General features: G+C 49.2%; 1 protein-coding gene across 1 annotated transcript; it reads right to left on the reverse strand.

Annotated features, from left to right (window-relative positions):
* Window positions 1-1504: 1504 nt before the first annotated feature.
* LOC140424968 (protein lifeguard 1-like) lies at window positions 1505-83799 on the reverse strand. The gene is made up of 10 exons (XM_072508702.1): window positions 83652-83799; window positions 83126-83486; window positions 67371-67449; window positions 13748-13801; window positions 13576-13666; window positions 11783-11820; window positions 11580-11667; window positions 11404-11493; window positions 9027-9074; window positions 1505-2083 (listed from the first exon to the last, which is right to left on the reverse strand). Exons 2-10 carry the CDS (start codon window positions 83460-83462, stop codon window positions 1934-1936), a joined length of 975 nt encoding a protein of 324 aa, XP_072364803.1. The 5' UTR covers window positions 83463-83486; window positions 83652-83799; the 3' UTR covers window positions 1505-1933.
* Between the last annotated feature and the right edge of the window lie 28629 nt (window positions 83800-112428).

Genomic DNA, 112428 nt, shown 5'->3' on the forward strand with positions numbered 1-112428 from the left:
CTCCTCAGAGGAAGCAAAGAAATGGAGGCAATCTTTGGACAAGATGCTTGCTCATAAATATGGTTTGGCTGCCTTTCGGGCATTCCTCCTCTCGGAGTACAGCGAGGAGAACATCGAATTTTGGTTGGCCTGTGAAGACTTCAAGAAAACTAAATGGTAGGATTCCCCAAAGTCCTGCGCTTTGTTGATGGAATTTGGAATCTGTATTTTCTTTATTACCATTGATGCTGTGGGTGCCTTGAAAAACCCCAAATACTGTATTTAATGCTTGAAGTGGTACCATATGAACCAAAGCATTTCAAAATGATCAACAGCCTAATAAACTTACCAAGGTGTCACCAAAGATATCTGCTGGTCCCAGCACAACCATCTGGCACCAATTGAAGAACAGGGTCCATATATGTGATGCTAAGGGCCGGAAACCAATCTACATCTGGGGTCACCTCCAATTGTGACAATAAGGTAACCAGCTCCATCAGCTTTTCTGCCTCTTTCCATCACAGTGCTCTCAGGAAGACAACATGAATGATAAACACAATCACCCTCCTTGGCACCAACTCTTTCAACACTAATTCAATTTCACAAGCGGTTTCACACTTGCATCACTCTATTATCTGGCCACAGGCTGTGGCGCCTGTCTGCACAATTATTGTGTCGGTCACAGTTTTGCTTCAACCTGAAATCACCAGTAACATTTGCAGCAAAGCAAGCGTGGTTTTTATCCCTTTTGCAACCATTTGCCACAAATCTTTGAAGTTACCAATCTGGGCTGCCCATATATTAAAGCATTAACACCTTTGGCAAACTTCTAATTCCAGATAGATGAACCTGAAACACCTTTATGAAAATTAGGCCAAGGTCAGACCTCATCGAGTCTGGTGCTTGGTAATCTTTATAGGTCACTGTTCACTCTTTTACATCTAGAGCCATTACCATGCATGCTCAGGTTAATTTAAAGCTTGTTTATTTCAACATTGCATGTTAAGATCAACAGCACCACCTGCTGGGCCAGTTTGTTATTTTAATTTCCATTGTCAGTTATCCCTATGGCCACTCTCAATGAGTTTCCAATTACTGTGGACTCATGCGTACTTCATATGAACTTAGTGGTAACTGCCCAAAACTGTTTCACATAAGATTCTGTCAGCAAACAGTTATTGTAGATAGTTGCCCCGTTACTGCAGCTGCATGTAGTTCCATGTCTCGGAGTTGAACAGTCAGTTTTCTGAACTCAGCCTGACCTTTTTAGTCAAAGTTATCACATCACAATTCACCTGCTATCGAAGTTTCTGCTAACTGGTTATCTGCACATAGGAAAGCAAGATAAAATTAACATGGATATTTTTTATCACGATTGAAAGTAGCTACGGTCAAGGATTGATCTTGTGATGTGGAGGGAAAATCATCACCTAATACATTACAGATTGTCTATTTGGAAAATACTTCCAGGCTTAGACATTTGAACTGAAGTAGATTTCTGATGCACAATTCAGAATTTAAGCCATTATAGTCAGATATTTTTTAATTTTCAAACATACTATTGTACAGGAATTACTATCCGTGACACAATTAGTTGCTGACATGCTAGAATAGACACTAACATTGTTAAGACAAAGGAAGCGTGGATAAACTGAGGCTTGGGTTTCTGCTTTTTATATTCATTTTACATTTTTATCTTATTCAGGGAATTTGAATAATGGTTTTACATTTCCATAGGTTCATTTATGTTCTGTAATGTAGCATTTAAAACTGTTGCCCATGACAACTGGTACAGTAAGAACAAATTCACATTTGTTTTCCAAGTTTAAATACTTGTTGTTCTTTTTCCTCATCATTTAATTTACCAGGTATTTGCTTTCTGAAAAAAAGGACTCCCATAAAAAGTACATTTGCAGAATTTACTGTTGATAGGTGCGGAACACCTTCTGTTTTCTTAACGACTCAGGCCGATAATTTGGAGTATGAAGAGGAAGAGATTCATGATGTCCAGGTAGAGATTCAGTGCTGCAAATATATACTCCTCGGGGCTCAGACTGTATCTGTGCTTTCCTCCCAGCATTAATTGAGTGTCAATCACCAGGTACTAAAAAGGAAATGCAAAAAAATATATTTATATTTGTAATTTAAAACATGTTAACTTGATGGGTTAAAAGAGTTCCGTCAATCACCCATGGAGTTAATGCGGGGGAACAATGGAATCGCCCTGTGGAATTTTAGCCCCCATGTGTCTTTTTCAAACAATGTAAAATTTATGCTGCAACTTCTCAATTACTTTTGCAGTGCTGTGACTAAAATGGTGGCTATTCCACACAAGTATTATCCTATTGACAGCAGTGGAGGTGAATGGTCAGTTGTCCCTTCCTTAATTATTTTAATGGAAGGAGGAAGAATTCTCTGCAGTTCTTCAAATAGTATCATGGGATCTTTAACATCCACTTGATGAAGCAAACAAAACAATGTCATGAATACAATGAGGGAAATTGGTGCCAATCTTTCCTGGAACTTGATGTTTGAATACCTCCAATCAGGTTTCCATCCTGACCATTGTAATGAAACAATTCTTATCAAACTTGCAAACAAACTCTTGTTAAACTGTGGCAAAGATAAACCATCCTTCTCGGCCTTTGTGCCTTTGACACAGTTGATCACACCATCCTCCTGCAAAGCCAGCCCACCGTTGTTCAGCTGGGTTAGACTGCATGTGTCTTGTTCCATATTTATCTAACTAATGATAATGAGAGAATTCTCCAATGGCTTAATTTCCTGCTCTGGCAATATTACTTCTGGTGTTCCCCAAGCCCTTGGCCCTTCTCCCATTTCCCATCTACATGCTGCCCATAATGATACAATCAGAAATCTGTTTCCACATGTATGTTGATGACATTCAGCTGTACCTCACCACCACCTCTCTCAATCCTCAGTCTACTTGTCCAACATCCAGTACTGGATGAACAGAAATTTCCCCCAATTATATTGGGAAGGCTAAAGCCTTTGCCATTGCCTTCAGTCCTTGACAGAAACTCTACTCTCTAGCCACTGCATCCATTCCTCTCCCTAGCAACCCTCTTCACTAGTATCTGACTGAGGCTGAACCAGGCAGCTTGCAACTTTGATGCCATATTTGAACCCGAGTGAGCTTGCAGCCACTAAAGTTAAAGTACCCAATTCGTTTTTTCCAATTAAGGGGCAATTTAGTGTGGCCAATTCACCTACCCTGCACATCTTCTTGGGTTGTGAGGATGAGGACCCACGCAGACACGGGGAGAATGTGCAAACTCCACACAGACAGTGACCCGGGGCCGGGATTGAACCCGGGTCCTTCGCACTGTGAGGCAGCAGTGCTAACTGCAACCACTACTAAGACTAAAAGCAAATTACTGCAGATGCTGGAATTTAAAACAAAAACAGAAAATGCTGGGCAATCTCAGCAGGTCTGACATCATTTGTGGAGAGAGAATGGAGCTAACGTTTTGAGTCTGGATGACTTCGTCAAAGCTAAAGGGAACTGGAAATAGGATGAGATTTATACTGTTGGCGTGGGGGGCGAGCGTGGTGCATTAGGGCTGGATAGAGGCCTGCGATAGGAGGAGATCAACAAAGATGCCGTGAGCAAAAAGATAAAGGGAATGTAAATGGCAGTGAAAATGAGAAAGAAGGGTGCTGATAGTGGCATATTAAGAGATCAGAATGTGCTCATGGCAGAATAGTGGTAAGCAGTGTGTCAAAGGACAACCTGGAACAGGGAACAGATGGCCCTAGTGGGTTGGGGAGGGGAGACAATGGTGAGGGAAAAGGGATTGATGGAAGAAATGAAAATAGATTGATAGAACTAAAAATGGGGTGAAGGTGGAGGAGAGAGTTCACAGTCTGAAATTGTTGAACTCAATGTTAAGTCAGGAAGGCTGTAACGTGCCTAATCGGAAGATGAGATGCTGTTCCTCCAGTTTGGGCTGGGCTTCACTGGAACATTTCAGCAGGCCAAGGACAGACATGTGGACATGAGGACAGGACAGTGAGTTGAAATGGCAAGCAACAGGGAGGTCTGGGCCCTGCTTGCAGATGGACCAAAGGTGTTCTGCAAAGCAGTCACCCAGTCTGCATTTAGTCTCTTTTCATTGGGTGGCACGGTGGCACAGTGGTTAGCACTGTTGCCTCACAGCACCACAGTCCCAGGTTCAATTCTGGCCTCAGGCGACTGTCTGTGTGGAGTTTGCACTTTCTCCCAGTATCTGCGTGAGCTCCGATTTCCTCCCACAGTCCAAAGCTGTGCAGGTTAGGTGAATTGATCACGCTAACTTCCCCTTAGTGTCCAAAAAGGTTAAGTCGGGTTACTGGGTTACAGGGATAGAGTGGAAGCCTGGGCTTAAGTAGGGTGCTCTTTCCAAGGGCCGGTGCAAACTCGATGGGCCGAAGGCAGGAGGGAGGGGTTCAGATTTTGGGGATATTGGAACCGGTTCTGGGGGCAGTGGGACCATTACAAATCAGATGGTCTACACCTGGGCAGGACTGGAACCAATGACATAGGGGGTGCTTTTGCTAACACTGTTGGGGAGGTTTTAAACTAATGTGGCAGGGGGATGGGAACCAGATTAGGAAGCTAGAGGTCAGTAAAGAGGCAGCAACTAAAGTCAGTAAGGTACTAGATAATAAACTCAATGTGACTAAGGGGAAGAGTAGATAGGGAAGAAATTATAAACGCAAAGGGACAGGTGGTCTGAGGTGCATTTGTTTCAATGCGAGAAGTGTAGCAGGTAAGGCAGATGAACATAGGACTTGGATTAGTACCTGGGAATATGATGTTATTGGTATTACTGAGACTTGGTTGAGGGAAGGGCAAGACTGGCAACTAAATATCCCAGGGTATAGATGCTTCAGGAGGGATAGAGAGGGAGGTAAAAGGGGTGGAGGAGTTGCATTACTGGTCAGGGATGATATCACAGCTGTGATGAAGGAGGGCACGATGGAGGATTTGAGCACTGAGGCAATATGGGTAGAGCTAAGAAATAGGAAGGGTGCACTAACATTGTTGGGACTTTACTACAGGCCTCCCAAAAGCGAGCGTGAAGTAGAGGTACAAATATGTAGACAGATTATAGAAAAATGTAGGAGCAAATAGGGTGGTTGTGATGGGAGATTTTAACTTCCCCAACATTGAATGGGACTTATGTAGTGTTGGAGGCGTAGATGGAGCAGAATTTCTAAGGAGCATCCAGGAGAGTTTTTTAGAGCAGTATGTAAATAGTCCAACTTGGGAAGGGCCCAGACTGGACCTGGTATTGGGGAATGATCCCAGCCAGGTGGTTGAAGTTTCAGTCGGTGATTACTTTGGGAATAGCGATCACAATTCCGTAAGTTTTAGAATACTCATGGACAAAGACGAGAGTGGTCCTAAAGAAAGAGTGCTAAATTGGGGAAAGGCCAAGTATAACAAAATTCGGCAGGAGCTAGGGAATGTGGATTGGGAGCAGCTGTTTAAGGATAAATCCACATTTGAAATGTGGGAGTCCTTTAAGGAAAAGTTGATTAGAGTGCAGGATAGACATGTCCCTGTGAAAATGAGGGATAGAAATGGCAAGATTAGGGAACCATGGATGACGGGTGGAATTGTGAGACTAGCTAAGATGAAAAGGAAGCATCCATAAGATCTAGGCGACTTAAAACTGATGAAGCTTTGGAGGAATATCGGGAAAGTACGACAAATTTCAAACGCGCAATAAAGAGGGCTAAAAGGGGTCATGAAATATCTTTGGCTAACAGGGTTAAGGAAATTCCCAAAGCCTTTTATTCGTATAGAAGGAGCAAGAGGATAACTAGAGAAAGGATTGGCCCACTCAAAGACAAATGAGGGAATTTATGCGTGGAGTCAGAGGAAATGGGTGAGATTCTTAATGAGTACGTTGCATCGGTATTCAACAAGGAGAGGGACATGACGGATGTTGAGGCTAGGGATGGATGTTTAAATACTCTAGGTCAAGTCGGCATAAGGAGGGGGGAGGTTTTGGGTATTCTAAAAGGCATTAAGGTGGACAAGTCCCCAGGTCCGGATGGGATCTATCCCAGGTTACTGAGGGAAGCGAGGGACAAAATAGCTGGGGCCTTAACAGATATCTTTGCAGCATCCTTGAGCACGGGTGAGGTCCTGGAGGACTGGAGAATTGTGAATGTTGTCTCTTTGTTCAAGAAGGGTAGCAGGGATAATCCAGGGAATTATAGACCTGTGAGCTTGACGTAGTGGTAGGCAAACTGTTGGAGAAGATACTGAGGGATAGGATCTATTCACATTTGGAAGAAAATAGACTTATCAGCATGGTTTTGTGCCGGGAAGGTCATGTCTTACAAACCTAATAGAATTCTTTGAGGAAGTGACAAAGTTAATTGATGAGGGAAGGGCTGTAGATGTCATATACATGGACTTCAGTAAGGCATTTGATAAAGTTTTCCATGGCAGGTTGATGGAAAAAGTGAAGTCGTATGGGGTTCAGGTTGTACTAGCTAGATGGATAAAGAACTGGCCGGGCAACAGGAGACAGAGAGTAGTGGTGGAAGGGAGTGTCTCAAAATGGAGAAAGGTGACTAGTGGTGTTCCCCAGGGATCCGTGCTCGGACTACTGTTGTTTGTGATACACATAAATGATCTAGACGAAGGTATAGGTGGTCTGATTAGCAGGTTTGCAGATGATACTAAGATTGGTGGAGTTGCAGATAGCGAGGAGGACTGTCAGAGAATACAGCAAAATATAGATAGATTGGAGAGTTGGACATAGAAATGGCAGATGGAGTTCAATCCAGGCAAATGCGAGGTGATGCATTTTGGAAGATCTAATTCAAGAGCGGACTATACGGTCAATGGAAGAGTCCTGGGGAAAATTGATGTACAGAGAGATCTGGGAGTTCAGGTCCATTGTACCCTGAAGGTGGCAACGCAGGTCGATAGAGTGGTCAAGAAGGCATACAGCATGCTTGCCTTCATCGGACGGGGTATTGAGTACAAGAGTCGGCAGGTCATGTTACAATTGTATAGGACTTTGGTTAGGCAACATTTGGACTACTGCGCGCAGTTATGGTTGCCACATTACCAGAAGGATATGGATGCTTTAGAGAGGGTGCAGAGGAGGTTCACCAGGATGTTGCCTGGTATGGAGGGTGCTAGCTATGAAGAAAGGTTGAGTAGATTAGGATTGTTTTCGTTGGAAAGATGGAGGTTGAGGGGGGACCTGATTGAGGTCTACAAAATTATGAGAGATATGGACAGGGTGGATAGTGGGGGTGTCAATTACAAGGGGTCACGATTTCAAGGTGAGAGGGGGAAAGTTTAAGGGAGATATGCGTGGAAAGTTTTTTACGCAGAGGGTGGTGGGTGCCTGGAACGCTTTGCCAGTGGAGGTGGTAGAGGCGGGAACGATAGCATCATTTAAGATGCATCTAGACAGATATATGAACGGGCGGGGAACAGAGGGAAGTACATCCTTGGAAAATAGAAGACAGATTTAGATAAATGATCTGGATTGGCGCAGGCTGGGAGGGCCGAAGAGCCTGTTCCTGTGCTGTAATTTTCTTTGTTCTTTGTTCTGCACTGTAAATTCTATGAATGTAGTGTAGACCCCACTGGGAGCAGAAAATGTAATAGACCAGATTGAAGGGGGTGCACGTGCACTGCTTCACCATAAAAGAGTGTTTAGGGCCCAAGATGGTGAGCAGGAAGGAGGTAGAGGGGCAGGTGTTGCACCTTCTGCGATTGCATGGGAAAGTGCATGAGGTTTTGGGGTGATGAAGGAGTGGACCAGGGTGGACTAAGACTGCCTATTTCCACCTTCTTCACACCTGCCTCAGTTCATTTGTTGCTGAAACCCTCCTGCATGTCTTCTTCCCTCTAGACTTGACAAGTCCAATGCATTCCCATTCCTGGCTGCTCTCCCAAATTCTACTCTCTCTAAACTAGAGGTCATCCAAAACTCTGCTGCCCATGCCTTTATTCGCGCCAAGTTCTGGTTCCTTATTCTCACTGATCTAAATTGATTCCCTGTTAAGCAAATCTTCAATTCTAAAATTCTCATTAATGCTTTCAGTGGTCTTTTTACCCATCCCCCCCAACTCTAATCTCCTCCAAGCCCACAACATTCCCAGGTATTGTGCTCTTATTCTGTTTTCTTGGGCATTCCCAATTTAATTCATCCACCATGCATTCAGCCCTAGTCTAGGCCCTAGGCTTTGGAATTCTTCCTCTATCTCACTTTCCTCCTTTTAAGATACAACCTTTATGACCAATCATTGTTATTTGCCCTAAAGTCGGTGTGTGGTTTGGTGTCATATTTTGTTTTGTAATGCCCCTGTGCGTGGGGACGTTTTATTGTGCTAAAAATACTATTTAAATTCAAGTCATTTAAACGCAAGAAGTTAAATCCATTTGACAGGAGAGTAGCACGGAAGGAAATTCAATCGGGGCCATGTGGAATAGATATAAGGGCATACTGCTGAACATATAAACTAATCACAATCCAAGGACTAAGCGTTGGTTTACTAAACATAATCCTAAATGGTTTAGTTGGACAATACTTGAAGAAATCAGTAAGATAAAGAAATTCTCATGAACCCTGTCGGGAGAAAGCGACGGAAACTACAGAAGTTGTGGAAAATGTGGAAAAGGCAACCAGAGGATGGGACTGAGAAACAAGCATAGTTAAGAAGGCAAATGTAGCAGTGAGTAGAACGTCCAGGCAACAATTTATCAGGAGTATAATAGAAATATTTCACCCCATGTCACAAGAAAGAAGCCATATTTATCACACCCAATTATGAGGAAAACCTACATCAAGTATGCATGACCTGAAAAGACAAGGAGCAAAATTCTCCATCCCGCCCCGCCACGTTTCTGCCTCGACCGGCCGGCGGGAGTCTCCGTAACACCGGCCGGTCAATGGGGTTTCGCATTGTGGGGCAGCCCCACGCCGTCGGGAAACCCCTGGGCGCCGGCAAAACGGAGACTCCCGCCGGCGGAGAATGACGCCCCTGATGTCAAAAATACTTACAATGGAGAAGATCAACGTTCCCAAGGAGGCATAAACAATATGGAGCCACTGTAGGTAAAAAGTAAAACAATTTAAATTCAAATTGATGGACATTGTCTGAATATAATGATTCATTGCTCACTATGGCGGGATTCTCCCAACGGGAGTCTAAGTGCTGACGCCGGAGTAAAAACCGGAGTGTTTTACTCCGGCGTCGGCACCTGTTCCTAGACTCCTATTCTCCCCCCTCCGTGGGGTTAGCAGGGACGTCGCGTGATTTATGGGGGTGGGGCCTCGGTGCGGCGTCAGAGACGCGGCGCCTTGGTTCCCGCGCATGCTCAGTTGGGCCGGCGCCAACTAGCGCATGCGCAGTGGCTGTCCTCCCCCAGGCCGCCCCGCACAAACATGGCGGATGGATCCAGGCTCGCCGGTGGAAGAAAGGAGGCCCGCCGACAGAGAGGCCGGCCCGCCGATCGGTTGGTCTCGATCGCGTACCAGGCCACTCTGGAGACCCCCCCCCCCCCCCGGGAACGGAGCCCTCCCCCCTCCCACAGGCGCCCCCCCCCCCCCCCCCCAAGCCTTCGTGACAAGTACCCGCCAGCAGTGACCAGGTGTGGACGGCGCCAGTGGGACTAGGCTGTTTACGTGCGGCACTGGTTTGGGGGGGGGGGGGGGGGAAAGAGAATCGCTTGCAGGGGTCGGGCCGGCGTGGCGCAATTAGTGCGGCGCCCCAGCAATTCTCCCGCCCGGCGGGGTGGGGGGAGAATACCGCCCAGCGTTTTGATCAGTATACTCCACAAATCTAATAATGGGATTGGTGAGAGCGGTTTAATGAATAACTTTTTACTATTAAGTGTGGAACCTTGTTCGCTGGTGTGTATAATGTTGCAGGGTTCAATGGAAATTTATGATGGGTAAAAGAAATGTGGGGACCCATTGACATCTGTGCTCAACTTCCTAATGTGTGCTCCTGGTAACAAAATGTTTGCGGTTGGGCAGCAAATTGGTAAATATTCCTAATTATTCACATTTAACAATTTTAAACCTTTGTGTTCTAGTTTTATACTTAATGTCTTGATCAAAATTTCAGTGTAGATCTACATTATGATTTCTCAATAGCTTAAAGGCTAAACTTTAGCAGTTTCAAATTCCTAGGGGTGCACATCTCCAAAAATCTGTCCTGGTCCACCCACGTCAACGCTACCACCAAGAAAACACAACAGCGCCTATACTTCCTCAGGAAACTAAGGAAATTCGGCATGTCCACATTGACTCTTACCAACTTTTACAGATGCACCATAGAAAGCATCCTATCGGGCCGCATCACAGCCTGGTATGGCAACTGCTCGGCCCAGGACCGCAAGAAACTTCAGAGAGTCGTGAACACCGCCCAGTCCATCACACAAACCTGCCTCCCATCTATTCACTCCATCTACACCTCCCGCTGTCTGGGGAAAGCGGGCAGCATAATCAAAGATCCCTCCCACCCGGCTTACTCACTCTTCCAACTTCTTCCATCGGGCAGGAGATACAGAAGTCTGAGAACACGCACAAACAGACTCAAAAACAGCTTCTTCCCCACTGTCACCAGACTCCTAAATGACTCTCTTATGGACTGACCTGATTAACACTACACCCCTGTATGCTTCATCCGATGCCGGTGCTTATGTAGTTACATTGTTTACCTTGTGTTGCCCTATTATGTATTTTATTTTCTTCTATTTTCTTCCCATGTACTTAATGATCTGTTGAACTGCTCACAGAAAAATACTTTTCACTGTACCTCGGCACACGTGATAATGAACAAATCCATCCATCCATCCAAGAAGCAATTCTCAAATCCTTAAACATACAAATGTATTGCGAGGGATTCCCTAGGGAGTTCTGCTCTCGGGCTGCCATTTTGAGGTCCAAACGCTAGGTCCCCTGCAAAGCAATTCAGCATCTCCCCCTGAAATGCGATTCAACCCCCCCCCCCCACATTATGGGGGTGACCTGCCCCCCCACCTCCCCCCCCCCCCCTCCCTCCCCAACTGCAGTCCTCAGCAGATCAGTAAGTAATGATCCCTTTGCAAGAAATTATCAAGGACACAATTTTGAACTTTCCAAATTAAAAAAAAAATAAAAATTTAGAGTGCCCAATTATTTTTTTCCCAATTATGGGGCAATTTAGTTTGGCCAATCCACCTAACCAGCACATCTTTGGGTTGTGGGGGTGAAACCCACGCAGGCACAGGGAGAATGTGCAAACTCCACATAGACAGTGACCCAGAGCTGGGAATCGAACCCTTGTCCTCAGTGCCGTAGTCCCAGTGCTAACCACTGGGCCACATGCCGCCCCTGAACTTTCTAAAATTAAACTTCGCAATGTAATCACAAGATTTTTAAAAGGACTTACAAATGATCGTATTATGGCACACAGAATTCCAAATGCCATTAAAACCAGTAGTGCCACAAATAAAATTCCACTTCCCATGGTGAAGTCCCACTGAAAACAAAAGGTTTGAACTATTCAGATTTCAGCAATGAGCAAACTGGTGTCAGAAGAAGTTGATGCAGTATTGTAAACAGTACCTTGGTTTGCAGGGAAAACAATGTTAGTCCAACTGACACAAATATAGTAGCACCAACAGCCCACATCACTGCATCAGCACCATAAACACTAAGGAGCATCAATGACAAAAAAAGTTATAATTTAAATGATTTAAGTTAAAAAGGCATCCATGTGTTTGTTTAATATTGTGTATTGATGTAATTCAAGCAAAATAAAGACTTACGCTGAAACAGCTCCCAACAGCAAACCTTCTACAATAGTCTGCAAGTGAAAGGAATATAATACAATGATCTCATTTACTGAAGGATTTGGATTAAATGAATGTTGTTTATGTCTCCCGAGGGACAAAGTGCCCAGAAATATAACAATAATAATAATAATCTTTATTAGTGTTACAAGTAGGCTTACTGTCAAAAGCCCCTAGTCGCCACACTCTGGCGTCTGTTCGGGTGCAATGAAGGAGAATTCAGAATGTCAAATACACCTAACAGCACGTCTTTCGGGACTAACAGGGGGTAAGCGGCATCCCTCCCGACAGGGAATCAGGTATTGGGTTCAACTCATAATCGGTGCAACCAACTCGTGCTGTCAAGCGGCAGAAGAGGTACGACACGCGACAGAAAAGGTACGACACGCGACAGAAAGTGACGCAGCCGGTAATCGAACCTGGGACACTGGCACCGTGAAGCAACAGTGCTAACCACTGTGCTACCGTGCCACCATTGAATTGGCCAACTTAATGCCAACTATGCCAAACGATTGGCAGTTCTGTAACATAGACCACAACTTCGAGGAACTAGATGAAACCAGCAGATGGCTGGATTTGAATGGCTACAAGAAAGCTCTTAAATGAAGGTATGAAAATTAGACAAAATGGAAGGTGGGAATTAAAGCATCTAAACTATGGAACATCAGTAGATTTGTACCTTTTGTAATTAATTTTGCTCAATTGTGCAGCTACTATCAACCCAGGTTGCAAATTATTTTTTGTCTGCTGTCTCTCAGGAAGTTTTTTAAATAGGACAAGACTGCATGACAGTGATATACTCAATCTTGACCCACCCACAGAGCCACTTGCCAACTGTCAGACATGGACTGAACAGACGACAGGTAGCTACAACTTAAACACCTTTAAAAAAATTATTTCAAGAGATGTGGGCAAATTATTTCACGAGGTGTGGGCATCACTGGCTACGTCAGCATTTATTGCTCATCACTAATTGCCCTCAATAATGTTGCCTCTTTTGTACATTCTCCCCGTGGTTGCATGGGTCTCACCCCCACAACCCAAAGATGTGCAGGGTAGGTGGATTGGCCACGCTAAGTTGCCCCTTAATTGGAAAAATGAATTGGGTATTCTAAATTTATTTAAAAATAGCTGCCTCTTGAACTGCTGCAGTCCATGCGGTGTAGGTACATCCACCGAGCTGTTAGGGACGGAGTTTTGACCCAGTGACAGTGAAGGAATGGCGATATATTTCCAAGTCACAATGGTGTGTGGCTTGGAGGGGAACCTGCAGGTGATGGTGTTCCCATGTATCTGTTGCCCTAGTCCTTTGGAAGGTGATACATTTGGAAGGTGCTGTCGAAGGAGCCTTGCTGAATTGCTGCAGTATATCTTGTATATGGTACACACTGCTGCCACTGTACATAAAATGGTGAAGTGAGTGAATGTTTATGTGGTGGATGGGTTGCCAGTCAAGTGGGCTGCTTCATGTTGGATGTTGAGCTTCTTGTATTGTTGGAGAAGCACTCATTCAGGCAAGTGGAGAGTATTCCATCACGCTCTTTCTAGAGCCTTGTAGTTGGTGGACAGGCTTTGGGGGTCAGGACGTGAGTTACACTCTGCAGAATTTGCATGCTGACCTGTTCTTGTAGCCACAGTATTTATATGGTGGGTCCAGTTTCGTTTCTGGTCTTTGGTAATCCCACATGGTTAGGAAGATGCTTTGGACTAAGGTTATATCAATTAAATACAATACTAAAAACTAATATTAATTTTGTGCAATAACTTACAAATAAGAAAAGAAGCATGAAGTTCCATGGAGTTTTACGTCGAAAACCATCACAGCAAGACAGGATAATGATTAAAACAAAGAGGGCTGGACTGCAACGGAGAGAGAGGCACTTTAGAGATATTAAAAATAAGCAGCAATGTAACTGACAGAACTTGTTCAAAGGTACTTACAACAAAGCGTATGTAAACCAGTAAGTTTTTCTTGCCCATACATTCAAGGTTTTCCTAGTGAATCAAACAAGGCGACATTTAGTAAATAGATTTTTATCCCACAAAATGTATACGGCAAATATAATTACTCGTTAGAAATATTTAATGTAGTAGCAGCAGCATGTCTCAACACAAAACCAAAAATGGGATAGCATGTACTGGAAATACTTGTGGAGTGGTGCAGCTGGATAGGGGGCCAGCAATAGATGGAGATAGACAAAGATGACAAGGACAAAGATAAAAGGAATGTAAATGGGAGTGATTAAGGCTAAAAAGGGGGCTGATAGTGGCACATAAAGAGATTAAAATGTGTGAATGGCAGAACAAAGGTGATGATGCGACTATCAATTCACACAAAACAAGGAGTAGAAGTAAACTGTGGCTTTAATCGACTAGAACAGTGCCTGCCTGCGACTGCTCTGCTACTGGGAGCCGCCTACAGGGCTACTGCTCTTTATACCTCTCCTCAAGGGGAGGAGCCAGGGGCGGAGCCCACAAAGGCACCATCATGATACATCACAGGTAATATCTTACAATGGTCCATATGTGGAGCCCTCATGGGCAACAGCGTGATACAGTTACATACATGGTGAATGGTTAATGCAATACATTCACCACATTCACCCCCTGTTAAAAAATGATGTCCGGCGGGGGTGAAGGGTTCACAAGTTCAGCCTGTCCGGTGCCCGGATCGTGCGCTGTGATCGCCGTAGCTCTGGTATCGCAGCTGGCCCAGGTGTCAAACTCATCCATGCGGGCATGAGTAATTACGTTGCCGGTACAGATGTGGACTCTGGGAGCGGGTCTTCTGGAGCTTCGTTCCTATGGGTCGGTGAAGAGGGAATGGATGGGAGGGGGTGCGGGTGCCATGTAGGGGTGGTCGGCGTAGGTTGGGTGGGGTAAGTTGGGGTGACGGTGGTAGTGGAGCCTGCGGGCGCTAGGTCCCGGAGGGAAACTGTATCCTGTCGGCCGTCGGGGTGTTCTATGTATGCGTACTGAGGGTTGGTGTGTAGGAGCTGGACCCTCTTAACCAGGGGGTCGGACTTATGAGTCCTGATGTGTTTGCGGAGTAGGACGGGCCCCGGTGTCTTCAGCCAGGACGGAAGCGAGGCCCCGGAGGTGGATCTCCTGGGGAAAACAAACAGGCGGTCATGAGGGGTCTCGTTTGTGGCCGTGCAAAGGAGGGACCTAATGGAGTGGAGCTCGTTGGGAAGGATCTCCTGCCAGTGGGAAACTGGGAGATTCCTAGACCATAGGACCAGGAGGATGGTCTTCAAGACCGTCGCATTCTGCCTCTCCACCTGTCCGTTTCTCCGGGGGTTATAACTGGTAGTCCTGCTCGAGGCGGTGCCCTTACTGAGCAGGTACTGACGCAGTTCGTCGCTCATGATCGACAAGTCCCGGTCACTGTGAACATACGTGGGGAAACCAAACAGGGTGAAGACACTATGTAGGGCTTTAATGACGGTGGCGGCGGTCATGTCAGGGCAGGGGATTGCAAAGGGGAAGCGGAAGAATTCTTCAATGACGTTGAGGAAATACGTGTTGCGGTTGGTGAATGGGAGGGGAGGGGCCCTTTGAAATCGATACTGAGGCACCTAAAGGGCCGGGGTGCCTTTACCAGGTGGGCCTTATCCAGACGATAGAAGTGCGGCTTGCACTCCGCGCAGATCAGGCAGTTCCTGGTCATGGCTCTGACCTCCTCAGTGGAGTAGGGCAGGTTGTGAGCCTTGATGTAATGGTTCTCCATCAAGAATCACTACATCAAGGTGACCCCCTGGGTGGCAGAGGTCAGCATGGATAGCCCGGAGTTGGTCCTCTTGCATGTTGGCGCATGTGCCGCGGGACAGGGCATCGAGGGGCTCGTTGAGCTTCCCAGGACGATATACTATATCGTAATTATAGGTGGAAAGTTCGATCCTCCACCTCAAGATCTTATCGTTCTTGATTTTGCCCCACTGTGTATTATCGAACATGAAGGCTACCGATCGTTGGTCGGTGACGAGGGTAAACCTCCTACAAGCGAGGTAGTGCCTCCAGTGCCGCACGGCTTCCACGATGGCTTGGGCTGCTTTTTCGAACGAGGATGTCGAATTTCAGAGGCGGTGAGGGTGCGTGAACAAAATGCTACTGGCCTGCCTGCCTGATTGGGGGTAGCGGCGAGGGAGACGTCTGACGAGTCACTCTCCACCTGGAAGGGGACTGACTCGTCCACCGCGTGCATCGTGGCTTTGGCAATATCTGCCTTGATGCAGCTGAAGGCCTAGTGGGCCTCAGTTGCCAGTGGGAAGATGGTGGCCTTGATTAGTGGGCGGGCTTTGTCCGCATAGTTGGGGACCCACTGGGCTTAATAGGAAAAGAACCCGAGGCACCTTTTCAGGGCCTTGGGGCAGTGGGGAAGGGTGAGTTGCAGGAGGGGGCGTATACGGTCAGGGTCGAGTCCTAGAACCCCGTTTTCCACGAAGTAGCCGAGGAGGGCAAGCCTGGTTGTGCTGAAAACGCATTTCTCCTTGTTGTAAGTGAGGTTAAGGGTTTGGGAGGTCTGGGGAAATCTCTGGAGGTTGGCATCATGGTCCTGCTGGTCATGGCTGCAGATGGTGACGTTGTCCAAGTACGGAAACGTGGCCCGTAGCTCGTACTGGTCCACCATTTGGTCCATGGTTCTTTGAAAGACCGAGACCCCGTTTCTGATGCCGAAGGGGACCCGGAGGAAGTGGAAGAGGCGGCCATCTGCCTCAAAGGCCGTGTAGTGGCGGTCCCCCGGGCGGATTGGGAGCTGGTGGTACACAGACTTCAGATCCACTCTGGAGAACACCCAGTAGTGCGTGATCTGGTTAACCATGTCGGCGATCCGGGGAAGGGGGTTCGCATCTAGGTACGTGTACCGGTTTATGGTTTGGCTGTAATCTACAACCATCCGGTTCTTTTTCCCGGTCCTGATGACCACCACCTGAGCTCTCCAGGGGCTATTGCTGCCCTCAAAGATCTCCTCCGCAAGAGTGGTTGGACCTCGGACCTGATAAAAGTCCTGTCCTGAATGCTATACCGCCTGCTTCTGATGGCGACTGCCTTACAGTCGGCGGTGAGGTTTTCGAAGAGCAGGGGAGGGTTGACTTTTAGTGACGCAAGGCTACATATGGTGAGTGGGGGTAGGGGCCCGCCGAATTTCAGGGTCAGGCTCTTGAGGTTACACTGGAAATCCAGTCCCAACAGGAGAGAAGCGCAGAGGTCAGGGAGTACATATAGCTTAAAATCGGCATACTCGGCACCCTGTATTGCTAGGGTTGCGGTAGTGCACCCCCGGATCTGCACTGAGTGCGACCCAGAAGCGAGGGAGATGGTTTGGTGTGCCGGAAAGATTGGGAGCGAGCAGCGTCTTACCCTGTCTGGGTGAATAAAGCTCTCCTTGCTCCCGGAGTCGAACAGGCAAGGTGTTGCGTGTCCATTTACCCGGACGGTCATCATGGAGCTCCAGAGGTGTTTGGGTCGAGACTGGTCCAGGGTGGCCACGCTGAGTTGCGGGTAGCCGGTGTGGTCGGAGGTGCTGGGGTGTTCCCAAGATGGCTGCCCCCGTCGGTCGCACGTGTCGGGCAGCGTTGCAGATGGCAGCCAAGATGGCGGCCCCCATCGGTCGCATGTGTCAGGCGGTGAGGAAGATGGCGTCCAAGATGGCGGCCCCCACGAGTCGCACGTGGCGGGCCATGTGGGCGAGGATGGCGGCCCCCATGAGTCGCACACGGGCAGCGCTGCCTGGGGTGCTGATGCTGGCCGCAGATATAGCAGGGTAGCCCCCCCCCATGCCCCCTGCCCCCCCCGCGCGCGCCCCCCCCCGCCATGCCCCGCCTCCCCCCCGCGAGCTGCGCCCCCCCCCCTCCGTGGCCCGCCTCCCCCCCGCGAGTCGCGCCCCCCCCCCGTGTATTGGCCTGGTCGTAGCAACTTCGCGCAAGGATTTTGAGGTCGCGTAGGTAATCCTCCAGCGATTCCACGGGGCGTTGGCGGTGCGTAGTGAGGAGATGAGGCGTGTACACCTAGTTTACTGGCCTTTCATACAGGCGCTTCAACATCGCGAGCGCGTCTGCGTAGGTGGAAGCTTCCTCGAGTTGAACAGAGATTCGATGGCTCACCCGGGCGTGGAGGAGGCTCAGCTTCTGATCGTCGGAGACGGAGGGCGAGGACGGCCTCGAAACAGCGGAGCCAGTGCGAAAAAAATCCCTTCCGCCTCCGCGGCTTGTGGGTCGAGTTCCAGTCGGTCAGGTTTGAGGGTCGACTCCATTGCAGTGTTGTAGTCGATTAAATTGATGCGACCATCAATTCACAGGAAACAAGGAGTAGACGTAAACTGTGGCTTAAATCGACTAGAACAGTGCCTGCCTGCGACTGCTCTGCTACTGGGAGCTACCTACAGGGCTACTGCTCTTTATACCTCCCCTCAAGGGGAGGAGCCGGGGCTGAGCCTACAAAGGCACCAACATGATACATCACAGGTAATACCTTACAATGGTCCATAGGTGGAGCCCTCATGGGCAACAGCGTGATACAGTTATATACGTGGTGAATGGTTAATGCAATACATTCACCACAGGTGAGCAGTATGTCAAAGGCCAACTAGGAACAGTTGGCCCAAGTGGAGTGCCGCCTTAAACCTTATACACACATGACTGTTGCAAAATTCGGCTCCACATTTGCTGATGACATGATCGTTGTGGGTCGGATCTCAAATAATGATGAGTCAGAATACAGGAGGGCAATAGAGAACCTAGTGGCGTGGTGCAACGATAACAATCTTTGCCTCAGTTTCAGCAAAACTAAGGAGCTGGCCATCGACTTAGAAAGCGAAGTGTCGTACACCCCTCTGTCTGCATCAACGGGGCCGAGGTGGAGATGGTTGACAACTTCAAATTCCTAGATATACACATCACCAACAATCTGTCCTAGTCCACCCACGTCGATGCTACGACCAAGAAAACACAACAACACTTAAGAGACTTATTCAGGAAACTAAGAAAATTATAATAATAATAATATTTATTAGTGTCACAAGTAGGCTTACATTAACACTGCAATGATGTTACTGTAAAAATCCCCTCGTCGCCACATTCCAGCACCTGTTTGGGTACTCGGAGGGAGAATTCATAATGTCCAATTCACCCAACAAGCACATCTTTCGGGACTGGTGGGAGGAAACCGGGCACCCGGAGGAAACCCACGCAGACCCAGGGAGAACGCGCAGACTCCACACAGACAGTGACCCAAGCCGGGAATCGAATCGGAGACCCTGGTGCTGTGAAGCAACAGTCCTAACCACTGTGCTGCCGTGCCGCTCGGCAGGTCCACATTGACTCTTACCATTTTTTACCGATGCACTATTGAAAACATCCTATCTGGCTGTATCACAACATGATATGGCAACTGCTCAGCCCAAGACTAAGAAACTACAGAGAATTGCGAACACAGCCACGTGAACCCATCCATTGACTCTGTTTGTATCCCCTGCTGCCTTGGGAAAGCGAGCAGCATAACCAAAGACCCCTCCCATCAAGAGAATTCTGTCTTCCAACCTCTTCTATCAGGCATAAGATACAAATGTCTGAGAACACGCCCTAACAGATTCAAAAACTGCTTCTTCCCTGCTGCTACCAGAGTCCTGAATAAGCCTCTTATGAACTGAGCTGATCTCTCCATCTTCTCTACAGATTAGCACTACATTCCGTATGCTTCACTCAATGTCTATGTACTTACATAGTGTATTTATCGTATGTCCTTTGTTTTTTCATGTACGATACAATCTGACTGGACCGTACACAGAACAATACTTTTCACTGTATCTCAATCCTTCTCCTTGTTCTTCCTATCAAAATGAATCAGTTCACGCTTCTCCACATTCACTTTTATCTGCCACATGTCCACCCATTGCACCAGTCTCTTTATGTCTTCTTGAAGTCTCTTATTAGCCTCCTCACAGTTCACAATACTTCCACTGACCACTGTAAATTTTGAAATTGTGTTCTCACATTCTATAGAATCCCTACAGTGCAGAAGGGGGTCATTCGGCCCATCGAGACTGCACCAACCCTCTGAAAAAGCATTCTACCGAGGCTCACACCCCACCCTATCCCCCTAACTCCACTTAACCTAACCTCCACATTTAAAAAAAATATACTAAGAGGGAATTTTAGCCAATCCACCTAACCTGCATATATCTGGACTGTGGGCAGAAACCGGGGCACCCAAATTCATGCAGACACGGGAAAAACATGCACACTCCACACAGACAATCACCTAAGGCCAGAATTGAACCCGGATCCCTAGGTCATTGTTGCGTGAATATATTCACAAGTAGACCTTAATGTGAGCAAAAGAAACAATTTATTGTTGCAGAGCTCTGGGAGAAAGGTCCTAGACCCCTCAGACTTGCCAGCATACTTTCTTGCTGAGCTGTGGCTTAAACTGGTTAGTACCTTTCAAAAGCAGAATTAGTTTGCATTCTCATTTACATACAACCAATCAATTCTCTTAGTATTGCAGTTCATTCCATATATAGTTATCAATTCTTTACACAGTATGTTACATTCATCCAATCAATATGTTGCAAGCGTGATTACATAAGGTCATGAGTTGCCAGTCCTGGATTTAAACCCGGGACCTCTCGCAGTTGTTTTGACAGCTTAGAATAACAACTCCTGCAGTCCGTGGAGCACTGGTCATCACTGGTCAATTGTCTTTGGAGGATACATCTGTTAGTCACTCCTAGTCCAAAGTTCATTGTCTCAGCAGAAAATAAGCAGGCATTAATTCATATCCCAGCATGTTACCAAAGCAGAAAGTTTACACCAACAGTCATTGATAAAGATCAGGAAAAACAGTGGTCGTGGTAACAACCCCTGGGGAACGCCTCAGTAAACCTTCGTGCAGACTGAGAAGCAACCATTCACCTCTACAGAACTAAACATTGCCTCATATTAAGCACAATATAAATTGAAGGCACATCAGTACCGTAGATTTGAAGATTATAGATTATTTTCTTTTAATAAATTTACCAAATTATTATTTTTCCAATTAAGGGGCAATTTAGCGGCTTCCGGGTGCGGCGATGACCAGCTAAGTCGCACGTTTCGGCAGCTCCCGGTGGAACGGACTTTTGGGCTCTTGATAGGAGCCCCAACGGCAATTTTAACGGCTAAAAACACCGTGCGGTAAACCAGAAGGGAATTCCCCCTGGACACGGATGGAAAAAGGAGAGGAAAGTGGCCGGATTGCAGCGGATCCTTTGGAACAGCGGCAAGGAAGGCAAGCACAAACCAAGATGGCGTCGGAAGGTGGCAGTTTCACATGGGGCCCTGAACAACAAGAGTTCTTGAAATGCTGCGTGGAAGAGATAAAAAAGGAAATGAAGAAAGAGCTGTTGGCCCCGATACTACAGGCGATCGAAGGGCTAAAGGAGGAACAAAAGACCCAGGAGCGGGAGCTTCGGGTCGTGAAGGCGAAGGCAGCCGAGAATGAGGACGATATACAGGGCCTGGTGGTGAAGACGGAGATACAGGAGGCACGTCAGAAACGATGTGTGGAAAGGTTGGAGGCACTGGAAAACAACGCAAGGAGGAACAACCTGAGGATTCTTGGTCTTCCTGAAGGTGTGGAGGGTGCGGACGTCCGGGCATATGTGAGCACGATGCTGCACTCGTTAATGGGAGCGGAGGCCCCGGCGGGTCCGTTGGAGGTGGAGGGAGCATACCGAGTTATGGCACGAGGACCGAGAGCAGGAGAAACTCCCAGAGCCATAGTGGTGAGATTCCTCCGTTTTAAGGATAGAGAAATGGTCCTCAGATGGGCGAAGAAAACTCGGAGTAGTAAATGGGAGAACGCGGTGATCCGCGTTTATCAAGACTGGAGTGCGGAGGTGGCGAGAAGGAGGGCGAGCTTTAATCGGGCCAAGGCGGTGCTTCACAAAAAGAAGATAAAATTCGGAATGCTGCAACCGGCAAGACTGTGGGTCACATATCGAGGGAGGCACCACTACTTTGAGACGGCGGATGAAGCGTGGACTTTTATTGTGGAAGAAAAACTGGAATGAGTGGGTTATTAAAAAGAACGTTTGGACAAAGTGGTGGGGCGAATGTGGGGGGCGAAGAGGGGTTTTATGTTCTAATCCTGCGGTGTGGTAACTTTTCTCTCTCCCACAGGTGGTGATGGGGGGAGGTGGGGAGGGAGAGGAGATGGGGCGTTGGCCATGGGGGGCGGGGCCAAGGGAGAAGCGCGGGCTTGGCTCCCGCGCTATGATAATTATGGCGGGAATAGAGAAGCAGGAAGGAGGGGGCGTCGCACGGTGCGAGCCGTGGTCACGGGGGGAAGCCGAGGTCAGCCAGAGCTTGCTGACTTCTGGGAGCAACATGGGGGGAGTAATTACGCTAGCGGGGGGTCTAGCGGGGGGGGTGGGAGGGGGGAATTACTGGGTTGCTGCTGCTGGGGAAAGGGGGGAGCGGGTACGGGAGAGGATGGGCGGGGGGGCACCGCCTGGGGGAGATACAGCTGCGTGGGAACTGGGTGAGAAGCTGGAAAAAGATGATGGCTAATCGACAAGGGGGGGGGGTGGGAAGCCCCCCAACTCGGCTGATCACGTGGAACGTGAGAGGGCTGAACGGGCCGATAAAGAGGGCACGGGTACTCGCACACCTTAAGAAACTTAAAGCAGATGTGGTTATGTTACAGGAAACGCACCTGAAACTGATAGACCAGGTTAGGCTGCGCAAAGGATGGGTGGGGCAGGTGTTCCATTCGGGGCTAGATGCGAAAAACAGGGGGGTGGCTATATTAGTGGGGAAGCGGGTAATGTTCGAGGCAATGACTATAGTGGCGGATAACGGGGGCAGATACGTGATGGTGAGTGGCAAACTACAGGGAGAGACGGTGGTTTTGGTAAACGTGTATGCCCCGAACTGGGATGATGCCAATTTTATGAGGCGGATGCTAGGACGCATTCCGGACCTAGAGATGGGAAAGCTGATAATGGGGGGAGACTTTAACACGGTGTTGGAACCAGGGCTGGATAGGTCGAAGTCCAGGACTGGAAGGAGGCCGGCAGCAGCCAAGGTGCTTAAAGATTTTATGGAGCAGATGGGAGGTGTAGACCCGTGGAGATTTAGTAGACCTAGGAGTAAGGAGTTCTCGTTTTTCTCCTATGTCCATAAAGTCTACTCGCGCATAGACTTTTTTGTGCTGGGTAGGGCATTGATCCCGAAGGTGAGGGGAACGGAGTATACGGCTATAGCCATTTCGGATCACGCCCCACACTGGGTGGACTTGGAGATAGGGGAGGAAACAGGAGGGCGCCCACCCTGGAGAATGGACATGGGACTAATGGCGGATGAGGGGGTGTGTCTAAGGGTGAGGGGGTGTATTGAAAAGTACTTGGAACTCAATGACAATGGGGAGGTCCAGGTGGGAGTGGTCTGGGAGGCGTTGAAGGCGGTGGTTAGGGGGGAGCTGATATCAATAAGGGCACATAAAGGGAAGCAGGAGAGTAAGGAACGGGAGCGGTTGCTGCAAGAACTTTTGAGGGTGGAGAGACAATATGCGGAAGCACCGGAGGAGGGATTGTACAGGGAAAGGCAAAGGCTGCATGTGGAATTTGACTTGCTGACAACAGGCACTGCAGAGGCACAATGGAGGAAGGCACAGGGTGTACAGTATGAATATGGGGAGAAGGCAAGCAGGTTGCTGGCACACCAATTGAGGAAAAGGGGAGCAGCGAGGGAAATAGGGGGAGTGAGGGACGAGGAAGGAGAGATGGAGCGGGGAGCGGAGAGAGTGAATGAAGTGTTCAAGACATTTTATAAAAAATTATATGAAGCTCAGCCCCCGGATGGGAGGGAGAGAATGATGGACTTTTTGGATCGGCTGGAAATTCCCAAGGTGAAAGAGCAGGAAAGGGTGGGACTGGGAGCACAGATCGAGGTAGAAGAAGTGGTGAAAGGAATTAGGAGCATGCAGACGGGAAAGGCCCCGGGACCGGATGGATTCCCAGTCGAATTCTATAGAAAATATTTGGACTTGCTCGCCCCGGTACTGACGAGGACCTTTAATGAGGCAAAGGAAAGGGGACAACTGCCCCCGACTATGTCTGAAGCAACAATATTGCTTCTCTTAAAGAAGGAAAAGGACCCGCTACAATGCGGGTCCTACAGACCAATTTCCCTCCTAAATGTAGATGCCAAGGTCCTGGCCAAGGTAATGGCAATGAGAATAGAGGAATGTGTCCCGGGGGTGGTCCACGAGGACCAAACTGGGTTTGTGAAGGGGAGACAGCTGAACACGAATATACGGAGGTTGTTAGGGGTAATGATGATGGCCCCACCAGAGGGAGAAACAGAGATAGTAGTGGCAATGGATGCCGAGAAAGCATTTGATAGAGTGGAATGGGATTATTTGTGGGAGGTGTTGAGGAGATTTGGTTTTGGAGAGGGGTATGTTAGATGGGTGCAGCTATTGTATAGGGCCCCAGTGGCGAGCGTGGTCACGAATGGACGGGGATCGGCATATTTTCGGCTCCATAGAGGGACAAGGCAGGGATGCCCTCTGTCCCCATTATTGTTTGCACTGGCGATTGAGCCCCTGGCGATAGCGTTGAGGGGTTCCAAGAAGTGGAGGGGAGTACTTAGGGGAGGAGAAGAACACCGGGTATCTTTGTATGCGGACGATTTGCTACTATATGTGGCGGATCCGGCGGAGGGGATGCCAGAAATAATGCGGATACTTGGGGTGTTTGGGGATTTTTCAGGGTATAAATTGAACATGGGGAAGAGTGAGTTGTTTGTGGTGCATCCAGGGGAGCAGAGTAGAGAAATAGAGGACCTACCGTTGAGGAAGGTAACAAGAGACTTTCGTTACCTGGGGATCCAGATAGCTAAGAATTGGGGCACATTGCACAGGTTAAATTTAACGCGGTTAGTGGAACAGATGGAGGAAGATTTCAAGAGATGGGATATGGTAGCCCTGTCAATGGCAGGGAGGGTGCAGGCGGTTAAGATGGTGGTCCTCCCGAGATTCCTCTTTGTGTTTCAGTGCCTCCCGGTGGTGATCACGAAGGCTTTTTTTAAAAGGATTGAAAAGAGCATCATGGGTTTTGTCTGGGCCGGGAAGACTCCGAGAGTGAGGAAGGGATTCTTACAGCGTAGCAGGGATAGGGGGGGGCTGGCACTACCGAGCCTAAGTGAGTATTATTGGGCCGCTAATATTTCAATGGTGAGTAAGTGGATGGGAGAGGAGGAGGGAGCGGCGTGGAAGAGATTAGAGAGGGCGTCCTGTAGGGGGACTAGCCTACAGGCTATGGTGACAGCCCCATTGCCATTCTCACCGAGGAACTACACCACAAGCCCGGTGGTGGTAGCTACACTGAAGATTTGGGGACAGTGGAGACGGCATAGGGGAAAGACTGGAGCCTTGGGGGGGTCCCCGATAAGAAACAACCATAGGTTTGCCCCGGGGGGAATGGATGGGGGATATGGAATGTGGCAAAGAGCAGGAATAACGCAACTGAAAGATCTATTTGTGGATGGGAAGTTCGCGAGTCTGGGAGCGCTGACCGAGAAATATGGGTTGCCCCAAGGGAATGCATTCAGGTATATGCAACTGAGGGCTTTTGCGAGGCAACAGGTGAGGGAATTTCCGCAGCTCCCGACACAAGAGGTGCAGGACAGAGTGATCTCAAAGACATGGGTGGGGGATGGTAAGGTGTCAGATATATATAGGGAAATGAGGGACGAAGGGGAGACTATGGTAGATGAACTAAAAGGGAAATGGGAAGAAGAGCTGGGGGAGGAGATCGAGGCGGGGCTGTGGGCAGATGCCCTAAGCAGGGTAAACTCGTCGTCCTCGTGTGCCAGGCTAAGCCTGATTCAGTTTAAGGTATTACACAGGGCGCATATGACTGGAGCACGGCTCAGTAAATTTTTGGGGGTGGAGGATAGGTGTGCGAGGTGCTCGAGAAGCCCAGCGAATCATACCCATATGTTTTGGTCATGCCCGGCACTACAGGGGTTTTGGATGGGGTGACAAAGGTGCTTTCAAAAGTAGTGGGGGTCCGGGTCGAACCAAGCTGGGGGTTGGCTATATTTGGGGTTGCACAAGAGCCGGGAGTGCAGGAGGCGAGAGAGGCCGATGTTTTGGCCTTTGCGTCCCTAGTAGCCCAGCGCAGGATATTGTTAATGTGGAAAGAAGCCAAACCCCCGGGGGTGGAGACCTGGATAAATGACATGGCGGGGTTTATAAAGCCAGAGCAGATTAAGTTCGTTCTAAGGGGGTCGGCTCAAGGGTTCACCAGGCGGTGGCAACCGTTCGTCGAATACCTCGCAGAAAGATAGATGGAATGGAAAAAAAAAAGGCAGCAGCAGCAGCCCAGGATTTGGGGGGGGGGGGTGTAACTTGTGACAAGGCAGTTGCCAATTAGGGCCAGTTTTCATTTTTTGTTATTTAATATTTATTCATTTTTTGTTTATATAAAATAGGTCATTGTTACTTGTGCTGTTATAATATTGTGTAAAGGATGCACAATGTACTGTGTTGGTTGACCAAAAATTTTCAATAAAATATTTATTAAAAAAAAAAAGGGGCAATTTAGCGTGGCCAATCAACCTACCCTGCACATCTTTGGGGGTGAAACCCACACAGAATGGGGGGAATGTGCAAACTCCACACGGACAGTGACCCAGGGCCGGGATTCGAACCCGGGTCCTCAGCGCCGCAGTCCCAGTGCTATCCACTATACCACATGCCACCCTCTGAAGATTAGATTATAATGTGGGATGTTTACACCCATAACTGAAATCGTAGTGATCTGTACATCTATACATACATCTGCACATACACCAGGGACTGCAGACAGATGTAACAGCCACAGCATCATTAGAGGGCATCAGAGACGGGTATAAAGAGTCCAGCCCAAGGTAGGATCCGCCTCTTTCAGAAGCACAGGAGCAGCAGTAGCAGACAGACAGCTCAGCATAGGCAGCTTACCTTAGCTTCACTGGTCATACCTCTTGACTGTATTACATCTAATTAAGCTTTAGAAACAGAACAAACCTACTGAATAAAGTGTTTGTGTTAACTGGAAGTCTACAATTTTTATTCAGACTTAGAGAATAATATATGATACCAGGAGTGATTTCAGAAAGCTAGCTGGACATCAGCAAGAGAAGAAAAACTTAAACCGGATATTCGACTGTGGAAGACTTCGCAGCAAATGGATCTTCGACGACTAACTGATTTGATGGAACTTGTTGGAACTCCATGGCAGCTGGAAACAACCAGTAATTTAAGTTAGAACTGGAAAATGTTTGAACAGATGTTCCAAATATTTATCACAGCTAATGATTTAAGCCATGCCTCTGATGCAACAAAAATAGCCCTACTACTCTCGACAGGAGGGCATGGAGCGAGAGAAATTTATAATTGCTTTAATTACTTAGAAGATGAAGACAAATCCAAAGTAGAAATCATACTCAAAAGATTTGCTAAATGCTGAGTCAGGCTGGTGAGATGCTGGAAAGATTTAACTCTTGCCAGAGAAAAAGGAGGGCCCATCTCTGATTTTATTACAAATCTCAATACCACAAGGCTGTGATTATGCTGATTTCAGAGACACTGTGATAATGCATCAATTAATTTCTGGACTCTCTGATAAAAATTTGAGGGAAGAACTATTACAAAATAAGCATCTAACTTGAGAAATTGCTGTACAAAAATGCCTTGTTTATGAACAAAAAACAAAATCAATACTATCAGTCTTTACAAACACAAAATCTGTGTCTAGAAATGAATATCGGAAAAAACAGCTCCAAAACTTACCACGAGGCAGAGACAGGATTGAAGGAAGTTCTGAGCGGCAGCCATCTTGAGGAAGGAGCCGGCACATGCTTAGTTGTGCCAAGAGCTCACAGTAAAGGAACCTCGAATTGCACATGCGCAATCGAGTCCGACGCATGATGTCACTAGTGTCATGACGTCAGGTGACCAGGACCACGCCCACTTAAAAGGGAAATGCACGAAAATGAACAAAAATAAATTTAAAGCTGCAACACCCAATTTTCTTGCCTCAAAAGACAGAACAATGCCCGAACTTACACCAGCAGTTAAAAATAACTTTCACAATACCCTGGAACAAGCAGTTAGCACCGCCCTAGAAGATGATATGGTCCTTGTAGACTACGACTCAGACGAAGATTTCATCTTGGGAGATGGCTACCCCAGTACCAACTCCGAACCGCAACTAGAGGTGTTGAACCGTGAAGACCCCGACGATGAGTTCTTCAGCCCAGCATATGACATCCCAACACATGAGTGCAGGATTCAGCTGCGGCCTGATGCCAATAAACAGAGAGTGGTCCACGCACCACAAAGGGTCCCAGCCTCCGCACAAGATGATTTGTTCATTGAACATGGAAGAGAACGATCACAACTCTGAAACAAAAAGCGATGATTTGTCTATCGAACAATACACACAATACGACTCAGACATGGCTGAGTTATTCGGAGATCCTGATCACAGCATCAGCAACACGGTTGAACAGTTCAATACGACTCTTCTCATGGTAGATGAATCCAGTGCCATGGCAGATCATCGATACATGGGATGACAGCAATACCCAAGATGAAGACGACGCCACAGAGAGCACAGAACGACCCAGTTGAGAGAGCACTGATCGACTCTACAGCGAGAACACTGCACAAATCCACAAAGAGCAATGACAGACTTCACAGAGAGAGTGATGACAAACTCCACAGAGAGCACAATGAAGGGCTCCACAGAGAGAGCGACACAAGCCTCTACAAAGAGAGCGACTCAAGCCTCCACAAAGAGAGTGACGCAAGCCTCCACAGACAGCTCGGTGACAGACTCAAAAATGGAAGCAAGCAAACACTCCATAGCGAACGCCATGCATGTACAAGACCAAGATAATCTATCAAGCTTATTTGAGCCACCAGAAGAAGACACTGAATGTCTACCCACTGTATGTGAGACAAGTGACGAAGAAATCACAATTCCCATACAGAATGTGCAGGATCATAGCGAGACTGACGTATCTCAGCTCGTCTGCACTGAAGCACTCAACAATCAGAGGGTGGCCACCCATGGGTCCAGAGAGACCACGTCAATAGAAATCTTGACGATTTTGTCTCCAGAAAAGGAGCACCACAACCCACCGCAAAATGAAATCATGAAGATTTTGACTCCAGAAAAGGAGCACAAAGAGATCACAGATGATTCAAATGAGCCTGAAATGACTCCAAAAGAGGAGCACCCAGAAATCAATGATGATTCAAGTGAACCAGAAATGACTCTAGAAGAGGAGTACCAAGTAAGCAAAGAAGAGGACTCAAACCCACCACAAATGACTGATGTCACCAACATCAATGCAACATCAGATCATTCTCACCATTCTCAAGAAGATACGCTCAATGTAGCAGAGACAACAAAGGACACAGGCACCAATAACTGTGACAATGACTCAAATCATCCACATGGCACACTCAGTGAGCGCAACAAGAACAACAGAAACCACACGAAGCACATCAGAAACAAGAACAACAACAGCAACGACAAAAGCAACAAGAAGAATCCCAGAAACAACAAGCACGACAAGAAAAAGAGCAAGAATGAAAGCGAAAACAACAAAAACAGAATCAACAAGTGTGACAAAAAGAACAAGAACGACAACGAAAACAACCAAGACAGAAACGACAGAAACAACAATGAAACAATGACCTGTACAACACGGTACAACTCTGCACGTGAAGGACAATGCCACAGCACACTGCAAAACAATGACAAGACTGCAAACATGCCATGGCATGATAAAGAATCTCACAAATTCACATCTGCTCCAGAACAAACAAGCAAAACAGCTTTCACGAACGATGACATACAGAATCAATACCACAAACAAGAAAAAGTCGAGGTCAGACAACAGTGCGACACAGAATCGCTACCCGCAATCAAATGGAACAGGGGAAAAGGTGTCCACATCATTAAACGGCTCATCAGCAAAGCAGCCGAGTCACGTTCCGACATCAACCTAGCTTTGTTATCGTACCAAGCAACCCCATTGAGCTCAGGACTGTCGCCAGCGCAAATGCTCTTCGGCAGAGACATTCGGACAACCCTACCGGCAAAGCAATTCCGAGACCCCGGCAACGCACCGGTTCTTGATGACATGCAGGCACTATGCTCCAAACAAAAACTATACTACAATCAACATGCGATCCCACTCAAGCCACTTTTTTCTGTATTACTTTTACCATTTTCACAGTGTGTAGATTTGCATATTCTCACCACTTGTTATGTACAGTTTTCTTGAGGCCAGTCTAGAAAACATGTCCAATAAAGGGGGGGGGGGGGGGGGGGGGGAGGTAGTGATCTGTACATACATCTGCACATACATCAGGGACTGCAGACAGATGTAACAGCCACAGCATCACTAGAGAGCATCAGAGACGGGTATAAAGGGTCCGGCCCAAGGTAGGATCTGCCTCTTTCAGAAGCACAGGGCTAGTGAGCAGCAGCAGACAGAGACAGCGCAGCATAGGCAGCTTACCTTAGCTTCACTGGTCATACCTCTTGACTGTATTACATCTAATTAAGCTCTGGAATCAGAACAAACCTACTGAATTCTGGGCGCGATTCTCTGCTCCCGCGCCGTTTCAGAGAATCGCCTGGGTCGCCAAATTTTCCCGCGACGCCGGTCCGACGCCCTCCCGCGATTCACGGAAGCGGCCAGATCGGCGCAATCGCGTTTTGCGCAGCGCGGTCCAGTGAATCGCTTGAGACAGCCAAAATGGCGATTCACTGGTACCCCCGCGATTCTCAGTGCCAGATGGGCCAAGGGGCCTGCCCAAAACGGCGGGTTCCCCCCGGCACCGTCCACACCTGGTCGCTGCCGGCGGGAACAGCACGGGAACGCTGGGCGGGGGAGATCTTGCGCCCGGGGTGGGGGGGGGGGAGATCCTGCACCGGGGGAGCCTCAAATGGGGTCTGACCCGCGATCGGTGCCCACCGATCGTCGGGCCGGCCTCTCTGAAGGAGGACTGCCTTTCTTCCGCAGCCCCGCAAGATCCGTCGGACATCTTCTTGCGGGGCGGACTCTAGGAGGACGGCAACCACGCATGCGTGGGTTGGCGCCGGCCAACCCACGCATGCGCGGGTGATGCCAGTTGTGTGGCGCTGGCCGCGTAATGTATGCGGCGCCAAGGCCTGGCGCGCGTAAATGACGCGGTGCCGCTCCTAGCCCATTTTCGGGCCCTGAATCGGTCGGGATAGGGGCCGTTTCGCGCTGTCATGAACCTCGACGGCGTTCACGACGGCACGAACACTCTGTCTCCATTTCAGAGAATCGCGCCCAAAGTGTTTGTGTTAACTGGAAGTCTCCAATCTTTATTCAGACTTAGAGAATAATATAGAAACCACAAGGAGTAATATAATAAACAGGAGGTAAGTTAGTTTAAGGATAATGAGAAAATGGCTGAAAGAAACTAACTAATGCTACTAGACACCAAAGAATGTGCCCTTGTAAATTACATATTAAAAAGATTTGGTTCCTTCCTAGCTTCCTGCTGGAAGCAAGCCAGGGAGTCAAAGAAAGGTGAGGCGAGATAACCATAGGTTACATGCCAGATGAATGGGAATATCCAGATATAATATAATAGGTCCACGGAGGCAGAAGTCCCGTCACCAGAACTCCTTTTATTTACAAACCCAACAGCTGAATAACCATAACCATTCTGTCTGTTGCGGTGGAGTGCAGAGGATTTCCTGTTATATACACAGAAAGGGGTTCCCGGATTGGGCCACTAATCAGGGAACTCTTATTCTAATTGACCAATCTCAAACACCTGGCCTAAGTCATTACACCCCCCCCCCAAAGTCTGAGGAGCCCCTGGTCCTCGTGACCAATGTAGGCAATGTGTGACTGTAGGGAGTTTCCAGCTGAATCCAGTCAGAGTGAGGACAGAGTGACTGCTGGGTAAGTAGTAAAGATTTAAATTGTTTGCGCAGGCCCATAACAGCTGATTGCTGTTTTTGTGTGGGGCACAGTGGTTGCTGGTTAAGTGTTTTATTTTCACCTGTATTTAAGTTGGGCAGTTTCTAAACCCTAGATACTACACTTGTAGTGTCCCCCACCCTTTCACCTCCTTTAACCCAAGGGGTAGAGTGAATAACAGGTAAGCTATTTATTTTTCTTTTTTTTTTTAAATCTAGAGGGAATGGCAGGGAAGGCAGTGCAATGTTCCTCCTGCAGAATGTTTGAGGTGAGGGACGCCGTCAATGACCTTGCTGATTTCATCTGTGGGAAGTGCACCCATCTCCAGCTCCTCAGAAACCGCGTTAGGGAACTGGAGTTGGATGAACTTCGGATCATTCGGGAGGCAGAGGTGGTCATAGATAGAAGCTTCAGGGATGTAGTTACTCCGAAGAATAAAGATAGATGGGTGACGGTGAGAGGGGCTGGGAGGAAGCAGTCAGTACAGGGATCCCCTGTGGTTGTTCCCCTTAGTAACAAGTATACCGCTTTGGACACTGTTGGGGGGGGGGGATGACTTACCAGGGGTAAGCCATGGGGTACAGGTTTCTGGCACAGAGTCTGACCCTGTTGCTCAGAAGGGAAGGGGGGAGAGGAGTAGAGCATTAGTCATTGGAGGCTCCATAGTTAGAGGGATTCATAGGAGATTCTGTGGGAACGAGAGAGACTCGCGGTTGGTGTGTTGCCTCCCAGGTGCCAGGGTCCGTGATGTCTTGGATCGTGTTTTCGGGATCCTTAAGGGGGAGGGGGAGCAGCCCCACATAGGTACCAACAACATAGGTCTAGGAAAAGGGATAGGGTGTAAGGCAGGAATTCAGGGAGCAAGGTTGGAAACTTAGATCTCGGACAAACAAGAGAGTTATTATCTCTGGGTTGTTACCCGTGCCACGTGCTACCGAGACGAGGAATAGGGAGAGAGAGGAGTTGAACACGTGGCTACAGGGATGGTGCAGGAGGGAGGGTTTCAGATTTCTGGATAATTGGGGCTCATTCTGGGGTCGGTGGGACCTCTACAAATGGAGTGGTCTACACCTGGACCAGAGGGATACCAATATCCTGGGGGGGAAATTTGCAAATGCTCTTCGGGAGGGTTTAAACTAGTTCAGCAGGGGATTGGGATCCTGAATTGTAGCTCCAGTATACAGGAGGTTGAGAGTAGTGAGGTCATGAGTAAGGTTTCCAAGTTGCAGGAGTGTACCTGCAGGCAGGAAGGTAGTTTAAAGTGTGTCTTCTTCAATGCCAGGAGCATCTGGAATAAGGTGGGTGAACTTGCGGCATGAGTTGGTACCTGGGACTTCGATGTTGTGGCCATTTCAAAGATTGGAGATAGATGGGTAACTGTAAGAAGGACTGGGAAGAAGCAGTCAGTGCAGGGATCCCCTACGGTCGTTCCCCTGAGAAACCAGTATACTGCTTTGGATACTTGTGGGGGGGGGGGGGGGGACTTACCAGGGGTAAGCCATGGGGTACGGGCCTCTGGCACGGAGTCTGTCCCTGTTGCTCAGAAGGGAAGGGGGGGGGGAAAGAGGAGCAGAGCATTAGTAATTGGGGACTCGATAGTCAGGGGCACAGATAGGAGATTTTGTGGGAGCGTGAGAGACTCACGTTTGGTATGTTGCCTCCCAGGTGCAAGGGTACGTGATGTCTCGGATCGTGTTTTCCGGGTCCTTAAGGGTGAGGGGGAGCAGCCCCAAGTCGTGGTCCACATTGGCACTAACGACATAGGTAGGAAAGGGGACAAGGATGTCAGGCAGGCTTTCAGGGAGCTAGGATGGAAGCTCAGAACTAGAACAAACAGAGTTGTTATCTCTGGGTTGTTGCCCATGCCACGTGATAGTGAGATGAGGAATAGGGAGAGAGCAATTAAACACGTGGCTACAGGGATGGTGCAGGCGGGAGGGATTCAGACTTTAACTTTCCAAATATTGACTGGAAAAGATATAGTTCGAGTACATTAGATGGGTCGTTTTTTGTACAGTGTGTGCAGGAGGGTTTCCTGACACAATATGTTGACAGGCCAACAAGAGGCGAGGCCACGTTGGATTTGGTTTTGGGTAATGAACCAGGCCAGGTGTTGGATTTGGAGGTAGGAGAGCACTTTGGGGACAGTGACCACAATTCGGTGACGTTTACGTTAGTGATGGAAAGGGATAAGTATACACCGCAGGGCAAGAGTTATAGCTGGGGGAAGGGCAATTATGATGCCATTAGACGTGACTTGGGGGGGATAAGGTGGAGAAGTAGGCTGCAGGTGTTGGGCACACTGGATAAGTGGAGCTTGTTCAAGGATCAGCTACTGCGTGTTCTTGATAAGTACGTACCGGTCAGGCAGGGAGGAAGGCGTAGAGCGAGGGAACCGTGGTTACCAAAGAAGTGGAATCTCTTGTTACGAGGAAGAAGGAGGCCTATGTGAAGATGAGGTGTGAAGTTTCAGTTGGGGCGATGGATAGTTATAAGGTAGCGAGGAAGGATCTAAAGAGAGAGCTAAGATGAGCAAGGAGGGGACATGAGAAGTATTTGGCAGGTAGGATCAAGGAAAACCCAAAAGCTTTCTATAGGTATGTCAGGAATAAGCGAATGACTGGGTAAGAGTAGGACCAGTCAAGGACAGGGATGGGAAGTTGTGTGTGGAGTCTGAAGAGATGGGCGAGATACTAAATGAATATTTTTCGTCAGTATTCACTCAGGAAAAAGATAATGTTGTGGAGGAGAATGCTGAGACCCAGGCTATTAGAATAGATGGCATTGATGTACGTAGGGAAGAGGTGTTGGCAATTCTGGACAGGTTGAAAATAGATAAGTCCCCGGGGCCTGATGGGATTTATCCTAGAATTCTCTGGGAGGCCAGGGAAGAGATTGCTGGACCTTTGGCTTTGATTTTTGTCATCATTGGCTACAGGAATAGTGCCAGAGGACTGGAGGACAGCAAATGTGGTCCCTTTGTTCAAAAAGGGGAGCAGAGACGACCCCGGCAACTATAGACCGGTGAGCCTCACGTCTGTAGTGGGTAAAGTCTTGGAGGGGATTATAAGAGACAAGATTTATAATCATCTAGATAAGAATAATATGATCAGGGATAGTCAGCTTGGCTTTGTAAAGGGTAGGTCATGCCTCACAAACCTTATCGAGTTCTTTGAGAAGGTGACTGAACAGGTAGACGAGGGTAGAGCAGTTGATGTGGTGTATATGGATTTCAGTAAAGCGTTTGATAAGGTTCCCACCGTAGGCTATTGCAGAAAATACGGAGACTGGGGATTGAGGGTGATTTAGAGATGTGGATCAGAAATTGGCTAGCTGAAAGAAGACAGAGGGTGGTGGTTGATGGGAAATGTTCAGAATGGAGTTCAGTTACAAGTGGCGTACCACAAGGATCTGTTCTGGGGCCGTTGCTGTTTGTCATTTTTATCAATGACCTAGAGGAAGGCGCAGAAGGGTGGGTGAGTAAATTTGCAGACGACACTAAAGTCGGTGGCGTTGTCGACAGTGTGGAGGGATGTAGCAGGTTACAGAGGGACATAGATAAGCTGCAGAGCTGGGCTGAGAGGTGGCAAATGGAGTTTAATGTAGAGAAGTGTGAGGTGATTCACTTTGGAAGGAATAACAGGAATGCGGAATATTTGGCTAATGGTAAAGTTCTTGGAAGTGTGGATGAGCAGAGGGATCTAGGTGTCCATGTACATAGATCCCTGAATGTTGCCACCCAGGGTTGTGAAGAAGGCCTATGGAGTGTTGGCCTTTATTGGTAGAGGGATTGAGTTCTGGAGTCAGGAGGTCATGTTGCAGCTGTACAAAACTCTGGTACGGCCACATTTGGAGTATTGCGTACAGTTCTGGTCACCGCATTATAGGAAGGACGTGGAGGCTTTGGAGCGGGTGCAGAGGAGATTTACCAGGCTGTTGCCTGGTATGAAGGGAAAATCTTATGAGGAAAGGCTGATGGACTTGAGGTTGTTTTCGTTGGAGAGAAGAAGGTTAGGAGGAGACTTAATAGAGGCATACAAAATGATCAGGGGGTTAGATAGGGTGGACAGTGAGAGCCTTCTCCCGCGATGGAAATGGCTGGCACGAGGGGACATAGCTTTAAACTGAGGGGTAATAGATATAGGACAGAGGTCAGAGGTAGGTTCTTTGCGCAAAGAGTGGTGAGGCCGTGGAATGCCCTACCTGCAACAGTAGTGAACTCGCCAACATTGAGGGCATTTAAAGGTTTATTGGATAAGCATATGGATGATAATGGCATAGTGTAGGTTAGATGGCTTTTGTTTCGGTGCAACATCGTGGGCCGAAGGGCCTGTACTGCGCTGTATCGTTCTATGTTCTATGTGGAGTATTGCATGCAATTCTGGTCGCCGCATTATAGGAAGGATGTGGAAGCATTGGAAAGGGTGCAGAGGAGATTTACCAGAATGTTGCCTGGTATGGGAGGGAAGATCTTATGAGGGAAGGCTGAGGGTCTGGAGGCTGTTTTCGTTAGAGAGAAGTAGGTTAAGAGGTGACTTAATTGAGGCATACAAGATGATCAGAGGATTGGATAGGGTGGACAGAGAGAGCCTTTTTCCTCGGATGGTGATATCTAGCACGAGGGGACATAGTTTTAAATTGAGGGGAGATAGATATAAGACAGATGTAGGTTCTTTACTCAGCGTAGTAAGGGCGTGGAATGCCCTGCCTGCAACAGTAGTGGACTCGCCAACACGAAGGGCATTCAAATGGTCATTGGATAGACATATGGATGATAAGGGAATAGTGTAGATGGGCTTTAGAGTGGTTTCACAGGTCGGCGCAACATCGAGGGCCGAAGGGCTTGTACTGCGCTGTAATGTTTTATGTTCTATAATGGGTCTCCTGCTTCGTTTTTGCGCCAGATCCAGCTCCTCCACTCCACTCCACTCCACTCCTCCACTCCACTTCGGCACCTGAGAGGCGGTTCGCCCCTTTCCTCCAGCGGCAGGGGTACAGCTGCAGCATCATCCACGGTGTCCATATCAGTCTGATGTCCTCACCAGTGGTGGTGGGGGCAGAGGTGTACAATGGCTAGGCGCCCGTCTTTTCCAATATGAGCGCCTGAGGGGCGGTTTGCTTCTTTCCTTCAGCGGCAGGGGTACAGCTGCAGCATCATCCTCAGTGTCCATATCAAAGTCTGATGTTCTCACCAGTGGTGTCAGAGGGGCGTAAATAGTTTTCCACGGTCCTTGGTCGGACTCAGCTCCAGAGGAGGAAACGAATCGGAGGCCCGCACCTGGTCAGGTGTTTCTTTATTACATGTTTTCCGACACGTATCTCATACGACACAGGTCCTGTCCTGGCCTGGACTGTTCCTGCTACCCATGTGGGGCCATTTACATAATTTCTGACCCGTACATTTTCGCCCGTGTTGAACTGCCTTTCTCGGCGAGTGTTGTCGTGGCCCCTGCATTGGGCCTCTTGGTGTTGCTCTATTCTGCCACCTAAATTCGGGAATAGTAGACTCAGCTGCGTTCGGAGTTGTCTGCCCATGAGTAGCTCCGCCGGTGCTATTCCCGTTGTGGCGTGTGGGGTTGTTCTGTAGTCAAATAACCAGCGCGACAGTTTGGTGTCTAATGATGCTGCTGACGGTTTCTTCAACCCGACTTTTAAGGTCTGCACGGCTCTCTCCGCCAAACCATTCGATGCCGGGTGGTATGGTGCCGTCCTTATGTGCCGAATGCCATTCGACTTCATACATTTTGTGAAGTCCTGGCTGGTGAAAACCGATCCATTATCCAAAACTAACACCTCCGGGATACCATGAGTTGTGAACGAGGTGCGGAATTTTTCAATGGTAGTTGTTGAATTTGCAGAGTTCATTTTGTAGACGTCCAGCCATTTAGAATGGGCGTCTACTATTATAAAAAACACTGAACCCATAAATGGGCCTGCAAAAATCGACATGAAGTTGTGACAATGGTCTACTGGCCATTCCCATGGGTGCAGCGAGGCTGCCGAAGGCACCTTCTGCCCTTGTTGGCATTCTTCGCACCGACCTACCCATGCCGCTATGTCTGTGACCAGGCCCGGCTACCGGACGTAGCTTCTGGCCAGCATCTTCATTTTTGAGACTCCAGGGTGCCCATGATGTAGTTCAGCCTGTATGGCTCGACGACTTTGACTTGGGACTATTACTCGAGCTCAGCATAGCAGGATCCCGTCTTCCACGGTGATCCGCTCTCTTCTGCTCCAGTAAGGGTGGAATTCAGCCTGGACCGGTCTTTCCATCTCCCCAGTTAGCACCATGGGTTTTATCTTTGATAAAACAGGGTCCCTTTGGGTCCATAAAAGAATGTTTTGTAACTGACTCCCCAATGTCTCGGAATGCTGAGTAAAACCGGCACCTTTGCAGGATCAGAGGTGGTTTAGGGTCATAGTACTCTTTTACTAAGTCCGTCAATTCCTGGAAAGTTTTCTTGTCCGGTGCCTCCGGAAAAGTGAGATGCGCATAATGGCAAAGGCTGCTGGCCCAGACGCAGTCAGCAGAATGACCAGTTTCTTTTCATCCGGAATTATATCATTTGCTCTAAAGAAGTATTTCATCCGCTCTACATATTGGGCCCAGTCTTCCACTACAGGGTCAAAAGAGTCCGACTTTCCGAATAAAGGCATTTGGCCTGTCAGTGGCTTACTCTCAATATGCGGCAGCTGCTGACGAGCAGGTTTCTTCGGGTTGTTCCGTTTACCTCGTCGCCACTGTAATAAGTCCACAGAGGCAGAAATCCTGTCATCAGAATTCCTTTTATTTACAAACCCAGCAGCTGACCAACCATGACCATTCAGCTTGCTGTCTACACTAGGAGTGCAGAGGATCTGACACCCTGTTATATACACAGAAAGGGGTTCTCTGATTGGGCCACTAATCAGGGAACTCATATTCTAATTGGCCAATCTCAAACACCTGGCCGAAGTCATTACACCAGATAAAGGGGATGCAGCTTGAACTTTAGACATTAAGACCTCAGTATTTTCTTGTTGATGGTCAATGTTGTCCTTGTTTCCCTTAGGATTCATATCTGGAAGCCGGTCTGAATGATAGGCATGACTCCCTGTTGTGCAGCCCAAAAGTATGTAAGTACTTGCTGCTGACTAGAGATTGGGGTGTGGGTGAGATGGGTACAGAGAAGCTCGCAGTGTCAAGGAGACGATTGAGGACAGAGATGGTGATCATGGTGCTAGTGCTTGTAATGGAGGTTCCACTCAGGGAGAGAAGCAGCTTAGCATTGTGGAAAATATCCCTTCTCTTCCTGGCCCACAGGTAGCATTGGGAAGGCACTTACCTGTTCCAAACAGATGTCTTCAGCTCCCAGGAAACCTGACTGGTCAGGATTGAATTTAAAATGGTGGGAGGGGGCTGGATCACATACAACCAGTTCCTCCCCTTGTCCTCTAAACCAAATTGTATCCCCATGCTGCCACTGTTACAATCAAATGTGGGCAGGTTTTAGATCATTGCTGTTCTTCACAGTTTGCGTTATCAATTTGGACTCTGGAATCAAAAATACAATATCTAAATTTGGGAATGACGCCGACTTGGGGATGAATAGCCAATACTGAGGATGACTGCAACAATTTACAGGAGGACATTAATAAATTTGCAGAATGGATAACTATTAGGTTAATGATGTTCAATACTGATAGATGTGAGGTGATATATTTTGGTAGGAAGAATAGGGAGGTTGCTTATTACTTGGAAAGTGCAAGTCCAATTGGAGTAGAGGAACAAAGGGATCTTGGAGTACAAATACATCAATCACTTAAAGCTGCATTATAGGTTAGCAAAGCCATTAAAAACAAACCAGCCACTTGGCTTTATCTCTAGGGGGATAACATTGAAAAATAAGGAAGTTATGCTAAACTTGCGTTGAACCTTGGTTAGACCACCCTAAGAGTATTGTGTGCAGTTCTCATCATCATATTATAAGAAAGATATAGAGGCACTGGAGAGGGTGAAGAGAAGATGTGCATACAACCAATGGCAGTGTGGGGCGACAGCTTGGTTTGGGAGCTAGAAGAGCTGTAATCTATCTAGATTAGCTCCACCCCACCTAGACCCATTTGTTTTCACCCCATTTCAACTGTCTCTTACCATTTCTTTCTTTCTTGTCTTTCTTAATATATATTTAACCCCCCCCCCCCACACACACACACACACACAATCTTATCCACCTTTCCTCACCCCTTCTCCCCTTTGCTTCCCCTTCCCCCCACCTCACATCTCCACCTGTCACAGTTCACCCTCTGATGTTGGTTTCTCTGCTGTTTGGCCTCTCACACCTTTTGTTCTCTCTGGGGACTCCCATTAGCACTCTTTCCCCCTGGTTTCTGTGGCTATTAACACCCTGTTTCCCTGGGTTTCTGTGGCTGTGACTCATCTTTCATTCTCACTCCACAGTATAAATATTCCCCACATTCTCTGTCTGTTAGCTTTGACAAAGAGTCATCGGACTCGAAACGTTCGCTCTTTTCTCTCCCTACTGATGCTGCCAGACCTGCTGAGATTTTCTAGCATTTTCTCTTTGGTTTCAGATTCCAGCATCCGCAGTAATTTGCTTTTATATATTATGTAATCTATCCCCCTCTCAGAAGGTGCATTGCTCATTTAAATATTTTAATGAAGCTACATCTCTCAGTATGTCTGGGTGTGCATATCAGGAAAGCATTGACAGCCAGGTCTCTTTTTTTCTTGTAAAAGAAGCTTAAGGGTTGACATATTGGAGATCTTCAAAATGCTGCCAGGTTTTGATAGAGTTGAAATGGAAAGAATGTTTCCTTTTGTAAGGAAGGCCTCCGGGGCTAAATCGCTGGCTTTGAAAGCAGACCAAGGCAGGCCAGCAGCACGGTTCAATTCCCGTAACAGCCTCCCCGAACAGGTGCCGGAATGTGGCGACTAGGGGCTTTTCACAGTAACTTCATTTGAAGCCTACTTGTGACAATAAGCGATTTTCATTTCATTTAATCATTTTTCACTAGAGGCCACCAGTATAAGATAACCACCAAGAATCCAGGAGAAACTTCTTTACACAAAGTGTGGTAAGACTGTGAAACACGTTACCACAGAGAGTGGTTGAAGCAAACGATATAGATTCATTTAAGAGGAAACTAGATAAGCACATGAGGTAGAAGTGGATGTTTAGTTGGTAGACACGGATGGAAAGAGATAGGAAGAGACTTGAGTGGGGCATAAACTCTTGCATGAAGTGATTGGGCCAAATGACCTATTTCTCTGATATATATCATACATAGAAACATACATAGAAAATAAAAGCAGGAGGAGGTCATTTGGCCTTTCGGGTCTGCTCTGCCATTCATTATGATTGTGACTGATGTGGGTCTTACAGACTGATTTCCTTGCTAAATGTAGATGCCAAGGTGCTGGCGAAGGTCTTAGCCACAAGGATTGAGGATTGTGTGCCGCAGATCATCCATGAAGACCAGACTGGGTTTGTGAAGGGGAGACAGTTGAACGCGAATGTTCGGAGGCTTTTGAACGTTATCATGATGCCGGCGAGGGAGGGGGAGGTGGAGATAGTGGTGGCGATGGACGCTGAGAAAGCCTTTGATAGGGTAGAGTGGGGGTACCTGTGGGAGGTTCTGAAGAGGTTCGGGTTTGGGGAGGGGTTTGTCAGGTGGGTTAGGCTGTTGTATGAGGTCCTGATGGCCAGTGTGGCCACAAACAGGAGGAGGTCCGAGTACTTTCGGTTGCACCGAGGGACGAGACAGGGGTGTCCCCTGTCCCCCCTGCTCTTCGCACTGGCGATTGAACCCCTGGCTATGGCACTGAGAGAGTCGAGGAACTGGAGGGGGTTGGTGCGGGGTGGGGAGGAGCATAGGGTGTCGCTTTATGCGGACGACCTGCTGCTGTATGTGGCGGACCCGGTGGGAGGAATGCCAGAGGTAATGAGGATCCTTGGGGAATTCGGGGACTTTTCGGGGTACAAGCTCAATATGGGGAAGAGCGAGCTGTTCGTAGTTCAGCTAGGGGACCAGGAGAGGGGGATTGGCGAGCTCCCACTAAAAAGGGCGGAGAGGAGCTTCAGATCTTTGGGGGTGCAGGTAGCCAGGAGCTGGGGGGCCCTGCATAGGCTTAACTTTAAAAGGCTGGTGGAGCAAATGGAGGAGTTCAAGAGGTGGGATGCGTTGCCGCTGTCCTTGGCGGGTAGGGTGCAGTCAATCAAAATGATGGTGCTCCCAAGGTTTTTGTTCCTGTTCCAGTGCCTCCCCGTGTTTATCCCGAAGGCTTTTTTCAGGCGGGTTAACAGGAGTATAACGGGGTTTGTGTGGGCGCGAGGGACTCCGAGGATGAGAAGGGTGTTCCTGGAGCAGAGTAGAGATAGGGGGGGGCTGGCGCTGCCCAACCTCTGTGGGTACTACTGGGCCGCCAATGCGACAATGGTGCGCAAGTGGGTGATGGAGGGGGAGGGGGCTGCATGGAAGAGGCTGGAGACGGCGTCCTGTGTGGGTACGAATCTGGGGGCGCTGGCAACGGCGCCGCTGCCGCTCCCTCCAAGGAGGTATACCACGAGCCCGGTGGTGGTGGCGGCCCTCAACATTTGGGGGCAGTGGAGGCGGCATAGGGGGGAAGTTGGGGCCACGCCGTGGACCCCATTACGGGGGAACCACCGGTTCGCCCCAGGAAGAACAGGTGGAGGGTTTTCGGGGTGGCACAGGGCATGGATACGAAAGTTGGGGGACCTGTTTGTGGACGGGAAGTTCGCGAGCTTGGGTGAGCTGGAGGAGAAGTACGGGCTTCCCCCAGGGAACACTTTCAGGTACTTACAGGTAAGGGCGTTTGCCAGACGGCAGGTGGTGGAATTCCCGCGGTTACTGCCACACACAGTACAGGACAGGGTGCTGTCGGGGGGGTGGGTGGGAGTGGGGAAGATCTCGGAAACTTACCAGGTGATGCAGGAGGAAGAGGAGGCCTCGGTGGTGGAGTTGAAAGGTAACTGGGAGGAGGAGTAGGGAGAGGAGATCGAAGAGGGGATGTGGGCAGATGCCCTAGGGAGGGTGAATTCTTCCTCTTCGTGTGCGAGACTCAGCCTCATACAGTTTAAGGTGCTGCACAGGGCACACATGACCGGGACAAGGATGAGCCGGTTCTTTGGGGGTGAGGACAGGTGTGTTAGGTGCTCAGGGAGCCCAGCAAACCACACCCATATGTTCTGGGCATGCCCAGCGCTGGAGGAATTTTGGAAGGGTGTAGCGAGGACGGTGTCGAGGGTGGTAGGATCCAGGGTCAGACCGGGCTGGGGGCTCGCAATATTTGAGGTGGCAGAGGAGCCGGGTGTGCAGGAGGTGAAAGAGGCCGGAATTCTGGCCTTTGCGTCCCTGGTAGCCGGGCGAAGGATTCTCCTTCAGTGGAAAGATGCGAGGCCCCCAAGCGTGGAATCCTGGATCAGCGATATGGCAGGGTTTATTAAATTGGAGAGAGTGAAATTCGCCTTGAGAGGGTCGGTACAAGGGTTCTTTAGGCGGTGGCAACCGTTCTTAGACTTTCTGGCAGAACGATAGACATTGGTCAATGGCAGCAGCAGCTCGGGGTGGTTACTTTATTTTTGTTTATATTATTTACACTGGAGGGTCTGAGGGGGTGTATACACCTGTTGTGTTAAGTCGGGGTGTTAATGTTAATTTATTATTTATGTACAGTGGGGAGGGGTTTGGCGGGTTGCTTTTTTAGATTGTGTTTTGTACTTAACCCTGTTGGGTGCTTTTTTCTTTCTCATTTTGTTATTGATATTTTATGAAAACCTTTAATAAAAATTATTTTTAAAAAAAATGATTGTGACTGATGTGGCAGCACGGTGATGCAGTGGTTAGCACTGCTGCCTCACGTTGCCAAGGACTGGGGTTTGATCCCGGCCCAGGTCACTGTCCGTGTGGAGTTTGCACATTCTCCCAGTGTCTGCGTGGGTCTCACCCCCACAACCCAAATATGTGCAGGGCAGGTGGATTGGCCATTCTAAATTGCCCCTTAATTTGAAAAGAAAATTGGGTGCTCTAAATTTAAACAAAAGAAAAAAAATGATCAAGGCTGATCAACAAATTCAATACCCTGATCCTGCCTTCCCCCATATCCCTTGATCCCTTTATGCTCAAGAGCTACGTCTAACTCCTTCTTGAAATCACACAACCTTTTGGCCTCAACTACTTTCTGTGGGAGTGAATTCCACAGATTCACCACTCTCTGGGTGAAGAAATGTCTCCTCATAGAACATAGAACAGTACAGGCCATTCGGCCCACGATGTTGTGTCGACCATTTATCTTAATCTAAGATCAACCTAACCTACACCCCTTCAATTTACTGCTGTCCATGTGCCTCTCCAAGAGTCGCTTAAATGTCCCTAATGACTCTGACTCCACCACCTCCGCTGGCAATGCATTCCACGCACCCACCATTCTCTGTGTAAAGAACCTACCTCTGACATCGCTCCTATACCTTCCTCCAATCACCTTAAAATTATGTCCCCTCGTGACAGCCATTTCCATTCTGGGGAAAAGTCTCTGGCTGTCCACTCTATCCATGCCTCTCATCACCTTGTACACCTCTATCAAGTCACCTCTCTTCCTTCTTTGCTCCAGTGAGAAAAGCCCTAGATCCCTCAACCTTTCTTCAGAAGACATGCCCTCCAGCATATCCAATGGATTTAGTTTGGCTTTGAGGATTTGAAAACTTTTACATTGCACCAACCCAAATCCATTTAATATTAATGTTAAAACTACTCTCTGAATGTCAACTACAAGCATTTAAGGGTCTATCCAATGAACAAACCTGATGCAAATTACTGTGAACACAGTGGGGTAGGTGGGTGTGTGTGTTTGATATATTGATAAAATAAGATAAAAAGCTATATCTTGTATCTGTAAATAAAATATTATGGTTGTAATGGGTCTAATTAATTGTTTTAATGACTACATTTCTATACACAGAGGATGATAGACATTTGGGACTGTCTTGAGGAAGCAGCAATTGAATGTTAGATCAATTATTAATTTTAAGTCAGAGATTGACGGAGCTTTGTTAACCAAAGGTATTACGGAACATGGGGCAAAAGTGAGTATGTTTTTTCCACCCCCAAGGTATAGGGAGGCCAATTGTGATATCTAAACTGCTGTCCCAACAAATCGTCAGAGTGAGAATCAAACATGGGAGCTACAGTCTGTATACAGTTCCAGACAGGAACTTTACCTCAAGTCTTTCGGGAAGCCATGGGAGAATTTTTACATCCTCTTTTTTTTTTTGACTCTCAGTCAATCATTGTGATTAAGAATATAAGAAATGCGAGACAAGAAAAGACCACGGTCCATCTAGTTCACCTTCTGCCCTCTTAGTGGCTGCAGCATAGGAGAAAAAGCATGCATTTATATAGCACCTTTCACAACCTTTGAATGTCCCAAAGTGATTTACAGCCAATGATGTGCTTTTGAAGTGCTAGACTATTATATTGTAGGAAACAGGGCCACTATTTACCCACAGTCAGCTTCCACAACCAGCAATGTGATAATCACCAGATTATCTGGTTCTGTGATGCTTGATTGCAGAATAAATAATAGTCAGGACACCAGAGGTAATCTCCTTGCTCCTCTTCAAAACAGTGCCATGCAACCTTTTGTGGTGTTGGGTGTTCTGACACACAGATGAGCCAACACGGTTGTATATGGTACAACGCTATTTTATTTAAACTTACTATGTACAGTTTTGTCTTGACACTCTGCACGTGGGGATTCCCTGTTTGTGATTTTGTAACAGCTCTTCTCCGTGTCTTTGTCCCCAGACCTACTGACCACCAGGTGTCGTGCTCGTGCTTTTTATGTGGTTGGTGTTCTTGTGTGTGATTGGTTGTGGTGTTGTGTGCTCTGATTTGCCTGTTGGTGTGTCCATCATGATGTGTGTGTTTGAATATCATGACACCTTTTACATCTACCTGAGGGGGGCTCTCTGTTTAATGTTTCATTTGAAAAACAAGAGATTCAATGCAAATGGATAACCGAATAATTATTACACACAGAGGAGCGAAGGCCTGCAGAAGATGTGATTGCAGTAGAATGAATAATGCATGGAGTAGAATGAATAATGCATGGCAGTTCCCCGAATATCAGGCCAGCGATATATGATTACTTTCCAGTGGCCACAAGCTGTCTGAACATTGGGAGGTGGAAGCCTGTCCAATTCAGGAAGACTTCAGGCTGATCTGCGGGCACCTTGATTGCAATTGTGGAAATCTAACCACTGCAACAAAGCCAACAGCCTTCTGTGCTGGATTAGATTCTGAAGAATTGGACCCCACGTGGGCTGATCTCAGCATTCCAACTAGGATCAAAAAGCCCTGGAATAGCCCTGCTCCTCTGGAATCAAAACCCGCAGGTGTCAGGAACTCTGGGCACAGTAAGCAGTCTTACAACACCAGGTTAAAGTCCAACAGGTTTGTTTCGATGTCATTAGCTTTTGGAGCGCTGCCCCTTCCTCAGGTGAATGAAGAGGTATGTTCCAGAAACACATATATAGACAAAGTCAAAGATGCCAGACAATGCTTGGAATACGAGCATTAGCAGGTGATTAAATCTTTACAGATCCAGAGATGGGGTAACCCCAGGTTAAAGAGGTGTGAATTGTGTCAAGCCAGGACAGTTGGTAGGATTTCGCAGGCCAGATGGTGGGGGATGAATGTAATGCGACATGAATCCCAGGTCCCGGTTGAGGCCGCACTCATGTGTGTGGAACTTGGCTATAAGTTTCTGCCCGGCGATTCTGCGTTGTCGCGCGTCCTGAAGGCCGCCTTGGAGAACGCTTACCCGGAGATCAGAGACTGAATGCCTTTGACTGCTGAAGTGTTCCCCGACTGGAAGGGAACATTCCTGCCTGGTGATTGTTGCGCGATGTCCGTTCATTCGTTGTCGCAGCGTCTGCATGGTCTCGCCAATGTACCACGCTTCGGGACATCCTTTCCTGCAGCGTATGAGGTAGACAACGTTGGCCGAGTCGCACGAGTATGTACCGTGTACCTGATGGGTGGTGTTTTCGCGTGTAATGGTGCACACATCGCTCCATTACCAACGGCAAGCGGCGATTCTCCCAGCGGCCAGCCGTGATTTGCGCCGTGCCGGTTTGGGGGTGGGTGGGAGAATCGCGTGCAGGCGTCGGGACGGCGTGGCGCCCGGGCGATTCTCCCACCCGGCGTGGGGGGGGGGGGGGGGGAGAATTCCGCCCCCTGTGCTTACATGACAAATCACAGCTCACTGATGAGCAAAGCCAATTTACAAGGCTGCTTTTATTTCCTTCCACTAATAAGCACTGTCCCTGGTGTCAGATTCCTGTGAGCCATGGAATCGGTGTAATCAGTGTCATTAAAGGGGAAGTGGACGGGCACCCTGCGAGGAAGTCATTTCTTTCAATACATTTCAACACTCATCATCTTTCAAAAGTATATCATTTTGCGATGTCCACTAGTCATATAAAGCTCTGTGCAAATCTTTTCTGTCTCTCTCTTTAAAGTTTTTATGAAGTTTGCTTGTTTTACTTCAGCTAATTAGTCAATTGTCACTGGTGGAAAGGGAAGTTTTACATGTACACTATGCTCGGACGTCCATAGAATCATAGAATTTACGGTGCAGAAGGAGGCCTTTCGGCCCATAGAGTCTGCGCCGGCTCTTGGAAAGAGCATCCTACCCAAGTCCACACATCCACCGTATCCCCATAACCCAGTAACCCCACCCAAAACTAAGGGCAATTTTGGACACTAAGGGCAATTTATCATGGCCAATCCACCTAACCTGCACATCTTTGGACTGTGGGAGCAAACCGCAGCACCTAGAGGATACTCACGCAGACACGGGGAGAACGTGCAGACTCCGCACAGACGGTGGCCCAAGCCGGGAATCGAACCTGAGACCCTGGAGCTGTGAAGCAATTGTGCTAACCACCATGCTACCGTGCTGTTCAGTGACGCACATGGTCATACATTTGGTGGCTCCCGCTGAAGGTGGTATTTTTTGGTCCTTTCCCCATCTGAAGGGTAAAGTTTTGGATGGAAAGAGGTGTAGGAGTGCCTGGAGAAGGTGTAACTCCTCTGGTGGATGGATCCACGAACCAGGAGTGGGTCGAGAATCATAGAATTTACAGTGCAGAAGGAGGCCATTCGGCCCATCAAGTCTGCATCGGCAGATTGAAAGAACATCCCATTTAAGCCCACACTTCCAACCAAACCCCATAACCCAGTAACCCCACCCAACCTTTTTGGACACTAGGGGCAATTTAGCATGGCCAATCCATCTTACCTGCACATCTTTGAACAGTGGGAGGAAACCGGAGCACTTGGAGGAAACCCACGCAGCCATAGAACATAACAGCGCAGTACAGGCCCTGCGGCCCGCGATGTTGCGCCGACCTGTGAAACCACTCTGAAGCCCATCTACACTATTCCCTTATTGTCCATATGTCTATCCAATGACCATTTGAATGTCCTTAGTGTTGGCGAGTCCACTACTGTTGCAGGCAGGGCATTCCACGCCCTTACTACTCTCTGAGTAAAGAACCTACCTCTGACATCTGTCTTCTATCTATCTCCCCTCAATTTAAAGGTATGTCCCCTCGTGCTAAACATCACCATCCGAGGAAAAAGGCTCTCACTGTCCACCCTATCCAATCCTCTGATCATCTTGTATGGAGGGAATGTGCAGACTCTGCACAGACAGTAACCCAAGCCAGGAATCGAACCTGGGACCCTGGAACTGTGAAATAACTGTGCTAACCACTGTGCTACAGTGCTGCCCTCTGTGCACGGTAGCACAGTGCCTGAGAAGAAAGGGGCTGTTGGAACAGGAGTGTATTCGTGGTGCGCCACAGGTAAAGATGGCAGAGGGCAAAGGGCCCGTTCTGCCCACCCAGTGGTCAACGGAGCAGTTGGTGAAATTTCTGAATGTTAAGTTCAGCCAACAGAGGAAGGAGGCCCTGGAGGATCTGGCCAAAGTGGTGGAGCCAATCCAAGCAGGTATCAAGAGACTGGAGCAGAGGCTGGACCGAGGGCCGGGCGATCCAGAAAGTGGAGGAGGCAGTGGAGGAGCATGAGGAGCAGCTGGTCTCATGGCTAAGGTTGGTGATGGTGCAGGAGACACAGAAGAGGCTTTGGGAGCAGGTGAAGGACCTGGACAACTGCTCCAAAAGGCAGAATTTGAGGATTGTGGGGAAGGTGCGGAGGCTGGCACATATGTGGCCAAAGTGTTGGAGCAGTTGATGGGGCCAAGGGGCCTTTACCGGCCCCTGGAGGTCGACCAAGCACACCTGGGAAGGGAACGAGCTGTGAGTGTATCAAGCCATGGGTGCAGAACTGGCAAAGAGGAGGCCGGGTTTAATCGGGTCAAGGCTGTCCTTTTCAAGAAGGGAGTGAAGTTTAGGGTGCTGCACCCGGCCTGCCTCTGGGTGACTTTTCCAAATATTATTTTGGTATGCCAGAGGAGGCGATGGAGTTTGAGGGACAATGGACTGGCAGGGGAAGGAGGACATTGAACTTTAGAAGAGTATGTGAGGAGGCCTTTGCTTTGTTTGTTCTCGGGAAAACATTTCCCCTTGAAATGTTCTTCTGGTTTTGACGGCGGGGTGTTTGTCCCTCTGTGTGGGGAATATCAAAGGTGAGTGCGCCTTTTCTGTTTTTTGGGGGAGTGTGGAGGGGGAAGGGCAATTGGGGAGGTAAGGGGTTCGGAGGCCCTGGTCGAAGGCCAACATGCTAGCTGGACTGGCTAGTTAATGGGAGTGCAGTGTCAGGAGGTAGGTGTAGGGGCGGGGGATGGGGTTGTTGTTTTGTTTGGGAGGGGGGAGTGGGAAAGGTTGCTGACAAGGGTGTGGTTGCTGTGGCACAGCTGGAAAGGGAATGATAACAGTGGACATCCGAGGGTGGGCCAGGAGGGTCACATGACACTGGTGGGGGCTGGCCCAAAAAGGGATATGGTTGATCGTCATAGGAGATGGCGGGGAGCCCCCCCCAACCAGGCTAGTCACGTGGAATGTGAGAGGGCAGAATGGGCCGGTCAAGCAGTCACATGTGTTTGCGTCCCTGAGTAGTCCGAAGGCAGACCTGCCCTTTTTGCAAAAGACGCAGTTAAAGATAGGGGTTCAGACAAGTTTGAGGAAAGGATGGGTGGAGCAGGAGTTACACTCGGGACTGGAGATGAAGTGGAGGGGAGTGGCGGTGCTGATGAATTGGCAGGTGGCGTTCGAGGTTGAGAGCATTGTGGCAGATGCGGAGGGGGGGAGGGGGGGGGGGAGGTTTGTGATGGTAAGTGGGAAGCTGGAGGGTTTGCCGGTGATCTTGGTAGTCATTTATACCCCAAATTGGGATGATGTAGATTTCATGAGGCGGGTGCTGGGAAATATTCCTGACCTGGATTAGCACCAGTTGATCATGAGGGGGGGTTTTAATATGGTAATTATAGAGCCAAGCTCGGACCAGTCGAACCCGAGGTCAGGGAGGGTGTCGATAGTGGCAGAGGAACTGAAGGGGTTTATGGAGGGGGGAGACATGGAGGTTTGTGAGGCCGAGGGTGAAGGAATTTTCATATTTCTCTCATATGCATCGGGTGTACACCCGGATTGACTTTTTTGTGGTGGACAGGGTGTTGTTGTCAGGGATGGTTGTCTTGGAGTATTCGATGATCTGGTCTCCGACCACGCGCTGCACTGGGTGGATTTGTGAGTGGACCAGAGTAGAGGGCCCAGGGCCCGCAGAGGAGGCTGGATGTGTGGTTGCTGGCCAACGAGGAGGTGTGCGAGCGGGTGAGGGCCACTGTCTGGGACCTCAATAACACGGGGGAGGTCATGGCCCCTTTGCTATGGGAGGGACTCAAGGTGGTGGTTCGTGGGAGTTTATTTAAATTCGGGCACATAGGGAGAAGGTGGAGTGGACGGAGATGGCCAGGCTGGTAGATGAGATCCTGAGGGTAGACAGGAGGTATTCGGAGGCTCTGGATTGTTGAAGGAGAGGCAGGGCTCCAGATGGAGTTCGGATTGGTGTCCACAGGGAAGGCAGTGGGGCAGTTACAGAGGGCCAGAGAGGCAGTATATGAGTATGGGGAGAAGGCGAGTAGGATGCTGTCCCACCAGTTGAGGAAGCAGGAGGCAGCGAGGGAAATTGGCAGAATAAAGGGCGAGACGAGAAGAGTGGCTTTGGACCCAGTGGGGGTGAATGGGGTGTTGGAGGCTTTCCACAGGAGATTATATGAGTCGGAGCGCCCAGTGGGGATCTCTTTGACATTGAAAAGGACAAGGAGCAGTGTGGATCGTACCCCTGAAATTGTTATTGAATGTAGACACCAAGTTGCTGCTGAAGGTGTCGGCTCCGCGAATTGAGGAATGCGTCCCGGAGGTGATAGCCGAAGACCAAATGGGTTTTGTGAAAGGTAGACAGTTGTCGGCAAATGTGAGGAGGCTGCTTAACATAATTATGATGCCTTCAGAGGGGTAGGAGGTGGAGGTGGCAGTGGCGATGGACGTGGAGAAAGTTTTCAACTGGGTAGAGTGGGAATATCTGTGGGAGGTGCTAGGACAGTTTGGGTTTGGCAGGGGTTTGTGGACTGGATCCGGTTGCTGTACAAGGCACCGGTCGCAAGTGTGCAGATGAACCAAGCGAGTTCAGGATATTTTGGGCTGCATCGCGGGATGAGGCAGGGTTGCCCGCTTTCCCCATTGCTTTTTGTCTTGGCTTTAGAACCATTGGCAATGGCGTTTAGAGCTTCAAGGGATTGGAAAGGGCTTGTGCGGGGGGGCTTCAAGCACAGGGTTTCCTGTACACAGACAACCTGTTGTTATATTTCAGACCCAGTGGGGGTGTTATGGGGACTTTGGAGGACAATGGCCGGTTCTCTGGGTACAAGTTGATAATCTTTATTGTCACAAGTAGGCTTACATTAACACTGCAATGAAGTTACTGTGAAAAGCCCCTGGTCACCATATTCCATCACCTGTTCAGGGCACACAGAGTGAGAATTCCGAATGTCCAAATTACCCAACAGCACGTCTTTCGGGACATGTGGGAGGAAACCGGAGCACCCAGAGGAAACCCACGCAGACACTGGGAGAACGTGCAGACTCCACACAGTCAGTGACCCAAGTTGGAAATCTAACCTGGGACCCTGGCATTGTGGAGTAACAATGCTAACCACTGTACTGTGAACATGGGAACAAGCGAGGTGTTCCCAATTGAGGCTAGAGGACAGGTTAGGGGAGTTGCTGTTCAAGATTGTGGGGGCGTATTTTAGATATCTGGGCATCGAGGTGGCGCAGAATTGAGTGCAGCTGCACAAGTTAAATTTGACTCCGTTGGTGGAGCTGATGAAGGGGGACTTCACGAGGTGGCATGTGCTGCCACTGCCGTTGGCGGGATGGGTGCAGGCAATTAAGATGATGGTGCTGCCAAGGTTCCTGTACGTATTTCAGAACCTCCCGATCTTTGTCCTGAAGTTGTTCTTTAAAAAGGTAAGGCATTGATCTCTGTTTGTATGGGTGGGAAGACCCTGCGGGTCAAAAGGGCCTTTTTGAAGCTGGGGCGAGGAAGTGGGCGGGGGGGGGGTCGTTAGGGGTTGGTGTTTCCAACTATAATGAACTGCTACTGGGTGGCGAACATCGCCATGGTTACGAAATGGATAGTGGGGGAGGGGTTGGCAATGGTGCAGATGGAGGCGGCTTTTTGTAAGGGCATTGTTAACAGCGCCTCTGCCATTCTCGCCGGCCAGTTAGTCATGAGGGTGTGGAGGCAGTGGAGGCAGCATTTGGGACTAGAGGGCGCCTATGGGGAGGGGGTGGGTGTTGAATGCGAGGTTTCGGGGGTGACGGCAGGCAGGGATCGAGTGATTTGGTGACCTGTTTGTAGGGGGCAGTATTGCAAAATTGGAGGACTGGAGGAAGAGTATGAGCTGCCCAGTGCGAATGGTTTTTGGTACCTGCAGGTTCGGGATTTTGTGAAGAGTGAGGTGCCATTTTTTCCCGGGTTGCCGCCCTTGGGGTTGCAGGAGAAGGTGCTATCGAAGGGAGAGATAGGGGAGGGGAAGATGTCTGAGGTCTACAAGGAGCTGATAGATTGGGAGGGGGCACGGTGGGGGTTATAAAGCGGAAGTGGGAGCAGGAGCTGAGAGGGGAGATGAAGGCTGAGTCGTGGGCGGAGGCCCTGTGGAGGGTGAATGCATCCTCATCGGGTGAAAGGCTAATCCAGTTTAATGTACTTCATAGGGCACATATGATGGTAGCGCGGATGAGTAGGTTTTTCGAGGGGGTAGAGGATAGGTGTGGGTGGTGCGCGGGGAGGCCTGCGAATCATGTCCACATGTTCTGGGCATGTCAGAAGCTAAAGGGGTTCTGGCAGGGATTTGCGGATGTAATGTCCGAGGTGTTGGGGATGAAGGTGGTCCCGAGGCCAGAGCTATCAATATTCAGGGTGTCAGAAGATCCGGGAGTCCAGGGGGGCGAGAGAAGCCAACATTTTGGCCTTTGCCTCCTTGATAGCCCGGAGATGCATCTTAATTGGATGGAGGGACTTAGGGCCACCGAAAGTGGGGTGTGTATGGGAGTGACCTGGCAGAATTCCTGAGGCTGGAGAAAGTCAAGTTCGTCCTGAGGGGGGTCAGTTGATGGGTTCACTCGGAGGTGGAAGCCGATCATGGACTTTTTAAACGAGGATCAGCAAAAGCGGGGGTGGGGTGGGGCAGGGAAGAGGGTTAAAATGGGGACGGCAGGGCAGGAGTGGGGAGCAGGGGTGTTAGTGGGTGTTGGTTATTTAGAATGTTGTATAATTTTGCTTCTGCTTCGGTTTGAATTTTATGAAAATGCCTGAATAAAATATATATTTTTTAAATGTAGACTATGCTCGTCAATATACCATTCACCTATCATGTTTGCAAAGTTTCCAGGTACCACAGAAATATTGTTTGCTGTGAAAAAAGTCACTTGAAATTTGGACAGGAATGATAATGAGGAGGCCATAAAATGTCAATAAAATGTGTGGTTTTCTATCTAGAAGCATAGGTTACAAAAGCAAGGGGGTAAAATGGAGGTCGTACAGGCCTTGGGCCACATGTGGAGTACTATGTACACTCCAAAAACCTTTTTAAAATAAATTTGGAGTACCCAATTTTTTTCAATAAGGGGCAATTTAGCGTGGCCAATCCACCTAGCCTGCACATCTTTGGGTTGTGGGGGCAAAACCCACGCAAACACGGGGAGAATGTACAAACTCCACAGAGTGACCCAGAGCCGGGATCGAACCTGGGACCTCGGCGCCGTAAGGAAACAGAGCTAACCCACTGCGCCACCGTGCTGCCCGACACTCCATAAACTTGAACTCATCTGGAACTTTGCTGCCAATTCCCTAACTCGCACCAACTCTGTTCTCCAATCACCTTGGCGCTCAGTGGACCACATTGGCTCTGGGTCAGACAACATCTCAAATTTTAATTTCCCATGTTTAAATCCATCCATGGTTTCATCCCACCTCATCCCTGTCACCTGCTGTAGTCCAACAGCCTGAAGAAAACTCTCCCTACCTCAACTTTTTAAAAATAAATTTAGAGTACCCAATTCATTTTTTCCAATTAAGGGAGAATTTAGCATGGCCAATCCACCTACCCTGCACATCTTTGGGTTGTGGAGGCGAAACCCACGCAAACACGGGGAGAATGTACAAACTCCACACAGCCAGTGACCCAGAGCCAGGATCGAACCTGGGACTTCGGTGCCGTGAGGCTGCAGTGCTAACCATTGCGCCACCATGCTGCCCTTTCCATACCTCAACTTTTGGCTTCTAGGCAGCATGGTAGCACAGTAGTTACCACTGTGGTTTCACAGAGCCAGGGTCCCAGGTCGATTTCAGGCTTGGGTCACTCTCTGTGCAGAGTCTGCATGTTCTCCCTGTGTCTGCGTGGGTTTCCTCCGGGTGCTCCGGTTTCCTCCCACAAAGTCCCGAAAGACGTACTGTTAGGTGAATTGGACATTGTGAATTCTCCCTCTGTGTACCTGAACAGGCGCCGGAATGTGGCGACTAGGGGCCTTTCACAGTAACTTCATTGCAATGTAAGCCTACTTGTGACAATAAAGATTATTATTATTACTAATGCATCACCAATTTTCTTTGACCCACCAATGACAATATTTTTATCTGTCCAGACACTTTACTCTGTAACACCCTTGCTAAAGTCCTCCACCTCCATACATCTTTATGTACATAAGTTCATAAGATATAGGAGCAGCAGGGCGGCACGATGGCGCAGTGGGTAGCACTGCTGTCTCACGTCACCGAGGTCCCAGGTTGGATCCCGGCTCTGGGTCACTGTCCGTGTGGAGTTTGCACATTCTCCCCGTATTTGCGTGGGTTTCGCCCCCACAGCCATAGATATGCAGGGTAGGTGGATTGGACACGCTAAATTGCCCCTTAAGTGGAAAAAATGAATTGGGTATTCGAAATTAAAAAAAAAAAAGATATAGGAGCAGAATTAGGCCACCATTCGATCATGGCTGATTTTTATCCTGGCCTGAACTCCACTGTCCTGCCCATTCTCCATAACCCTTCTACCCATTACCAATTAAAAATCTGTCTAACTCCTCCTTAAATTTACTCAATGTCCCAGTATCTTGGTGCTAGGGTCAAGAATTCTCGGAGCGGGTACAGGACATTCTGGAGGGGGAGGGTGAAGAGCCAGTGGTCATGGTACACACCGGTACAAACGACATAGGTAAAAAAAGGGATGAGGTCCTAAAAGCAGAATACAGGGAGCTAGGAAGGAGGTTAAGAAATTGGACCTCGAAGGTAGTGATCTCAGGATTACTACCGGTGTCACGTGCTAGTCAGAGTAGAAATGACAGGATATATAGGATGAATACGTGGCTGAACAGATGGTGTCAGGGGGAAGGTTTCAGATTCCTGGGGCATTGGGACCGTTTTGTGAGGGCCACGAAGAATCCAGCACGTGTTTTAAGGACACAAAGTAATAACATTTATTTACAATAACATAATATATATAAATATATATATATAACAGCAGCAGCAACTTCCCTTGCTGCACACTCCTTCCTGCTGGTTCCAAACTGGCCAGCTTTATTTATACACGGAGTCTGCTAATGGTTTCTCCGCCCCCCTCATTGGGGAAGCACATACTCCCACAGGATTGTGGGATTGTCATTAGTCCCCAGCCAATGGTAAGCAGGCAGGTTATAACATCCCTCCCCCCCAAAGTCCAAGGAATCCACCGAAGACCCTGGCGAAGGAGGGCGTCGGACTCGTTTTGCCGCAGGCCGGACACCATTTGCACGCGGCGCTGGATCAGGCAGCGGGTAACGAGAAGGAGGCCGGCGCTTCCGTGATGAACGGCGTAATGGCTGTACATCCACGGCCCGTGGGCCCGAGGATTCCCCCTCTGATGCATCCTGTGTCTCCATCTCGGAGTCAGAGTCTGCTGCCTCCGTCATGTCAGCGTCTCTATCTCCATTTGGTTCTGTAACGACTAGCGCAGGCTTTGAGTGAGGCACCAGAGGAAGATTGTGAGGACTACCTTCCATTGTCTCTGGTCTCTGTGGCTGTAGCAATGAGCTCCGGGGGCGGGGAATCTTTGGAAGGGATAGTCTTCTGGACCGAACGTGGTCTACATGTTTGCGCTGGAGACGACCCTGGGCTTGCACCTGGTAAGATATAGGGCCCGTTTGGTGAAAGATTATGCCAGGAACCCACTGGGCACCACCAGCAAAATTCAAATGAACACTGGGTCACCGGGCACAAACTGCCGAATCGGCCGATGCCGAGAAAAACCCTGTCTCTGCCGTTCTTGTGTGCGGTGTACTTTTGCGCCAATGTCTGGGAAAACCATATTAAGGCGGGTGCGAAGTCTCTGGCCCATTAGGAGTTCTGCGGGAGCTACCCCAGTCACCGCATGGGGGGTGGTCCTATACGAAAACAAAAAGCGAGCCAGTCTCGTGTCCATTGATCCGGAAGACTGAGTCTTTAGGCCTCGTTTGAATGTCTGCACTGCGCGCTCTGCCAACCCATTTGAAGCCGGGTGGTAAGGGGCAGTGCGGATATGGCTTATGCTGTTCATCTTCATGAACCTCGCAAACTCCTCACTCATGAATGGAGTACCGTTATTCGTGACCAGCACCTCGGGGAGGCCATGCGTACTAAACGATAAACGCATCTTTTCAATTGTTGCGCAGGACGTTGTCCCCTGCGTCTTATGCACCTCTAGCCATTTAGACTGGGCGTTGATTAATAGAAGGAACATGGATCCTTGAAAAGGGCCTGCGAAATCTGCATGCAAGCGCGCCCAAGGCCGCCCTGCCCATTCCCAGTGATGTAGGGGCGCGGCCGGCGGAAGCTTCTGATGCTCCTGGCAAATGGAGCAGTTTTGGGCCACCTTCTCAATGTCGGTGTCGAGGCCTGGCCACCAGACATAACTCCGGGCCAACATTTTCATTTTGGTCACACCTGGATGCCCATTGTGCAAGTCTGTTAGTATCAGCTCCTGTCCTTTTTCCGGGACAATCACACGCGTCCCCCACAAGAGGATGCCGTCTTCCATGCTGAATTCTGAAAGCTTGGAGGAAAATGCCCGCAACTCGCCTGGGAGCTGTCTATGCTGCCCACCATACAGGACTATGTGCCGAACATTTGACAGGACTGGCTCCATCTGGGTGCACTCACGGATCTGTGATGCCGTGACGGGCAAGGTGTCCATAAAATTTAGGGTTGCAACCACCTCACCGGTCGTGGGGGTCGACATGGGGCCGGACGATAAAGGCAATCGGCTCAGTGCATCGGCATTCGCTATCTGCGTTCCTGGTTTGTGCTCCAGAGAATACTCGTATGCAGCAAGCAACAAAGCCCAGCGCTGGATCCGTGTGGAAGTAATGGGCGGTATTGGCTTATCCTCTCTGAAAAGTCCCAGCAGAGGCTTATGATCAGTCATGATAGTGAAATGGCGGCCATACACGTACTGGTGGAAGCGTTTCACCGCAAAAACCACTGCCAGACCCTCCTTCTCGATCTGCGCGTACTTTTTCTCCGCTGCAGTCAATGTGCGGGAGGCGAAAGCTATCGGCCGCTCAGCCCCGTTCTCCATCTTGTGGGACAGGACAGCCCCAATACCATACGGGGATGCATCACATGTGACGAGCAAAGGCTTTCCAGGATCATAGTGGGTTAGTAACCCAGACGACGATAATTGTTGCTTTACCCGCCGGAAAGCGATTTCTTGCGGCTGACCCCAAACCCAGGTGTGATTTTTCTTTAGCAGAAGGTGCAACGGGGCCAGCATAGTTGCCAGATTGGGGAGGAACTTCCCGTAATAGTTTACGAGACCGAGAAAAGAACGAAGATGCGAAGTGTCAATTGGGGCGGGAGCCTGTTGAATCGCGCGCACCTTCTCTGCGACGGGGTGCAAACCTTCTCGGTCCACCTAATAACCTACTTCCTTTGCCTGAAATACGCACTTTGTGCGACGTAAACAGACTCCAGCCTCCGAAAAGTGTCTAAGGATAGCCTCCAGATTTTCCAAATGTTCCTGCTCCGACGTCCCTGTAATCAAAACATCATCTAAGTAGCCAGCGACACGTGGTAAATCTCTCAAAATGCCCACCATAACACATTGAAAAATAGTGCAGGCAGAGGATACTCCAAAGGGCAACCTTGAAATTCATAAAGGCCCCGGTGTGTATTAATCGTTACATATGGTCGGGAGGCAGGGTCCAGCTCCAACTGTAGGTAGGCATGACTCATATCTAATTTTGTGAACGAGAGTCCGCCTGCAAGCTTCGCATAGAGATCCTCTATGCGAGGCATTGGATATCGGTCGAGTCGGGAAGCCGTATTCACTGTAAGTTTATAGTCGCCACACAAGCGAACTGTGGCATCTGGCTTCATTACAGGTACAATTGGTGCTGCCCAGTTTGCGAAACGGATGGGCCTGATAATACCCAAACTCTCCAAACGAGTGAGCTCCCCTTCTATATCTCGAGCAAGGCGTAAGGCACCGGGCGCGCCCGGAAATAGCGCGGCGTGGCTCCTGGTTCGACTTGGATATGGGCTACAGCCCCTTTTATTTTCCCCAAACCGGGCTGGAATACATCTGGGTATCGTCCTAGCACCTCAGTCAACCCTCCAGAAACTGTTTGGAGGATGTGCTGCCATTGCAACCGCAAATGGCGCAACCAGTCCCGACCCAACAGGCTGGGCTCATGGCCACGCACCACGATAAGTGGGGAAACGCCCCTCCTGGCGTCCATAAACAACAGGGGTCATTGTAGTTCCTGCAATGTCTAGTGGTTCCCCCGTGTAGGTGGCCAACCTGGCCTGTGAGTCGGTTAATGTAAGGGTCTGTATACCCTGCTTGATACGGTAGAATGTCCTCTGGGCGATCACTGAGACCGCTGCGCCAGTGTCCAACTCCATCTCAAGCGGGTGACCATTGATCCGTACTGTCACCATAATGGGGGCCACCCGGGGAGCTGCCACACAATGCAGCTGCAGGCAGTCGTCCTCCATCTCCACGTCCTCAAGAGTAGTTGCCGCAGGTTCATCCACATGGAAGGTACGGCCCCTGGGCTGGTCTCAATTTCGGTCGGAACGACAGCGCCTCTGGCGCCCCCAGGACCGGCGTCCGCGACGGGGTCGGTGCCTACAAGTCTGACACGGACATGGCTCCTCATCCATTGGTTCTGGAGAAGGCTCCCTTCGGGGAGGAATGTCCGACAGCCACTGGCGTCGATCCGGATGTCGCCTCGCCCAAGGTACCGCAGGAGTGCGGGGGGATGTTTTTGGACGGAAGGGGTTGCGCCCCAAGGCATGCACCTCCATTCTCTGTAGCTCCTACACTCCTCGTTCTGCGCTCTCTCGGGACAATACTATTTGAATGGCCTGTTGAAAAGTCAATGTTGGCTCAGCTAACAACTTTCTCTGGGTGGCCGCATTGTTAATACCGCAAACCAAACGGTCGCGTAGCATTTCTGACAAGGTCTCACCATAGTCACAGTACTCCGCAATCCTGCGTAGCCTGGATAGAAAATCGGCAAGGGATTCTCCAGGGGTCCTCTCAGCGGTATTAAACCGGTAACGCTGGACTATCGTGGACGGGGTTGGGTTAAAATGTTGCCCCACTAAATTCACAAGTTCATCAAACGTTTTGGTGTCCGGCGCAGCTGGGTACGTAAGGCTCCTAATCACCCCAAACGTATGCGGGCCGCAGGCGGTGAGCAATATGACCACCTGGCGCTCGTTTTCGGTGATATTGTTTGCCCGGAAATAGTAACGCATCCGTTGTGCGTACTGGTTCCAGCTTTCCAGCGCAGCATCAAAGACATCCAAACGTCTGCACAGAGGCATGGTATAATAGAAAACAACTTCCAACCTGTATCCAACAAAAATCCAGGGAGGTGGCTTCAGCAGTGTAGACAGCTATTCACTTTAACCCTCATTGCCAGTTTTGTGAGGGCCACGAAGAATCCAGCACAAGTTTTAAGGATACAAGGTAATAACATTTATTTATAATAATATATATATATATATATATAGACGACAGCAGCAGCAGCAACCTCCCTTGCTGCACACTCCTTCCTTCTGGTTCCAAACTGGCCAGCTTTATTTATACATGGAGTTTACTAATGGTTTCTCCAGCCCCCCTCATTGGGGAAGCTCACACTCCCACAGGATTGTGGGATTGTCATTAGTCCCCAGCCAATGGTAAGCAGGCAGGTTATAACAGACCGGTTCTGGGGGAGGTGGGATCTATACAAACTGGATGGGTTACACCTGGGCAGGACTGGAACTGATGTCATAGGGGGGCTATTTGCTAGAGCGGTTGGGGAGGGTTTAAACTAATATGCCAGGGGGATGCAACCCTACGCAAGGAGTCAGAGAAAGAGGGCGCAAGGACAAAAACAAAAGGTAGAAAAGTGATAGGAGGAGAAACCGAAGGCAAAATTCAAACAGGGCAATAGAGAAAAATGTTGGGAGCAAGACAAACAAAGTGAAGAAGACAAACTTAAAGGCTCTGTACCTTAATGCATGGAGCATTTGCAATAAAGTGGATGAACTAATCGCGCAGATAGATATAAATGGGTACGATATAATTGGGATTACGGAGACATGGCTGCAGGGTGATCAGGGATGGGAACTGAATGTCCCAGGGTTTTCAGTATTTAGGAAGGACAGGCATAAAAGAAAAGATGGTGGCGTGGCACTGTTGGTTAAAGAGGAAATTAAGGGGCAGCACAGTGGCGCAGTGGGTTAACCCTGCTGCCTCACGGCGCTGAGGTCCCAGGTTCGATCCCGGCTCTGGGTCACTGTCCCTGTGGAGTTTGCACATTCTCCCCGTGTTTGCGTGGGTTTCACCCCCACAACACAAAGATGTGCAGGCTAGGTGGATTGGCCACGCTAAATTGCCCCTTAATTGGAAAAGATGAATTGGGTACTCTAAATTTATTTTTTAAAAAGAGGAAATTAACACAGTAGTGAGAAAGGATATTAGTTCTGACAATGTGGAACCTGTATGGGTAGAGTTGAGAAATACCAAGAGGCAAAAAACATTAGTGGGTGTCATATATAGACCCCCAAACTGCAGTGGTGAGGTTGGGAATGGCATTAAACATGAAATTAGAGATGCATGTAATAAAGGAATATCGGTGATCATGGATGATTTTAATCCTCACATAGATTGGGCAAATGAAATTAGCCACAATGCAATAGAGGAGGAATTCCTGGAGTGTTTTATTTTTTTTCATTTTAAAAATAAATTTAGAGTACCCAATTATTTTTTCCCCCAATTAAGGGGCAATTTAGCAGAGCCAATCCATCTAACTTGCACATCTTTGGGTTGTGGGGGTGAAACCCATGCAGACATGGGGAGAATGTGCAAACTCCACACGGACACTGACCCAGGGCCGGGATTCTAACCCAGGTCCTCAGCGCCGCAGTCCCAGTGCTAACCAGTGCGCCACATGCCACCCTTTGGGATGGTTCTTTTGACTAATATGTGGAGGAACCAACTAGAGAGCAGGCCATTTTGGACTGGGTACTGTGTAATGAGAAATGGAATCATTGCCAATCTGGCTGTACGAGAGCCCTTGGGGATGAGTGACCATAACATGGTAGAACTTTTTATCAAAATGGAGAATGAAGTAGTTGATTCGGAGACTATGGTGCTGAATCTTAATAAAGGGAACTATGAAGATATGAGGCGTGAGTTGGCATTGATAGATTGGGAGAGTTACTTAAAGGGATGACAGTGGATAGACAATGGCAAACATTCAAGGAACGCATGGGGCAACTACAGCAACTGTTCATTCCTGTCTGGCACAAAAGCAAAGGGAGTAAGAGGGCCAATCCATGGCTTATAAAGGAAATTAGAAATAGTATCTGATCTAAAGAAGAAGCATACAGATTGGCCAAGAAAAATAATAGGTCTGAGGATTGGGAGCAGTTTAGAATTCAGCAAAGAAGGACAGCACGGTAGCACAAGTGGATATCACTGTGGCTTCACAGCGCCAGGGTCCCAGGTTCGATTCCCCGCTGGGTCACTGTCTGTGCGGAGTTTGCACGTTCTCCCCGTGTCTGCGTGGGTTTCCTCCGGGTGCTCTGGTTTCCTCCCACAGTCCAAAGACATGCAGGTTAGGTGGGTTGACCATGATAAATTGCCCTGGAAATAGTGGATGCATTGGTGGACATCGTCTGGGATTCTATAGACTCTGCAACTGTCCCTGCAGATTAGAGGGTAACTTACGTCACTCCAGTATTCAAAAACAGAGGTAGAGAGAAAGCAGAGAATTATAGACCAGTAAGCCTAACATCGATAGTGGGGAAACTGCTTGAATCCATTATCAAGGACTTTTTATAGCGGAACATTTAGAAAACAGTGGCAGGATCAGTCAGAGTCAGCATGGATTTCTGAAGGGAAAATCATGCTTGACAAATCTGTTGGAATTCTTTGAAGATGTAACCAGTACAGTTGACAAGGGGGAGCCAGTCGAGGTGGTACTTTTCTTTGTTCTTTGAAGTGTAGAAGATTGTAGTTTAGTCGTGCAGCATGGTCGGCACGGGCTTGGAGGGCCGAAGGGCCTGTTCCTGTGCTGTACTTTTCTTTGTTCTTTGGTATATTTGGACTTTCAGAAGGCGTTTGACAATGTCCGCATAAGAGATCATTGTGCAAAATTAAAACGCATGGGATTGAGGGAAATGTTTTGAGGTGGATAGAAAACTGGTTGGCAGAGAGAAAACAAAGAGTAGGGATTAATGGGTTCTTTTCAAATTGGCAGATAGTAACTAGTGGGGTACCACAGGGATCGGTGCTGGGACCCCAGCTAGTCACAATATATATTAGTGATTTGGATGAGGGAACAAAATGTAACATCTCAAAGTTTGCAGATGATACCAAGTTGGGTGGAAGGGTGAACTGTGACGAAGGTGCAGGGATCCTACAGCATGATCTGGACAGGTTGGGGAAGTGGGCAAATCAATGGAAGATGCAGTATAATTTGGATAAGTGTGAGGTTTTTCACTTTGGAAGCAAAAACAGGAAGGCAGATTACTACCTGAATGGTTGTAAATTGGGAGAGGGAGTGTTCAGCGGAACCTGGGTGTCCTTGTACACCAGTCGCTGAAGGTAAGCATGCAGGTGCAGCGGACGGTAAAGAAGGCTAATGGTATGTTGGCCTTCATTGCGAGAGGTTTTGAATATTGAAGCAGGGTATGTGTTGCTGCAATTGTACAGTGCCTTGGTGAGGCCACACTTGGAGTATTGTGCGCAGTTTTGGTCTCCTTCTCTGAGGAAGGATTTTCTTGCTCTCGAGGAAGTGCAGTGAAGGTTAATCAGACTGATTCCAGGGATGACGGGACTGTCATATGAGGAGAGATTGACTAGGTTGGGATTGTTCTCGCTGGAGTTCAGGAGAATGAGGGAGGGATCTCATTATAAAATTTTAACGGGACTAGACAGGGGAGATGCAGGGAAGATGTTACCAATGATGGGTGTGTCCAAACCAGGGGTCACAGTCTGAGGATTCAGGGTAAACCATTTCAGACAGATATAAGGAGACATTTCTTCACCCAGAGAGTGGTGAGCCTGTGCAATTCATTACCACAGGGAGTAGTTGATGCTAAAACATTGAATATATATTCAAGAGATGGCTAGATATAGCACTTGGGGAGAATGGGATCAAAGACTTTGGGGAGAAAGCAGGATTGGGCTATTGAGTTGGATGATCAGCCATGATCGTGATGAATGACGGAGCAGGCTTGAAGGGCCAAAAGGCCTCCTCCTGCTCCTATCGTCTATGTATGTATCCACTGAACTCTGGGATAGCGAATTCCACAGATTCACAACCCTTTGGGAGAAGTAGTTTCTCCACAAATCTGTTTTAAATTTGGTACCTCTTATCCTAAGACTTGTTTTAGAATGCACCACAAGAGGCAGCATCGCTCCACGTCTACTTTATCCATACCTTTTATCATATTGTATACCTCCATTTGATCTCCCTTCATTATTCTAAACTCTATAAGAGTATAGGCCTAAACTGTTCAATCTCTCTTCATACGACAAACCCCTCATCTCTGGAATCAATCCAGTGAACCTCCTCTGAACTGGCACCAATGCCACTACATCTTTTCTCAAATAAAGGAACTTGGTGTCACACTTTGTCTGATAGCAATCCTGTGAAATATATTGAAACGTTTTACTGCATGAAAAGTGTTATGTATGTGTGGGTGTGTATATGTGTATGTGCATAGTTGTAAGCCTATAGTGGTTTTTGTGACATATTAGGAATCCATCAAGTGATAAAAAGTAAAAACAATGGGGAAGTGTAACATTGATTCATTAGATGCTGGTGGATGATGAGTTACAATTACAAAAGAGAGACTTGAGAACTTAATCTTTTCAAGTCAGTGCTTCTTTTAACTAAAGTCAACAATGTTCAGGGTTAACTTTGAATCTAAACCCTAAAACTTAGACTCGCCCTGAATCTAAACCAAAACTTAGCTCCAGACCAAATCTAAACCTCACCCAAATTTGAAACTACAACCTTCCTCGAACCCTGATCTTAAATCTAACCCAATTTCTGACCTTTGATCTTAAGTCATGTTTCCGATAGAAAGGTCAGCTGATTACCAATACTGAAACTGAGGAAAAGAAAGAAAATAAAGACTTGCGTTCAATGCATCCACTGAGTTTTTAAAAAACTATGTGTGCCTTTAAATTTTCTTTTTGTGGCCAGGCACACACAGCAACTTTAAGCAGTCAGCTTGTGTGAGGCCTGAGTGGGTACATTTGGTTTGCTGCACTTGGCTATGTGGCTGTGGAGCTCAGAAGGAACATATCCCTGCATTTATATAGCACCTCTCACAACCACAGGATGTCCCAAAGCACTTTACAGTCAATGTAACACCTTTAAAATGTAGTCACTGTTGGAATGTAGAAAATGCAGCAGTCAGTTTGTGCACAGAAATGTGATAATGACCAATCCATCTGTTTTTTCCTGATGTTGAATGAGGGATAACTAATGGCCAGAACATCAGGAAAACCTTCTATGCTCTTCTTCAAAATAATGCTGTGGGGATATTAACATTCACCTGAGGCTGGCCCGATGGCGGATTCTGCTGAGTTAGAGGCAGGCGACATCATCTAGCGCTGCCGCGTAGCTAGGTGACTCGATAGAGTTTTTTGAGAAGGTCAAGCTCACTGTGAGGGGGACGATCAGCGGGTTCTATCGTAGATGGCGGCCGTTCATGTTCCACTTTAAGGATCTGATCCCTGTTAACTGTTGGGGGGCAGCAGTTGGCTATGTTCTTTTGTTTAGGAAAAGTTGCTATAGTTATTGTTAGGAGCTTTTTTCTATTGTTGACACAACTTTTATTGTTGTTTTGATTTGTATAAAATGTTAAAAGTTTAATCAAAATATATATATTTTTTAATTCACCTGGGGCCTCAGTTTGATGTTTCCCCAGACGTAAAGCACCTTTGACATTGCGCACTGCACAGGCGTGCCAGCTTTGATTTATGTGCTGATATTCTGGAGTGGACTATGAACCCACAATCGTCTGACTCACATGCAAGAGTATTACCCACTGAACCATGGCTGACACAAATGTGGAAAAAGCCAGCTCAAAGAAATATATTGATGTAAATGAAACAACGTGTAAGGATGTCCTTGTGTTTTGTCTGGTGATCCTGTCTGCAAGTGGTGTACAGGGATATTATGGTACATACTTATGGCATCTAGACATACTTTGAGCTGTTTTTTCCCTCAGCTTTGAATCAACAATCAACCAATCCCATCAGCGCACACCTGAAAATACATGGTTACTATTATGTATGTTTTGGGGGCAGCACGGTGGCACAGTGGTTAGCACTGTGCCGAGGACCTGGGTCGATCCCAGCCCCGGGTTACTGTCCATGTTGAGTTTGCAGATTCTCCCTGTGTCTGTGTGGGTCTCACCCCCACAACCCAAAAAGATGTGCAGGGTAAGTGAATTGGCTACGCCAAATTTCCCTTAATTACATAGAACATACAGTGCAGAAGGAGGCCATTCGGCCCATCAAGTCTGCACCGACCCACTTAAGCTATCACTTCCGCCCTATCCCGCAACCCAATAGCCCTTACAACCCTTTTGGTCACTAAGGGCAATTTATCATGGCTAATCCACCTAACCTGCACGTCTTTGGACTGTGGGAGGAAACCGGAGCACCTGGAGGAAACCCATGCAGACACGGGGAGAACGTGCAGACTCCGCACAGACAGTGACCCAGCGGGGAATCGAACTTGGGACCCTGGCGCTGTGAAGCCACAGTGCTAACCACTTGTGCTACCGTGCTGCCCTAAATTGGGTACTCTAAATTTATTTTAAAGGACTATTATGCATGTTTTGTATGCAAACCTAATGCCAGCAAGCTACTTGATTGCAATGACCATCGCAACTAAATTAAATCCAGACACACTTCCTGCAGGGGTACCTCGGGAGGGATAGATATTCTCTGTTTATTTATGTGTCAATTTGTCTCCAGAGTATTTTCATCAGCTGAATGAATTGGCTTCAGTTGGTTTTCTGGTGCAGATATGTCTACCAGCAGTGATCTCCCTTGGTTCAATGGCAGCAGCAGGGGATGGCACGGAAATTGGACAGGTTTCCCAGGCCCCACATTTCTGCCATCAATAATATGCAATATTGGACCACAGTCTAACCTCCTATGGAGGGGGGAGAGAAAGATTAAGGACTGAGTATGAGTGGAATTAACCATCAGTCTCCAGGGTTTCCTTTGATTATCTGCTGCTATGTCTTGTGTGAGAAGCTTGTGAAGGAAAATCCAGCCAAATATCTTTCATAATGAATGTTGCTGCAGAGTTGCTGTTATCAAACAGTTTCATAACTATATGGGGAACATGTAATTCGTAAGGCAGCACAACTTCTGTAACTACATTAATTTTGATTAACATTATATAGGTGGTATTACAGCTATCTGACACATTGAAATCTCTGTCAATAAAAAATAAACTTACCAATAAAGAAACATGCAGATTATTCCTATGGTGATTAACAACTGAACCATTAACGTGAGATAGACTTTCCTAATGAAAGCTGTGAAAAGATTAAAAGATAACATATGTATTAGCCTTTGTCAGAAAGAATCAAAGTTCTAACAAAACATTACTTTTTTCAAGTTGTTCAATTTTCCTTTAGACCTCACAGTTCTCTGTGTCGTAGATCCTTCTTGACTTTCTGCAACCATGGACATGATCGACCTGCCTCAACCTTCTCTAGCACCTCTCCTTCATTGTCCAGTTTAGTGGCTCATCTGATCATAGCAAGAGCTTCTCCAGTAATAGCTTCTCTTCTCTCCTCTATACTGTGAGTCTTAGACTCCCTTGGCAACATCTGCATTTGCAAGTCTGGAGTCCACTTCTCCACAGAAGCTGATGAAACTCAGCTCCATCTTTCTCTCACCTCCTTGACCTCTTATCAGCCCTGTGCTGTCAGACTGACGTCCAGTCAAACTATTTTCTCCAATTAAACTTTGAGAAGTTCGAAACATTTTCTTTGGATCCTGTTACAAATTTCATGCTCTTGCCAACAATTCCATCCTCTCCCTGAGTACTGTTTCAGGCTGAACTAGACCATTTCTATTGGGTGGCACGGTAGCACAGTGGTTATCACTGTTGCTTCACAGCACCAGGGTCCCGGGTTCGATTCCCGGCTTGGGTCACTGTCTGTGCGGAGTCTGCATGTTCTTGCTGTGTCTGTGTGGGTTTCCTCCGGGTGCTCCGGTTTCCTCCCACAAGTCCCGAAAGACGTGCGGTTAGATAATTTGGACATTCTGAATTCTCCCTCTGTGTACCCAAATAGGCAACGGAATGTGGCGACTAGGGGCATTTCATGGTAACTTCATTGCAGTGTTAATGTAAGCCTACTTGTGACAAAAATGATTATTATTATTCGATCCTCCCCATAATCTTTGATTTCTTAACCCCCCCCTTTATGTAAATTTTTCCACTTCTGCCCCGAGTTCAATTCATCTGCCACTAAGATGCTCACCTATGTCTTTGTCACTTCCAGATTCAACTATTCCAATATTTCTATTCCCTATCTCGCAACTTGCAGCCTTTATGAACTTCAATTCATCCAAAATCTGCCACTTGTATCCTATCCTACACCAGGTCCTGCTGATCCATCACTGCTGTTCTTGATCACTGTGGTGATGTGCCTCCTTTAAGGGGCGTGCCCACATGGTCCATGTGACAGGCTCTGGGCCTATTGTGCTGGAGGATACGAACCCTGACCAATGAGGGATCAGCGTGGGTCCTGGAGTTCTGGTCAGAGTGAACCCAGCAGCCACAATGTTAACACTTACGTTAGAGATTCTGTGAGTGTACCTAAATTACACTTGTTGATTGCTAATAAATACTTTGTTCTTTTTTATGCTATACTGTCTACCATGTATTGCTTTGAGCCGCCACATTGGTAATGAGTATAGCTGGATCGATTTGGTTTGCTAGTGTCACACGGGAGGGTTTAAACTAGTATGGCAGGGGGGTGGGCACGGGAGCAATAGGGCAGAAGGTGAGAGCATTGAGGGAGAACTAGGGAATAGGGACAGTGGGGCTCTGAGGCAGAGCAGACAGGGAGAAGTTGCTGAACACAGCGGGTCTGGTGGCCTGAAGTGCATATGTTTTAATGCAAGAAGTATTACGGGTAAAGCAGATGAACTTAGAGCTTGGATTAGTACTTGGAACTATGATGTTGTAGCCACGACAGAGACCTGGTTGAGGGAAGGGCAGGATTGGCAGCTAAACGTTCTAGGATTTAGATGTTTCAGGCGGGATAGAGGGGGATGTAAAAGGGGAGGCGGAGTTGCGCTACTGGTTCGGGAGAATATCACAGCTGTACTGCGGGAGGACACCTCAGACGGCAGTGAGGCTATATGGGTAGAGATCAGGAATAAGAAGGGTGCAGTCACAATGTTGGGGGTTTACTACAGGCCTCCCAACAGCCAGCGGGAGATAGAGGAGCAGATAGGTAGACAGATTTTGGAAAAGAGTAAAAACAACAGGGTTGTGGTGATGGGAGACTTCAACTTCCCCAATATTGACTGGGAATCACTTAGTGCCAGGGGCTTAGACGGGGCGGAGTTTGTAAGGAGCATCCAAGAGGGCTTCTTAAAACAATATGTAGACAGTCCAACTAGGGAAGGGGCGGTACTGGACCTGGTATTGGGGAATGAGCCCGGACAGATGGTAGATGTTTCAGTAGGGGAGCATTTTGGTAACAGTGACCACAATTCAGTAAGTTTTAAAGTACTGGTGGACAAGGATAAGAGTGGTCCTAGGATGAATGTGCTAAATTGGGGAAGGCTAATTATAACAATATTAGGCGGGAACTGAAGAACATAGATTGGGGGCGGATATTTGAGGGCAAATCAACATCTGACATGTGGGAGGCTTTCAAGTGTCAGTTTGGCAAATAGAGTTAAGGAAAATCCCAAGGCTATTTCCCCTTACATAAAAAGCAAGAGGGCAGCCAGGGAAAGGGTTGGCCCACTGAAGGATAGGCAAGGGAATCTATGTGTGGAGCCAGAGGAAATGGGTGAGGTACTAAATGAATACTTTGCATCAGTATTCACCAAAGAGAAGAAATTGGTAGATGTTGAGTCTGGAGAAGGGTGTGTAGATAGCCTGGGTCACATTGAGATCCAAAAAGACGAGGTGTTGGGTGTCTTAAAAAATATTAAGGTAGATAAGTCCCCAGGGCCTGATGGGATCTACCCCAGAATACTGAAGGAGGCTGGAGAGGAAATTGCTGAGGCCTTGACAGAAATCTTTGGATCCTCACTGTCTTCAGGGGATGTCCCGGAGGGCTGGAGAATAGCCAAAGTTGTTCCTCTGTTTAAGAAGGGTAGCAAGGATAATCCAGGGAACTACAGGCCGGTGAGCCTTACTTCAGTGGTAGGGAAATTACTGGAGAGAATTCTTCGAGACAAGATCTACTCCCATTTGGAAGCAAATGGACATATTAGTGAGAGGCCGCATGGTTTTGTGAAGGGGAGGTCGTGTCTCACTAATTTGATAGAGTTTTTCGAGGAGGTCACTAAGATGATTGATGCAGGTAGGGCAGTGGATGTTGTCTATATGGACTTCAGTAAGGCCTTTGACAAGGTCCATCATGGTAGACTAGTATAAAAGGTGAAGTCACACGGGATCAGGGGTGAGCTGGCAAGGTGGATACAGAACTGGCTAGGTCATAAAAGGCAGAGAGTAGCAATGGAAGGATGCTTTTCTAATTAGAGGGCTGTGACCAGTGGTGTTCCACAGGGATCAGTGCTGGGACCTTTGCTGTTCGTAGTATATATAAATGATTTGGAGGAAAATGTAACTGGTCTGATTAGTAAGTTTGCAGACGACACAAAGGTTGGTGGAATTGCGGATAGCGATGAGGACTGTCAGAGGATACAGCAGGATTTAGATTGTTTGGAGACTTGGGCAGAGAGATGGCAGATGGAGTTTAATCCGGACAAATGTGAGGTAATGCATTTTGGAAGGTCTAATGCAGGTAGGGAATATACAGTGAATGGTAGAACCCTCAAGAATATTGAAAGTCAAAGAGATCTAGGAGTACAGGTCCACAGGTCACTGAAAGGGGCAACACAGGTGGAGAAGGTAGTCAAGAAGGCATACGGCATGCTTGCCTTCATTGGCCGGGGCATTGAGTTTCGGAATTGGCAAGTCATGTTGCAGCTGTATAGAACCTTAGTTAGGCCACACTTGGAGTATAGTGTTCAATTCTGGTCGCCACACTACCAGAAGGATGTGGAGGCTTTAGAGAGGGTGCAAAAGAGATTTACCAGAATGTTGCCTGGTATGGAGGGCATTAGCTATGAGGAGCGGTTGAATAAACTCGGTTTGTTCTCACTGGAACGAAGGAGGTTGAGGGGCGACCTGATAGAGGTCTACAAAATTATGAGGGGCATAGACAGAGTGGATAGTCAGAGGCTTTTCCCCGGGGTAGAGGGGTCAATTACTCGGGGGCATAGGTTTAAGGTGAGAGGGGCAAGGTTTAGAGTAGATGTACGAGGCAAATGTTTTACGCAGAGGGTAGTGGGTGCCTGGAACTCGCTACCGGAGGAGGTGGTGGAAGCAGGGACGATAGTGACATTTAAGGGGCATCTTGACAACTACATGAATAGGATGGGAATAAAGGGATACGGACACAGGAAGTGTAGAAGATTGTAGTTTAGTCGGGCAGCATGGTCGGCACGGGCTTGGAGGGCCGAAGGGCCTGTTCCTGTGCTGTACATTTCTTTGTTCTTTGTTCTTTGATTGCAAGCGTGCAGTCAAATTTGAGGGGGGAAGAAAAGCCTAAAAGATGAACACAGTATTGGAAAGTGTTGACGATGCCAGAAGGCAGTGAGTGAAAAATGGCCATGATTGAAAAGTCAGACTATTTCAAACAGGGGGCTGAAGACTGGAGCCAGTATACTGAGCGGCACCATTATTTCTTCAGGGAAAATGAAACAATGGGCGAGCATAAACAGAAGTTATCCTACTAACAGTACCAACAACCTATAATCTTATTTAAAAAATTGATGACCCCGGAGGCTCCTGAAACAAAATCATTTGACCAGTTGGTGATGCTGACAAAGAGCATTTCAACCCCTCAATCATACTACAGAGATACAAGTTGAATTCCGCTGTCAGGGACCCAGGAGAGACTATCTCCACCTTCGTTGCCAGACTTAGGCAAATGGCCAAGCACTGTGAGTTTGGTTCAGCCACGATCCCAGCAACAGGATCGTAGTCAGTGGCCATGAAACAATTGGTCCGTCAGCCAGGAGTCAAATGACTGTCAGACTTGGTCTTCCCAAATTTAGTCGGTGGGTGGAGGCATGGCAGGCCTCCCAGAGGAAACAACATAGTCACAAAAAGGCAGATCTTTCCAAGTAGATGACCTGGTCCTTGTTAGGAACTTTGCCTCAGGCCCACTATGGGTACCAGGCCAGATCGTGTCCAAGTTGGTGCCGGTTTAATTTGTAGTGGATTTGGATGGCAAACAGTAAGGAAACACATAGACCATTTGAAAAGCTGGAGGACCACACCACCAATCTCGGAACACTTGGAGCCAGCGACTGGGACTGGGGCAGAGCCGGGATTCAGAAATCTCAAGGAGGCCCCATTATTGATCCAGGAACAAGCTCCAGAAGGGAATAACTCTCTGGGGTTAGTTGATCTACGGGAACATTCTGCTAAGAGTGACGTGCTGTTAGCTCTGAGTTGGAGGAGCCAGTTGGGGGATTAAGAAAGCCCACGAGACCCAGGAAATCTCCTGATCGATTAATGCTCTGATGGACTGTTTGGACTCTCCTCCCTTGTATCCAGATAATAGAGAACAAAGAACAATACAGTACAGGAACAGGCTCTTCGGCCCTCCAAACCTGTACCGGTCATGATACCACCCTTGGCCAAAACTTTCAGCGCGTCCTAGTGTCGTATCCCTCTATACCCATCCTGTCTATGTATTTGTCGAGATGTCTTTTAAATGCCTTTAATGTATCTGCTTCCACAACCTCCCCTTGCAATGCGTTCCACCCTCTGTGTAAAAAATCATGCCTCGTACATCTCCTCTAAACTTTGCCCCATGGTGGCTGACCCTTCCACCCCAGGAAAGAGTGCCTGCCCATCCACTCTATCCATGCCCCTCATAATCTTATAGACCTCTATCAGGTCACCCCTCAACCTCCGTCATCTAATGAAAACAGCCCAAGTCTATTCAGCCTCTCCGCATAGCTAACACCCTCCAGACCAGGCAACATCCTAGTAAACCTCCCTGCACCCTCTCCAAAGCCTCCACATCCTTCTGATAGTGTGGCGACCAGAATTGTGCGCAATATTCCAAGTACAGCCTTACCAAGGTTTTATACAACTGTAACATGACTTGCCTGTTTTTATACTCGATGCCCCATCCAATGAAGGCAAATATTTGTATGCTTTCTTGACTACCATGTCTACTTGTGTTGCCACCTTCAAAGATCTGTGGACCTGCACGTCCAGATCTCTGACTTTCTATGTTCCTAAGAGTTTTGCCATTTACGATATATTTCCCTTCAATGTCAGACCTACCAAAATGCATTACCTCCCATTTGTCTGGATTAAACACCTTTTTACATTTTTCTGCACAAGTCTCCAATCTATCTATGTCCTGCTGTATCCCCTGACAATCCTCAACACTATTTGCCACTCCACCAACCTTGATGTCATCCGTGAACTTACTAATCAGACCAGCTACATTTTCCTGCAAATCGTTTATGTATACTACAAACATCAGAGGCCCCAGTACAGATCCTTGTGGAACACCGCTAGTCACAACCTTCCATTCAGAAAAACACCCTTCTACTGCTACCCTTTACCTTCTGTGGCCGAGACAGTTCTGTATCCATCTTGCCACCTCATGTCTGATCCTGTGTGACTTCACCTTTTGTACCAGTCTGCCATGAGGCACCTTGTCAATGGCTTTACTGAAGTCCATGTAAACAACATCCACCGCAGTCCCCTCATCAATCATCTTTGCCACCTCCTCAAAAAACCCAATCACATTAGTGAGGCACGACATCCCCTTCACAAAACCATGCTGTCTATCGCTAATGAGTCCATTTGTTTCCAAATGGGTATAAATCCTGCCCCTGAGAATTCTCTCCAATAATTTACGTACTACCAATGTGAGGCTCACCAGCCTACAGATTGCTGCTACCTTTCTTAAACAGCACATTAGCTATTCTCCAGTCCTCTAAGATCTCATCTGTAGCCAATGAGGATATAAAGATATCAGACAAGGCCCCAGCAATTTCCTCCCTTGCTTCCCTCCATATTTTGGGGAAAGTCCCATCCTGCCCAGGAGACTTATCTATCTTAATGTCTTTTAAAATACCCAATACCTCCTCATTTTCGATGTCAACATGACCCAGACTGTCCACACAGCATGGGGGCGATTCTCCGATATTGAGGCCAATGTTCGCGCCGTTGTGAACGCCGTCGCGTTTCACGACGGCGCGAACAGGGCCCAGGCACGACCGATTATGGCCCCCCCGCACAGCACTGGAGCGGTTCATGCCGCTCCAGCCTCCTTACGCAGCGCGAAATGGGCGCCGCGCCAATCCGCGCATGCGCAGTTGGGCCGGCTCAATCCTGCGCATGCGCAGTTGGGCCAGCTCAATCCTGCGCATGCGCAGTTGGGCCAGCTCAATCCTGCGCATGCGCAGTTGGGCCAGCTCAATCCTGCACATGCGCAGTTGGGCCAGCTCAATCCTGCACATGCGCAGTTGGGCCAGCTCAATCCTGCGCATGCGCAGTTGGGCCAGCTCAATCCTGCGCATGTGCAGTTGGGCCACGCCATCCTGCGCATGCGCGGGGACCTTCTTACACGTGCCAGCCCCGACCCAACATGGAGTCGGTGTTCAGGGGCCGGCCGCGCCGGAAAGTAGTCCCGGGGGGGGGAAGAGGCCAGCCCGCCGATGGGTGGGCCCGATCGTGGGTCAGACCCCATTGGAGGCCCCACCAGTGAAGGAGCCCCCCCCCCCAACCCACAGGCCATCCCCCGAGCATTCCCGCAGAGCTCCCGCCGGCAGCGAACAGGGGTGACCAGCGCCGGTGGGACTCTGTCGTATCAGGGTGGCCGCTCGGCGACGGAGAATCGGCAGCCCCGCCGATGCCGGCCCCGTGCCAAATGCGCTGGCGCAAATGGCGCCGATTCTCCGCACCTCGGAGAATCGCGCGCCCTGTAGCCACCTGGGTTGGCCACTTCCTGACTTAAAATGGAGAACCGCAAAGACTGAAGGGAAATTCAGCCAACACAGGCAAAGACTAGCAAATACAGAAATCATGTGCATTGAAACTTGCAAAAACCAGACAGCACTGAAACCAGCAGCCATCTGCATAGTAATGAGCGATTCCAAGGCACAATTGCAACACTTAAGGTGAATAAAGCCAAACCAGACTCCTGAGCGCCAGCAGGAGCCAAGACAAAGGAAGGCCAACGGACATTTAGCGACCGCTCAGCGATCAGGGAACAACTCCAGTATTGGAGAAATCGATCCAAATGATCGGAACGCAGTCCAATCATTTGGAACCAGGTACGGGGTCTGCCCCGAAGGGCGGGAAGCCCCTGGGGACTATAAAGTAAAGCCCCAAGTTCAAATCGTCCTTCTTGGCAGGGTCACTCAGCAACTTGAATCAACCCGTGAGAGTGAACTGTCCGGCGGCCACGCCAACCAAGTAAGTCTCCAGTCAACACTCACTACGAGATAGGCGCTCCTAGCGACCAATCCAAACCAGCTTTTGAATCCTGCAGACTCAGGACCTGAACGAAAGGCCATTTGTTCCCCTGACCTGGTGGGCCAGTCCGAAGCTAAGTATAGGCCTTTTAGTGATAGGAATAGTCTAGAAAGTAGAGTTTATGCATGAGTAGTGATTTACTGTGTATAATAAATGTGTTTTGATTTGAATCTTACTAATTGGTGTGTTGAGTCATTGATCATTACTTGAACTTGAACCTCGTGGCGGTATCATAAAGATACCTGGCGACTCTAGAGCAAAGGTTAAACAAACAGAGCAAATTATGAATTAAGAGCCAACCAAAAATTAGTAACAGCTAACTGGCGCGGTTGCGGCTATTCTCCGGCCTGACGCGGGGCTTGGAGAATCACCCCCCATATCCAAGAATCATCTTCCACAAAGTTCTTTTCTTTGGTGAACACTGATGCAAAGTACTCATTTAGTACCTCACCCATTCTCTGGCTCAACACATAGATTCCCCCCACTGTCCTTAAGTGGTCGAATCGTTTCCCTGGCTACCCTCTTGCTTTTTACATATGTATAAAAAGCTTTGGGATTCACCTTAATCCTACTTGCCAAGGACTTTTCATGACCCCTCCTAGCCCTCCTAATTTCCCGCTTAAGTACCTTCCTACTTTCCTTATACTCCTCAAGGGTTTTGACTGAGCCCTCCCTTCAAGATCGTACAGAAGCCTCCTTTTTCTTTTTGCCGAGTCTTATATTGTATATTATTATTATGTAAAGCCTGTTTGTGCATTCATTAGTTGAGGGACTTGATGGGGGGGGGAGGGAGGGAGGGAGGGGGAGGGGGGTGTAGAATGTGACAGCGTAGCCCCTTTAAGGGGCCTACACTCACAGTCCATGTGACAGGCTCGGTGGATATGGTGCAGGAGCCACGAACCCTGACCAATGAGGGATCAGCACTGATCCTGGGAGCAGGGTTCTGGTCAGAGTGAACCCGGCAGCCAGAGTGTTAACACCCTTTTATAGACTGTACATATGTTACCCTTGTTGGTTTTAAAATGATATCCCCATCTCTCGCTACACTGAGGAGTTCCGTGAGCAAAACTCCTCAGTGCAGAAAATGGGCACTGTGCGGCCTTGGCTGCTCATTCACCGCTGAGGCGCCTATCTAACCTGAGTGCCATTCAATAGCGTGTTTCTGGGTGCTGCAAGCGCACTGAGCACCAAAGCATAGGGCTGTTTAGCTCAGCTGGTTAAAGTATGGTGCTTAAAAATGCTGACAGCATGGTTCAGACCCATACTGGGGGCACAGATAGGCGCTTCTGTGGACGTGAAAGAGACTCCAGGATGGTATGTTGCCTCCCTGGTGCCAGGATCAACAATATCTCTGAATGAACACAGGACATCCTGAAGGGGCAGGGGGAACAGCCAGAGGTCATAGTACACATAGGTACGAATGACATAGGCAGGAAGAGTGATGAGGTCCTGCAGAAGGAGTTCAGGGAGTTAGGCAGCAAGCTAAAAAGCAGGACCTCTAGGGTTGTAATCTCAGGATTACTCCCTGTGCCACATGCCAGTGAGGCTATAAATAGGAGGATAGTGCAGCTAAATACGTGGCTAAACTGGTGGTGTAGGAGGGAAGGTTTCAGATTTCTGGACCACTGGGATATCTTCTGGGGCAGATGTGACCTGTACAAGAAGGAAGGGTTGCATCAAAACTGGAGGGGCACCAATATCCTGGCTGGGAGGTTGGTTAACATCACTCAGGAGGATTTAAACTAGTATGGCAGGAGGGTGAAAACCAGAGCGTCAGCTTAGAAAGTGTAATAACTGAAGGGGAAACCAAAATAAGAAAACAGCATCACCCTGTCTGCTCAAACGCAGTGGTTTGAAGTATATTTGTTTCAACACCAGAAGTATGATCGGTAAGGCAGATGAACACTTATTCGAGCACTTGGAATTATGATGTGTGGCTATCACAGAAACATGGTTAAAGGGAGGGCAGGATTGGCAGCTGACCATTGGAGGATATAGATGCTTCAGGAGAGATAAAGGGGGATGTAAAAGGGGTGGGGGAGTAGCATTACTGGTTGAGGAGAATATTATAGCCGTACTGCAGGACACCTCTGAGGGCTCATACAATGAGGCAATCTGAGTAGAGCTCAGAAACAGGAAGGGGGCAATCACAATGCTGGGCATTTATTACAGGACTGCCAACAGCCAGCGAGAGATAGAGGAGCTGATAGGTAAAGAGATTTTGGATATGTGCAAAAGTAACAGGGTTACTATGGTTGGTGATTTTAACTTCTCCTATATTGACTGGGACTCACTTAGTGCTAGGGGCTTGGTTGGGGCAGTGTTTGTAAGGTGTATCCAGGAAGGCTTCTTGATGCAATATGTAGCTAGCCCAACTAGGGAAGGGGCAGTACTGGACCTGGTATTGGGGAATGAGCCTGGACAGGTGGTTGGGATTTCAGTAGGGGAACATTTTGGGAGTAGTGACCACAATTCTGTAAGTTTTAGGGTACTTTTGGATAGGGATGAGGGTAACCCTTGCCTTAAAGTGCTAAACTGGGGAAAGGCAAATTATGATAACGGCAGACAGTAATTGAAGAATTTGGATTGGGTGCGGCTGTTGGAGGGTAAATCAACATGGGACATGTAGGAGCCTTTCAAGCGACAGTTAATTAGGATTCAGGAAAGGCACATTCCTGAGAGAACAAAGGACAAGTATGGGAAGTTTAGGGATCCTTGGATAACGAGGGATATTGTTAACCTCGTCAAAAAGAAAAAGAAGGCTTTTGTACGCTCTTGAAGGGTGGGGCCAGTCAAAACTTAGAACAAAGAATAATACAGCACAGGAACAGGCCCTTTGGCCCTCCTAGCCAGTATGGTACCAACCTTGGCCAAAACCCTCAGCACTTCCTTGTGCCGTATCCCTCTGTACCCATCCTATCCATGTTTTTGTCAAGATGCTTTTTGAACGCCGTTAATGTATCTGCTTCCACAACCTCCCCTGGCAACGCGTCCCAGGCGCTCACCACCCTCTGTGTAAAAAGCCTGCCTCGCACTTTTCCTCTAAACTTTGCCCCATGGACCTTAATCCTATAACATCTGGTGACTGTCCCTCCACCCTGGGAAAGAGTGCCTGCCCATCCACTCTATCCATGCCCCTCATAATCTTGTAGATCTCTATCAGGTTACCGCTCAACCTCCGTCATTCTAATCAAACCTTTGATGAGTATAAAGAAAGTAGGAAGGTACTTAAAAGGGAAATTAGGAGGGCCAGGAAGGGTCATGAAAAATCCTTGGCAAGAGGATTGAGGTAAATCCCAAAGCTTTTTATTCATATGTAAAAAGCAAGAGGGTAGCCAGGGAAATGATTGGACCACTTAAGGACAGTGGGGGGAATCTATGTGTTGAGCCAGAGGAAATGGGCAAGATACTAAATGAGTACCTTGCATCAGTGTTCACCAAAGAAAAGGACTTTGCGGAAGATGATTCTTGGGTAGGGTGTGTGGGCAATCTGGGTCATGTTGACATTGAAAAGGAGGAGCTATTGGGTCTTTTAAAAGATATTAATGACGATACGTCCCTTGGGCTGGATGGGATTTACCCCAGAATACTGAGGGAAGCAAGGGAGGAAATTGCTGGGGCCTTGACTGACATCTTTGTAACCTCATTGGCTACAGGTGAGATCCCAGAGGACTGGAGAATAGCTAATGTGGTACCGCTGTTTAGGAAAAGTAGCAGGGATAATCCAGGAAACTATAGGGTGGTAGTAGGTAAATTATTGGAGAGAATTCTCAGAGACAGGATTTATACTATTTGGAAATAAATGGACTCATTAGCCATAGACAGCACGGTTTTGTGAAGGGGAGGTCGTGCCTCACTAACTTGATCAAGCTTTTTGAGGAGGTGACAAAGATGATTGATGAGGAGAGGGCAGTGGATGTTGTTTACATGGACTTCAGTAAAGCCTTTGACAAGGTGCCTCATGGCAGACTGGTACAAAAGGTGAAATCACACAGGATCAGAGGTGAGGTGATAAGATGGATACAGAACTGGCTCAGTCACAGAAGGCAAAAGGTAGCAGTAGAAGGGTGTTTTTCTGAATGGAACGTTGTGACTTGTAGTGTTACACAGGGATCAGTGCTGGGGCTTCTGTTGTTTGTAGTATACATAAACAATTTGGAGGAAAATGTTCATATGTAAAACTGTTCTGAGTAGTAAGTTCGCGGATGGCACCGAGGTTGGTGGAGTGGCAGAAAGTGTTGAGGATTGTCAGAGGATACAGCAGAACATAGGTAGGTTGGAGACTTGTGCAGAAAAATGGAAAAAGGTGTTTAATCCAGACAAATGTGAGGTAATACATTTTGGTAGGTCTAACATAGAGAGGAAATATACCATAAATGACAAAACCCTTGGGAATATAGAAAGTCAGAGAGATCTGGGCATGCAGGTCCAGAGATCTTTAAAAGTGGCAACACAAGTGGGCAAGATAGCCAAGAAAGCATACGGTAGGGGGCAGCATGGTGGCACAGTGAGTAGCACTGCTACCTCACAGTGCCACGGTCCCAGGTTCGATCCCGGCGTGGGTCACTGTCCGTGTGGAGTTTGCACATTCTCTCCGTGTTTGCGTGGGTTTCGCCCCCACAACCCAAAGATGTGTAGGGTAGGTGGATTGGCCACGCTAAATTGCCCCTTAATTGGAAAAAATGAATTGGGTACTCTAAATTTATTTTTAAAAGAGAAAGCTTACGGAATGCTAGCCTTCATTGGATGGGCCATTGAGTATAAAAACTGTCAAGTCATGCTGCAGTTGTATAGAACCTTGGGAAGGCCGTACTTGGAATATTGCGCACAATTATGGTCGCCACACGACCAGAAGGATGTGGAGGCTTTGGAGAGGGTGCAGAGGAGGTTTACCAAGATGTTGCCTGTTCTGAACCGTGTTAGCTATGCGGAGAGGCTGAATAGACTCGGACTGTTTTCATTAGAACGACGGAGGTTGAGGGTTGACCTGATAAGTCTACAAGATTGAGGGGCACGGATAGAGTGGGTGGGCAGGCACTCTTTCCCAGGTTGGAGGGATCAGTCACCAGGAGGCATAGGTTCAAAGTCCGTGGGGCAAAGTTTGGAGGAGATGTGCATGCAGGTTTTTTCCACAGAGGGTGGTGAGTGTCTGGAATGTGTTGCCAGGGGAGGTTGTGGAAGCTGTCATGTGGGAGTACCTTTAAGAAATGGGTGTTTAAGAAATGTACCATTAAGAAATGGGTGTTTATAAATGAGTGTGTATATAAATATCTGTACTGAGGGTAGCTTTAAGAAATGGGTGTTTACTACTGCAGTGATGTCAGAGAGTGGGTGGAGCTGGGCTGTCTGTCAGCTTTTTACTTTCATTTTAAGCTGTTTGCTGCAGGGTGTGTTTTAGTTTTGTTTTCAGTGTTGGAGCTGAAGCCAGACCAAGCAGGTGTACTGCTGTTCTCTCTGCCAACTGCTGTTCTCTCTGCCATCAAAAGACTATCTCTTGATCATTTGGTGAATTCAGAATTATAAATGTTTTCAGTAGTGACTTTAACCTGATGTGCTTCTGATAAAGGTTTTGTTTTTAAGTCGTATGGATGTTAAAAGGGAAAGTTTAAAGGTTTACTAAGTGTTGTAGTCTTTGGGGGTTGTATTTGAATTAATGGTTGCTAAGATGTTCACTGTATGTTTTAAAAAGGTTAACTTGAGTTCATAGAATAAACATTGTTTTGCTTTAAAAAATACTTTTCCATTTCTGCTGTACCGCACCTGTAGAGTGGGCCGTGTGCTCCCCATACCACAATCTATTAAAAGTTTTAGGTCAGGTGAACTCCATGATACACTTTAGGGTACTCTAAACTCAGGCCCATAACAAAGCAAAAACAGTAATGCCGTTGAAAAGGCATCTTGACGGAGACTGCCGGTGGCGGCTATGAGGGAGTAAGTCGTGCATTTGGTGGCTCTCGCTCCGGTCAGACTTTTAGACCTTTTCCCCCGACTTATTTGAACTTTTGTGCGCTGGAGGGGAAAACAACAGTTACCAGCGCCCACAATGGAGGTTAGAGGTGGTATTGTTGGCAGATGAGGTGGTGTATGAGAGAGTGGGGAAATGCATGCAGAACTACCTGCAGGTCAATGATATAGGGGAAGTCTCAGCAGCGGTGCTCTGGGAGGCGCTGAAGGCGGTGGTGAGAGGGGAACTGATCTCAATCCGAGCCCATAGGGACAGAATGGACAGGGCGGAGATGGACAGACTGGTTCAGGAGATGATACAGATGGACAGGGAATATGCGGAGTCCCCGAGGGCAGAGCTACTTAGGGAACGACGGAGACTGCAGGCGGAGCTGGGGGCGCTATCCACTGGGAAGGCCATAGAGCAGCTCAGAAAGGTAAGGGGCGTGGTGTATGAGTATGGGGAGAAAGTCAGCAGAATGCTTGCACAGCAACCGAGGAAGAAGGAGGCAGCCAGGGAAATAGGGACGGTAGTGGACGGGCAGGGAACCGGGTTGGAGACCTGGCAGGATTGAACAGGGTATTCAGGGACTTTTACAGCAAGCTGTATACCTCGGAACCCCCCACAGGGCTGGAGGGGATGAGGCGCTTCTTAGATGGGCTGACCTTCCCAAAGGTGGGTAGGGGGATGGGAGAGGGGCTGGGGGGCCCCGATTACGGCTGAAGAAGTAATGGGGGGCCTGAAGGCCAATGGAGTCGGGTAAAGCCCCGGGGCTGGACAGGTATCCAGTGGAGTTCTACTAAAAGTTCTCTGGGGAAGTGGGGCCGATGCTGGTTAGGGTGTTTAACAAGGCGAGGGACAATGGGGTGTTACCCCCGACGATGTCGCAAGCCACCATCTCGTTGATATTAAAACGGGATAAAGATCCGGAAGCCTGTGGGTCCTATAGGCCAATATCCTTAATTGGCCTATAGGACGAGGATCACTATCGGGGTTCGCCCGGAGGTGGCAACCATTCATCGACTTCTTCGCGGGGAACTAATCGTCAGCGGGGGGTGGCACGGGGGGGGGGGGGGGGGGGGGTAGGATGGTGTAGAGAAGGGGGGAAGAATAGGCGGGTCTATTTGCGAAAGAGGAACTGTTATTTGCACTATGTTTTTGTAATTGATATTTGCACACTAATGTATATTGTTGCTGTTTACAATGCCAAAAATACTTCAATAAAATTGTTTGTTAAAAAAAAGAAAAGGCATCTTGACAAATGCATGGATAGGACGGGTATAGAGAGATAGGCACAAGGAAGTGCTGAGGGTTTTAGCCAAGGTTGATATCATGACTGGTACAGGCTTGGAAGGCCGAAGGGCCTGTTCCTGTGCTGTATTGTTCTTTGTTCTTTGTTGAGATAGTTGTTGAGGCCTACTATCGCATCAAACCTAGAACAAGAAGGATACTATGTAGAGAGAGACAGTGCTTATCCATTAAGAGAATGACTTACCTCTCCTGATGACTTTCTCTGCAAAGTTCTGTGCTGTTTCATTTGCAAATTCATCTTGGTACTCTGGAGGTGCATCATCTAGTGATTCTGAAGGAGCCCCTGTGAAAGCCTGATATGGTTCATTTGCAGGTTGGCCCTGCAGTGAGTAATTCTGGGGTGGATACCTTGGAGCAGGGTATTCCTGAGAAGGGTAGCCTGGTGGGTAATCCTGCTGATGACTGCCTTGAGAGTACCCCAAAGGTGATGCTGGATGGAGTGACTGTGTTGGAGGGTAAGGATACTCTCCATATGCCGGTGCACCTTGTTCCATTATATTCACACGTGACGTCTTATCCATTTCCAGTCGCTGTTGTATTTTTCTCTAGATTAAGAATCATTTAAATTAATATATTTCTGTGTCATAATACGTCTGAAAAGATTTGCTAAATTCTTGCAGAACTAGAACATGAGGTGCTAGAACATATTACCACATGCTTCATCTTACTTCAATTCAGATATTTAATAAAATAAGAATGACTGTACTTACTCGGATTATTCCTGGTTCAAACTAACAGTTGTTCAAGCAAAGGTACGGCAAACTGTCTGCAGGAACTAACTGGTGTAAGGTACAAACCAACGCCTTTTGTTTACAATGGCTCTTCGTGACGTTATCTGTTGTTTCAAAGTCATACTTCCTGACGTATGTCTTTGGTTTCCTTGGAAACTTTCAGTTGAATAAATTCCAAGTGATGTATCTCTGTAACCATTGATATGAAGTAAATCATTGACAAAAGAGAGAGAAAATAAAATAGGTAATTTGTCCACACCCCCGCCCTAGTTTCTCTCTTCTCATAATTCCACAAACAGCTCACACATTGCTTCTCGGCCCTTTGGCCAAGTGTGGTGAGCCACGTATGGCTACGTAAGGCTGTTGTATATATGTTCTACTGTTCTATTAGTATTGTTACTCCACTGTTGTATATACTTATTGTTATTGCTGTTCTGTTATTGGTTGTTGCTGTTGTACTGTTGGAATGTTATTATTGGTGCTGCTGTTGGCTCTGCCTGTGGCTCCGCCCAGCTGTGGAGGTATAAAGCCTGTTGACCTGGGTCAGCCCTGCAGCGCGGGAGGAGCTACTGGTCGGCACATATTTAGCTTATTAAAGTATCGGTTCACTGCTTCTCAGCGTCTCATCTGAATTGATGTCTATCACCAAGATCAAGTGTCAGATCAAGCTCAAGATGAGATGCAACGCCTTTTCTTGTCAGCTTGGATCTAGTATGTCTCTCTTGTGGGGACTATGAATTGGAGTCAATTTGAATTGTTTTTTGGAGCAAGCAATGAGATGAATTAAGATTTTGCCCTGTCCACTCTGCGCATTGGCTTTGTAACTCTGAGAAAGAAATAATTTGAAAAAAAATTTTAAATGGCTCATACAATGGCACTGCTTTCAAATGACCTATCTTCATGTGTGAGACCATGGAAATAAAGTTTGGAGGACTATTCAACCTTGGGGGGCATCCGAGCCATGCTCAAGTCCTGTCCTCGCCTGATCTACACACAAATGCACTTCCTGGCAGGAGTTAACAAATAATGTTGAAGATCAAGAAAGCTGGTTTACTTTTCATCTCCTAGCCCAGGAGCTCTAAGCATAATAGAGGTGTTTCAGCTTCTAATGCTGATCAGCTAATGTGTCAATAGCTGTTTTGGTAAGTGCAGTGTTGGTACATTGGCTCCCAAAGGGCATATCTTGTTCAGAAAGAGGCAATCTCAGGATAAATTTGCACAGTTCACTAAAATTGCCTGCTGGAAAAAGACAATAAGAAACAAATCTTCTTGACAGCCAAGCTTCAGGTTTTCCAGATTTAGTAATGAACCAGGCACTATGCTTATTCTCTCAGGCTTTAGGAAATCTCAATCTGACCCTTAGTATAGAACCCACCAGTGTCCTCTTATCTTCTGATCATTTTTCATTAATTCAAACAAATAAAACCACTTTTCCTTTTTAAACTAATAACACAGTGCAAAAAGTGATTCATGCAGCTGCCTTTATTACCTAATATTGATAAAATTTACCAAATTTCTTATCTGATCTATTATTTATCAATTTACAGCTAATTTTCTGGGAAAGAGTGAAAATTTGGATTGTTCCTGGGTCAAGCTAAATAAAATGGTTGTCAGGTGCTTCTTATCATTTACCTTTATTAAATGTTTTTTTTTTCATTTTACCAATTAAGGGGCAATTTTCGAGTGGCCAATCCACCTACCTTGCACATTTTTGGGTTGTGGGGGTGAGGCCCACACAGACACGGGGAGAATGTGAAAACTCCACACGGACAGTGACCCAGGGCTGGAATCGAACCCGAGTCCTCGGTGCCATGAGGCAATATTAAATGTATATCTGTCAAATTAATCCTGTTCTACATTTGGTTCTTTAATCTATTCTGGGTTAAATTTATAAATCTGATGTAATTTGTCAACAGAGGTTGTAAGAAAGTTTCTGTGTTGGAAAAATCAAGGAACAAGTAAGTGTTCCTTATCTTTGTTTCTATTAACAATTAACGTTCCTGGGTATGTGTGATTATAGTTCACACTCTGTGTTTCTCCTCTGCCTGTTAACCAAAATCTTCATTTTGAACCAATTCTCCCATTTTCTGTGGAAAGATGAACTGGGTTCTCTTTATTTACAAACATTGAGCACCAGCAGATAACACTTTTAAAAAAATTTATAGTGCCCAATTATGTTTTTTTCAATTAAGGGGCAATTTAGCGAGGCCAATCCACCTACTCTGCACATCTTTGGATTGTGGAGGTGAGACCCACGCAGACAAGGGGAGAATTTGCAAACTCCACGTGGACAGTGACCCAGAGCCGAGATCAAACCCGGGTCCTCAGTGCTCTGAGGCAGCAGTGCTAACCACTGTGCCACCATGCCACCCGCCAGCAGATAACTCTGCTTTGACGTCACATTGAATATATTCCAAAGGTGGCTAGATATAGCACTTGGGGAGAATGGGATCAAAGGTTATGGGAGGAAACAGGATTAGGCTATTGAGTTGGATGATCAGTCATGACCGTGATAAATGGCGGAGCAGGCTCGAAGGGCCAAAAGGCCTCCTCCTACTCCGATATGCTATGTATCTATGTCCACTGTGGTATGTGACTCGAGGTTTATTCATGGTACTAATAAACCAAACTACCAAACTGAATCTGCCATACTCTGTGTTTTTAAAGTTGACACATGATTGATGTCCAGTGTAGTTAATACAATATGATGTGCTTCATATTGATCACTTCCTTGCTTCTTTTATTAATTTGTTCCATTTTAGAAATTGAGGCCGATTTTGGGAATTGTCATTTAAAAGGGAGCACATAGCAATAACCTGGATTGGGCCAGAGCAACATAAATTGTTATTGACGACTAATTTAAAAAATAGGACTCTGTATTTTTACACACCATCTCGGAGAACACTACTTCATCTTTCTATCATTGGGTGGATCATGATATCGAATATATAATATGAAGTTATTAAGTAGTGGGTTCAGGTTAATCAAAAAACGGTGGGTTCAGAGAATATAGTTTTCGGGTAGCTAGGGAATAGAGCGGGGGGAGTAGGGGATATTGTTCTGTAGGTTGTTTTTTTTCTTTCTTTACGTGTGTTGACCCGCGTGGTTGTTGAAGAGATGTTAATGTGTTAAACTGTGAAAATTATAAATGCTTCAATAAAATATTTTCTAAAAAAAACGGTGGGTTTATTGGAACCAACAGCTGCTTCCTGTCTTGAAATCTTTTTATGTTCACATTCTCAGCACCAATAAAATATATTTAAAATTTTAAAAATAAATAAAAAGATCTTAATCCAACAAATATATTGTTTTTGATTGGCAGGCTCGAGGGGCCGAATGGCTATTCTCCGTTCCCATCTCCTCAGTTCCTATACTAATAGACTTTTACAGTAGTTAAATTTTAACTTTGTTTTTATATTACAGTCTGTACCTTACCCTATGTCAACATAGATTATTCTGTATAAGGATCCTATGAACTGTATCCTGTTTTGTCACAGGTTTATACATAGGTCAGAGTGGAACAGTGGAATATTTCTTTCTGTTGATGGGTAGCATTAATAATTATTTTAAAAATGGCAACATACACACACTGGATACATGCATACATTAACATTAGGGACATTTGAATTTGCTTTGTCTGTGCTTTAATTTACATACAATACAAGCTGTTAGAGATGGAAATAAAGGACAGCAGCAGTGATTTAGCTATGAACATTGGTGTTAATTTCTACTGTAGACATCTATAAATGAACCAGAGACTGTTTTGTGTTTAACTCTCGCCATGGTCTCACAACCCATTTCACTGATTCTGACCTTTGTGCAATTGCCAGATATTCTGTTTGCTGTTTGGGCTGCATATTCTGGAATTCCCTGCCTAACCCGCTCTGTCTCTCGCTCCTTCTGTAAAACCACCCTAAAAAAGCAGCACGGTGGCACAGTGGGTTAGCCCTGTTGCCTCACGGCGCTGAGGTCCCAGGTTCGATCCTGGCTCTGGGTCACAGTCCGTGTGGAGTTTGCACATTCTCCCCGTGTTTGCGTGGGTTTCGCGCCACAACCCAAAGATGTGCAGGTTAGGTGGATTGGCCACGCTAAACAGGCCTGCAGCAGGAGTCCAGGGAGCTAGGTAGAAAGTTAAAAGACAGGACCTCTAGGGTTGTAATCTCGAGCTTGGATTAGTACTTGGAACTATGATGTTGTTGCCATTACAGAGACCTGGTTGAGGGAAGGGCAGGATTGGCAGCTAAACGTTCCAGGATTTAGATGTTTCAGGCGGGATAGAGGGGGATGTAAAAGGGGAGGCGGAGTTGCGCTACTGGTTCGGGAGAATATCACAGCTGTACTGCGGGAGGACACCTCAGAGGGCAGTGAGGCTATATGGGTAGAGATCAGGAATAAGAAGGGTGCAGTCACAATGTTGGGGGTTTACTACATGCCTCCCAACAGCCAGCGGGAGATAGAGGAGCAGATAGGTAGACAGATTTTGGAAAAGAGTAAAAACAACAGGGTTGTGGTGATGGGAGACTTCAACTTCCCCAATATTGACTGGGAATCACTTAGTGCCAGGGGCTTAGACGGGGCGGAGTTTGTATGGAGCAGCCAGGAGGGCTTCTTAAAACAATATGTAGACAGTCCAACTAGGGAAGGGGCGGTACTGGACCTGGTATTGGGGAATGAGCCCGGCCAGGTGGTAGATGTTTCAGTAGGGGAGCATTTTGGTAACAGTGACCACAATTCAGTAAGTTTTAAAGTACTGGTGGACAAGGATAAGCGAGGTCCTAGGATGAATGTGCTAAATTGGGGGAAGGCTAATTATAACAATATTAGGCGGGAACTGAAGAACATTGATTGGGGGCGGATGTTTGAGGGCAAATCAACATCTGACATGTGGGAGGCTTTCAAGTGTCAGTTGAAAGGAATTCAGGACCGGCATGTTCCTGTCAGAAAGAAGGATAAATACGGCAATTTTCGGGATCCTTGGATAACGAGAGATATTGTAGGCCTCGTCAAAAAGAAAAAGGAGGAATTTGTCAAGGCTAAAAGGCTGGGAACAGACGAAGCCTGCGTGGAATATAAGGAAAGTAGGAAGGAACTTAAGCAAGGAGTCCGGAGGGCTAGAAGGGGTCACGAAAAGTCATTGGCAAATAGGGTTAACGAAATTCCCAAGGCTTTTTACATGTACATAAAAAGCAAGAGGGTAGCCAGGGAAAGGGTTGGCCCACTGAAGGATAGGCAAGGGAATCTATGTGTGGAGCCAGAGGAAATGGGCGAGGTACTAAATGAATACTTTGCATCAGTATTCACCAAAGAGAAGAAATTGGTAGATGTTGAGTCTGGAGAAGGGTGTGTAGATAGCCTGGGTCACATTGAGATCCAAAAAGACGAGGTGTTGGGTGTCTTAAAAAATATTAAGGTAGATAAGTCCCCAGGGCCTGATGGGATCTACCCCAGAATACTGAAGGAGGCTGGAGAGGAAATTGCTGAGGCCTTGACAGAAATCTTTGGATCCTCACTGTCTTCAGGGGATGTCCCAGAGGACTGGAGAATAGCCAATGTTGTTCCTCTGTTTAAGAAGGGTAGCAAGGATAATCCAGGGAACTACAGGCCGGTGAGCCTTACTTCAGTGGTAGGGAAATTACTGGAGAGAATTCTTCGAGACAGGATCTACTCCCATTTGGAAGCAAATGGACGTATTAGTGAGAGGCAGCATGGTTTTGTGAAGGGGAGGTCGTGTCTCACTAACTTGATAGAGTTTTTCGAGGAAGCCCCTAAGATGATTGCTGCAGGTAGGGCAGTGGATGTTGTCTATATGGACTTCAGTAAGGCCTTTGACAAGGTCCCTCATGGTAGACTAGTACAAAAGGTGAAGTCACACGGGATCAGGGGTGAGCTGGCAAGGTGGATACAGAACTGGCTAGGTCATAGAAGGCAGAGAGTAGCAATGGAAGGATGCTTTTCTAATTGGAGGGCTGTGACCAGTGGTGTTCCACAGGGATCAGTGCTGGGACCTTTGCTCTTTGTAGTATATATAAATGATTTGGAGGAAAATGTAACTGGTCTGAAAAACCCAGCAGGTCTGGCAGCATCTGTGGCGAGAGATGAGAGTTGTCGGGCACGACCAACCTGAATGGGAACAGCGGTGCCGACCACATTCACCCCCTGTTAAAAAAGAGTCCAGCGGGGGGGGGTGGAAAACTATTTACATGCATTTTAAGGTTAACATTTTGGGGAAAGTTCACAAATTCAGCCGATCGGTTGTCTTGATCCTCCATTGTGAGCGGCGCAGTCCCGGCGTCGGCTCGGTCACGGCGTACTGCTGGTTTGCATGGAGTAGCTGTACCCTCTCGACCAACGGGTCTGCCTTGTGGAGCCGCACGTGCTTGCAGAGGAGAATGGGTCCTGGAGCTGCCAGCCACGTTAGGAGTGAAACCCCGGAGGTGGACTTCCTGGGGAAGGCAAGGAGACGTTCATGGGGGCTTACATTAGTCGCCGTGCAAAGTAGCGATCGGATGGAGTGAAGGGCGTCGGGGAGGATCTCCTGCCAGCGGGAGGCCAGGAGACCTTTGGACCGTAGGGCCAGCTGGATGGCCTTCCAGACCGTCCCATTCTCCCGCTCCACCTGCCCGTTTCCCCGGGGGTTATAGCTAGTCATCCTGCTTGAGGCGATGCCCTTGCTGACCAGGTACTGACGCAGCTCATCACTCATGAAGGAGGATCCCTGGTCACTGTGGATGTAGGCGGGGAAACCAAACAGAACAAAGATGGTGTTGAGTGATTTGATGACGGTGGCAGACGTCATATCGGGGCATGGGACGGCGAAGGGGAATCTGGAGTATTAAGCAAGTACATGTTTCGGTCGGCTGAGGTGTTTAAAGGGGTGGGAGGCCTTCACTAGATGCGCGTGGTCTGGCCGGTAGAAGTGCGGTTTGCACTCCATGCAGACCTGGCAGTCTCTGCTGATAGCCCTGACCTCCTCAATGGAGTAGGGCAGATTGTGGGCCTTTATGAAGTGAAGGAACCGGGTGACCCCTGGGTGACAGAGAGCATCGTGGAGAGCCCGGAGTCGGTCCACTTGTGCGCTGGCACATGTACCTCGGGATAGGGCATCGGGGGCTCGTTGAGCTTATCGGGGTGATACAAAATCTCGTAATTGTAGGTGGTGAGCTCGATCCTCCACCTCAAGATTTTATCATTTTTGATCTTGCCCCGCTGTGTGTTATTGAACATGAAGGCAACCGACCTTTGGTCAGTGAGGAGAGTGAATCTCCTGCTGGCTAGGTAATCCTGCCTCCAATGCAGCACAGCTTCTACGATGGCTTGGGCCTCCTTCTCGACGGAGGAGTGCCGAATTTCGGAGGCATGGAGGGTGCGTGAAAAGAATGCCACGGGCCTGCCTGCCTGGTTGAGGGTGGCACCAGAGCGACGTCTGATGCATCGTTCTCAACTTGGAAGGGGAGTGTCTCGTCTACCGCGTGCATTGCGGCCTTGGCGATGTCGGCCTTGATACAGTTGAAGGCCTGGTGAGCCTCGGCCGTCAGGGGGAAAACGGTGGAGTGAATGAGTGGGCGGGCCTTGTCTGCATAGTTAGCGACCTACTGGGTGTAGTATGAGAAGAACCCCAGGCATCGTTTGAGGGCCTTGGGGCAGTGGGCGAATTCCATGAGGGGGCGCATGCGATCGGGGTTGGGCCCTAGAACTCCATTTTGCACCACATAGCCGGGGATGTCTAAGTGGTTGGTGCTGAACACGCACTTCTCCTTGATGTACGTTAAGTTGAGGCGTTTGGCGGTGTGGAGGAATTTGGAAAGGTTAGCGTCATGGTCCTGCTGGTCATGGCCGCAGGTATGGGAAGGTGGCCCGCAGTCCGTACCGGTCAACTATTTGGTCCATCTCCCATTGGAAGACCGAGACCCCATCAGTGGCGCCAAAGGGAACCCTAAGGAAGTGGTAAAGGCGGCTGTCCGCTTCAAACGCGGTGTACGGGCGGTCCGCCTTGCGAATGGGGAGCTGGTGGTAGGCAGATTTCAGGTCCACTGTCGAGAAGATCCGGTACTGCGCAATCTGATTGACCATATCAGATATGCGTGGGAGAGGGTACCCGTCGAGCTGCGTGTACCAAATGATGGTCTGACTGTAATCAACGACCGTCCTGTTTTTCTCCCCAGTTTTCACAACTACCACTTGGGCTCTCCAGGGGCTGTTGCTGGCCTCGATAATGCCTTCTCGCAGCAGCCGCTGGACCTCGCACCTGGTGAAGGTCCTGTCCTGGGCACTGCACCGTCTGCTCCTGGTGGCGACAGGTTTGCAATATGGGGTGAGGTTTGCAAACAGAGAAGGCGGGTCGACCTTAAGGGTCGTGAGACCGTATACAGTAAGGGGTGGTAGGGGCCCGCTGAATTTCAGGGTTAGACTTTGGAGGTTGCACTGGAAGTCCAGGCCGAGTAGCAAGGCAGCGCAGAGGTTGGGGAGGACGTAGAGCCGGAAGTCGGTGAACTCTATGCCCTGGATGGTGAGGGTGGCGGTGCAGCATCCCCGGATCGCCACAGAGTGGGATCCGGAGGCCAGGGAGATTCTCTGGTTAATGGGGAGTACCGCAAGGGAGCAGTGCCTTACCGTATCAGGGTGGATGAAGCTCTCTGTGCTCCCGGAGTCAAGAAGGCATGATGACTTGTGCACATCTACCTTTACCGTCGTCGACGGGGTTGCGAGAGGTTTTGGGGCCGAGACTGGTCGATCGTGATGGAGGCGAGCTGGAGCTGGTGTTGGAAGGCCCCTGGCTGGTCGGCAGGCGATGAGCGGCCCGATAAGGTGCCCGACGAGCAGGGGTCCTGAGGCAGGGATGATGGCGGCACCCACGGGGCGCACGTGGCAGGCGGCGTTAAAGATAGCGGCGCCCACGGGCCGCACGTGTCCTGGGGCAAGCAAGATGGCGGCGCCCATGGGCCGCACATGGTCTGAGGCGAGGAAGATGGCGGCGTCCACGGGCCGCACGTGGGTTGCGGGGGCGAAAATGGCGGCGCCCACGGGTCGCAAGTGGGGGGTGCAGGAACAATGGGCCTGGTTACAGCGGCGATCGAGCAGGCCTGGCACACAGCAGCAAAATGTCCTTTCTTCCCGCAGGCCTTGCAGAGTGCGCTCTGCGTCAGGCAGTGCTGCCGGGGGTGCTTTGTCTGTCCGCAGAAATAGCACTTGGGTCCCCCGGGGTTGGCTGACTGCCGCGCAGCGCAGGCTTGGGGTTGGCTGGGGGCGGTTGCTGGTGGAGTCCATGATGGGGTGTTCGCTGGTGGGGTACACGATGTCCAGGAGGGGGGCGCCGTAACAGCCTCCCTGAACAGGCGCCGGAATGTGACGACTAGGGGCTTTTCACAGCAACTTCATTTGAAGCCTACTTGTGACAATAAGCGATTTCCCATTTCCCATTCCCGTGCAGTCGGGGGTGTACGCTTGTACATTACGGGAGGCGACCGTTACTGAGATCGCGCGTTTCTTGGTCGCCGCGAGGTCGAGGGTAGCCCCTTCTAGGAGGTGCTGGCGGATGTACGCCGACCCTATGCCCGTAACGAAAGCGTCCCTAATTTGGAGTTTGGAATGTTCAACGGCCAAAACGGCCTGGCAATCACAGTCTCTCACCAGGGCGGGCACGCCAGAAATTTTCCACAGACTCACCGGGGAGTTGATGCCGTGTGGACAGGAGGTGCCTGTTGATCTGCTGAGTGTAGTTCTCTTTCAGTAGCGCCATGACCTCAGCATAGGTAGGCGTGTCCCGGATGAGGGGAAAGATATCGGAGCTCAGCCGCGTATACAGGATCTGGAGCTTCAGTGCCTCTGAGGGTGGTTCTGTAGCAGATCCGATGTAGGCTTCAAAGCAAGCTAGCCAATGTGCGAAGGCCGACGTGGCGTTGTCTGCTTGAGGGTGCAGCTGCAGGCGATCTGGCTTGATGCGAAGGTCCATCGTTGTAAAATATTTGCTTAATAAATTGATGCACTATCAATTACGACGAGAAGAGAGTAGAGAGTAATCGAGGCTTCATTAAACAGAGATGTGTAGCCTCCTGCAGCTGCTGCCGAAATGGCTGCAGCTTGGTGAGCACACACATTTATACTCCACCTACTGGGCGGAGCCAGCAGGCAGGGATCTACCCCCGTACCTGTAGTACAGGAGCCTTACCGTATTACATCTCGTATATGATATATACAACAGTGGTAACTACCACACTCACCGATAAGGGGGTCCTCAGGCACCCTGCATTCCTACAGGTCACCCCGGGCCTGATCTGCAACATGGGGAAAATGCCAGCCTCGAACCGTGGCAGTGTCAGCATGGCAGTGCCACCTGTGCATCTTGGCAGTGCCAGGCTGACACCTAGGTGGCACTACCAGGGTGCCGGGCTAGCAGTGCCAAGGTGCTCAACAGTGGGCCACCCTGCCTAGAGGGCAAGCACCTGGAAGCGTCCGTTCTACTTGGTGACCCCCATGAGTGCCATTCTGTCTGGTCCCGGTTTGTGGGAATCAGCACTGAATGGCACTTGTCTGAGATCTCCAAGGAGAAGGGGTAGATCCCACGCCTTGGGTAGATCGTGGAAGTACATATTAGTGTGAGGTTGGTTGTCATTTGGGTGAAACGTGGCCGGTAGTTCTTGCCCAGTATTTCAAGTCTAATGGGACTTTGGAAGTTCTTTGGAGTTGCATTGAGTGGCCACCTACATAAGGCAGTAGTGCAACAGGCAGCTGAGTAGATGCTAGCCCTGACCAACAATCCGCCACCTTAAACTGGATGGAGCAATACCACACCTTGGCTTCACTGAGGTGCTCTTGGCTAGCAGGAGAATACAGGTGGATCATGAGAGAGAAGATGGAGAAAGGGCAGGTGGAAGTAAGGACACTGCTTTCACACTTTATCCCTTACCCATCTCATAGTCAGAGCCATGCATGCTGCCTCCTCTCCTGATGACTCAGCTTGCCCTGCATGGCTCTGCTGAAATCAGAAGGTTTAAACCATGTTGGAGTGCTAGGAAACGGAAGACAAAGGGGTTGAAGTTGCAGAAGAATGTTTAACACTGTTAATTTGTCACATTGCTCTTTTATGTTTAAGAACCAGATATTTTACTCCATTGTCCCATTCTCCCCATTTTTGCCTACTGCCTGTCATATACTTCTACCTTATGAAGTATGGCATGACACACGTTAAATGGGTGTCTGTGAGAGAGATGAATTGCTGATTGTGGTACTGCTTTGTGGGGGGCACAGTGAGTTCAACGTTGAGGTGCCAGATGGCAGCATTGCCTCAGTTTAACTGAAGGCACCTGAATAAGACATTTCCCAGCATTCCTGAAAATTAGGTGAAGGACTACAGGGTCTTAGCACATCAGGCTCCTCCTCATCCTGCTACTATTTCTCCCCTAAAAATGCAGGGAGCCATCAACGTTCACCTGAAGTTCCAGGCTTCACTGCTGCACAATTCTGTGTAAGACTTGAGAGGCACACAATGGTTGCTCTTTGATAATTTTGGGTAGACATGATGATCCTTTGCAAGTTACATAGCAGCTGAATATGGAAGGAGTGGAAGCCCCTTCACTTGATGAATACAGTGGTTGATCTGAGATAACCTTGATTGTCACATGTGTGAAATCTATGACTCCCTAGACTTGTGGGAATACAGCTGGAGCAGCAAATGTGAGGGTCATTTTATTTTAACTGGTCTCATCAGGAGCAAAGTGTACACTGATGCAGGCCCTCACAATTGTGGCATTCTTCACCTGCAAGAGGTACCTGTGGGCAGCAGATTGAGAGGAGAGTATGAACAGAGGACCCTCTACATGCAGTCAGCAGCACCTAGAGGAGATTGTGAGAGGAGGACCCTGGGTCAGGCAGTCAGCAGCACCTAGAGGAGATTGTGAGAGGAGGACCCTGTGCCAGGCAGTCAGCAGCACCTAGAGGAGATTGTGAGCGCAGGACCCTGGGACAGGCAGTCAGCAGCACCCAGAGGAGATTGTGAGCACAGGACCCTGGAACAGTCAGTCAGCAGCACCCAGAGGAGATCATGAGTGCAGGACCCTGTGCCAGGCAGTCAGCAGCACCTAGAGGAGACTGTGAGCACAGGACCCTGGGAGAGGCAGTCAGCAGCACCTAGAGGAGATTGTGAGCGCAGGACCCTGGAACAGGCAGTCAGCAGCACCTAGAGGAGATTGTGAATACAGAACCATGTGCCAGGCAGTCAGCAGCACCCAGAGGAGATTGTGAGCACAGGACCCTGGAACAGGCTGTCAGCAGCACCCAGAGGAGATCGTGAGTGCAGGACCCTGGGAGAGGCAGTCAGCAGCACCTACAGGAGATTGTGAGCACAGGACCCTGGGATACGCAGTCAGCAGCACCTACAGGAGAGTGTAGGCGCAGGACCCTGGGACAGGCTGTCAGCAGCACCTAGAGGAGATTGTGAGTGCAGGACCCTGGGAGAGGCAGTCAGCAGCACCCAGAGGAGATTGTGAGCGCAGGACCCTGGGATACGCAGTCAGCAGCACCTACAGGAGAGTGCGAGAGGAGGACCCTGGGACAGGCAGTCAGCAGCACCTAGAGGAGATTGTGAGTGCAGGACCCTGGGATACGCAGTCAGCAGCACCTACAGGAGAGTGCGAGAGGAGGACCCTGGGACAGGCAGTCAGCAGCAACTAGAGGAGATTGTGAGAGGGGGACCCTGGAACAGGCAGTCAGCAGCACCCAGAGGAGATTGTGAGCGCAGGACCCTGGGAGAGGCAGTCAGCAGCACCCAGAGGAGATTGCGAGTGCAGGGCCCTGTGCCAGGCAGTCAGCAGCACCTAGAGGAGACTGTGAGCACAGGACCCTGGGAGAGGCAGTCAGCAGCACCTACAGGAGAGTGCGAGAGGAGGGCCCTGGGACAGGCTGTCAGCAGCACCTAGAGGAGACTGTGAGCACAGAACCCTGGAACAGGCAGTCAGCAGCACCTGGAAGAGAGTGTGAGCGCAGGATCCTGGGACAGGCAGTCAGCAGCACATAGAGGAGATTGTTAGCGTAGGACCCTGGAACAGGCAGTCAGCAGCACCTAGAGGAGATTGTGAACGCAGGACCCTGGAACAGGTGGTCAGCAGCACCTAGAGGAGATTGTGAGCACAGGGCCCTGGGATATGCAGTCAGCAGCACCTACAGGAGATTGTGAACGCAGGACCCTGGGACAGGCAGTCAGCAGCACCTAGAGGAGATCGTGAGCGCAGGATCCTGGGACAGGCAGTCAGCAGCACATAGAGGAGATTGTTAGCGTAGGACCCTGGGATACGCAGTCGGCAGTACCTGCAGGAGAGTGTGAGAGGAGGACCCTGGGACAGGCAGTCAGCAGCAACTAGAGGAGATTGTGAGAGGAGGACCCTGTGCCTGGCAGTCAGCAGCACCTAGAGGAGATTGTGAGACCAGGATCCTGGGCAGGCAGTCAGCATCACCTACAGGAGAGTGCGAGAGGAGGACACTTGGAATAGGCAGTCAGCAGCACCTAGAGGAAATTGTGAGCGCAGGATCCTGGGACAGGCAGTCAGCAGCACCTAGAGGAGATTGTGAGCGCAGGACCCTGGGATACGCAGTCAGCAGCACCTACAGGAGAGTGCGAGAGGAGGACCCTGGGACAGGCAGTCAGCAGCACCTAGAGGAGATTGTGAGCGCAGGATCCTGGGACAGGCAGTCAGCAGCACCTAGAGGAGATTGTGAGAGGAGGACCCTGGGACAGGCAGTCAGCAGCACCTAGAGGAGATTGTGAGTGCAGGACCCTGGGACAGGCAGTCAGCAGCACCTAGAGGAGATTGTGAGCACAGGATCCTGGGACAGGCAGTCAGCAGCACCTAGAGGAAATTGTGAGCGCAGGATCCTGGGACAGGCAGTCAGCAGCACCTAGAGGGGATTGTGAGTGCAGAGCCATGTGCCAGGCAGTCAGCAGCACCTACAGGAGATTGTGAACGCAGGACCCTGGGAGAGGCAGTCAGCAGCACCTGGAAGAGATTGTGAGCGCAGGACCCTGGGACAGGCAGTCAGCAGCACCTACAGGAGATTGTGAACGCAGGACCCTGGGAGAGGCAGTCAGCAGCGCCTAGAGGAGATTGTGAGTGCAGGACCCTGGGACAGGCAGTCAGCAGCACATAGAGGAGACTGTGAGTGCAGGACCCTGGGACAGGCAGTCAGCAGTACCTGCAGGAGAGTGTGAGAGGAGGACCCTGGGACAGGCAGTCAGCAGCAACTAGAGGAGATTGTGAGTGCAGGACCCTGGGACAGGCAGTCAGCAGCACCTGGAAGAGATTGTGAGCGCAGGATCCTGGGAGAGGCAGTCAGCAGCACCTAGAGGAGATTGTGAGTGTAGGACCCTGGGATACGCAGTCGGCAGCACCTACAGGAGAGTGCGAGAGGAGGACCCTGGGACAGGCAGTCAGCAGCAACTAGAGGAGATTGTGAGAGGAGGACCCTGTGCCTGGCAGTCAGCAGCACCTAGAGGAGATTGTGAGGCCAGGATCCTGGGCAGGCAGTCAGCATCACCTACAGGAGAGTGCGAGAGGAGGACCCTTGGAATAGGCAGTCAGCAGCACCTAGAGGAAATTGTGAGCGCAGGATCCTGGGACAGGCAGTCAGCAGCACCTAGAGGAGATTGTGAGCGCAGGACCCTGGGATACGCAGTCAGCAGCACCTACAGGAGAGTGCGAGAGGAGGACCCTGGGACAGGCAGTCAGCAGCACCTAGAGGAGATTGTGAGCGCAGGATCCTGGGACAGGCAGTCAGCAGCACCTAGAGGAGATTGTGAGAGGAGGACCCTGGGACAGGCAGTCAGCAGCACCTAGAGGAGATTGTGAGTGCAGGACCCTGGGACAGGCAGTCAGCAGCACCTAGAGGAGATTGTGAGCACAGGATCCTGGGACAGGCAGTCAGCAGCACCTAGAGGAATTTGTGAGCGCAGGATCCTGGGACAGGCAGTCAGCAGCACCTAGAGGGGATTGTGAGTGCAGAGCCATGTGCCAGGCAGTCAGCAGCACCTACAGGAGATTGTGAACGCAGGACCCTGGGAGAGGCAGTCAGCAGCACCTGGAAGAGATTGTGAGCGCAGGACCCTGGGACAGGCAGTCAGCAGCACCTACAGGAGATTGTGAACGCAGGACCCTGGGAGAGGCAGTCAGCAGCGCCTAGAGGAGATTGTGAGTGCAGGACCCTGGGACAGGCAGTCAGCAGCACATAGAGGAGACTGTGAGTGCAGGACCCTGGGACAGGCAGTCAGCAGTACCTGCAGGAGAGTGTGAGAGGAGGACCCTGGGACAGGCAGTCAGCAGCAACTAGAGGAGATTGTGAGTGCAGGACCCTGGGACAGGCAGTCAGCAGCACCTGGAAGAGATTGTGAGCGCAGGATCCTGGGAGAGGCAGTCAGCAGCACCTAGAGGAGATTGTGAGTGTAGGACCCTGGGATACGCAGTCGGCAGCACCTACAGGAGAGTGCGAGAGGAGGACCCTGGGACAGGCAGTCAGCAGCAACTAGAGGAGATTGTGAGAGGAGGACCCTGTGCCTGGCAGTCAGCAGCACCTAGAGGAGATTGTGAGGCCAGGATCCTGGGCAGGCAGTCAGCATCACCTACAGGAGAGTGCGAGAGGAGGACCCTTGGAATAGGCAGTCAGCAGCACCTAGAGGAAATTGTGAGCGCAGGATCCTGGGACAGGCAGTCAGCAGCACCTAGAGGAGATTGTGAGCGCAGGACCCTGGGATACGCAGTCAGCAGCACCTACAGGAGAGTGCGAGAGGAGGACCCTGGGACAGGCAGTCAGCAGCACCTAGAGGAGATTGTGAGCGCAGGATCCTGGGACAGGCAGTCAGCAGCACCTAGAGGAGATTGTGAGAGGAGGACCCTGGGACAGGCAGTCAGCAGCACCTAGAGGAGATTGTGAGTGCAGGACCCTGGGACAGGCAGTCAGCAGCACCTAGAGGAGATTGTGAGCACAGGATCCTGGGACAGGCAGTCAGCAGCACCTAGAGGAATTTGTGAGCGCAGGATCCTGGGACAGGCAGTCAGCAGCACCTAGAGGGGATTGTGAGTGCAGAGCCATGTGCCAGGCAGTCAGCAGCACCTACAGGAGATTGTGAACGCAGGACCCTGGGAGAGGCAGTCAGCAGCACCTGGAAGAGATTGTGAGCGCAGGACCCTGGGACAGGCAGTCAGCAGCACCTACAGGAGATTGTGAACGCAGGACCCTGGGAGAGGCAGTCAGCAGCGCCTAGAGGAGATTGTGAGTGCAGGACCCTGGGACAGGCAGTCAGCAGCACATAGAGGAGACTGTGAGTGCAGGACCCTGGGACAGGCAGTCAGCAGTACCTGCAGGAGAGTGTGAGAGGAGGACCCTGGGACAGGCAGTCAGCAGCAACTAGAGGAGATTGTGAGTGCAGGACCCTGGGACAGGCAGTCAGCAGCACCTGGAAGAGATTGTGAGCGCAGGATCCTGGGAGAGGCAGTCAGCAGCACCTAGAGGAGATTGTGAGTGTAGGACCCTGGGATACGCAGTCGGCAGCACCTACAGGAGAGTGCGAGAGGAGGACCCTGGGACAGGCAGTCAGCAGCAACTAGAGGAGATTGTGAGAGGAGGACCCTGTGCCTGGCAGTCAGCAGCACCTAGAGGAGATTGTGAGGCCAGGATCCTGGGCAGGCAGTCAGCATCACCTACAGGAGAGTGCGAGAGGAGGACCCTTGGAATAGGCAGTCAGCAGCACCTAGAGGAAATTGTGAGCGCAGGATCCTGGGACAGGCAGTCAGCAGCACCTAGAGGAGATTGTGAGCGCAGGACCCTGGGATACGCAGTCAGCAGCACCTACAGGAGAGTGCGAGAGGAGGACCCTGGGACAGGCAGTCAGCAGCACCTAGAGGAGATTGTGAGAGGAGGACCCTGGGACAGGCAGTCAGCAGCACCTAGAGGAGATTTTGAACGCAAGAACCTGGAATAGGCAGTCAGCAGCACCTGGAGGAGATTGTGAGCGCAGGACCCTGGGCAGGCAGTCAGCAGCACCTACAGAAGAGTGCGAGAGGAGGACCCTTGGAACAGGCAGTCAGCAGCACCTTGAGGAAATTGTGAGCGCAGGATCCTGGGACAGGCAGTCAGCAGCACTTAGTGGAGATTGTGAGCGCAGGACCCTGGGATATGCAGTCAGCAGCACCTACAGGAGAGTGTGAGCGATGGACCCTGGAACAGGCAGTCAGCAGCACCGAGAGGAGATTGTGAGCGAAGGACCCTGGAACAGGCAGTCAGCAGCACTTAGAGGAGATTGTGAACGCAGGACACTTGATCATGCAGTTAGCAGCACCTGGAGGAGATTGTGAACGCAGGACTCTGTGCCAGGCAGTCAGCAGCACCTAGAGGAGATTGTGAGCGCAGGACCCTGGGATATGCAGTCAGCAGCACCTACAGGAGAGTGTGAGCGATGGACCCTGGAACAGGCAGTCAGCAGCACCTAGAGGAGATTGTGAACGCAGGATCCTGGGACTGGCAGTCATCAGCACTTAGAGGAGATTGTGAGCGCAGGACCCTGGGATATGCAGTCAGCAGCACCTACAGGAGAGTGTGAGCGATGGACCCTGGAACAGGCAGTCAGCAGCACCTAGAGGAGATTGTGAGCGCAGGATCCTGGGACAGGCAGTCAGCAGCACCTAGAGGAGATTGTGAGAGGAGGACCCTGGGACAGGCAGTCAGCAGCACCTAGAGGAGATTGTGAGTGCAGGACCCTGGGACAGGCAGTCAGCAGCACCTAGAGGAGATTGTGAGCGCAGGATCCTGGGACAGGCAGTCAGCAGCACCTAGAGGAGATTGTGAGAGGAGGACCCTGGGACAGGCAGTCAGCAGCACCTAGAGGAGATTGTGAGTGCAGGACCCTGGGACAGGCAGTCAGCAGCACCTAGAGGAGATTGTGAGCACAGGATCCTGGGACAGGCAGTCAGCAGCACCTAGAGGAATTTGTGAGCGCAGGATCCTGGGACAGGCAGTCAGCAGCACCTAGAGGGGATTGTGAGTGCAGAGCCATGTGCCAGGCAGTCAGCAGCACCTACAGGAGATTGTGAACGCAGGACCCTGGGAGAGGCAGTCAGCAGCACCTGGAAGAGATTGTGAGCGCAGGACCCTGGGACAGGCAGTCAGCAGCACCTACAGGAGATTGTGAACGCAGGACCCTGGGAGAGGCAGTCAGCAGCGCCTAGAGGAGATTGTGAGTGCAGGACCCTGGGACAGGCAGTCAGCAGCACATAGAGGAGACTGTGAGTGCAGGACCCTGGGACAGGCAGTCAGCAGTACCTGCAGGAGAGTGTGAGAGGAGGACCCTGGGACAGGCAGTCAGCAGCAACTAGAGGAGATTGTGAGTGCAGGACCCTGGGACAGGCAGTCAGCAGCACCTGGAAGAGATTGTGAGCGCAGGATCCTGGGAGAGGCAGTCAGCAGCACCTAGAGGAGATTGTGAGTGTAGGACCCTGGGATACGCAGTCGGCAGCACCTACAGGAGAGTGCGAGAGGAGGACCCTGGGACAGGCAGTCAGCAGCAACTAGAGGAGATTGTGAGAGGAGGACCCTGTGCCTGGCAGTCAGCAGCACCTAGAGGAGATTGTGAGGCCAGGATCCTGGGCAGGCAGTCAGCATCACCTACAGGAGAGTGCGAGAGGAGGACCCTTGGAATAGGCAGTCAGCAGCACCTAGAGGAAATTGTGAGCGCAGGATCCTGGGACAGGCAGTCAGCAGCACCTAGAGGAGATTGTGAGCGCAGGACCCTGGGATACGCAGTCAGCAGCACCTACAGGAGAGTGCGAGAGGAGGACCCTGGGACAGGCAGTCAGCAGCACCTAGAGGAGATTGTGAGAGGAGGACCCTGGGACAGGCAGTCAGCAGCACCTAGAGGAGATTTTGAACGCAAGAACCTGGAATAGGCAGTCAGCAGCACCTGGAGGAGATTGTGAGCGCAGGACCCTGGGCAGGCAGTCAGCAGCACCTACAGAAGAGTGCGAGAGGAGGACCCTTGGAACAGGCAGTCAGCAGCACCTTGAGGAAATTGTGAGCGCAGGATCCTGGGACAGGCAGTCAGCAGCACTTAGTGGAGATTGTGAGCGCAGGACCCTGGGATATGCAGTCAGCAGCACCTACAGGAGAGTGTGAGCGATGGACCCTGGAACAGGCAGTCAGCAGCACCGAGAGGAGATTGTGAGCGAAGGACCCTGGAACAGGCAGTCAGCAGCACTTAGAGGAGATTGTGAACGCAGGACACTTGATCATGCAGTTAGCAGCACCTGGAGGAGATTGTGAACGCAGGACTCTGTGCCAGGCAGTCAGCAGCACCTAGAGGAGATTGTGAGCGCAGGACCCTGGGATATGCAGTCAGCAGCACCTACAGGAGAGTGTGAGCGATGGACCCTGGAACAGGCAGTCAGCAGCACCTAGAGGAGATTGTGAACGCAGGATCCTGGGACTGGCAGTCATCAGCACTTAGAGGAGATTGTGAGCGCAGGACCCTGGGATATGCAGTCAGCAGCACCTACAGGAGAGTGTGAGCGATGGACCCTGGAACAGGCAGTCAGCAGCACCTAGAGGAGATTGTGAACGCAGGATCCTGGGACTGGCAGTCATCAGCACTTAGAGGAGATTGTGAGAAAAGGACTCCGAGACAGGCAGTTGGCAGCACTTAGGGAGTGTGAGAGGAGGACGCCAAACGAGCAGTCAGCACCTAATATCACAACAGAAGCATAAGTGCATTGGTTGGTGAAACGGCCGTTAAGGAAGGTGTTCAAGCAGCTGAGAATTTTTTAAAATAAATTTTGAGTACCCAATTATTTTCTTTCCAATTAGGAAAACACACTGCGTGGAATTTTATCTTTTTTTAACTAAGTGTCAACTTAGGCGGGAAAAGTGCTGTGTAGCCTGTCGGCGCCACTGCCAGCTTTTCCCACCATATGTTTTGACATTCGGTTAAAAGGAATCCTGGAGGCGGGTGCCATGACATCACACTGGCAGGGCAGGCTTGAATGAGCCCCCTCCGCCAGCAACCTTGGCCTTCAAAAGATTGGCACATCCTTTTTAAAGGGCACCCTCACCCCCAACAGACACAGGGAAGCCCTCCCTATTTACACGGGAAAAACTCCCATGCACATGCCCCCTGCAGGTCACCCCCTCCCATGGATACAGGAATCCCCCACAGACCTTCACAATGGAAGCCCCCCCTCTCTGGCACTGCCCCATAATACAGGGGCAGTGCCTGGAGACTACCAAGATACTGCTCTGGTATGACCCTCTCCACCCCTGGGGGCTGTACTTACCTGTGCATCCCTAGTGGGTTCTCTTTGCCAGGTCCCCGTTTGTCAGGACCTGTTGTAAACCCCGCTGATGTGACAGCATGTTGTTTGGGGTGATGGGGGTTGGGGAGTGGAAACCTAATTTGGCGGGTGATGCAGTGGGGAAGCCTGCTAATGATATATTAATGAAAGCATAATATTGCAGATGCTGAAAATTGTAAATACAAACAGAAAATGGTGGCAGAAGAATGCTCCCAGATTCAAGGTGGAAGGTGTGGTGTTCTTTATGTTGCTAAATTCAGAATGGTTGGCGTAGTGTTCACAAAGCCCACAAAATAGCTTTAACTTGAACAAAGCTATAAATTTATTAACACCACTAATTTGGATTTGACATGTGCTCCTAAATAATGCACAGTTGCTAATTAACATATAATCTACACTGATCAACAACTAATCTTTACACTATTATAAACTATGATCTGCTCTTAATCACGCTATCTTTCCTTCTGTCTGTACTCTAGCTAACTCCTGCACTTCTCTCCCCCCACAAGGCTTAGCATCAATGTCTTATATACTTGTAACTCTAGCTCCATCTAGTGGCTGATCTAGACATTTCATTAACCCTTGCAGTTCTTACATTTATGATAAGAACATAGAAGGCTGTTAGTTCCTATCAATCGGCTGACAGCTTCTGTTTTTTTATTTTGCTGCCTGCACAGAATCACACCCACCCTGGCAGGTTAAAATCCTCCTAATATGCCTTTCATTGGACTGTTTGTTCGACATCCATACCTGGATGAGCAGAAGAATCAACCAATTAAATATTGGAGAGTCTGAAACCTGTGTCTTCAGTCCCTGCTACAAACTCCGTTCACTGATTCTATCCTCCTTGCTGGGCACTATCTCACCTGCAAGATTGTTGCAATAATTAAATCTGTAATCTTAGGGTGGCATGTGGCGCAGTGGATAGCACTGGCACTGCGGCGCTGAGGACTCGGATTCAAATCCCGACCCTGGGTCACTGTCCGTGTGGAGTTTGCACATTCTCCCCATGTCTGCGTGGGTTTCACCCCCACAACCCAAAGATGTGCAGATTAGGTGGATTGGCCACGCTAAATTGCCCCCTAATTGGAAAGAAAATAATTAGGTACTCAAAATGTATTTAAAAAAAGAAAAAGAAAAATCTGTAATCATTGCAATATCAAATTGCTGACTTATCAATAGCTGAATAGGTCCACTGACAGGAATGTAATTGCACTGCAGATCTTTGCAAAGGGCTTCACTTGCTCATAAACATTGACGGTCTGTCACAGTCTGTCAAACATTGCACTCAAAATGTTCAAAGTATATAAAAAGAAAGAAAAATGCAGGAAATTCCTGGGCAATAGCCTGAAAGAGTTATGCCAGGTCGCTGGGAAAAATACTATACCCGAGATATTCGATGGAGAGGGCAGCACGGTGGCGCAGTGGTTAGCATTGCTGCCTCATGGCGCCGAGGTCCCAGGTTTGATCCCGGCTCTGGGTCACTGTCCGTGTGGAGTTTGCACATTCTCCCCGTGTTTGCATGGATTTCGTCACCACAACCCAAAGGTGTGCAGGGTAGGTGGATTGGCCATGCTAACTTGCCCTTAATTGGAAAAAAAATAACTGGATATTCTAAATTTATAAAAAATAAAAGATGTGCATGCTAGGTGGATTGGCGACGCTAAATCGCCCCTTAATTGGAAAAAATGAATTGGGTACTGATAGAAATTGACTATCCTAGTCAGCTACAACAATGAGAGTAAGGGATAGAGGTAAAAGGGTTAAATGAGAACTCATTAAGAATAATTAACTATAATCATATTAAACATTACTTGAGTGCAACAATAGTTGGGAGTCCACTAAGGGTTAATCATGATTACACACTTTAATTTCATTCTTTAGGTTTCACATCGGCAAGGTCAGTGACATCAACTAGCTAAAAGGTCCTATTGTGTTGTAAGAATGGTGCTGCTGTAGTCCCGTTTCTATGGTAACAGCCAGTCTCAGGTGAAAACATCTTAACGAAAACTGTGTTTTTCTAATTAATGTTAGATGCAGGTGTGGATAATTTGGAAAATTGGCAAGCGATGGAATGGGAAATTTGCACCAATACATTTAAATACATATATCTCTTAAATTGATGGACAGACATTTTGGTCGAATTGAGTAAATTATAAATTAGTTAAAGCCAATCAGAAGTAAAAAGAAGGCTAGGCCTTAAGATAATAATCTCCTTAAGAATCACTTACCGGGATGGAAAAACTCACCCTGGGATCACCCCATCTATATTTCTGGAACCTCCATCTATATTTCTGGAACCTATTTCCTTTGCTGCTTGTTTTTGATAATCGCCATCTTTCTTTTGTTTAAATTACTTAGTTATTTTATCCTGTGTATTATGATTTGAAGAATTACTACGATCTGTAATTGAATGAAAACTCAACTACTGTATTCGCTGACAATCAATCTGACTAGCTTGCTGCAAGGCTAGTTTGAAACATTCTAAATTTTGTATTGAAAATAAGTTTACCAGTGGCACAGCTGACAAATAAAGTACAAGGGGACTTTGCCAATAAGCACAGTCTTGACCTCTGTTATTTGGGAACTGAGAAGGGATAACGGATATCCAGGGTTCCGAATAGACACAGAGACCCATCACAGGGTTAATGCATCCTCATCATGTGCCAGGCTTAGCCTGATACAGTTTAAGGTAGTCCATCGGGCACACATGACAGTGGCCCGGTTGAGCAAGTTTTTCGGGGTAGAGGGCAGGTGTGCGAGGTGCGAGGAAGTCCGGCAAATCACGTCCACATGTTTTGGGCATGCCCGAAGCTTAGAGGGTTTTGGCAGGGTTTTGCGAAGGCTATGTCCACGGTACTCAAAACACGGGTGGTGCCGAGTCCAGAGGTGGCAATCTTTGGAGTGTTGGAAGAGCCAGGAGTTCAGGGGGGCGAAAGAGGCTGACATCTTGGCCTTTGCCTCCCTGGTAGCCCGGACACGGATCCGGCTAACATGGAGGGACTCGAAGCCCCCTAAATTAGAGACCTGGGTTAGTGACATGGCTGGGTTTCTCAATCCCGAGAAAATAAAGTTTGCTCGCTCTAAGAGGGTCAATGATAGGGTTTAGCCGGAGGTGGAAGCCGTTCGTCGACTTTCTAGGAGATAATTAAAAGGTCAGCAGAAGCAGAAATCCAAGGGGGAGGGAAGGCTAGACCATTGTTTTATTGGTGGGGTGTGAAGAATGTGATGGGGCTGGAAATGTTTATTGCAACATGTTTATGTTATTATTATGAAAATTACAAATACCCCATCAAAAATCTTTTTTTTAAAAGTAGGGAGACACTGAAAATGAAATAAAAGCCTTGGAAAGACATTCACTTTAATAGAACCCTGCCCGCCAAGGGCAGAAGAAGGGTGTCCCACTTCTGCAAGTCAGATTTGACCCCACTCACCAGACTAGCATAGTTCAATTTATGAAGCAAGGCACATTAATGTTTTTTATTTTAAATAAATGTTATTAAGGTTTTCATAAAATATCAATAACAAAATGAAAAAAGAACCCAACAGGGTTAAGTACAAAACAGTCTAGAAAAGCAACCCTCCATACCCCCCTCCCCCCGTACATAGATAATAAACTAACATTAACACCCCGACTCAACACAACAGGTGTATACACCCCCTCAGACCCTTCAGTGTAAATAACAAAAACAAAAATAAAGTAACCCCCCCCCCCCCCCCCCCCCCCCCCCGAGTTGCTGCTCCATTGACCAATGTCTATCGTTCTGCCAGGAAGTCTAAGAACGGTTGCCACCGCCTAAAGAACCCTTGTACCGACCCTCTCAAGGCGAATTTCACCCTCTCCAATTTAATAAACCCTGCCATATCGCTGATCCAGGATTCCACGCTTGGGGGCCTCGCATCTTTCCACTGAAGAAGAATCCTTCGCCGGGCTACCAGGGACGCAAAGTCCAGAATACCGGCCTCTTTCGCCTCCTGCACTCCCGGCTCCTCTGCCACCCCAAATATTGTGAGCCCCCAGCCCGTTTTGACCCTGGATCCTACCACCCTTGACACCGTCCTCGCTACGCCCTTCCAAAGTTCCTCCACGCTGGGCATGCCCAGAACATGTGGGTGTGGTTTTCTGGGCTCCCTGAGCACCTAACACACCTGTCCTCACCCCCAAAAAACCGGCTCATCCTTGTCCCAGTCATGTGTGCCCTGTGCAGCACCTTAAACTGTATGAGGCTGAGCCTCGCGCACGATGAGGAAGAGTTCACCCCCCCTACGGCATCTGCCAACGTCCCTTCCTCAATCTCCTCTCCCAACTCCTCCTCCCACTTACCTTTCACCTCCACCACCGAGGCCTTCTCCTCTTCCTGCATCACCTGGTAAGTTTCCGAGATCTTCCCCACTCCCACCCACCCCCCCGAGAGCACCCTGTCATGTACTGTGTGTGGCAGTAGCCGCGGGAATTCCACCACCTGCCGTCTGGCAAACGCCCTTACCTGTAAGTACCTGAAGATGTTCCCCGGGGGGGAGACCGTACTTCTCCTCCAGCTCACCCAGGCTGGCGAACTTCCAGTCCACAAACAGGTATCCCAACTTTCGTATCCCTGCCCTGTGCCACCCCGAAAACCCTCCATCTGTTCTCCCTGGGGCGAACCGGTGGTTTCCCCGTATTAGGGTCCACACCGAGGCCCCAACTTCCCCCCTGTGCCGCCTCCACTGCCCCCAAATTTTGAGGGCAGCCGCCACCACCGGGCTCGTGGTATACCTCCTTGGAGGGAGCGGCAGCGGCGCCGTTGCCAGCGCCCCCAGACTCGTACCCACACAAGACGCCGTCTCCAGCCTCTTCCATGCAGCCCCCTCCCCCTCCATCACCCACTTGCGCACCATTGTCGCATTGGTGGCCCAGTAGTACCCACAGAGGTTGGGCAGCGCCAGTCCCCCCTATCTCTACTCCGCTCCAGGAACACCCTTCTCACCCTCGGCGTCTCTCGCGCCCACACAAACCCCATTATACTCCTGTTAACCCGCCTGAAAAAAGCCTTCGGGATAAACACGGGGAGGCACTGGAACAGGAACAAAAACCTTGGGAGCACCGTCATTTTGATTGACTGCACCCTACCCGCCAGGGACAGCGGCAACGCGTCCCACCTCTTGAACTCCTCCTCCATTTGCTCCACCAGCCTTGTAAAATTAAGGCTATGCAGGGCCTCCCAGCTCCTGGCCACCTGGACCCCCAAATACCTGAAGCTCCTCTCCGCCCTTTTTAGTGGGAGCTCGCCAATCCCCCTCTCCTGGTCCCCTGGCTGAACCACAAACAGCTCGCTCTTCCCCATATTGAGCTTGTACCCCGAAAAGTCCCCGAATTCCCTAAGAATCCTCATTACCTCCGGCATTCCCCTCACCGGGTCCGCCACATACAGCAGCAGGTCGTCCGCATAGAGCGACACCCTATGCTCCTCCCCACCCCGCACCAACCCCCTCCAGTTCCTTGACTCCCTCAGTGCCATAGCCAGGGGTTCAATCGCCAATGCGAAGAGCAGGGGGGACAGGGGACACCCCTGCCTTGTCTCTCGGTGCAACCGAAAGTACTCGGACATCCTCCTGTTTGTGGCCACACTCGCCATCGGGACCTCATACAACAACCTAATCCACCTGACAAACCACTCCCCAAACCCGAACCTCTTCAGAACCTCCCACAGGTACCCCCACTCTACCCTATCAAAGGCTTTCTCAGCGTCCATCGCCACCACTATCTCCGCCTCCCCCTCCCTCGCCGGCATCATGATAACGTTCAAAAGCCTCCGCATATTCGCGTTTAACTGCCTCCCCTTCACAAACCCCGACTGGTCTTCATGGATGATCTGCGGCACACAATCCTCAATCCTCGTGGCTAAGACCTTCGCCAGTACCTTGACATCTACATTTAGCAAGGAAATCGGTCTGTAAGACCCACATTGCAGGGGATCCTTGTCCCGCTTCAGGATCAAGGAGATCAGTGCCCGGGATATCATCTGGGGCAAAGGCCCCCCCCCTCCCCCTTGCCTCATTGAAGGTCCTGACTAGCAACGGTCCCAACAGGTCCATATATTTTTTATAGAATTCGACCGGGAAACCGTCCGGCCCCGGTGCCTTCCCCGCCTGCATGCTTCCTATCCCTTTGGTCAGGTCCTCCAGCCCAACCGGGGCCCCAAATCCCGCCACCAGTCCCTCTTCCACCTTTGGAAACCTCAATTGGTCCAGGAAGCGGCCCATCCCTCCCTCCTCCTGTGGGGGCTCGGATCGGTACAATTCCTCGTAAAAGTCCCTGAAGACCCCATTGATGCCAACCCCACTCCGCACCACACTCGCTCTCCTGTCCTTAATTCCCCTGAACTCCCTAGCTGCGTCCCGCTTCCGAAGCTGATGCGCCAGCATCCGGCTTGCCTTTTCCACATACTCGTAAATCGCCCCCTGGGCCTTCCTCCACTTCACCTCCGCCTTCCTGGTGTTCACCAGGTCGAATTACGCCTGGAGGCTGTGCCTCTTCCTCAACAATCCTTCCTCGGGCACCTTCGCATACCTCCTGTCTACCCTCACCATCTCCCCCACCAGCCTCTCCCTCTCCCCCCGCTCCCTCCGCTCCTTGTGGGCCCTAATGGAGATCGTCTCTCCCCTCACCACCGCCTTCAGCGCCTCCCATACCATCCCCACTTGGACCTTCCCGTTGTCGTTGGTCTCCAAGTACCTCTCTATACTTCCTCGGACCCGCTTGCTCACCTCCTCTTCCGCCAACAGCCCCACCTCCAAGCGCCACAGCGGGCGCTGGTCCCTCCCCCCCCCCATCTCCAAGCCCACCCAATGCGAGGCGTGGTCCGAAATGGCTATTGCCGAATACTCAGTATCCTCTACTCTCGCTATCAGCGCCCTACTCAAAATGAAAAAGTCGATTCGGGAATAAGCCTTATGGAATGTGAGAAGAATGAAAATTCCCTTGCCCCCAGCCTTGCAAATCTCCAAGGGTCCACCCCTCCCATCTGGTCCATAAACCCCCTCAGCACTCTAGCCGCCACCGGCTTCCTACCCGTCCTAGACCTGGAGCGATCCAGTGCCGGATCCAGCACCGTGTTAAAGTCTCCCCCCATTATCAGGCCCCCACTTCCAAGTCTGGGATCCGACCCAAAATATGCCGCATAAAACCCGCATCATCCCAATTCGGGGCATACACATAGACCAGTACCACCCTCTCTCCCTGCAACTTACCACTTACCATTACGTACCTACCGCCATTATCTGCCACAATGCTCGACGCCTCGAATGACACCTTCTTTCCCACCAAGATCGCCGCCCCTCGATTTTTGGCATCCAGCCCCGAGTGAAACACCTGACCTACCCACCCTTTCCTCAATCTTACCTGGTCTGCCACCTTCAGGTGTGTCTCCTGGAGCATAACCACATCCGCCTTGAGCCCCTTCAGGTGCGCGAACACGCGGGCCCGCTTAACCGGCCCATTCAGTCCCCTTACATTCCAGGTTATCAGCCGGATCAGGGGGCCACCCGCCCCCCTCCCCCGCCGACTAGCCATGACCCCTCCTCGGCCAGCCACGCGCCCGCACCCCACAACCGGCCCGTTCCCCACAGCGGCATACCCCCGTCTCGATCCCCCCGCACTCGCTCCAGCTCCCCCTTGACCATAGCAGCAGCAAGTCGATTCCCCCCCCCCCCCGGCTAGGACCCATAATAGCTGATTTACTCCCCCCATTACACTTCCGCAAGTCAGCTAACTCCTGCTGACCCCGGCCACTCCCGCCTCTCCTTCGACTCCTCCCATTGTGTGACACACCCTCCTCTCCCGTTCCCCATCCATAGGCTCTCCCCCTCCCCCTTCCATTCTAAGCGCAGGAAACAACCCTCGTTTCCCCCCCCCTCATGAAAAATTAAAATAACATATCAACCGCAGTCCCCAATCGCCCATCCCGACCCTCAGTCTGTGTCCAACTTCTCGACCTGAACAAAGGCCCACGCCTCCTCCGGAGACTCAAAATAATGGTGCCGGTCCTTGTAGGTGACCCACAGTCGCGCCAGCTGCAACATGCCAAATTCACCCCCTTCCTGTGCAGCACCCCCTACGCTCGATTGTACCCGGCCATCCTCTTCGCCACCTCCGCACTCCAGTCCTGGTATATTCGAACCTCCGCGTTCTCCCACCTGCTGCTCCTCTCCTTCTTGGGCCACCTGAGCACACACTCCCAATCGACGAACCGATGGAACCTCACCAGCACCGCCCGCGGAGGCTCGTTAGACTTGGGCCTCCTCGCCAGCACTCTATGGGCCCCTTCCAGCTCCAGGGGCTCCTGGAAGGACCCCGCTCCCATCAGCGAGTTCAACATGGTGACCACATAGGTCCCCACGTCCGGCCCCTCCAGCCCCTCCGGGAGGCCCAGAATCCGCAGATTCTTCCGCCTTGACCG

The sequence above is a fragment of the Scyliorhinus torazame genome, chromosome 6 (genome assembly GCF_047496885.1).
Source record: "Scyliorhinus torazame isolate Kashiwa2021f chromosome 6, sScyTor2.1, whole genome shotgun sequence".
Taxonomy (NCBI): Eukaryota; Metazoa; Chordata; class Chondrichthyes; order Carcharhiniformes; family Scyliorhinidae; genus Scyliorhinus; species Scyliorhinus torazame.

Bases quoted from the DNA above. Each gene is read 5' to 3' on its own strand.
- LOC140424968 (XM_072508702.1), bottom strand. From the start codon at position 83,462: ATGGATAAGACGTCACGTGTGAATATAATGGAACAAGGTGCACCGGCA. The intron at 67,450-83,125 runs GTAAGTCATTCT...ATCTTTTCACAG, and splicing joins AGAGAAAGTCATCAGGAGAG to CTTTCATTAGGAAAGTCTAT. The intron at 11,494-11,579 runs GTACTGTTTACA...TTTTGTTTTCAG, and splicing joins TGTTTTCCCTGCAAACCAAG to TGGGACTTCACCATGGGAAG.